Source organism: Arvicanthis niloticus, chromosome 1, assembly GCF_011762505.2.
Source record: "Arvicanthis niloticus isolate mArvNil1 chromosome 1, mArvNil1.pat.X, whole genome shotgun sequence".
NCBI classification, from domain to species: domain Eukaryota; kingdom Metazoa; phylum Chordata; class Mammalia; order Rodentia; family Muridae; genus Arvicanthis; species Arvicanthis niloticus.
The window spans coordinates 145,745,659-145,884,532 of NC_047658.1; the positions used below are offsets into that span (position 1 = coordinate 145,745,659).

Genomic DNA, 138,874 nt, shown 5'->3' on the forward strand with positions numbered 1-138,874 from the left:
GTTGGTGCTGCGTTCAATGGGCGAAAGGCTGTTTTATATTAATAATTTAAACAGGGAGAGATGTAGTGAGCCGCTGTGGCTGCACACGTGCGTTTTTCCAACATGGCGCTGGCCACATGTTTCCCCAGCAATAAACAATCATTCTGCGCCGCAGCTGCTAGGCAGAAAGAGCGCCAAACCACTGGCCTATCCCGAGGCGTAATATTGGGTAGTGAGCAAGCAGCCATTCAGGAGTGAATACGTCACTCTAGGGTGTATTTAAGGGACCCTCTTCCGGTTTCTTGGGTCTTTCCGCTTTATCGTGTGCAGTAGTAAAAAGTTCCTCGTGGCAGTAAACCCGACTATCGCCTCCTGTCCTTATTCGCGGGCGAAAAGGGATTTTGGGGGCGCGCGTTACAGGTTATGGACTGCAGAGCTGCAGAGGTACCCAAGATAGGTCAAGGACCACAGAGCTGCAGGCATCCTAGAGAGGACACTGCCCACAGAGCTGCAGAGCAGGGGACACCATATCCTGAAGCATCCTAGAGGAGCAACTACATTCAGAGCAGCAAACACCTAGCTGGTCTACTACTGTGGAGACACCATATCCTGAAATATCCTAGTGGAGCCACTGTACCCAGAGCAGCTGGAGCTCAGGATCATAGAGTCATCTGGACCCCGAGGAGTTCTGACACAACCAAGATAACTGAAAAGGCAGACTCCAGTCAGAACCAGTGAGTGTGAGTAGCACTACAGCTAACCAAATGGAGAAAGGCAAGCGTAAGAATATAAACAACAGAAACCAAAGTTACTTGGCATCACCAGAATCCAGTTCCCCCACCATAGCAAGTCCTGAACACCACATCACACCAGAAAAGTAGGCCTCAGAATTAAAATCACTTCTCATGATGATGATGGAGGACTTTAAAAAGGACATAAAAAACACTCTCAAAGAATTTTAGGAGAACACAGGTAAACAGGTAGAAACCCTTAAGAAATGCAAGAAAACACAACCAAACAGGTGAAGGAATTACATAAAACCATCCAGGATCTAAAAACTGAAGCAGAAACAATAAAGAAATCTCAAAGGGAGACTAACCTGGAGATAGAAAACCTAGGAAAAAGATCAGGAGTCATAAACGCAAGCATCACCTCAGACAGAATACAAGAGATAGAAGAGAGAATCTCATGTGCAGAAGATACCATGGAAAACATAGATACAACTGTCAAAGAAAATGTGAAATGTAAAAAGCTCCTAACACAAAACACCCAGGAAATCCAGGACACAATAAGAAGACCAAACCTAAGGATAATAGGTATAGATGAGGGTGAAGACTCCCAAGTTAAAGGGCCAGTAAATATCTTCAACAAAATTATAGAGGGAAACTTCCCTAACCTAAAGAAAGAGATGTCCTTAAATATACAAGAAGCCTACAGAACCCCAAATAGACTAGGCCAGAAAAGAAATACCTCCTGTCACATAATAATCAAAACATCAAATGTACAAAACAAAGAAAAAATACTAAAAGCAGTAAGGGAAAAAGGTAAAGTAACATATAAAGGCAGACCTATAAGAATTACACCAGACTTCTCACCAGAGACTATAAAAGCCAGAAGATCCTGGACTGATATCATACAGACCCTAAGAGAACACAAATGCCAGCCCAGACTACTATACCCAGCAAAACTCTCAATCAATATTGATGGAGAAACTAAGATATTCCATGACAAAACCAAATTTACACAATATCTTCCCACAAATCCAGCCATTCAAACAATGGATAGAAAACTCCAACACAAAGAGGGAAATTACAACATAGAAAAAACAAGAAAGTAATCTCCCAACAACTCCAAAAGAAGATAGTTACACAAACATAATTCTATCTCAAATAACAAAAGTGACAGGTGTAGGGAAAAAATAAGGCTGGGGATCCCAGGGTTCCTCCCGCCATGCTGTGGGTAGTCGGCTGGGAATGCTCTAGGTTCCTCCAGCTGGAAGTTGGGCCCGGCTGCTCATTAACTAAAAGCCTCTCCCCGGCTCCTCACGGTTCCTCATGGCCGCTCTGCCCCAACACACGAGGAAGTCCTTGGGTTTCCAAAACCAGTTTATTCACATGGCAGACGGTGGATGGATCTGAATGCATACCCCCTAAAACCCAGGGTGGACCTGAGTTAAAAGGGGAGGGGAGTAGGGGGGAGGGGCTGGGGAGGAATGTTTAATCAGCTCCAGCTCTGGCCTTCAGTTACCTCATTAGTATGTAAATCTCTCTAGGGCCTGTTCATGCCCTTCACCTGTGTACATGACTGAAGGGTGAAGGTGGAATGGAGATTAGACCTAGTGTTAGGCCAGACAGACAGGAAGCAACAATCATTTTTTCTTAATATCTCTTAATATCAATGAATTCAATTTTCCAATAAAAAGACATAGGCTAGCAAACTGGATACATAAACAAGACCCAGAATTTTGCTGCATACAGGAAACGCACCTCTGTGAAAAAGACACTACCTCAGAGTAAAAGGTTGGAAAACAATCTTCCAAGCAAATGGCCCCAAGAAACAAGCTGGAGTAGCAATTCTAATATCAAATAAAATCATTTTTCAACCAAAAGTAATCAAAACAGATAAAGAAGGACACTTCATATTCATTAAAGGAAAAATGTACCAAGAGGAACTTGCAATTCTGAACATCTATGCTCCAAATGCAAGGGCACCCACATACATAAAAGAAACTATTAAAGCTTAAAGCATACATTGCACCTCACACAATAATAGTGGGTGATTTCAACACCCCACTCTCAGCTATGGACAGATCGTGGAAACAGAAACTAAACAATGAAACTAACAGAAGTAATGAACCAATTGGACTTAACTGACATCTATAGAACATTTCATACTAAAACAAAAGAATATATCCATCAATGTAATCCACTACATAAATAAACTCAAAAAAAAAAAACCCCCACATGATCATCTCACTAGGTGCTGAGAAAGCATTTGACAAAATTCAACATCCCTTCATGTTAAAAAAAAGTCTTGGAAAGATTAGGAATTCAAGGCTCATACCTAAACATAGTAAAAGCAATATACAGCAAGCCAGTAGCCAACATCAAACTAAATGGAGAGAAACTTGAAGCAATCCCACTAAGATCAGGGACTAGACAAGGCTGCCCACTCTCACCTTACCTATTCAATATAGTACTGGAAGACCTAGCTAGATCGATTAGACAACAAAAGGAAGTCAAAGGGATACCAATAGGAAAGGAAGATGTCAAAATTTCACTATTTGCAGATGATACGATAGTATACTTAAGTGACCCTAAAACTTCCACCAGAGAACTCCTAAACCTGATAAACAACTTCAGCAAAGTGGCTGGATATAAAAATCAACTCAAATGAATCAGTAGCCTTCCTATACTCAAAAGATAAACAGGCTGAGAACAAAATTAGGGAAATGACACCCCTCACAATAGTTACAAATAATATAAAATATCTTGGAGTGAATCTGAAAGGTCTAGGACTCCCCAGAAGGGGGGTCCACTAGAGTCACAGGATAGCACGCACCCAAAGGACACACGAGAGACCGTCTTGCTGTAAAACACATGAGGTGGTTTATTAAATCAGAGCTCTGGGCCAGCCCATATCTCCATATCTCACACAGGAGATAGAGGGACTGACCTCGTGGCTCAGGGGTCTAGTGCTTATATATGGGCGGGGTGGGGAAAAAGCGAACTTTCGAGCGGGTGCACAGGATTGGTTGTTTTACTTTTTTTGAACACTAGCAGGCCGTACCATGGGGGCAGGGTATAGTTCCTCCCTTGGCCAGTCAGTTTCTGGGATGTTCTTAACAGGCCTTTGTCTTGTAACTCCCCCTCCTCTGTAACCAATTAGATGGGCCCAAACCTGCTGGCAGGCACTTTCCTGCCCAAGGTCTAAGGCAAAAAATCTACACACATCTCATAAAATGGCCTTTATAATTTTTCACTCTACAAATCTAACCAAGCAAGTGAAAGATCTGTATGACAAGAACTTCAAGTCTCTGAAGAAAGAAATAGAAGAAGATCTCAGAAGATGGAAAGATCTCCCATGCTCCTGGATTGGCAGGATTAACTTAGTAAAAATGGCCATCTTGCCAAAAGCAATCTATAGATTCAATGCAATCCCCATCGAAATTCCACATCAATTCTTCATAGAGATAGAAAGAGTAATTTGCAAATTTATTTGGAACAACAAAAAACCCAGGATAGTGAGAATTATTCTCAACAACAAAAGAACTTCTGGGGGAATCACAGTCCCTGACCTCAAACTGTAGGACAGGGCAGTAGTAATAAAAAAACTGCATGGTATTGGTACAGAGACAGGCAGGAAGATCAATGGAATAGAATTGAAGACCCAGAAATGAGCCCACATACCTATGGTCACTTGATCTTTGACAAAGAAGCTAAAGCCATCCAGTGGAAAAAGGATAGCATTTTCAGCAAATGGAGATGGTTCAACTGGAGGTCAACATGTAGAAGGATGCAAATCAATCCATTCATATCTCCTTGGACAAAGCTCAAATCCAAGTGGATAAAACACCTTCACTTAAAAGCAGATACACTGAAACTAATAGAAGAGAAGGTGGGAAAGACCCTCCAATACCTAGGCACAGGGGAAAAGTTCCTGAACAGAACACCAATGGCTTATGCTCTAAGATCAAGAATTGACAAATGGGACCTCATCAAATTGCAAAGCTTCTGTAAGGCAAAAGATATTGTCAATAAGACAAAACAGCAACCAACAGACTGGGAAAAGATCTTAACCAATCCTACATCCGATAGAGGGCTAATATCCAAGATATACAAAGAACTCAAGAAATTATACTCCAGACAACCATATAACCCTATTTAAAAATGGGGCACAGAGCTAAACAAAGAATTCTCAACAGAGGAAACACGAATGGCTGAGAAGCACCTTAAGAAATGCTCAACATTCTTAGTCATCAGGGAAATGCAAATTAAAACAACCCTGAGATACCACCTCACACCAGTCAGAATGGCTAAGATAAAAAACTCAGGTGATAGTAGATGCTGGTGAGGATGTGGAGAAAGAGGAACACTCCTCTATTGTTTGTGGGATTGCAAGATGGTACAACCACTCTGGAAATCAGTTTGGTGTTTCCTAAGAAAACTGGACATAGCATTACCTGAGGATCCAGCTATACCACTCCTGGGTATATATCCAGAAGATGTTCCAACATATAATAAGAACATATGCTCCACTATATTCATAGCAGCCTTATTTATAATAGCCAGAAGCTGGAAAGAACCACAGTGTCCCTCAACAGAGGAATGGATACAAAAAATGTGGTACATCTGCACAATGGAGTATTACTCAGCTATTATAAATCATGAATTCGAGAAATTTATAGGTAAATGGATGGATCTAGAAATTATCATCCTGAGCGAGTTAACCCAATCACAAAAGAACACACATGGTATTTACTCACTGCTAAGCAGATGTTAGCCCAAAAGCTTGGAATAGCGAAGATTCAACCTGCAGACCACATGAAGCTCATGAAGAAGGAAGACCAAGAGGGGACGCCTCAGTTCTACTTAGAATGAGATACAACAATACTCAAGGGGGCTAATATAGAAACAAAACATGGGACAGAAACTGAAGGAGGGGCCATCAGGAGACCATTCCACCTGGGTATTCATCCTATGTACAGTCACCTAAGCTAGACACTGATGTGGATGGCTGGAAGCTCATGCTGTCAAGAATATGATATAGCCGTCTACTTAGAGGTCTGCCAAAGACTAACACATTCAGAGGATGATGCTCACAGTTAACCACTGATATGATCAAGGGTTTTCCAATGGAGAACTTAGAGAGAAGACTGAAAGAGCAGAAAAGGTTTGTGACCCCAGGAGGAAAGCAACAATACCAAAAAACCAGAGCCCCCCAGGGTCTAAACCACCAGCCTGGGAGCACATAGGGAGGGACCCATGACTCCAGCAATATATGTAGGGGAGGATGGCCTTGTCTAGCATAGGTGGGAGAGGAGTTTCTTGGTCCCATAAAAAACGAACACAAGTGTGTGTGGGGGAATGTGAGGGTGGGGAGGGGGAATTGGGGGAGGTAGGTGCGGTCACTGCCTCATAGAAGCATTAGGAGGGGGGATGGGAAAGGAGGTTTCTGGGTGGTGGGAGGAAGTGGGGTAAGGGCTTAAAATCTGAAAGGTAAATACAATACCCAATTTAAAAAAAAGAGAGATAAAAAAGGAGGAAAAGGAGAAAAAAGAAAAAATAGGAGATTTAATAACATAAAGGGAAGGATTTAGAAATTTAGGAGGCAATTTATGTTAATGGAAACAGCATCATAGAAAATCATCATCACTGGAAAATCACACCCTCATAGAAGCACAAGGAGGGGGGATGGGATAATGGGTTCCTGGGTGGTGGGGGGAATGGGATAAGTAGATAAAATTTGAAATGTAAATATTACAACCAATTTTAAAAAGGGGGAAAAAAAAAGAAAAGTTGCTAGAACTAACATCTTTAAAAAAAAGTCAACCCTCTAGGAAAAAAAATTTTTTTTTCTTGATACTAAAACTTGTTCTGAGAATTGTATATTGCAAAATACACAGCCTTGGTGTATCTATTCATCAAGCATACTGAGCAGGCCTGCCCAAACCTCCGATGTCCTGGAATTCCATCTGGATGCAGTGAAGACACTGCCTTAGAGGCTTATCAATTTACTCTTCTCCCCCACCTCTCTTCTAATACCTCAACGCCCTTAATCAGCTTGAAGAAGTTAAAGAAGAGTCAGCGCCCCTATTCCCTGGGCTTGGGGACTAAGGTGGTTAATATTGGGCTGTTTTTGTAGGGAAAAGTAGTGGTTTTGTTGGAACAGGGAGGATTAGCTAGGACTTACTGCATTGCCATAACCTATTGGTAGAAATCTGTATAATTAATATCAAGATGAAGTTATAATTTCTTAACTGGTACAAAATTTACTTTGATTTCAAATTTAAGGTTTTCATTGGTACGAGCTTCTTATTGATATAAAAGTGAGATGAATATTGATACTCTCATGGGCATTGTGCCTGTATAACACATTTAGGAATACAAGGTTTAGACCCAGTCCTTCTTTAACTTTTTTAACTGATTTGGGACGGTTAGCCTGTGAGTTAAGGGACTATAGCAAATTCATGGCTTTGAGTTTATTGTTAGGGTGTTTTCCATATTTTATTTAGAAATAGCTGAGAGGAGTTAACAGACAACAGTCCAGGTTACCTTACATGAATAGTTGGTTTTCAAAACGTCAGAAGTCCATAGAATTGACATTACAAATATTTCTATATTAATGTTCATTTTGATTAGAGACCTGTCTGCTCCTGACAGCTTCCTGTCGTGGATTCTAAGAAGAAATTGACCATCCTTCAAATTACTCCAGTTGTGCGGTGACAGCCACTAGGCAAGAATTGCCTCTTTGCATCTACAGACAAATTACTGTCCAGAAAAGGACACACTTGCAGAATAGTCGACTGACTATATCTGCCTAGACAGAGTAATCAGCCCTTAATAATTCTGCATCACTAAGGTCTGTCAGATGATTCTGGGCCAGAAGGCTGAAGATCAGATGCTCCAACGGTTTGTAGTATAGGGAGTGTCCAGGTGTTCAGTGGTCTCTATAAATTGGCTATGTTTTAGAAGCTATGCTTTGTGCTTCCCATAATTCCAGTTAACTCAGTCATTCTGGATTTCTGACGGGGTTGAAAACTTATAGTCTCATAGCCAATCCTGGCTATTTACTTTGAGAGAAAAGATTTGAGTGGATGGTTTTCAGCTGACATTCATTCTAAAGCCAAGAAAAAAGCCAGGTTCAGAACTAAGTGTTTTAGTTAGGAGAGATGACAGAGATTCTGATTAGCTAACAACACGATGGACTGGGTATTAGGACTATCTTGTACCTCACTGGTACAAATTGCTATAATTATGCCGTAATTGTATTTTGAGAGAAAAGTGTTACTTTAACATGAAGGGTGATATGTAGGAGGAGCTAAAGTGGGAGGAGTACTGAGAGGAAGAGAAGGAGTAAGGAGAGGAGGAGAAGAACGAGAGGAGAAGCTAGGTGATGAGAGAGAGAAAGAGAGAGAAAGAAGGGGGACCATGGAAGCAGTTGTTCACGTGCCTCCACCAGTCAAAGATAGTTGATATATCTAGGTTGGGTATTGGGTTACACTTCTGATTGAGCATTACCAAACTTATAAAGCCTTTGATTAACATTTAAAAAATTGTATAAAAGCAAAAAGGAAAAGGGGGCATGGGATAGGGGTTTTCCAGGGAGGGGAATTGGGAAAAGGGGATGGCATCTGAAATGTAAAGAAAATATCCAATAAAAGATTCCAGTATAAGTTCTTACGCTTTTTAGTATATCCTATGACTAATAAGTCGAACTTTGTTTCTTTTGGATTTTAGGTCCACATGATTCAGGCAACATATTCTGCTTATCTTACACAAGATAATAGAGCAAGATGACTTTGAGTCACAAAAAGTGTAAAGATTATCACAATAGAACTTTTCTGACCTCCTTGTCAGAAAATGATGTTCTAATTATTAACTAGATTTGGAAGATCATTAAGCTCATACTTTTCTGACCTCTATGTTAAACACTGATACTGTAATTATTAACTAAACTCATGTTTGTTTTGAATAGGACAGAATAAGGTTGCTATTGCATCATAGTATACAGTTAGTAAAGGTTAGTGGATGCAATAGAACTGAATGTCTATATTAAGGAAAAGAGGGCAAGATAAGGACTCAAACCCTGTTGTAACCACCTACAGCCTCTGTAATCCTAGCCAAAGGACAGAGTTTTTAATGCTCAGTTTTTAATCCTCAGTGGGAATAGTTTTGGCTTTGACAAAGAAGGTAGAGAGAATCCAAGGAAATACTGATGTGAGCATTGTAAGAATATCTACAGAATTTGTATAATATGATTTATGAAATATTATATAACATAGTCTTAAAAGACAATTTTCCGCCCTAAGAGAGCTTAGTAATATCTGCTTAGTCAGTTTAGAATACCTATGAGGCCATCTCTAAACATGAAATCTTTGCTTGTATTTTGCCATTATAATTATAATAACACATATTATTCCATTAATATTTGAATTTTTATGATGTCTTTGTCCTCCCATTTCATTCTGAGCAGTCAGTTCATTTTATGCTATGATTTATAACATCCCCAAGCACCTATGATTTATTAAAGTCACAGAAACTGCTCTTTTTTCAACCTTTCTTATTTACTATATAGTAATTTTTATTATCAGTTACAGAATTATGATGATGAAGTTTATGTTAACTTGACACAAGGTAGATTCATTTGGAAAGAGAGAACTTCAATTGAGAAAATGTCTCCCTAAGATCTGGCTGATAGGCATATTCTTAATTAGTAATTGGTTGAAGAGGGCCCAGCTCATGATGGGTGGGGCCATCATGGGATGGTGGTCCTAGGTTTTAGGAGAAAGTAGGATGAGCAAACCATGGGAAACAAACCAGTAAGTGGCACCCCTACATGACCTCTGCATCAGCTCTTGCTTCCTGAACCCTGCCCTACTTGAGTTCTTATTTTGACTTCTTCCAATGGTGAACCATGCTGTGGAATTGTAAACCAATTAAAGCCCTTCTTCCCCAATTTGCTTCGGTTATGATATTTTATCACAGTAATAGTAACTCTAATTTAGACAAGAATAAATAATACAAACATCATTTCTGGTGGAGACAATACAGTCAAGGACTCACAGTTCCTGAAGTATTTTCTGCTGTTATCTGAGTCTCTGTGGTCAGTTATACTGAGCTAGACTCAGTTCTAGAGTAACATGAAGGGGAAAATCCCAATCCTTTTATTATGTAGTCATATAGCTGTTTTCTTGGTGTTTCTGGAACTCCTAACAGTGGGTGTGGCTCTTAAGCCTGCTCTTGAAACTCTTTTCCTTCCTACTGTGTTGTTTTATCCAGCTTCAATATGAGGGCTCTTGTCTTGTCTTACTGTACCTTGAGTTGCCCAGTTTGACTGTCATGTCTTGGACTTTCTGAACAGAAAACAGAGGGGGAGTAAATCGTGGGAGAGGAGAGGTGTGAGAAACAAGAAGTGGAGGGATGAGTGGCCTGGATGTATGGTATTAGACAAGAACCTATTTTAAATAAAAAATTGTAATAAAATCACAGTGAATAATTATGGCCATAAGAAAATATCATTAATTCATTTTTTCTTTCTATGAACTGTTTGATACTTACAGATCTTCTGTTTGGCTTTTCACTCTTTAAAAAAAAAACAACAGTCTTGATTTTCCATGACTTATGTTGTACAGTGGTCAAGGACATGAGAATACATCATCTTTTATTCAACATGTCTGAGTAACACTAGACACACTTTGTTTACTTAGTAGTGTTTGACAGAGTCTGCTAAATATTTATAAAGATACACTTATTGAGAATGCATGTGTAAATATTTAAGGTAACAAATATTTTAAACATACAGTTAAATATTCAGTTAAACCTGAGCGTGGTCGCTCATGCATAAAATTTTAACCTTGGGAAGAGAAAGCAATGAGTAGATAGTATGAGCTATACCATGAGATGTTTAAGCAGGAAGAACAGCTGATTTTTGTCATTATCACTAGGATAAAGTCCATGCAAAGACAGATTAAAGAGCAGCAGCTAGCTGATTAGTCAATTATGATGTCATATTGATTCTGCAGCCACACTATAAAAGCTCTGTGCTGCCTGATCACAGCTGTGTCAGTAAGGAGGAGCTCAATGGATCTGATCACATTCCTGGTGCTCAGCCTCTCCTGTCTCATTCTCCTCTCTCTCTGGAGACAGAGCTCTGGTAGAGGGAAGCTTCCTCCTGGCCCCACCCCTCTTCCAATTATTGGCAATTTCTTCCAGCTAGATGCAAAGAACATCACCCAATCCTTAACCAATGTAAGTATGCCTTATGCTCTTCTAGCACCTTACAAAGAAAGGTAACTCAAATTCTTAAAAATTTCTTTTCATTTTGAGATTATAATTACAGAATTATTATTTTGAGATTATAATATATTCCTCCTTCCCCTTTCTCTTTCCAAACCCTCCTATATACTCCTTATTTTTCTTTTATAAAATTCATGACCTATTCTTTTATTAATTGTTGTTACATGCATATATGTACATTTATATACATATATTTCTAAATTTAATCTGTATAGTTTTGATAATGTTATTTTTGTGCATGTTTTCAGGACTGGCCAGAAGAGTATTGTAATCAATGATGTGAAGTTAAAAACCTGTAAAGTTGCAATTCTTGTTCCCTCCAGAAATTGAGGGAGAAGCAATTTCTATTGTGAATTAGAGAACTTTTGGTTCTTCGCATATTATAATAACATTTTCAAAATTGTAAATATTATATATACTTCTTCCCATCTTTATTGTTTGCTGTTTTCCACATTTTATTGTTTTGCTAAAAGTGCCTGTAAAAGGGCACATTACATCATCCACCAACTCAGGTAGCATTTTAGAGTTGTGTTTTCATTGGCATTAGCATTTAGTGCTGAAGTTCTCTGAATAACTGGTGTTTTATTAAGAGAAAATACCTATAGATGTACAGTAACAGAAAATAAGAGAACTAAACATATTTGATACTATCCACATTGACTTTTATTTTATGAGCAGGGCCATGAATGCCTCAGGTTATGAAACTGTTCTCTTAGCAGGTCCAATGCTTCAGTAGTATCCACTCACCACATTTGTAGTAATAATAGAATGAAGTTGGAGTCCTCACTATGGATTTCCACTCCTCATCCTGGGACTAAGTTCCACAGAAAAAGCTTTACAGGTGTTCCAGAAACAGTTATCTGAGCATTGATACTTTTTTAGTATTGAGTGAACATGAAATTAGATTGTCCAGGCATCAAGTGATTAAAAAAAAGCAGAGTACCAATGTTGATTATTATTACTATTACTTTTATTATTGTTATCATTGCTATTATTATTTATTCATGACCAAATGTTGCCTATTATTCCCCCCTTGCAGAGTTTTTCTCCATTCATTCTCCCCTTTGTTTCTGAGAGGTGCCCCTCAGTTCTCCTCCTCCCTGGGGTATCAAGTCTCTATAGGATTAAGCATATCATCACCCACTGAGGACAAACAATGTAGTCCTCTGCTATATGTGTGCCAGGAGCTGTGGATTAGCCTGTATATGCTATTTAGTTGGTGGCTTAGTCTCTGGGAACTCCCAGGAGTCCAGGTTAGTTAACACTGATGGTCTTCCTATGGAGTTGCTGTCTTCTTCAGTTCCTCCAATCCTTCCCCTACTCTTCCTTACTCTTCCTACCATTCAATGCTCGTTTTGCTTTCCAATTTTCAGTTCTCAAAAGTTTATGGACCTGTGTTTACTCTGTACTTTGGCATGAAGCCCACTGTGGTTTTGCATGGGTATGAAGTTGTGAAAGAAGCCTTGATTGATCATGGGGAAGAGTTTGCTGAAAGAGGAATCTTCCCACTAGCTGATAAAACGAATAAAGGACTTGGTAAGTAAGTGTGCATGTTAATTTGTGAGCTGGGCAGCATTCACAGGGAGGAAGAAGGCAGAATGCAGAGGCCAGACTTGATTCTGGGGCTCAGATTGGGCCTCTCTATGGTTGTCTTTGAAGATGCCCCTTTCTCTTTCAGGGATTACATTGTAATGTCCATTCCTACTTTTTTCTTTTTTTTTAGGAATTGTTTTTAGCCATGGAAATAGATGGAAAGAAATAAGACGCTTTACACTCACGACTCTGCGGAATTTGGGCATGGGGAAAAGGAGCATTGAGGACCGTGTTAAAGAGGAAGCACAGTGCCTTGTGGAGGAACTGAGAAAAACCAATGGTGAGCAAAGCTTTGTGTTTTGACTTTTACATTCTCTTGTAGGTCAGAGTACAAAGGATCTATTGGTATTATTCTTTCTGAAAAATTTTTCTGTTGCTTTTTTAAATTAGATATCATGAACACAATTTTTATTTTAATTTTGTAATGAGTTACATCCTTAGAATAAACATTCCTTATTTATAGCTGGTTATTTTATTAGAGAACAATTGCGATTGATAATGGTGGTAGTGATGTCATCTACATTTATGAATCCCAAACCAGACAATATTTGTTTTCATTTTGTTGAAATACTTTGGTCTTCCCAATTTCACTGATGTGTCAAGGTGTACTGAACGCTCAATTTTATAATCCTGGGTACTTATGAGACAAAGTACATTTTTCATTCCTTAGCTGTGTGTTATAGAATTTTATCATTATTTGAAAATCTATCATGGTTTGTTTTTGTTGTAATTTGTATGTTTTAAGAAATTGCCCATGTCAGCATTAATCTGCAAATCACAAACTTAACAAAAAATCTTGTTTAACTAAACCTGAACTGTTTTCCTTTTAGAGAAATATTTCATATTTCTCTAAATATATTATAGATCTGTTTTTTGTTCTGTAAACCAGTTCTGTCTGAAGCCACTGTTTTGCCTTAGGAGATGAGCAGATCTTAATTTGCTGTCATTGTGAAAGCTACTTACCCAGAAAAGTACCTCTTTCAGAAGACTCAGGTTATCTGCTTAAATTCTTTAGACCATTTTTTAAAGTTCTTTCTTCAAAATAAAGTAAAGACTGAAAGTCATGTTTTAGTGAAGTTCATATTTACAGTAATAATGTTTCCATATATGCTGAATATTTAACTGTTAGAGGAATTTGTTGATAAAACACTGCTTAAAGTTTCTAAAGGGACTTTACACATTAACAAGGATGAGGTGCCTACTTGGTATATTTTCACAATATTTTACTATTGTTTCCAATTCCTCAGGCTCACCCTGTGATCCCACCTTCATCCTGGGCTGTGCTCCATGCAATGTCATCTGCTCCATTATTTTCCGGAACCGTTTTGATTATAAAGATCAGGATTTTCTTATCTTGATGGAAAAACTCAATGAAAACATCAAGATTCTGAGCAGTCCCTGGATGCAGGTGAAGAAAAATTTCTTTCCTCCTGAAAACAAACTTACGACCATTCTTTCTCACAGGTCAAATTACATGTGGACTAATAGTGAAGTGATGATACCCATGTCCTGCCTAGAGTATTATGGAAAGGAGGACATCTGGAAGAAACTTCTAAGTCCTTAGCCTAACAAAGAGAAAAACAAAGGAGAAATGCCAAGATGGATCAAGCTGCTTAGTCCTTGTATGATGGTTTTTTTTTTTTTTTTTTTTTTAATTATTGAGTTTCAGAGAGCTATTTCTATTAATTAATTTTTTGTGATTTTGAGAAAGATATCTAGTCACTCATAGAACATTCTTGCACTACCGACAAATTCTTGTACTGTCAACAGTTACTACCTACTCATTCCAGTATTTAGCAGAAATACCTTAGTTTATATAGATATTACTCTGCTAAAGAAAATTCGGCATAATGACTCAGGAAGCACTGAAATCATTGATGCTTTATTTTGCATCCTCCCTGACAAGGGACCAGGAAGAAATGACAATATGAATTGTTTTAATGGTGTGCAGACCATCAAAACCTATCTTTTTCACTATCTTTCCTTGTGATGTATTAGCATCTCCTGTTCTCTGCCTATAAAGTTGTTATGGACCACAGATAAGTCAATAAAGGTGTGTAACTGTTGTCAAATCATCTTTAGAGGCCCACTCATTTCTATAGTCTCGCATCATGTTAGAGGTTGGCTGATTGGAAAGGTTTCTGCAGTCAGTCAGTTAACCTATTACCTTAACATCTACTGGCATCTAAAATGTATGAATTCCATTAGTTTGTACTATATATTTCAAATTTATCAGCAAAATTGAATTATTACTAACTGTGGAAAAACTTATTATGAACCTTGATTATTTGGGCAGGATTTTCTACATCAATTCTTCTAATAGAATAGAAAATTACTATATATAAATGGAGCAACTCTTCTTTAAGGTGAACATGAGTCATAAATGTAACTATAAATCTAAATCAGGCTTGTTATAGTATGTATATGTTTCTTTATTATACCTAATGCATTTAATAAATTCTTGTTTTTTTTTCTTGTAGTTCTGCACTATGTTTCCTGTTTTCATTGATTATTGTCCAGGAAGTCATAAGACATTAGTTAAAAATCTTTGTTATACTAAAAACTACCTTCTGAAGAAAATAAAAGAACATCAAGAATCACTGGATGTTACAAATCCTCGGGACTTTATTGATTATTACCTGATTAAGTGGAAGCAGGTAAAGTTGATATACACTCATCTATTTGATTTTTCAAGTATTTCCTTATTCACTGAATACTTACATATTTGCTATAGTTATATAAAGGATCAGTCCAATGTCATTTGAAAACAAACTTGAATATTTATTGGATTTGTGAGAATACAGGATGCATTCAGGAACACATAAAGGAAGTTGGTTAATTAGAACACATTAACATTTATCTTCACATAAAAAAGCAATTTAGCTGAGGAGAAAGACAGTACAAAGTGCAGGAGAGAGGGTAACAGACTTTGATTATGTGATCGAGTGTAAGCTCTTGTGTCCAATAAGCTTTGTATTCTCTGTCTTTAACTGCTTCTCCAAATCCATGTCAGTACGTGATTTTCATTTATTATTTAACACACTGTATAAGAAAAGTATTCATATATAATTATCAATTTGCGACTTAAGCATTTTTGAACAGGAAATAGAGTTTATTTTTATTTTATTGTGTTTTTCATTCTGAACTTTTTTTTACAGTTCAGTCTTTATCCCCCTCCCTGTCTGCCATCTGATCGTTCCTCATCCCATACTCCCCACAATCTCCAAGAGGATGCTCTCATCATACTCACTCCACCAGACCTCTCAATTCCCTGATGTCTCAATTCTCTCAAATGTTAGATGTATCATCTCTCACTGAGGCCAGACCAGGCAGTTCTTTGCTGTATATGTGTTAGGGACTTCATATCAGGTGGTGTTTGCTTCCTGGTTGGTTGCTCAGTGTCTGAGAGATATGAGGGGTCCAGGTTCACTGAAACAGCTGGTCTTCCTATGTGGTCTTCCTCTCCCTCATCTTCTAGCTTTTCCCTAATTCAACCACAGTGGTCCCAGCTTCTGTACATTGGTTGTGTGTAAATATATGCATCTGACTTTTTCAGCTGCTTGTTGGGTCTCTCAGGACAGTCATGCTAGGCTGCTGTTTGTAAGCACACCATAGCATCAGTAATAGTGTCAGATCTTGGAGCCTCACCTTGAGCTTGATCCAAATTTGGGCCTGTCACTGGACCTTCTTTCCCTCAAGATCTTCTCCATTTTTGTCTCTGCCATTGTTTCAGACAGGACCAATTCTGGGTCAGAGTTTTGTCTGTGGGATGGTAATTCCATCCCTCTACTTGATGTTCTATCTTTCTACTGGAGGTGGACTCTACAAGTTTCTCTTCCTTAGATGAAATGTAGAACATCTAAGGTCCCTCATTTTGAGTCCTGATAATCTCTCAGGTCACAGGTCTCTGATACATTCTAGAGGTTCCTTCCCACCTCCCGAGTTTTCCTTTTTCTATTCTTTTAGCTGGCTCTCAGGGCTTTAGTCCTGTTTTTTCCCCAAACCCTGATCATGTCCTCCTTTTTGCCTCCCTGTCTCCTTCCCTCCCTCTCCCAGCTACCCATGATTGCTTTCTTCTCCCTCCCAAGTGGGACTGAGGCATCCTCACTTGGGCCTTTCAGCATGTTAACATTCTTGCATTCTGTGGACTGTATCCTGGGTATTCTTTTCTTTTTTGGCTAATATCCACTTATTAATGAGTAGATATGGGTTTGAGTTACCTCACACAGGATATCTTCTAGTTCCATCCATTTTCCTGCAAAACTCAGGATGTTCTCGTTCTCAATAGCTGAGCAGTATTTCATTGTGTAAATGAATCATGTTTTCTTTATCCATTCTTCAGTTGTGGGACATCTGGGTTGTTTCCAGCTTCTTGCTATAAAAAGCAAGGCTGCTATGAACATAATGGAACATGTGCTACTGTGGCATGGTGGGGTATCTTTTGGGTATATGCCCAAGAGTGGTATAGCTGGGTCTTCAGGTAGGTACATTTCCATTTTTTTGAGGAACTTCCAGACTGATTTCCAGACTGGTTGTATCAGTTTACAATCCCACCAGTAGTGGAGGAGGGTTCTTCTTTCTTCACATCCTTGCCAACATAGGCTGTCACCTGAGGTTTTGATCTTAGCCATTCTGATTGGTGTAAGGTGGACTATCAGGGTCATTTTGATGTGCATTTCCCTAAATACTAAAAACTTTGAACATTTCTTTAAGTGCTTCTCAGCAATTCGAGATTACTCTGTTGTGAAATCTCAGTTTAGTTCTATACCCCATTTTTTGATTACATTTTTTTTTGTCCTTTTGGTGATTTGCTTCTTGAGTTCTTTATATATATTTTGGATATTAGCCCTCTGTCTGATGTGGAGTCAGTGAAGGTTTTTTTTCCCAATGTATAGGTGTCCGATTTGTCCTATACACTGTTCTTTGCCTTACAGAAGCTTTTCAGTTTCATCAGGTCCCATTTATCAATCTTGGTTTTAGATCCTAAGCCACTGGAGTTCTGTTTAGAAAATTTCCCCCTGTGCCAATGAGTTTAAGGCTCTTTTTCACTTTCTCTTCTATTAGAGTCAGTGTAACTGGTTTTATGTTGAGGTCATCGATTCACTCAGACTTGAGCTTTGTGCAAGGTGACAAATATATACTTATTCTCATTTTTCTACAGACGGACTGCCAGTTAGACCATCACCATTTATTGAAGGAGCTTTCCTTTTTCTATTGTATATTTTTTGTCTTCTTTGTCAAAGATCATGTGTCTGTAAGTGTTTGGTGTTATTTCTAGGTCTTCATTTCTATTCCATTCATTGACCTCTCTGTCTCTGTACCAATACCAAACAGGTTTTAATCATGATTGCTCTCTATTATAGCTTGAGGTTAGAAATGGTGATTCCCCCAGAAGTTCTTTTATTGTTAAGAATTGTTTTTTTTTTTATTCTGGATTTTTTGTTTTTCCAGATGAATTTGAGAATTGCTCTTTTCTTGTCTTTGAATAATTGCATTTGTGTTTTGGTGGGGATTGTGTTGAATCTGTCAATTGCTTTTGGTAGGATGGCCATTTTACTTTGTTAATTCTACCAGCCCATAAGCATGGGACATCTATCCTATTCTAAGGTCTTCTTAGATTTCTTCTGGAGAGCCTTGAAGCTCTTTTTTATTTTATTTGGTATTATATTTACATTTCAGATTTTATCCCCTTACCCCATTTCCTCCCACCACCCAGAAACATCCTATCCCATCCCCCCTCCTCACGCTTCTATGAGGCTGTGCCCCAACCTATCCCCTGCCCCCGCCCCCACTCCCCATCCCCACCCTCACATTCCTCCCCCCTCTCCCGTGTTCGTCCTTCATGGGACAAAGAATCTCCTCTCTCACCTATGCCCGACAAGGCCATCCTCCCCTACATATACAGCTGGAGTCATGGGTCTCTCCCTATGTGCTCCCAGGTTAGTGGTTTAGATCTTGGGGAGCTCTGGTTGATTGGTATTGTTGCTCTCCTCATGGGGTTACAAACCCTTTTTGCTCCTTCAGTCTTCTCTCTAACTTCTCCATTGGGAAACCCTTGATCAGATCAGTGGTTAGCTGTGAGCATCGTCCTCTGAATGTGTCAGTCTGGCAGACCTCTAAAAAGACAGCTATATCATGTTCTTGTCAGCATTCACTTCCAGCCATCCACATCAATGTCTAGCTTAGGTGATTGAGAGTTTTGCTGGGTATAGTAGTCTGGGCTAGCATTTGTGTTCTGTTAGGGTCTGTATGATATCAGTCCAGGATCTTCTGGCTTTTATAGCCTCTGGTGAGAAGTCTGGTGTAATTCTTATAGGTCTGTCTTTATATGTTACTTTACCTTTTTCCCTTACTGCTTTTAGTATTTTTTCTTTGTTTTGTACATTTGATGTTTTGATTATTATGTGGCAGGAGGTATTTCTTTTCTGGTCTAAACTATTTGGAGTTCTGTAGGCTTCTTGTATATTTAAGGACATCTCTTTCTTTAGGTTAGGGAAGTTTCCCTCTATAATTTTGTTGAAGATATTTACTGGTCCTTTAAGTTGGGAGTCTTTCCCCTCATCTATACCTATTATCCTTAGGTTTGGCCTACTCATTGTATCTTGGATTTCCTGTATGTTTTGGGTTAGTAGCTTTTTGTATTTTGCATTTTCTTTGACAGTTGTGTCAATGTTTTCCATGGTATCTTCTGCACATGAGATTCTCTCTTCTATCTCTTGTATTCTGTTGGTGATACTTGTGTCTATGACTCCTGATCTTTTTCCTAGGTTTTCTATCTCCAGGGTATTGTCCCTTTGTGATTTCTTTATTGTTTCTACTTCCATTTTTAGATCTTGGATGGTTTTGTTTAATTCCTTCACCTGTTTTGTTTTCTTGCAATTCATTAAAGGATTTTTGTGTTTCCTCTTTGAGTGCTTCTATCTGTCTACCCGTGTTCTGCTTAAATTCTTTGAGACTGTTATTTATGTCCTTCTTAATGTCCTCTATCATCGTCATGAGAAGTGATTTTAATTCTGAATCCTGCTTTTCTGGTGTGATGGGGTGTTCAGGGCTTGCTATGGTGGGGGAACTTGGTTCTGATGATTGACCTGACCTGCGAGTTCTGGTTATTTGTGGGCACGAGGAGGACCACAACCTGGAAGAAGAACAGGTGAGAGAGAGAGAAAGGACTCAAGGAAGCAATTGCTTGTCAAGAGCTGTGTATTGAAGCGCAAAGCGCATTTTTATACTACAATTCTTAAAGAGAGGGGTAAAGGGGTCCAGGTGGTGGGAAAGTACAGAATCTTCTCGGCCTGTGCCCTGGAACAATGTGCGGTCTAACTGCGTTTCTCAGAAGACACGGTACACTGCTCAAGGAACATTCTACAGCTGCCAAGCCGAATCTTGTGGTCACCAAGCAGGATATGGCCGTTAGGGAGGGTAGTGGGGAGAAGTTTGAGAGAGGCAAGGAGGTAAGGTAGGTAGGGGGCCCACTGCTCCGAGTGCAGTGTCTCCTCTAGGATGTCTCAGGATAAGGTGTCCACTGCTCTGAGTGCAGTGGCTCCTCTAGTATATGTTGTCACGTCATCTCAACTTTGTGATCCTATTATTTTTCCTTATTCCTTCTAGATGTTTGTTCTTTGATCCTTTATACAAGTCCAACTTTATTATAAATCTACAGTAATATTGAGTCCATGAAATTTTTGGACAAAGAAATAAATAATAAGTTTGTAATATAAACCTGTAATATCTAGCACAGTGTTTCCCCACTTTCCAAATTTTATTGATTAAAAATCTGTTATGAATCTCTTAAAGAAAGAACAGGGTTATTTAACTCCAGTGCAACTAATCTGGATTACAGACCACTCAGCATATAACAGAGAACTCCCAAATTGTTAGAGTCAAATGCCTTTGATTTTTTTCTCACTATATTCAGCATATGGACACTTGTTTTTAATGAATGATCAAAAATCCTGTTTACATCTTTTTAAGTCTTAAAGATCATGCATTGTACACATTTATGTGTAGAGTATCCATGAATTTAAGAAAAAAAAATAAGGGTGTAGAAAATGAAATTTAGACCCTCTGTACCAGTCTCTGCAGTTCTGGGTTAATTTATTCTGAAACTATGTTTTCAAGTTCTGTGTTGGCAGCAATAGAAAACGGTGTGTTACTCTAGATTCATTGTTATCATAGGTGCTAGTAAACAATTTACCAGATAACTACTTCTAACAATTCTTAGGAAAGCCACAATCAACACTCAGAGTTTACACTTGAAAACTTAGCAGTCACCGTGACTGATTTGTTTGGTGCTGGGACGGAGACAACAAGCACAACACTGAGATATGCTCTCTTGCTCCTGATGAAGTATCCAGAAGTCACAGGTAAGGACACAGTTGGTGAACCATAGGATCCACAGCATTCTTGTAGGATGCTGGGAAGGCATTGTTAATGTACTGTGTATTACTGTTAGAGAAGTCTTAGTCCTAATCTTTCTGTGTTACTGGGCATAGAGAGTAGGATGAATGAGAGGAATGAAGGAACTGTAGAAGTAGGAAAAGCAATCAAATGCGGATCAGTGTCTGGGTTCCTTAGAAGATAATCTGTGACAGGCACTGACAGCCTTCTTTGGCTTGTTTTACTTATACATTTAGTTCCCAAATTAGGTTTTCAGAGCAGGTACATTTTTGCACTTACTTTTTTTTTCTAATAAATTTAATTCTGGTGTACAAGGTTAAAAGTTACTTTACAGAAACTTAAGCACAAATGCTAGAATTTCTTGAGCCTACCTGAGATAATGTCCAATCTGAGGAGTGAAAATAAGTCAATTCATCAGAAAGTTATTTCCATATAGGCATTAGTTGTAGAAAAAGAAATGTTATTATTTCAAAAGTCCATTTCCATGTAATGTTTGTTGAAAACATTTGTTCCAGTTGTACCAACAACATTTTTTAAAAATAATATTATTGTAGAAATATACTTTTATTTTTGTTTTAATAGTATTTATTAAGTTATATATTACACTTATGAATATTTGTTCACTTAAAAGTTAAGAAACAATGTATTACTGGCTAAAAATGATTTCCTATGACACTTATGTGACACTTATGGTTTTAAATATTACATACATATACATGGTATGCATGTAGTTTTAATGCTTTAATCAGTATAACATCTGGAGATAGCAACAAAGAAAATAACAAGGCGGGGGAGACTCTGTTCTTATATTATTGTCATAAGAATAAATACAGCAATCATAAGAACTGTCTTAATTTCTTCCAAAGCAGAGGTGGAACCCTCTGTTTTCTCTTCAAAATGGAATGTGCCCCCAGGGGACCTCATCTGAATGTGCCAACCTCAAAGTTACTTGAAAATGCATTTAATGTTTTAGCATATATAATTTACATTGAAGTGACACTAGCATAAACATGAATCAGAATTAGTAAATAAAAGGTAGGAGAAAAGGAAAATGGCAAGTGACCAAGAGGGCTTCCCAAAAATACTGAAATACAATAATGTAATGAGGCATGAGGAAAAATGGAGTAGGGAAGATGACACTGTAACATAGATGTCATACATGTAAGCTGTATTTCTACCATCACAGTATGGATCTTGTTTGAAAACAATAAGGAATCAACATAGGTCTATAAAAGGGTTATAAAAGGAGTTTCTCATTGCCAGAGTCCCCTTCTTCCCCACAATCCTACAGTGACTTAGGTTCCCCCATGGAAGAATACAGAATTGCTCTTAAAAAGTGAGTTTAAGAAGCCCTGTATTCAAAGATTTCCAGTGGTTGACAGAGAAAGAGAATTATGTAGGGACAAAAGGGGATTGTGTTCTAGTCTCAGAACTGAGAGGATCAGAGCACCTTTCTTCAATTGGCTTATGAATTTCATTGGCAAAATTTATCATTTAGGTAAGTTTATAACTTAAAGATATTTACATTGTATCATCTTAATAGAAATTTCCAAGTACACTTCAGAGTGAAGAGAATTAAACCATTAACATAAGAAACAGTCATGGAGTTTCAAAACACTAGGACTGAATATAAGCATAACATCCTTTAGGGAGACCCCTGAGCCACATATAAATATTTGCCATGAGACTGCTAAGCAAAAGTGTAGGCCTAGATCTCAGTGTTGTAGCAATGTTTCCGTTAATCATGGGACATTTGAGAATATTATTATCTACTTCTCTGAATCAGGGTCAAGGAAATCATGGGCTCAGGAATCTGAACAACCCACATAGTAGGATAAGATTATAGGATAGGTTTCTGGACACATGATCTACAAAACTCTCTATTTTGTATTTGCCATATGGATGCTGCAGGTATGAACAGAGATTGAGGAACAAATGAGAAGTAATGTGTGGTCTGATGCCCATATCCACTGAGTTTTATTGCAAGAACTATGAATTTAAGTACTTAGAAGCAACTGTAACTCATGAAATGTAAAATTAGAAACTAAATAGAAAAGACATCAGTCAAAATGTCTACTACTAATAGAAGATGATCATAATTTAAATGATAAGGAATAATATTTATATACCACCAATGTATCTCATAATGAAAATTTGAATAACTAAATCCTGAAATTCAACACATTGTTAATGAAGTAACAGGAAGTGTGTGTGTGTGTGTGTGTGTGTGCATGTGTATGTATGTTTGTTTTATTTATTTGTATATGTCTTTTAGTACGTGGCATGTAATAGTAACTCACATTTTTAAAAATTTTTTTACAACAGAATATAATAGATATATAAGTGGGTATACAGGAAACAATTATTTACAAATGTGGTAATATTTCAGAAGCAACTATTCAGTTTGAACTTGGCCTGTCTTGAGCACCATATCACACCAAATTTCACAGACACACACACACACACACACACACACACACACACACAAGATTGTTTTAAAAAATATTGTATTTTGACCAAAATTCAGTTTTATTTCTAATCGTTTTTATCAGACTATGATATGATGGTTACATGTGTTGTTCTGCTATTTGATATATTTACTTAATTCTATTTTATTTGCTATTATAAATACATACTGATATAGCATAATGGCTATTTGTAACATAGTGGTATGAATCTATATGTAGCATCTGTGCATGTCTTAATGTACTCCAGGACATAAAATGCATTTACAATGCTATTGAGGCCCTTTTTCATACATCATGTAGTCAAATATTGTGAAAAGCATTTTACTTCTTTTTCATTTCCTTGCTTTTTACTGTGACCAACCAGCTAAAGTCCAGGAAGAGATTGATCGTGTGATTGGCAGACATCGCAGCCCTTGCATGCAGGACAGGAGCCACATGCCCTATACAGATGCCATGATTCATGAGGTCCAGAGGTTCATTGACCTTCTCCCTACCAACCTGCCACATGCAGTGACCTGTGACATTAAGTTCAGGAATTACCTCATCCCCAAGGTAAGATTTTCTTTTCTCTGCTGTACCTCAATGCTCTTTGTTCCAGTCTTCTGAATCATAATTTTCCTTTGATTCTTACATTCTTTGTGCCCACTCTTTCATGATGATCCCTGAGAATTGAGAATGTAATTGAACATTACCCCTTACTTATTTTTCCCTTATTCTCTATCCATGCTTAAACTTTTCACTCCTAGTATACTCACCCTGTTCTTTGAGAGTACACATGTGAAATTATCTGCCTTTATTATATGCTTTTCAATTTGACTGTGAGATTCCTATCAGGGATTCCATGTTATACCACACAACTTCTTATATAACTTGCATTTTGTTTAAGCCTTAACTTTATTTGAACTGTAAAATTCCCATGTAGAGATCCTATGTATATTCTCACATAACTTCTTATGTTTCTTGCATTTGGTTTAAGCCTTCAACTCGCTGCCCACTTTTACATTCATATCACTTCACTACCTGTTTGAATCCTGCACCCAGTATTTTCCTTTCTACTTTCATTTAATCTGTTTTTACTACCCCTCACCCATCCTCTATTGACAATGTCCTGCATTTAGCTACCTCGTTTCCACATATAATGTAAGTTAAAAACAAAGTCAACAAATGATTTAAGCTAAGAGTCTCAAGTGAGAGAAAACATGTAGCATTTGTATCTTTGAGTTGGATATAATTTTTTTCTCATGAGTATGTGAAGGAGTGTTTTCATCTTCTGTGTAGAGTCATGCCAGCATCTATGGAATTACACTAGTTTGGTTGTAATGAATTAAATTTTTGATATGACTTTTGTAAGTTTAACTTTATGTAATTTTTATATAGGCTTACTGCTGAATAAGATCATCCTTTCTAGTTCTTTTTGAACACTGGTTGGCTGGTTTAACTCAGTTCTTTTGGCTGAAACTCCTTTCTAAGCTAACTGATTCAATTTGACTTCTCTCAGATTCTCAATAAAGTACTCTGCTTGGCCTCAAACTAAGTCTGGCAATCTATACTAATATTCTGGCTCTTTCTTATTCTCTGACTCTGTCTTTACATGTGTCTAACTTGTTCTCTTTGCAACCAGTCTTTTTAAATCTGTCCATGTAAAAACTCTTAACTCCACAAATTGAAGTGCCATGAACTCCATCCACTCCTTTCCCCTGCCTTTTTAAAAATTGAGTATTTTATGTATTTACATTTCAAATGTTATCCCCCTTTCCTGGTTTCCTCTCTAGAATCCTCTTATCCAATCCCCCTCCCTCTGCTTCTATTAGGGTAATCCCCCTCCCACTCACCCACTTCCAACTCACTGCACTGGCATTCCCCTACACTGGGGAATCGAGCATTCACAGGACCTAGGGCCTCTTTTCCTGTTAATACCAGACAATGCCATTCTCTTGTACATGTGTGGTTGGATCTATGGGTCCATTCATGTGTACTGTTTGGTTGGTGGCTTGGTCCCTGGGATCTTTTGGGTTCTTCTTGTTTGATATTGTTGTTTTTTTTTCTATGGGGTTACAACCCCCTTCAGCTCTTTCAGTTCTTTCTTTAACTTCTCCATTGTGATCCCCTGCTCAGTCCAATGGTTTGGCTGTGAGCATTAGCCTCTGTATTTGTCAGGGAGACTTTTAATGACTGTATCTATTTCATTAGGGGTTATGGTACTGTTTAGATGGTTTATCTGGTGGTTATTTAACTTTGGTATGACATCTGTAAAGAAAATTGTCCATTTCATCCAGATTTTCCAGTTTTGTTGGATATATGCTTTTGTAGTAGGAACTGATAATTTTTTGAATTTCCTCAGTTTCTGTTGTTATGTCTTCCTTTTAATTTCTGATTTTGTTCATTTGGATACTGTCTCTATGCTCTCTGGTTATTCTGGTTAAGGGTTTATATATCTTGTTGATTTTTTCAAAGAACTATCTCATGGATTTGTTGATTCTTTGTATAGTTCTTTTTTTGTTTCTCCTTGGTTGATTTCAACCCTTAGTTTGATTATTTCCTACTGTCTACTCCTCTTTGGTGTATTTGTTTCTTTTTATTCTAGAGCTTTCAGGTGTGCTGTGAAGCTGCTAGTGTATAATCTTTCCAGTTTCTTTTTGGAGGCACTCAGAGCTATGAGGTTTACTCTTAGCACTGTTTTCATTGAGTTACAAAGTTTTGGTCTGATGTGCCTTTATTTTCATTAAATTCCAAGAAGTCTTTAATTTTTTTCTTTGTTTCTTCCTTGACCAAGTTATCATTGAGTAGAGAGTTGTTCATCTTCTATGTATATGTGAGCTTTCCATTGTTTTTGTTATTATTGGAGACCAGTCTTAGTCCATGGTGGTCTGATAGGAGCATGGGATTATTATTACCTGTTGAGGCCTGTTTTGTGACCAATTATATGGTCAGTTTTGGAGAATGTACCATGAGATGCTGAGAAGAAGGTATATTCTTTTGTTTTAGGATTAAATGTTCTATAGATATCTGCTAAATTCATTTGATTCATAACTTTTGCTAGTTTCCCTGTGTCTCTGTTTATTTTTTGTTTCCCTGATATTCCCGTTACTGACATTGGGGTGTTGAAGTCTCCCACTATTATTGTGTGAGGTGCAATGTGTGCTTTAGTAAAGTTTCTTTTATGAATGCGGTTACCCTTGCATTTGGAGCATAGATGTTCAGATTTGAGAGTTCATCTTGGTAGATTTTTCTTTTGATGTGTATGAAGTGTCCTTCCTTATCTTTTTGTATAATTTTGGTTAAAAGTTGATTTTATTTGATATTAGAATGGCTGCTCCAGCTTGTATCTTGGTCCCTTTTGCCTGAAAATTATTTTTCAGCCTTTTACTCTGAGATATTGTGTTTCTTTGACACTCAGGTACATTTCATGTATGCAGAAAATTTTGGGTCTTGTTTAGGTTTTCAGTCTCTTGGTGTATGTCTTTTTATTGGGGGTAATTGCATCATCCATTGATGTTAAGAGACATTAAGGAAAAGTGATTGTTGCTTCCTGTTATTTTTGTTGTTATAGTTGGAATTAGGTTTGTTTGGCTATCTTCTTTTGGGTTTCTTGAAAGAACATTACTTTCTTGCTTTTTCTAGGGTTTAATTTCCATTCTCGTGTTGGAGTTTTCCATCTATTATCCTTTGTAGGGCTGGATTTGTGGAATGATATTGTGTAAACTTGATTTTGTCATGGAATATCTTGTTTCTTCATGGTAATTGAGAGTTTCCTGGGTATAATAGCCTGGGCTGGCATTAGGGTCTGTATGACATCTGCCCTGGATTTTCTGGCTTTTATAGTCTCTGTTGAGAAGTTTGGTGTAATTCTGATGGGTCTGCCTTTATATGTTACTTCACTTTTTTTGTATAGCTTTTAATATTCTCTGTTTTGTGCAGTTAGTATTTTGATTATTATGTAAAAGGAGAAATTTTTTTCTGGTCTAATTTATTTAGAATTCTGTAGGCTTCTTGTTTTTTCATTGGCATCTCTTTCTTTACATTAAGGAAGTTTTCTTCTATAATTTTGTTGAAGATGTTTACTGGCCCTTTGAGTTGAGAATCTATACTCTCTTCTATACCTATTATCCTTAGGTTTTATCCTTTCATTGTGTTCTGGATTTCCTGAGTCTTTTTTGTTAGGAGCTTTTTGCATTTTGCATTTTCTTTGACTGTTGTGTTAATGTTCGCTATGGTATCCTGTGCTCTTGAGATTCTCTCTTTTATCCCTTGTTTTCTGTTGGTGATGCTTGTATCTATAACTCCTGATTTTTTTCCCCTAGGTTTTCTCTCTCCAGTGTTGTGTCCCTTTGTGATTTCTTTATTGTTTCTATTTTTGTATTTAGATCCTGGATGATTTTGTTCAATTCTGTCACCTGTTTGGTTGTATTTTCCTGAAATTCTTTAAGGTATTTTTGTTTTTCCTCTTTAAGTGCTTCACCTGTGTACCTGTGTTATCTTGTATTTCTTTAGGGGATTTATTTATGTCCTTCTTGAAGTCATCTATTATCATCATGAGATGTGATTTTAAATCCAAATCATGCTTTTCTTGTGTGTTGGGGTATCCAAGACCTGCTGTGTTGGGAGAAATGGGTTCTGATGATAGCTAGTACCATTTGTTTCTGTTGTGTAGGTTCTTGTGCTCCCACCATCTGGTTATCTCTGGTGTTACTTTGTCTTGCTTTCTCTGACTGGAGGTTGTCCCTCCTATAGTCCTGTGAGCCTGTGCTCTTAGTTGTGTCAGCACTCCTGGGAGACCAGTTTTCTCCAGGCAGGATTTGGATGTGGAAAGCTGTGGCACAGCCTTAGCATTTGGTAGCAGATGGAGACCTGCCTTTCAGCTCACTGGGTTATCTGAACTGATTGCCTGGAGCACAGAGCTTTACATGTTTCTCTCCTGAGGGCTGTGGTTAAAGATGTGTGCCACCATATCTGGACCTATGCTTTCTTTACCCAAAACTGGCTCTGTACCATACTGGTCTTGAACACAGAGGTTTGCTTAACTTTGTATTCCGGAATTAAAGGCATGTCTGTATTCCAGCCAGATCGCACAGACCTAGAAGGTGTTTGTATATCATCTCTTGCCAGAGCAGCCATGTTGCTGGATTAAAATTCCTTTACAGATGATCACTTCACTACTCAAGTACTAACATAAATTGGACTGAAGCTACTTTAGCAACGTCACTATCACTGACCTCACACCCTTTCCATGCTTGTTCTGTCAGAAATGTCCCCTATATTCTTCATACTTAACCCTATCTATGGAGCAGAAGATTGAACTATGTTATTTCCCATTTTCTGTACATGCTGTGATAGTTTTGTAAGTTACTTGTTTGTTACTCTTCCGTGTGTCATTGCAGGGGACAACTGTAATAACATCACTGACATCAGTACTGCATGACAGCAAAGAGTTCCCCAACCCAGAGATGTTTGACCCTGGCCACTTTCTAGATGGGAATGGAAACTTTATGAAAAGTGACTATTTCATGCCATTCTCAACAGGTAATAGAAACTCATTACCATTGTTCCAGTGGCATGGAGGTCTGTGGGGACTAAAAATGCGACTCCACAGAGGCTGATAAATCTGTAGCATGTGCATGATCAGGAGCATGACTTTCCTTTCCCATTCACTCTCCTTGATAAGGTCTATTCTCTCTGTCAGGTTATGAAAATGAGGCTTTTGATTCTTCATCCATTGTTCAAAATTTAGAAAGCTATAGTGTAGTGAATTTTTTTTTTTTTTTTTTTTTTTTTTTTTTTTTTGCTTTAGGTACATCACAGAAATACCAAAGACACCATCCTAGAAACCAAACTTCACTTACATTTTACTCATTCCATTAAAAAAAAATCTAGACTTCTTCATAATTTAAGCTTATTCTTCTTACTCACCACTGGCCTGAACAATGAGCTATGTCTCCCAGACCACAGAAAAGTATCAAGGAGCCTAAAGCATATTTGGGACATAAATGAGTGAGTTAATGCAGTTGGACTAATACTTGTGAGATTATCACATATTTCAGAGCCAGAGTGTTGTTGGGAAGAAATTCATACCTTGCTATTTCATATATCACATTTTGTACAAAACATACAACAGCATTCTTTTAAAAGATGTCTAGCTTCCTCAAAGGGCATAGGTCACAAAAAATATTCAAAAGCAGATGGGGATCATTTCACTGAAGAACCTCAACCCCTGGAACAGGATGTTTCTCTCTGTTTTGAATTTTCTGAATAATCTTTGGATAAAGATATTTTAGACATGCCATGATGCCTGCAGTGGCCTCAAGGTTCCCCCTACCTCAAATTCATGGTATGAATAATGGATATTGAATATATATCTGTGCTACTTTAGTTTTATGATCTTTGTGAAAAATTAAAAGTCTCCCCTCCACAACTTCCGTGGAGTTTTGAATACAGGTATAATCAAACACATCTAGCTGACAAGTATTTTTGAATGATATGTTTTTGATGCCATATGTTAGTTGGAAAAATGATCCTCTGTTTATTTTTCTAAAAAGTTTTCCCTTCATCCATCCATTTATCTAACCACATACTCTTTAACTCAGCAGTTAGTGTTATTGACTTGTATTTGTACCAGAACAATGTATTTCAGGCTAACACTTATGTACAAGAAATAATTATCTTCTTTGCCATTTCCCTCCTAGGAAAACGGATGTGTGTAGGAGAGGGCCTGGCCCGCATGGAGCTATTTTTATTCCTGACCACAATTTTACAGAACTTTAAACTGAAATCTCTTGTTCACCCAAAGGACATCGATACAACTCCAGTGTTCAATGGATTTGCCTCTGTGCCACCATTTTTTGAGCTGTGCTTCATTCCTCTCTAAAGAGATAAAATTGCCTGGGCCCTGATGGCGTTTTCTTTTTCCCCTTCGAATAAGTCCCATATCTCTCAAGATTCAAGAAATATCCATATTCCATCTTCCACTTCATGAAGTCACTGCACCCATATGTCTGCACTTCCCTATTCTCTGTAACAGTCTTCCCATCCCTATGTACATCTAAATTTGTTTTCTTACTGTGGTTTAGATGCAATACCAGGAAATTATTATCTTACTATTATTTACAATAATTTATCTTTTTTATGTTCTTAGTAATAAGATTATTTGATTTATGTATGTTTGCTCAGTGTTTCATTACAATTCAGACTAGAAACAAAACACTGTAGATTCGAAACATATCATGTTGTTCCACATAATGAGAACTGAGCATGAAAAGTCGGAGTGCTGGGGATAGAGCTTAAGAACCTCATGTAATCCTTGTCATTCAAGCCTAAAGTCCTAAATATCATCTCCAGTGTATGTTTCAAAGTCTAGGTGTATGACATATACTCCTTAACTCGTGTTTGGGAGGCAGACGCAGGAAGATCCCTCGGGTCTTCTGCTCACCCATACTTGCTTAATAGCTATGCTAGGGAGACACACTGTCACATAAAACAAGGCAAGAAATTCCAGAGAAATTAATGTTCAAGTTTTACTTCTGGCCTTTATATAGTTATAACTCTGTTCTCAAACACGCACCTAGTCATGCACACACTATCTTCCCTTTCCACAACACAAAAGAGAATGTGAAAGGGAGGATGGTAAGATAGCTTTTTAAACTGAGTGTTAACTATAGTTACTGGCAGTATTTGTATTTGAAACAGATGAACAAGGACCAGAAGTACAAGCCCTCTGTTAAGAAACAGTGAAGACAAGTTAGAGGGAGGAATAGATATGCAGTTTGGAGATTGTGCCTCGTTTGCTTACAACAACAACAACAACAACAACAACAAAAAGAACAAACCTTTTAATGTTTTTTTTTTTTTAATTTATTCTTTTGTCATACAATATATTCTCACTGTAGCCTCCCTGGATTCCACTTGCCCCAGTGCCTCCATTACTGCCCTTTTCTCCCAGATCCATTGCTCCTCTATTTCCCTTCAAAAATAGCAGGCCTCCCAGAAATATAAACCAAACATTGCATTACAAGATGTGATAAGTCTGGGCACAAACCCTCATATTAAGGCTGGACTTGGCAACTGAGGAGGAGAAAAAGGGTCCAAAGAGCAGACAAAAGAGTCAGAGACACCCAGACACCTTGCACTGTTAGGAGTCCCCCCAAGACACCAAGCAATGCAACCACATCATGTATGCAGAGGACCTAGTGCAGACCCATGCAGTCTTTGCTTCATTCTATGTGAGCCACTATCAGCCCTGCTTATTTTGATCCTGTAGGCTGTGTTCTAGTGACTTTTTTTGTACATGTGTGCTTTTAGGGCTGACCACTTGGCATTTGTCCTGGTTAGTTTTTAAATTTTTTTTTATTAATCATTCCATTTGTTTACACCTCGAATGATATCTTTTGCCAGGAGCCATAATGGGACAGGTTAATAGCTAGCAGGTGATCATCCTGAAATGGCCTGATTTGGATTATTATATAATCTGTGACAGGTTTGTTCTTTTTAAGCAAGGTTGTAAGGGATTCCTTTTAGCAAAAATTTCTGCTATTAATATGCTTTTAAAAAATATTTGTTTATTTATTTATATGAGTACATCATTGCTCTCTTTGGACACACCAGAAGAGGGCATCAGACCCCGTTACAGATGGTTGTGAGCCACCATGTGGTTTCTGGGACTTGAACTCAGGACCTCTGGACGAGCAGTTGGTGCTCTTAACCACTGAGCCACCTCTCCAGCCCTTAAAATGCTTTTCATGTTACTATGTTTAATAGTAACCCTCATAAACACCCTCTTAAATATATATAACAATCACTAAGTATTAGCACATCTCTTTGGAGCATATCTCTGCAGATAAATGAATATGTACTGTCTTGTAGTGATGTTATATAGACTAATAGATGACTTCTTAAGTCTTAATGATGATCCTATAAAAATTCCTAAAATTATATCAATGATTATTAAGCTCTTTTATTGTGGAACTGCTGTTAGGTTTTTTTCTGATAGTCCGAACTGTGACAATAACTCTGCCAGTCTCCCAAGTGTCACCAATTAATTGCTCTTAGATAGTAACCAGACTTTCTCCTACTCAGAGCACATTCCACGAGGTTGTAAAAAATTAAGCAAAGGTCATTAAAAGGGAACTAACAATTTATTATAGGTTCTAGGACAGAAGATAAAATATTAACTGGTTTATCTATATAAAAGTTTACTAATAACTTAGCTATGGTTTTAAACCTTCAGTGAACCTGTGGAGCTGAGACAGGTGATGGATGTTTAACAAGATAATTACTCCCAATATATATGCATGTAAACATTCTCTGTTGTAAACTTTTATTTCAATTTATGATTTGATTTTTGGTGGGAACTGATTATGGGGTTCCCAATGGAGGATTTAGAGAGAAGACAGAAAAAGTTGAAAGGGCTTGTGGCCTCATGGGGAGAGCAAAAATACCAACTAACCAGAGCTATCTGGGTCTAAACAGCTAGCCTGGGAACACACATGGAGGAATCCATGTCTCTAGCTGTATTTGTAGAAGAGGATGGAGTTGTCAGACATCAGTGGGAGAGGGGGGCCTTGGTCCCTTGAAGGCTGGATGCCCCAGTGAGTGGAAGTTTGAAGGAGGAGATGTGGGAGTTGGTGGGTGGGTGGGAGCACTCTTACAGAAATAGGAGGAGGGAGGATGGGCTAAGGGATTTCTGGGGGTGGGGAATGGGGAAAGGGTATAACATCTGAAATGTAGATAAATAAAGTACCCAATAATAAAAAAGAAAAAGAAAAACAAAGAAACAAACAAACAAATAATGGAACTGACTGTGGCAGTCGAACATTTGAGACCCTTTAGCAGCAATTTAACATTATCCATATTACAGGGATTCCTTATAATTGTCAGGGACAAGAGACTGTGGAATGGGCCCATAGAACTTTAAAACAGTATCTTCATAAAATCAAAAAGGGGGAGATATATTTCTGTACACCACAAATTTATTTAAATCATATTCTTTTTATTATTTATTTATTTATTTGTTTGTTTGTTTTTTTTCAAGACAGGGTTTCTCTGTATTGCCCTGGCTGTCCTGGAACTCACTCTGTAGACCAGGCTGGCCTCGAACTCAGAAATCCGCCTGCCTCTGCCTCCCAAGTGCTGGGATTAAAGGCGTGCGCCACCACTGCCTGGCTTTTTTTTATTTTTTTTTAAAATTTGGATGTCAAAGAACTTTCTACTGAGTGTCTGTGGTGCTCTACAACTGTAGGAGGATCTAAGGTGGGAGGAGTAAGGAGAGGAAGAGGAGGCGTAAGGGAGGAAGAGTGTGGGGAAGAAATCTGAGGGGGGGGGAGGGAGTCCGGCGGCAGAGTCCCAGGGCGGTCAGACATCAGGGTCCCAGGCGCTGCCAGCGGAAGATCCCACATTCACGCAGCTGTCGGTGGGCGGGCCGGCGTCTGCATCGGCAAGGTTCTAGGGTTCCAAAAGCTGGGAATCAGGCGGAGAGACCATGGACACGTGGAGTCCGGTTTTCCAAAGCTTTTATTGTTCATGGCATGGTGAAGGGACGCAAGTGGTACACGCTTCCCCCCCCCCCCCCGCCCCCGCCAAAAGCCAGGGGAGACCAATCTTATAAGGAAGGGAGAAAGGGGAGGGAATAACTTAATTAGCTACGCCCCTGGCCTTTTGATAATTCATTAATATTTAAATCTCTGGAGGTGGAGACTTGTTAGTCACACCCTCTACCTGTCCTACGTGACTGAAGGTAACAGGTTAAATGGAGTTACCTCATCCAAGGCCCAACAGAAGAGGAGAAAAAAGAGGAGGAGCTAAGGAAGAGAGGAGAACAAGAGAGGTGAACATGGAGGCAGATGTTCATGTGTCTCCGCCAGTCAAATGTAGTTGGTATATCTAGGTTCGGTATTGGGTCACACTTCTGATTGTATGGGCATCTTGTTATTGATCATTACCAAATATATAAAGCCTTTGGATAATCTAAGCATTAGAGTCTCATCTGTACCGAGCCCCTGTGGTTGGCAGGATGGTCCGGGCATTGTCCAGCCTTGCAGAGACAGCGTGGAAGATTGGCAGAGCCATCTCCCACGCTGGCGTCTTGTCGGTGGTGGCAAGGATGGTGTCTCCGGCTGTACATTTCTAGCTGTGGCACACATGTGGCCTCTGGCCATGTGGTTGAGCTAGCCAGAGCCGACACAGCTTAGATAGTTGGCCTGACCGGTGGCCATTTTTATATAATTACTACAACATACAACTAGGCATATTTATGTATAGGTGAAAATGAAGGATCCATTTACTAGCATAAGGCATGATCCCGGTCAAGTATTAAGTATGTTTTGCTCAATTCCTTCACCTGTTTGTTTTCCTTTTTTTTTTAATTATTGGTTTTTATTTGCTTTGTCTGCTAACTTATCTCTGATTTAAGCAACATAATAATTAGCATTAGTTTCTTCTCAAATTGTATGCGTTCTTCACAGGGGTTGTGAGGTTTCAAATTTAGGAGCTCATACATTATCTTAAACATTACATATAACATGCTAATTATTTTTGATAACTGTGTCCAGTCTGTCTCCAGAAGTCAGCTATTTAGAATGATCCTTGCCTTGTTTGCTTGATCTCAAGCAAGGCGTTTCAATAGAGTTATGAGATAAGGAAGGAGAAAGAGTTGATCTTACACTGAAAAAAAAAATCACTCAATAGTTATATGGGGATCATTACACTCCTTGAAATTTCCCTAGAAATTTGGCACATTGAAAACTTGATTTTGAGTGGATGGTTTTCAGCTGACATTCATTCTAAAGCCAAGGAAAAAGCCAGGCTCAGAACTAAGTGTTTTAGTTAGGATAGATGACAGAGGTTCTGGTTAGTCAACAAAATGATGGACTGGGTATTAGGACTATCTTGTACCTCACTGGTACAAATTGGCATAATTATGCTCTAATTGTATTTTGAGAGAAAAGTGTTCTTTTAACAGTAAGGGTGATATGTAGGAGGAGCTAAGGTGGGAGGAGTACTGAGAGGAAGAGAAGGAGTAAGGAGAGGAGGAGAAGAAGGAGAGGAGAAGCTAGGTGATGAGAGAGAGAAAGAGGTGGGGAGACAGGGAGGCAGATATTCATGTGTCTCTACCAGTCAAAGATAGTTGATATACCTAGGTTGGGTAGTGAGTGGGTTACACCTCTGGTTGAGCATTACCAAACTTATAAAGCCCTTGATTAACATTTTTAAAAAAAAGTATATAAATGCAAAAAGGAAAAGGGGGCATGGGATAGGGGTTTTTTAAGGGGGGGGGATGGGGAAAGGGGATGGCATCTAAAGTGTAAATAAAATATCCAATAAAAAACTTGATTTTTTAAAGATATATTTTTATTATTTTAAAATTTTAAATCAAATGATTGCATCACTTCCCCATTCCTTTCTTTCTCTCCTACTAATCCTTTTCATGCCTCCTCACTTGATTTTTTTCTTTATTATTGATACACATATACATATAAATGTATGTATATATACACGTATATATACATACATATATGTAATATTTAGTGTTGCTTGTGTGCAAATGATATCAAGGCTGATGACCACTTTGTATTGGATAAGCAGTTAGAAGGCTAATCCCCTATAGAGACTATTTTTTACTTCATCTGGCAGTCATTAGTTACCTGTGCTTTTTTCTATAGGGGTAATAGGACCACAATGGACTTCTTTCCATGTTTGAAGCACAACAATGACCACCGTGGCAAGGATATACCTAAAGGTGCAATACTGGTTGGTGCAGTCACTGTTGTGGTAACCTATAGCTGTCTAATTGGACTCCACACCCTCTCAACATGGAAGAAACTGTACCTGGTACTAGAAAGCTGTCCAACTAAGTGAGCTTAGTGAGTTCATAGATGTTACTGAAGCTGATGTTGCCACTTTTGTAGATAAGCATAACTACATTCTAAAGGGCATCCTTATAAACACAGTTTAGTATAGTGCTCACCCCACATCTAATAAACATTCTGAGGTAGACAGAGACCACTACAGAAAACAATAACTGGTCATAATGCAGAGACCAACTGATAAGAGGCATCACAGATCCAGTGGATATGTCTACCACAACTCTTGCAGCTAAGGCTCAGGGAATGTCACAGAAGGGTGGACAGAAGATTGTAAGAGCCAGAGAACCTTGAAGTCGCTGTGATATTATACTAGAAATGACAAAAAATGTCGGCCCATGAGATCTCAACAATCTTTATTAAGACCTGAAATAAGACCTTAAATAAGACCTGAAAATTTGATCTTTTAGCCTGTTTAATAGAGGAAGCATTCTTCCCACTAGACAAAACAAAACAAAATGAAACGAAACAAAACCAGCCTTATTTCTTTACCTGGGTATTGCATAAGGTAACTGACTGGAGACACAGCATATCAACACAACAAACAACTCGGAGAGTAAGAGCAGCATTTTGCAGTGGGCATGCATCCCTACACAATCCTGTGACACTGAGCCGTTTGTTTCCTCTCACTGTGCTTCTGTGTTCTCATCGCAATGCTAATGTGAGTCTCAAATGACCCAGCACAAGTGTAAATTTAGAATGATGTCTAGTCTGCACTGCAAATGCTACCAAATCACTTGTGAATAGAAATGAGAACTTTGAGAAGCAAAGGGAATCTGGCTGCAGATAACACACTGGGTTGGATCTTTTGTTATATAAAGTTGTCATTTTTTTCATTTAAAGAATGTTTTAATTGTTTGGATTACAGTATATATTTACATTTCAGATTTAAATTAACTATTATAATCGCATGAATCATGGCTGGATACAGGCAGACATGGAACTGTAGGCAGAACTGAGAGTTGTACATCTTGATATTGACCACAGCCCCTAGTAACATATTTTGACTCCCTATGGACTTTGGTGGCCATTTTTTTCCAATCAGTGAGCACACACACACACTCCCCCCCCAATGTGACATATATATGTATTTTATATATTTTTAATATATTTATATATATTATATAATATATATATATATTACATTTTATAATTCCATGTTTATCACTATCTATACCCCTTCTCCAATTTATGTATCTTGATATAATATATCCCTATGTCTCTCATCTCTATACATCTAACTTTAAATTCATCTCTTCCTTTTGTCTTTCTTTTTTAAAGTTTATTTATTTATTTACTTATTTTTATTGGATATTTTATTTACATTTCAGATGCCATCCCCTTTTCCCATTTCCCATCCCTAGAAAACCCCTATCCCATTCATCTCTCCTAACTAAAACACTTACTTTTGATCCTGGCTTTTTTCTTGGCTTTAGAATGAATGTCAGCTGAAAACCATCCACTCAAATCTTTTCTCTCAAAGTAAATAGCCAGGATTGACTATGAGACTATAGGTCTTCAACCCCGTCAGAAATTCAGAATGACTGAGTTAACTGAAATTATGGGAAGCACAAAGCATAGCTTCTAAAACATAGCCAATTTATAGAGACCGCTGAACACCTGGACAGCCCCTATACTACAAACCGTTGGAGCATCCAATCTTCAGCCTTCTGGCCCAGAATCATCTGACAGACCTTAGTGATGCAGGATTATTAAGGACTGATTACTCTGTCTAGGCACATATAATCAGTTGACTATTCTGCAAGTGTGTTTTTTTCTGGACAGTAATTTGTCTGTAGATGGAAAGAGGCAATTCTTGCCTTGTGGCTGTCGCTGCACAACTGGAGTAACTCCAGAGATGCTCAATTTCTTCTTAGAATCCACGACAGGAAGCTGTCAGGAGCAGATGGGTCTCTAATCAAAATGAACATTAATACAGAAATGTTTGTAACATCAATTCTGTGGACTTTTAACTCCTCTCAGCTATTTCTAAATAAAATATAGAAAACACCCTAACAATGAACTCAAAGTCCCTTAACTCACAGGCTAACCATCTCAAATCAGTTAAAAAAGTTAAAGAAGGACTGGGTCTAAGCCTTGTATTCCTAAATGTGTTATACAGGCACAATGCCTATGAGAGTATCAATATTCATCTCACTTTTATATCAATAAAAAGCTCATGCCAATGAAAACCTTAAATTTGAAATCAAAGTAAATTTTGTACCATTTAAGAAATTATAACTTCATTTTGATAATAATTACACAGATTTCTACCAATAGGTTATGGGTATGAAATAAATCCTAGCTAATCCTCCCTGTTCCAACAAAACCACTACTTTTCCCTAGAAAGACAGCCCAATATTAACCACCTTAGTCCCCAAGCCCAGAAAATAGGGGCGCTGACTCTTCTTTAACTTCTTCAAGCTGATTACGGGCATTGAGATATTAGAAGAGGGGTGGGGGGAAGAGTAAATTGATAAGCCTCTGAGGCAGTGTCTTCACTGCATCCAGATGGAATTCCAGGACATCAGAGGTTTGAGCAGGTCTGCTCAGCTTGCTTGATGAGTAGATACACCAAGACTGTGTATTCTGCAATATACAGTTCTCAAAACAAATTTTAGTATCAAGATAATTTTTTAGAGGGCTGATTATTTTATTAAAGATGTTGGTTCTAACAACTTTTGTTTTTTTCCCTATTTTTATTGGATATAATACTTACATTTCAAATTTTATCCCCTTACCACATTCCCACCACCACCCAGGAACCCCTTATCCCATCCCCCTCCTCCTGCTTCTATGAGGGTGTGCCCCAACCTACCCCCTACTCCCACATCCCCACCCTCAGATCCCCCCCCCCACTCAGTGGTCCGCATTCATGGGACCGAAGATCTCCTCTTCCACCTATGCCCAACAAGGCCATCCTCTCCTACATATACAGATGGAGTCATGTGTCCCTCCTTATGTGCTCCTAGGCTGGTGGTTTAGACCCTGGTGAGCTCTGGCTGGTTGGCATTGTTGCTCTCCTCATGGGGCCACCAACCCTTTCAGCTCCTTCAGTCTTCTCTCTAGCTTCTCCATTGGGAACCCTTGATCAGATCAATGGTTAGCTGTGAGTATCTGCCTCTGGGCATGTCAGACTCTGGGGGACCTCTAAGGAGAGAGCCATATCAGACTGCTGTCAGCATGCACTTCCTGTCATCTATATCAGCGTCTATTTTTGGTCACTGCACATGGCATGAATACCCAGGTGGAATGGTCTCCAGACAACCTCTCTTTCAGTTTCTGTCCCACACTTTGTCTCCATATTTGCTCCCTTAGGTATTTTGTTACTCCTTCTAAGTAAGACCTAGGCATCCACACTTGTTCTTTCTTCTTCAGGAGCTTCTGTTAGTTGAATTTTTGTTGTTTCAAACTTTTGGGCTAATATCCACTTATCACTGAGTAAATACCATATGTGTTCTTTTGTGATTGGGTTACTTCACTCAGGATGATGTTTTCTAGTTCCATTCATTTACCTAAGAATTTCTCAAATTCATTATTTTTAATAGCTGAGTAATATTCTACTGTGTAAATGTACCACATTTTTTGTATCCATTCCTCTGTTGAGGGACATCTGGGTTCTTTACAGCTTCTGGCTTTTATAAATAAGGGTGCTATAAACATAGTGGAGCATATGTCCTTGTTATATGTTGGAGCATCTTCTGGGTATATGCCCAGGAGTGGTATAGCTGGGTCCTCAGGTAGTGCTATGTCCAGTTTTCTGAGGAACCGCCAGACTGATTTCCAGAGTGGTTGTACCAGCTTGCAATCCCACCAACAATGGAGGAGTGTTCCGCTTTCTCCACATCCTCACCAGCATCTACTATCACCTGAGTTTTTGATCTTAGCCATTCTGACTGGTGTAAGGTGGTATCTCAGGGTTGTTTTGATTTGCATTTCTCTGATGACTAAGAATGTTGAGCATTTCTTAAGGTGCTTCTCTGCCATTTGAGTTTCCTCAGTTGTGAATTCTTTGTTTAGCTCTGTACCCCATTTTTAATGGGATTATTTTGTTGTCTGGCATCTAATTTCTTGAGTTCTTTGTATATCTTGGATATTAGCCCTCTATCAGATGTAGGATTGGTAATGATCTTTTCCCAATCTGTTGGTTGCTGTTTTATCTTATTGACAGTGTCCTTTGCCTTACAGAAGCTTTGTGTTTGCTGCTCTGGGTGTATTCACTCCTCTAGGATGTCTCAGGATATGGTGTCCTCTGCTCTGAGGTCAGTGGCCTCTCTAGGATGTCTCCTGATGTGGTTTCCACACTAGAGAAGACCAGCTGGGTGTCTCCTCCAGCCACCAGGGATCTTGGTGAGGGACGTAAGGGAAGTGGTATTCCACAAGGGTGGGGTTTGGGTGCCAGATGTGCCCTGTGGGCTCCCTGCTGCCCTCTGGGGCATAGGGCAGTGGGTGATCGATCCTAGCTGCAGCTCTGAGGTCAGTGGCCTCTCTAGGATGTCTCCAGATGCTGTTTTCACACGGGAGCAGACCAGCTGGGTCCAATATTAATTTTTAAATGGGAAGATACTTGAAGCAATCCCACTAAAATCAGGGACAAGAGAAGGCTGGTTACACCTGTAGAAAGGAGTCTAGCTTGGCTATCCACAGAGATGCTTCAACCACCAACTGACTCAGACAGATGCAGAAACCCACAGCCAAACAGTGTATGGAGCTTGGGAACTCTTATGGAAGAAGAGGAGGAAGAATTGCAGACCCTAAGTTGTATCAGAGTATTAGTACTATTGTCAGGTTTTGGTGCTTGTTCTTGGGATGTTTCTCAAGTTGGGCTGGTTATTGTTTGACCATTCCCTCAGGCACTGCTCAATTCCCAATCCCTGCATTTCTTGTATACAGGATAAGCTTGGGGTCAAAATATTTTGGGTGAGTTGGTGTCACTATTGCTCAATCTGATTTTCTTCTGCCTTCCCAGGCTCTATATCCCTAAAGCTGTGAGTCACAGCTGAGGACACTCCTACTGATTTTTGGGTGTCTCCCCTCTTTCAGGTCTCCATCTCTTTCTGAAGATGCCCCTTACCTCCTGTTAGTTGCAGCTATCCATTTATTCTCATGGCCAATCAGCCATCCCCACTCTACCTCCCCACACCCAGTCCTAAATCCCCCAGCAACCTTTCTGATCCCTTCTCTCATTTAGTTCCATGCCCCCATCTGCCTTCCACAATTCCTGTCTCCCTTTTAAGTGAGAATCAAGCATCCTTAATTGTGCTCTTCTTCCAGTACTGTTGGGCCTTGGATGAGGTAACTCCATTTAACCTGTTACCTTCAGTCACGTAGGACAGGTAGAGGGCGTGATTAACAAGTCTCTACCTCCAGAGATTTAAATATTAATGAATTATCAAAAGGCCAGGGGCGTAGCTAATTAAGTTATTTCCTCCCCTTTCTCCCTTCCCTATAAGACTGGTCTCCCCTGGCTTTTGGCGGGGGAAGCACGTATCAGTTTGCGCCCATTCACCATGCCATGAACAATAAAAGCTTTGGAAAACCGGACTCCACGTGTCTATGGTCTCTCCACCTGATTCCCAGCTTTTGGAACCCTGGAACCTTGCCGATGCAGCCGCCGGCCCGCCCACCGACAGCTGCGTGACCGGACTCCATTCCCCCCCCCCGCCCCGCCCGCGAAGATTTCTGCCCCACACAGTACAGCCTCCTTCGGTCTCTGTGTGTACCTTGTACTTTATGGCTAATATACACTTATAAGTTCAAGTTCTTTGGGGATGGGGTTACCTCACTCAGGATGATATTCTCAAGATCCATCCATTTGCCTGTAAAATTCATGATATCTTTGTTTTTCGTACATGAAAGTATTCCATTGTGTAGACATATCACATGTTCTTTATCCATTCTTCAGTTGAGGGACATCTAGATTATTTTCAGTTTCTGCGTATTATAAATAAAGCTTCTATTACATAGTTAAGCAACTGTCTTCGTGTTATGGTAGAGAATCTTTTGGACATGTGCCCAGGAGTGATATATCTGGGTCTTGAGGTAGAACTATTCCCAGTTTTCTGAGAAAGCATCAAGTTGATTTCCAAAGTGGTTGTACAAGTTTGTATTCCTACCAGCAATGGAGCAGTGTCCCCATGCTCCACAAACTCACCAGTATGTGCTATCACTTGAGTTTTTGATCTTAGCCATTCTGATGTATGTAAGATGGAATTTCAGAGTTGTTTTGATTTGCATTTCCCTGATGACTAAGGACTTTGAATATTACTTTAGGTGGTCCTCATATAATTGAGATTTCTCTGTTTAGTTCTGTATCCCATTTTTAAATTGGGTTATTTGGGTTGTTGGCGTCAAACTTCTTGAATTATTTATAAATTTTGGATATTAGCTTTCTATCAGATGTAGTGTTTGTTAAGATTCTTTCCCAATCTGTAGGCTGCTATTTTGTCTTACTGACATTGTCCTTTGAGGTACAGAAGCTTTGAAGTTTCATGAGGTCCCATTTATCAATTGTTAATCTTAGAACCTTAGACACTGTGCTGTTTTAGGGAAATTGTCTTCTGTACCAATTTGTTCAAGGATATTTCTCACTTTTTCTTCTATGAGATTTAGGATATCTGGCTTTAATTTGAAGTCCTTGATCCACTTGGACTTGAATTTTGTACATGGTGATAAATATGGATCTATTTGCATTCTTCTACATATAGTTTTCCAGTTAGATCCACACCATTTGTTGAAGATGATTTGTTTTTCCCATTTTAGGCTTTCGGCATCTTTATGAAAAACCAAGTCTCCATAGGTATGTGGGTTTATACATGGGTCTTTGATTTGATTCTATTGACCAGCTTTTCTGTTTCTGTATCAATACCATTTTTTATTATAATTGGGTAGTACAGCTTGAGGTCAGGGTTGGTGATCCCCCCAGAAGTTCTTTTATTGTTTAGGATTGTATTTGCTCTCCTGGGGTTATTATTCTTCCATATTTATTTGAGTATTGCTCCTTTATGGTCTTTAAAAAATTGTGTTTGTATTTTTATGGGGATTCCATTCAATCTGTAGATTTCTTTTGGTAAGATGGCCATTTTCACTATGTTAATCCTACCTATCCACAAGCATGGGAGATCTTTCCATCTCCTGATATTGTCTTCAATTTCCTTGGTCAGACTCAAAGTTCTTGTCATACAGGTCATTTACTTGCTTGGTTAGAGTTACACCAAGATATTTTTATATTGTTCATGGCAATTATAAACAGGGTGATTTTGGCTTTATAGAATGAGTGTGACTGTGTTGTCCCTGTTCCTATTTTGTGCAATAGTTTGAGTAGTATTAGTATTATCTGTTCTTTGAGAGGCAGATAGAATTCTTCACTAAACCTATTTGGTCCTAAGCGGTTTTTTGTTTGTTTGTTTGTCTTTTTTGATGGGTGACTTTTAATAACTGCTTCTATTTCTTTAGGAATTGTAGGGATATTTAAATAGTTTAACTGACCTTGATTTAATTTTAGCAAGTGGTATCTATCTAGAAAGCCATTCATTTCACTTTGTTGAGTGCAGGTTTTGGAGTAAGACCTAATGATTCTTTGAATTTCTTCAATGTCTGTTGTTATGTCCCCTCTATAATTTTCTTTGTGTTTTGTCTCTCTGTATTTTGGTTAGTTTGGCTATAGATTTGTCTATCTTGTTGATTTTCTCAAGAACCAACTCTTGGCTTTCATTGATTCTTTGTATTGTCCTCTTTGTTTCTATCTGACTGATTTTAGCCTTGATTTTGAGTATTTACTGCTTTCTACTCCTACTTGGTGTGCCTGCTTCTTTTTGTTTCTAGAGCTTTCAGTTGTACTTTTAAATTACTGGTGTGAGAACATTCTATTTTCTTTGTGGAGGCTCTTAGTATTCTGTAGTTTTCTCTTAGCACTGCTTTCATTTGTTCCATAAATTTGAGTATGCTGTTCCTTTATTTTCACTGAATTCTAGAAACTCTTTAATTTCTTTTTTTCTTTCCTGAAACAAAGCTCATTGAGTTGAGAGTTGTTCAGTTTCCATGAGTTGTAGGCTTCCTGGTGTTTGATAAGATTCAAGGTTTTATTTTACTTTTCTTTTATCTATTGTAGCTTGCTTTGTGACCAACTATCTGTTCAATTTTGGAGAAGGATCTATGAGGTGCTGAGAAGCAGGTATATTTTTTGTGTTTTGGTGAAATATATATATATATATATATATATATATATATATATATATATATAATGTTTGGTCCATTTAATTCATAATTTCTAGTTTCAATATTTCTTTTTTTGTTTTTTAAATTAATTAATTAATTAATTTTATATTTTATTTACATTTCAGATGCCATCCCCTTTCCCCATTTCCCCTCCCTAGAAAGCCCTATCCCATTCCCCCTCCTCCTTTTTGCTTTTATACATTTTTTAAAAATGTTAATCAAAGGCTTTATAAGTTTGGTAATGCTCAATCAGAAGTGTAATCCAATACCCAACCTAGATATATAAACCATCTTTGACTGGTGGAGACACGTGAACATCTGCCTCCAAGCCCCCCTCTCTTTCTCTCTCTTTCCCTCTCTGATCACCTAGCTTCACCCTTCCTGTTAAAATAAAACTTTTCTCTCAAAATGCAATTAGAGCATAGTTATTCCTAATTGTACTGGTGAGGTACAAGATAGTGCTAATACCCAGTCCATCATTTTGTTGACTAACCGGAACCTCTGTCATCTGTCCTAACTAAAGCACTTAGTTTTGAACCTGGCTTTTTTCTTGGCTTTAGAATGAATGTCAGCTGAAAACTGTCCACTCAGATCTGTTCTCTCAAAGTAAATAGCCAGGATTGGCTATGAGACTATAGGTCTTCAACCCCATCAGAAATCCAGAATGACTGGAAAGCCCTTATACTACCGAACGTTGGAGCATCCAATCTTCAGCCTTCTGGTCCAGAATCATCTGACAGACATTAGTGATGCAGAATTACTAAGGGCTGATTACTCAGTCTAGGCAGATATAATCAGTCGACTATTCTGCAAGTGTGTCCTTTTCTGGACAGTAATTTGTCTGTAGATAGAAAGAGGCAATTAGTTTCAGTATTTCTCTGTTTATTTTATTTCTGAGTGACCTGCCAATTGTTGAAAGTGGGGTGTTGAAGTCTCCCACTAATAATGTGTGGGGTTTGATGTGCAATTTAAGCTTTAGCAATTTTTTTTATACAAATGTTGTTTCCTGTGTGTGTATGTGTGTGTGTGTGTGTGTGTGTGTGTGTGGGCATAGATGATCAGAATTGAGATATCACCTTGACAGATTTTTCCTTTGATGAGTTTGAAGTGTTTTCCATGTCTCTTTGATTAATTTTGGTTGAACATTTTTAATTGCATATTACAATGTCCAGCTTTTCTCTTTTTTTTTTTTTTTTTTTTTTTTTTTTTTTTTTTTTTTTTTTTGCTTGAAAAAGTTTCTTTTCCAGCTCTTTACTCTTAGGTAATGTCTGAGTTGTGTTTCTTGTATATAGAAAAATGATGAGTCTTGTTTTCATATCCATTCTGTTAGACTTTGTCTTTTTATTAAAGAATTGAGTCCATTGATATTGATATAGTTAAATGACCAGTGACTGTTATTTCCTGTTATTTGGTGATGTTATTTGTGTGTGTGTGTGTGTGTGTGTGTGTGTGTGCGTGCTTTTTTTGATGGCATGGAACTATTTATTTTCTGTGTTTTCTGGATGTAGTTATCATCTTTGGGTTGGAATTTTCCTTCTAGGATTTTCTGTGGGGCTAGATTTGTGGATATATAGCATTTGAATTCTGATTTGTCTTGAAATATTCTGTTTTTTCCACCAATGGTAATTGAGGGTAATAGAGTTAGAACAATATGAGCCAAGCAAAAGATTATTGCTACTCTGGGGGATGGGAAAGGAAGGAATACTATGTGGTATGACTAACACTGAAGACCCAAAGATATCACATGCTTGATCTGGGGTTATGCTCAAGGTATGCTGCTGGTCTGTATGCTGGAAGCTATCCATGGACACCTGTGAGGGGTTATCTGGAATGAACAAGGAGTGGGGAGCCAGATCAAGGCAGCCACTCTCTTCCATAGGCAATATGCTGCTGGTGGGCCAGCAAAGCAGTGAGTGGAAGTGTAGCTGCAGCTGATGTTCTGGTTGGCACAAAGTGGTGAGAGACTAGCAGGGGGCTAGGCTAGCAGATATAGTGCAGTGACTAGGTTGGGGCCACCAGGTGGAAAGTGACTGTGGTGTGCCAGGGCATCATCTAGTGGCTAAGTTCTGAGAGAGAACTCTCCTCCCCAAGAAGTTCTTGGATGACAGAAGCTCTCAGAGGTATCCTTGATGGAGTAATTCTCAAACCTTTACTCTTTCTGGATAGGATCTTATATACATTTTGTTGTGGGTTCAGGTCTGACAGCAGAAGCTTTCTATTGGCTTGGTCTGAGATGTTAGAGATGCCTTATCTGCATGTTGAGGGAATTGGGGCACTGCCCCTACATGACTGATTGTCACAATACTCTCTATGGGGTGCTGTAGTCATGTGATAGGGGCCTGTTCAGGGAGCAGGTGATGCACCTAACATCATCTGGTATAAGGTTCCAGGGCTTCTAAACCCACTCAAGCTCATCAAGTTTTCTGGTATCATTTACTGCCCTGCAACTCCTCCTTTTATTTCTTTCCTTTTTTTTTTTCAAATAAAGAAAAGGTATCAACAGAATAACTGTCTTTATGGTCTAAATAGTTTAATATTGAACCAAAACCTGATTAGTAGTGATCTTTGTAATGTTAGTCATCTGTTGTTTTAGAAATTGGATGAGGTGATTGTCAAAAGAAGTAAGGCTCCAATGTCTAGTAAGAGAACAAGGAGGGGAAGAAGCGAAGCTACCAAGGGGTTAGAATACTGAGGGTTGATGATGTTAGGAGCATAGCATCCCTGGAGGTTTCCCTAGAGCTCTTTAAGCATTTGTACATCTTGTTCTACCAGCCCAGATTTATTGACATAGAAAAAAACATTTTCCTTCCCCCACTCCCCAGCAAAACTTAAGATTCTTCCTGTTCAACCCTCAGTTTGTCCAGAGCCCTGTTGTCTTTTGAAGAACAACTCCTGGTAAGGAGGTTATCTGACATTGAAGGGCCTCAAGAGTGTCTTCAGTGGAGGCCATTGCCTGGTCAAGCTTCTACTCAAAGTCACTGGCCAGATATTATGTTTGGACAAGGGCTATTCCAGTTGTTTTTGTCTTATCTAGTGAGGCAGTGAGGCCCAGTCCAGTGAGCAGAGGAATGAAGATCTCTCTCTTCTATCGGGTTTCTCCCATCATCAAGGAAAGTTTTTCAGGTGTTTAGAAATAAACTTGGGAACAATTATGACAAGAGTATAGAAGCCTTGAAAAGGGGGGGGGTTAATATAGGAACCTATAGTGTCTTTGCATTAAAGGAGAGCAGGAGGGTTAACATGTATTGATTTGGTGATGGTGATGTCATGGGCATATGTAAGGTGGAGTGTTGTGGAAGATCCTACAAGGTAAAAATGGAGGGTTGGGGTGGGTCAAAGGGAAGAATGTCTTGTGTTTGTTTTCCTTGTGGGTAAGGGTCCATGGAGTACATGAAATGTTAATGGGAACAGCTGCTAATAGAAGTTGGGAGAGAGAAGCATAGAAAAAATGTTGGGAGGAGCTGGGATGGTTGTTAAAGGAAGGAGGTCAGATGTATATTGGATATATTGTAGCTAGAAACAGTTACATGGATTTTCCTTTGAGGTTAATTTTTTTCCTGTTGTAGAATATTAACATGGGTAAAGATTGATTTGGAGGTGTTAACAAGCTCATGGGAGACAAGCTACGGAATATTTGGCACAGCCATTAGAGTAGAATTTACCCATGACTCTGGTTCACTAACACTCATCCCGTAGGTCACCGATGAAAAGCTGAAAATGAATTTTAACCTTGGTGAGCATGGTGCTGCCTTGGCTGGTGAACTAAATTTTGTGTCTCCAATATCTGTAACCTCCATATGTAGAGACCTCCTGGAGATATTCACCTGTATTATTGAGAAGGAAGGCAGAGAAAAGGGCTGCTGTGGATCTATGTTAGGCTCAGGAGGTGAAATGTAGGGAGTTTGATTGCACTTGTCCCATGGGGCCACTGCTGGGTGGGTGCTGGGCCTCAGGGAAGCTTGGAGAAACTTTCCAAGCTGTGGGGCAATTCAGTCTGAGAGGCAGAAAACCTGGACCTAATTCAGGGGTCCTGGGCTTGCAATGTGGCCTGGGCCATGGAGTTCTCAGACTCTTGGACATCCATACACCATTGAGAGTTGTGAAAGAGCTCAGAATGGAGTTGGGGCCCACAGGCTAAACACTAATGTCTAGCATGGGTCTGGGGGAAAAGGGAGCTCTGGCTTGTTTCAGAGGTAATTGTCCTTAGTTTGGTGGTGTTTGTGGCTGTGAGAACAGAGAGGCCTTCTACAGGAGAATTAAGCTGAAGCTCAACAGTTGAATGACTTCTTCATGGTTCTCCCCAGTGGATGTTGATGAAGAGACAGTCCATGGTACTAAACTGTATATTATATGACTGTTCATGGAGAAAAATTGATGCATACTATACCATACCAACTTCTCATAGTGGATCTGAGATTAAATACCTTTTTCAGGAAGGAATATCTGGGAAGGGGGGCTTATTGGGTAAGCCCTCAGGGTCTCTAGATTCCTCATTAGCATGAAAAACTCTGTTCTGGGCCTATATGACCACAGGTCACATTTCCTTAAGTGGGGAGTGTGGCATGTGTTCCAGGCTGGAAACCTGGCAGGGAATGGAAGTTTTCTAAGTCTTAGGTGTGTGCCTACCAAGTCTTTAGGTCTCAAACCCTCTCTACCTTATCAAGCTTCCTGGCAAAGTTTTACTATCCCACAGGCTAAGGGTAGTGGAGATAAAATCTTAGTGTAGGGGATCCTCAATCCTGATACAGCATCCTTCATGTAGGCAATCATGCAATCATTTGAATATGTTGTATTCATTGTAGGTTTCCCTAGTGAAGAATCTCTAGTATGTGTTGGGAGTATTAGGAGGAGGCTGGACAGTAGCTGAGTCAGTATGAAGATTGACAAAAACAGTCAAGCGAATATAGGAGCGATGATGTTGTGGAGAAAACATGGCCTGGGCAGCAGTCACCAGGGCATGGATATCCTTCTAGGAGATCTTGTTGTTCCTCTGGGTTTGGTGTTTCCTTTGCCTTCTCCTCTTCCTCTGTCCTTGATCTGCCAGTGAGAGGCCTTTTTCTTAGTTGGTAGGGTTGTGTCAAGACATTTCTGGCAGAAATCCAGATAGTCTCAGCCTGGTCCTGTGAGAAAACATAAGCAAACCACTCCCAATTGTAAGGAAATGGTCTGATCCTTTCCAAATTTCCTTCAAAGGATCATATCCTTGTACTAGGTGGGAGCTAATCTAGGTATGTGTCAATGGAGGATGATTGGAGGGTTTTTGGTGTTTTTGTTAATGTTAAATATGTTTAGTAGAGTCAGAGTCATTAGTAATTATACAGTAGGGAGGTAGGCGGTTGTCTTTTGTTATAGAAGTTGGGCTTTTAGGGTTTGATATATTTTTTTCCACTACACCTTGACCCTGAGGGTTGTGAGGAATCCCTGTATGTTGGGCAATTTTCTAATATTTGTAGAAAGTTTTGAATTGAGAGCTAGTAAAGGCAGAGTCATTATCTTTTTTTTTTTTTTATCAGTTGAGGAATGCCTATGATGGTAAAGGTGAAAAGCATATGGTGAATTAACTTTTATGAATTTTCTCTTGTTTGGGCTATAGTTCATATAAAATACGAGTATGTATCTATTGTGAAAAAACATACTTTTGTCTAGAAATTGAGAAACATGGGTGACTCAATTTGCCATAAGGTATTGAATTTGAGGTGTCAGTGGTTGGTGTCCATTGTTTGTAAAGCTGGGATAGTAATAATGAATGCAGAAGAGGAGCAAATTTTTATTATGCTTTGGAGTTGAGCAAGGGGGATATGGGGGAAGCTGACATGATGTGTGTGTGTGTGTGTGTGTGTGTGTGTGTGTGTGTGAATAGAATTGGTCTGTTCATTCAAAGGAGACCCCCACAGCTTAGCACAACTGACTTCATGATGCAAGTACCATTTAGGACATAAAACTCTGAGCACAGACAATACTATGCCAAAATGAAAACAAAACAAAACAAAACAAAACAGAAACTTAAAAAACCAAAAACCAAATAAGACCTTAGTTATCAAAGTCCAGTTCTGGGAGAGTCTTTAAATGTATTAACCTTGCTTTATGGCTTCTGTAGTTCTGCTTCTAGCTAATCATTCTTGTTAACTAAAGTATGCCAATATAGAATATGGTTTTTGTATTTAAACGTTCATCATGAGATAGGCTTGGGGATATACTGGGATCCAGAACAAACAATATTAGTAGCTGGCTAACAAATTTCTATTGGCTTAAAACTATGTTTGATCAGTCTTCCTAGGTAGGTAGCCTACAAAAGTAACTTTAAAAGTTATGTCTTGTTACTGGCTTCCCATATTCTTTCATATAAAGACAGTTACTCTCTATTGTTCTTCCTGATGATGGGGGAAGCATGATGTGAGCATCCCTTTGAAAACCAATGCTGTATGTTGTACCCCATCCTGAACACTTAGCTCAGACCAGTTCTGAGACCAGTTCAGTAAATGGGAAGGACCAGTGTCATGCTGCCTATGTACTGATACTTCTGAGGGTGATGAGTAGCTCCAGATTTTATCAGCCACCCACAATGATTATGGTGAGAAATACAACAGGTTATGACATATGTCTCTAATTATTCTATAGTCTTTGTCCTCAGCTATTACCCTGGGCATTGAAGTCATTAGAATCTCATCAATTTAAGAATTCACCAATTCCCAACATAAATTCCAATATAAATTTTATGCTTTTTAGTATAGCCTATGTCTAATAAATGGAACTTTGTTTCTTTGGGATTTTAGGTCAACATGAGTCAGGCAACAAATTCTGCTTATGTTACACAAGGTAACAGGGTAAGATGACTTTGGGTCATCATTGGTGTAAAGATTATCAAAATAGAACTTTTCTGACCCCAGTGTTAGAAAATGATGGTCTAATTATTAACTAGACTTGGAATATCATTAAGATCATACTTTCTTGACCTCTATGTTAAAAATAACAATGTAATTATTAACTAACCTCATGTTTGTTTTGAATAGGTCAGAATAAGGTTGATATTCATTCACAGTATACAGTCAGTAAAGGTTGGTGGATGCAATAGAACTGAATGTCTAAATTAAGGAAAACAGGGCAAGATAAGGATTCAAACCCTGTCTCTACTACCTACAGTCTCTGTTATCCTAGCCAAAGGACAGAATCTTAAATGTTCATTTTTAATATTCCCAGTGGGAATAGTTTTGGCTTTGACAAAGAAGGTAGAGAGAATCAAAAGGAATACTGATGTGAGTATTTTAAGAATATCCACAGAATTTGCATAATATGATTTATGAAATACTGTATAACATAATCTTAAAAGACAATTTTCTGTTTTAAGAGAGCTTAGCAGTATCTGTTAGTCAATTTAGAATACCTATGAGGCCATCTCTAAACATCAAACGTTTGCTTGTATTTTGCCATTATAATTAGAGTAACATATACTATTCCATTAATATTTGAATTTTTATGAAGTCTTTGTCCTCACATTTTATTCTGAGCAGTCTGGTCGTTTTATGCTATGATTTATAACATCCACAAGCACTTATGATTTATTAACGTCACAGAAACTGCTCTTTATTCAACCTTTCTTATTTATTATATAGTAATTTTTTATTCTTATCTATTACTGAATTATGATGATGAAGTTTATATCAACTTGACACAAAGTATATTCATTTGGAAAGAGGAAACTTCAATTGAGAAAATGTCTCCCTAAGATCTGGCTGATAGGCATATTCTTAATTAGTGATGGATTGAAGAGGGCCCAGCTCATGATGGGTGGGGCCATCATGGGATGGTGGTCCTAGGTTTTAGGAGGAAGTAGGATGAGCAAGCCATGGGAAACAAACCAGTAAGTGGCACCCCTCCATGACCTCTGCATCAGCTCTTGCTTTCTAAACTCTGCCCTGCTCGAGCTCTTATTTTGACTTCTTCCAATGATGAACCATGCTGTGGAATTGTAAACCAATTAAAGGCCTTCCTCCCCAATTTGCTTTGGTTATGATATTTTATCACAGTAATAGTAACTCTAATTTAGACAAGAATAAAAAATACAAAACACCTTTTCTGGGGGATACAATGCAGTCAAGCACTCATAGTTCCTGAAGTATTTTCTGCATAGTTATCTGAGTCTCTGTGGTCAGTTATACTGAGCTAGATTCAGTTCTAGAGTAATACGAAGGGGAAAATCCCAATCCTTTTCTTAAATAGTCATATAGCTGTTATTTTGGTATTTTTGTGGAACTCCTAACAGTGGTAGTGGCTCTTAAGCCTGCTCTTGAAACTCTTTTCCTTCCTACTGTGTTGTTTTATCCAGCCTCAATATGAGGGCTCTTGTCTTGTCTTACTGTATCTTCATTTTCCCAGTTTGACTGTTCTCTCTTGGAGGCCTGCACCTTTCTGAACAGAAAACAGAGGGGAAGTAAATCTTATGAAAGGAGACGTGGGAGGAACAACAGAAGTGGAGGTATGGGTTGTCTGGATGTATGGTATTAGACAAGAATCTATTTTAAATAAAAAGTAAAAAAATCCACAGTGAATAATCATGCCCATAAGAAAATATCATTTAATTCATTTTTTTCTTTCTAAGAACTGTGTGATACTAACAGTTCTTATTGTCTTTTCAGCCTCAGAACAAATAACAACAGTCTTGATTTTCCATGACTTATGTTGTATAGTGGTCAAGGACAGTTGAATACATCATCTTTTACTCCAGATGTTTGTGTAACACTAGACACACTTTGTTTACTTAGTTGTATTTGTCAGAATATGTTAAATATTTATAAAGATACACTTATTAAGAATGCATGTGTAAATATTTATAAAGATACACTTATTGAGAATGCATGTGTAAATATTTAAGGTAACAAATATTTTGAGCATACAGTTAAATATTCAGTTAAACCTGGGTGTGGTCGCTCATGCATAAATTTTTAACCTTGGGAAGATAAAGCAATGAATAGATAGTATGAGCTATATCATGAGATGTTTAAGCAGGAAGAACAGCTGATTTTTGTCATTATCACTAGGATAAAGTCCATGCAAAGACAGATTAAAGAGCAGCAGCTAGCTGATTAGTCAATTATGGTTAAGCCTGGCAATGAATATCAGACGGGAAAGAAAATGTGAAGGTCCAGGCCAAATCATTTCCATCTTGTCTCAGGGCAGATTCAGGGGATGCATTTAAAGTAAAGAAGTCATAGATATACACAGGTAAGTTTGAAATATTCTGAATATAAACATATTTGTGGCTTTTTATTATCCCATAGCCAAAAATGGAAAATAATATCTGAATCACATTAATACTCTCCCTAGAGCCACTAAAGCAGTGAAATAAATGAGTTTCTAGAAGATTGGTGTCAACTTAAAAGCTCAAAGGGAAGTTATAGTGTATGAATTGTTAGTAGGGCTTATAATAAATATTTAATAACAATATTAAATAACAATAGGTACCTGTCAAAAGCAGATATTAAGTAGATAACATTCATGTCCAAGATTGTGTACATCTCTGTTTAAAAATCCTTGAATTCACTTTGTATTTGACTCATCCACCATTTAATAATAAAACTTAACCGACTACATTTACAATAGTTTGGAACCTACTTTAAGGAGGAAAACCTCTGTGTTGTTTTCGTTTTTCAGGAAAGTGAATGTGTGTGGGAGAGGCCCTGGCTAGCATGGAGCTGTCTTTTGCTTCTGACCACCATTGTACAGAATTTTAACTTGGAATCTTTTGTTGATACAAAGGACATTGACACTACCACATTGACCAATACATTTGGCCATGCACCATCTTCATATCAGCTGTACTTCATTTCTCCTTAAAGCAGAACTCAAGTGCTGTTGCTATGCTAGTGTCTGTGACTTCTCAGGGGGCACTTCCCACAGCCTTTCCATTATTAGGGACATCTCTCTCATTTCTTCTCTCACATCTCTTCATTCTCCCACAACCCAGTGAACACCTACTTTTCTTAAAGAAGGTTTCCCTGAGTTATCATGCAAATCCATCCGCTGCCCCCTTGAGTCTGTAGCACTCGCATTGACCATGCACTGTACTAAGACATGTGCTGAGTCATTAATATGGGTGTAATACAGAAGAGTTCAACTGAGAGCCATCTTTGCTCTGGTTGATTCAAAATAAATGGAATTATTAATTAAAAGGTCATGTCATTGTTCTGGGTCAAGGTGTCTGTTTCTGAGAATACTAGACCACCACCAAGACTAATCTCTAATATTCTGCTGTTGCCCAGACAGTATCTTCATATGTATCATTCTGACAAAACTTTAACCAATGAAGAGGCATCTAAATCTCACAGTATGTCCCTGTGAATCCTCTACCGGTACAGACCCAGTGGATGTTGTTTCCTCCATCCACACAGACCTCCATGGAGATGTGGTTGACTGGAACATCATCAAAGTTGAGTTCATAGTGGTATCCAAGGAATCCTAGTGCATAGTCAGAGAAGTAAATCCCAAGAACATTCTGACACTTGGCACCATGTAGACATGGCTGGGATCCAGCTCACAGTTCACACCAGAATACTCTTGACAGACACATATGTATACGCCTATCTCATTGAGGCATATAGCCTCATCCATGTAGGGACCAGAAATAGTTTCATCCACTTCCAAGTCACAATATTTGTCTTGGTATCCAGTCACACAGAAGCAGGATTAGCAAGTCATTGGTTCCATCCTGGTACACAACCCCATTTTGGCAAATTTTGGAAGCACACCGATTGAGATCTGTCTCACAGGCCCTTCCAGCATATCCAGCAGGGGATATACAGATATGGTGCTCATGGTTCTTGTGGGATGGCAAACCATACTAAGAAGCTTGGTAGGCAGAGCAGGTCTGAGACTGCAGAGACTCAGACTGAGATACCCCCCCCCCCCGCTCCCTGCTAGATTCCTGGCTTGGAAGATGTGCCACACTTCCACTTAAGGAAACATGATCTATGGTCACATAGGCCCAGAACAGAGTTTGCCATGCTATGAGATACCTAGAGGCCCTAAGGGTTTAGCCAATAAGCTCCCATTCCTAAATATTCCTCCCTGCAAAAGGTATTTAATCTTGAGTCCAGCCTGGGACATTGATATGTATCCATTTTCCATGATGAACAGTCAATAAATAGTTTAGAACTATGGACTATCTCTTTTATTAAGAATTGCCATGGGGAGTGTTGGGAGGGCATTCAACTACTGAAAGCTGCAGTCCAAGCCTCTGGAGAAGACATCTCTGTGCTTCCAGCCACAATCACAGCCAACCTAAGGACAATCACCTCCGAGCTAAGCTAGAGGTCCCATTCCTGCTCCTGGCTAGACAACATCCTCAGCTGCTGGGCCCCAACTCTGCTCCTCACTTCTCTAGACTCAAGGATGCCTAGGTGTCCAGGGTTTGAGATCCTCCAGTCCCAGACTCCTTGTAGGTTCATGGACCCCCGATTCTTGATTCCTGACTCCTCTGATTACTGGGTGCCTTGGGATCTGGGAATGCCAATTCAGTTTCCTCCATCCAAGACTGCATTTTTATAACCCATAGAGTGGTGCCTCAGTGCTTCCCCAAAGCCTAGCACTCACCCTGCAATGTTGGGGAAACAGTCAAGCTCTCTACATTTAGCCTTTCCAGTGGCCTTGCCCAGCAGTGGGGCAAAACAGACCCACAGTCTTTATGGCAGGTGCCTCCATGTTGATAGGTGTTTCCTCCCCAGGAATTAGTAGCAATTTCACAGTTCAGCCCTTTATACCAAGGAGGACATTGGCACAGGAAGCCATTTTCTTCTAGGGCATTCACACAAGTGGAAATTCCTTGGCAGGAACTGGAGAAGCAAGGGTCATTTAGATCAGCGCAGTCTATCCAAATTATTGACTGTGTCTAGGCAATGATTGCTGTTTTGTGGAAAATCCTTGTGCATAGAATTGCTTTGGCAAGAATTTAACAGACACCTGGCATAGTTTTTATGGCAAAATGAATCCTGGCATGTCGTCAAGTCACTGCAGGACTAAGTAAATCCTCTCCTGCTGAGGACAATCAAGACAGCTCAGTTAGGGGAGCAGGAACCACAGGCAGGGAATAGATCAAGGTAGGCTCCCTTTCTAGTTGTTGACAATACTACACACCTGCTCCATATGTGCATGTGTGTGTTGGTCCAGCCTTTGTATGCTCTTTGCTTTGCTCTGGGAGCCCCCAGTGGTACAGGTTAGTTCAGTATGATGGTCTTTTTGTGGAGACCCTACCCCTTCTGGGTTCCTCAACCCTCCCACACCTCTCTATAAGAATCCCCAAACTCAGTCTAGTGTTTTGTTGTGGCTCTCTCTGCTTTTGTTTTGGTTTGGAGCCTCTCAGAGGGCTGTTATGTTAGACTCCTGTCTGCAAGCATAACAGTGTACCATTAAGAGTGTCAGGGATCAGTTCTTGCCCAGAGGATGGATCTCAAGTTGAGCCAGTCATTGGTTGGCCATTCCCTCAGTCTCTATGACATCTTTGTCCCTACACTTCTTGTATGTGGGACAAATTTTGGGTCAAAGGTTTTGTAGGTGGGCCGTTGTTCTTATCTCTCCACTGGGAGTCTTGCTGGCTATAGGAGGTGGCCACTCTGGTCTACATATTCTCCACTACTAGGAGTCTCAGCTAAAGTCACCCTCATAGGCACCATGCAGCCTCCCCATCCCAGGTCTCTGGTACATCCTAGAGATGCCCCCCCCCCACTCTACCTCCCTTGCCAATTTCTGTTCATTCTCCTGGTTCTCTTTCCTTGGGTCTATGTATAAAATATTCATTCTCCAATCCCCTGTTGTCATTCTCTCTTCCACCCAGTTCCCTCACTCCATCCACTTAAGATGACTATTTTATTTTTCTTTCTGAGTGAGAGTCACACACACTCCCTTGGACCCTACTTCTTATTTAGTTTCTTTGGATGTGTGGATTGTAGCATGGTTATTCTGTTTTTTTTTTTTTTATGGCTACTATCCACTTATAAGTGAATACATACCATGTATGTTCTTTTTGGTTTGAGTTACCTATCCATTTGCCTGCAAATTTCATGTAGCTGTGTAGTGCTCAATTTTGTAAATGTGTCACATTTTCTGTATTCATTCTTCATTTGAGGGGCATCTAGGTTGTTTCTAGTTTCTGGCTATTACAAATAAAACTGCTATGAACATAGTGTTTTTGTGGTACAATGGAGCATCTTCTGGGTATATGCTGGGTCTTGAGGTAGAACGAGTCCCAGTTTTCTGAGAAATTTCAAAATTGATTTCCAGGCCAGGTGTACAAGTATGCCCATCTATCAGCAATGGAGCAGCATTCTCCTTGCTCCATATCTTCACCATCATGTGCTCTTACTTGAATTTTTGATCTTAGCCATTCTTATACATGTAAGGTGGAATCTCAGTCACTTTTGATTTGCTTTTCCCTGATGACTATGAACATGGAAGATTTCTTTAAGTGTTTCTTGGCCATTAGAGTCTTCTTTTGAGAATTCTCTGTTTAGGTCTGTGTACCACTTTGTAAAAATTTATTTATTTGGTTTGTTGTTGTCTAACTTCTTGAGTTCTTTATATATTTTGGATATTAGCCCTTTGGATATTAGTCAGATATAGAGTTAGTAAAGATCTTGTCCCAATCTGTAGATTATCATTTTCTTCTATTGACAATGTCCTTTGCCTTCCAGAAGATTTTCAGGTTCAAGGGTTCCACTTATCAATTGTTGTCTTGGAGCCTGAGCCATTGGCTTTCTATTCAAGAGATTGTCTCCTGTACCAATGTACTCAAGGCTATTTTTTTTCTTTTTTTTCTTTGTTTTTCGAGACAGGGTTTCTCTGAGTAGCCCTGGCTGTCCTGGAACTCACTCTGTAGACCAGACTGGCCTCAAACTCAGAAATCCACCTGCCTCTGCCTCCCAAGTGCTGAGATTAAAGGCGTGCGCCACCACTGCCTGGCTCCTGGCTCAAGGCTATTTTCAAGGCTATTTTCCATTTTGTCTTCTCTTAGATTTAGTGTATCTTCTTTATGTTGAGGTCCTTGATCCACTTGAACTTGAATTTTATGCAGGGTGATAAATATGAATCTACTGGCATTCTTCTACCATCTGACATTCAGTTTTGTCAATTATAGGCTTTTGTAGTAAGATCAGATGATTTTTGAATTCCCTCAGTTTATGTTGTTATGTCTCCATTTTCATTTCTAATTTTGTTAATTTGGATAATGTCTCTGTGCCCTTTAGTTAGTTTGGCTAAGGGTTTTTCTATCCTGTTGATTTTCTCAAAGAACCAGATTTCGGTTTTGTTGATTCTCTGTTCTGTTCTCTTTTCTTCTAATTGGTTAATTTCAGCTCCAAGTTTGTCTATTTCCTGCCATCTACCCCTCTTGGGTGTGTTTGCTTCTTTCTGTTCTAGAGCTTTCAGGGGTGCTGTTAAGTTGCTCGCATGGGATTTCTCCAGTTTCTTCAAGAGGGCCCTTAGTGCTATGAATTTTCAGCCTAGCATTGCTTTCATTGTGTCCCATAATTTTGGGTATGTTTTGTCTTTGTTTTCATTGAATTATAGAATGTCTTTGACTGTTTTCTTTTTTTCTTCCCTGACAAAGTTTTCATTAAGCAGAGAGTTGTTCAGTTTTCATGAGTATGTGGACTTTCTGTTGTTTTTGTTGTTATTGAAGTCTAGCCTTAGTCCATGGTGGTCTGATAGAATGCATAGGATAGTTCCAATCTTCTTATATCTGTTGAGTCTTGTTTTGTGTCCAATCATATGGTCAGTTTTGGAGAAAGTTCTGTGAGGTGTTGAGAATTAGGTATATTTCTTTTTGTCTTGTGTGAAATGTTCTATAGATAATTGTTAAATCCATCTGGTTCATAACTTCTGTTAGTTTCATTATGTCTCTGTTTAATTTCTGTTTTAATGACCTGCTCATTGGTGAGAGTGGGGTGTTGAAGTCTTCCACTATTACTGTGTGAGGTTTAATTTGTGGTTTGAGCAGTAGTAAAGTTTCTGTTATGAATGTGGTTGTACTTCAATTTGGAGCATAGATGGTTAGAATTGGGACTTTCTCTTAGTGGATTTTTCTTTTGATGAGTATGAAATGTCCCTCCCCATGCCTTTTGATTACCTTTTGTTGAAAGTATATGTTATTGGATATTAGAATGGCTACTTCTGTTTCTTCCTCCAGACCATTTGCTTGGAAAACTTTTTCTACTCCTTTACTCTGAGGTAGTGCCTTTATTACTTAGATGTGTTTCTTGTATGCAGCAAAATAATGAATTCTGTTTACATATCCAGTCTGTTAGCCTGTATCTTTTTATTGGGGGAATTGATTCCATTAATATTGAATGATATTAAAGACAGATGGTTGTCAGTTCCTGTTATTTTTGTTGTTGGAAGTGATATGTGAATGTGATTCTCTTTCAGTTTTGTTGTGAGATGGTTAACTTATTGTTTTTTTTTTTTTTGGATATAGTTACTCTCCTTGTGTTGGGATTTTCCTTCTGGCATCCTCTGTAGGGCTGGATTAGTAGATAATGTTTAAATTTGGTTTTGTTATGCAATATCTTGGTTTCCCCACCTATGGTGAGTGAGAATTTTGCTGGGTACAATAGCCTGGGCTGTCATCTGTGTTGTATTAAGTTATGCTTGACATCTGTCCAAGATCTTCTGGTTTTTGTGTCTCTGTTGAGAAGTCTGCTGTGTATCTGTTAGGTCTGCCTTTATATGTCACTTAGCCTAGTTCCATTGCAGCTTTTAATATTCTTTCTTTGTTCTGTACACTTAGTGTTTTGATTATTACATGATGAGAGGATTTTCTTTTTTTGTTCAATCTGTTTGGTTCTCTGTAGGCTTCTTGTATGTTCATGGCCATCTCTTTCTTTAGGTTAGAGAAGTTTTCTTCTACGATGTTGTTGAAGATGTTTTCTTCCTTTGAACTGGGTATTTTCACCCTCTTTATTTCCTATTATTCTTAGGTTTGGTCTTTTCATTATGTCCCTCATTTCCTGGATATTTTGAATTAGAAGCTTTTTACATTTTGTATTTTCTTTATCAATGTGTCATTATCTTCTATGGTATCTTTTATGCCTGAGATTCTCTCTTCTATTTCTTGTGTTCTGTTAGTGATGCTTGCATCTACAGTGTCTTTATCTCTTTCCTTGGTTTTCTATATTCAGAATTGCCTTTATTTGTGCTTTCTTCATTGCTTCTATTTCCTTTTGTAGGTCTTAGACCATTTTGTTCAATGATCTCAACTGCTTGATTATCTTTTCCTGTATTTTTAAAAGGGATTCATTTATTTCCTCTTTAAGGGCTTCTACCTATTTGCATGTGTTTTCCTGTATTTTTAAAAGAAAGTTATTTATATCCTTCTCAAAGGCCTCTATCATCTTCATGAGATTGGATTTTAGGTCAGAATGTAGCTCTTGGGTGTGTTAGGGTATCCAGGGCTTGCTATAGGAGAAGTGGGTGTTTTGATGGTACCAAATTATATTGGCTTCTGTTGCTTATGTTCTTATGCATGCCTCCTACCTGTCTGGTTATCTTTGGTGTTAACTTAACAGGGTGTTTCTTAGTGTAACAGGCCTCCTGGGAGGCAGACACTGCTATTCTGTTTAAGGAGGGCTCCTGTGACCCTGGTTAGGGTATTAATCTTGTGTCCCTGGTTAAGGTACACCTCCTGGGAGACAGGTAGACTGTGTGTGTGTGGTGGTGGGAGGCATGTTGATCTGCTCTGGGTATATCAGGAAAGACAATGGACATCATGCAAAGCAGGATAGATCCAAAATCTGCTGGGATATGTGAGGTTCCAGATGGCACGGGTATTGGGACAGGTTCTCACCTGTGTCCCTGGTTAAGGCAGAGCTCCTGGGAGACAGGCAGGTTGTGTGTGTGTGTGTGTGTGTGTGTGTGTGTGTATTGGGGGTTGAAGTATGCAAATTTGCCCTGGGTGGAAATGGAGGTGTAGACTGGAAAGACCTTAAAGTACAGGTTTAGGGCTTTGAATTAACTAAAATGATTCATGTTGATCACATTTAATAATGTCTTTACAAAATTCTATTCTTTGTTAAGCATTGTCATCAATGATGTTGAAATTTATATCATAGAGATCCTTAGATCCTCATGACTATTAAATATTTTCTCTTGTTTGTGTCTGTAAATATGGTAGTTGCATGCTTTTGTCCAATGAATAATATACTTTTTTCTCCATTGTATTGGCTGCTTTTCTTGGTGTATGATCAAATATTTGATAAGAAGCAACTTAAGTGATGAGGGCTTTGAGTTACAGTTTGATAGAATAATGTCATCTTGGAGGAGAGTACATGTGGCTCTCTACATCTGAGTAGAACAGGGAATTAGAGCAGAGAAGAAGTGGGGCAAGGAACAAAATCCTTAAGGCCAACTCACAGTTCTCTACTTTGTTTCAGGAAAGCTTTACATCTTAACTCTTCTCACAGAATTCTAAAATAGTTAGCAGCTATGGACTAGGGTTCAAACACATAAGTGTATGAAGTATACAGTATAGAAGACAGACATGAAGAACACTTTCCCATTCTAATCACCTTTCCTACCTTGGTCCCCATAATCATGGGTGTCTCATAATTCAAAATGCATTCATTGAAACTCACAAAGTTCCTGTAGGTTTCTATAGTCTATACAGTGTTCAATAGTCCAAAGTCTAAAATCTCTTCAGAGACTGAAGGCAATCTGTTATCAGAAACTCTGTAAGATAAAAGCCTAGTTATAAGCTTCTGATATGGCATGAAAAAAGTAAATATTTCCACTCCAAAAGGGAGGAATGACAGTAGAGAAGGGAAAAAACAGAGAAAATCAAGAATGAAATCCAGTAGGACATGAAAAATTTCTGCAACTCAGTGTCCAGCATCTGGCGCTCAGTATGGAATCGGTTTTTGACAGCTTAGGGTAGCCACAAACATTTATGTCTGTCTTCTACATTGTCTGTTATCACTCTTGTGACTCATCTACATACTTATGTTTAGAGCCTTCTACAGCAAATGTCCCAAAGTACTGGCATTTCCAACAGCATGAGGTCTTCCTTACTACATATGGTTCTCCTCAGTTTAATATAATAGTGTTTTTATTATTTAGTGTATAGAATTCTATTCTAACACACATTATATTGTGTGAGAAGGTGTTTGGTGCCTTGAGACAAGCCTGTGGACTCCCTAACTCTGTATTTTATGTCTCTAAGGCTAATACCATGTAGGTAATGTCACCAGGTTCTATTAGTAGATAGAGATGAACTACAGGCATTCTTGGGCCATATATGCAGTGGCATCATTGTTCTCTTGAGGTTCACCATGGGGAAATGCTTCAAAGGTAAGGCTTTTTGAGATGAGAAATGTTGCAAAAATCTCAATTTAAACTCCCTCATTTCCTGTGAATCTGCATTCTTATAATTTATAATCTACCACGGATCATGTCTTATTCCCAAGGAATCTTTCTTACTGTCTCAGTGCAGAGGTCCTAGATTCTAATTTGTAGTGGCAATATCTTTTCTGATTACAGCCTACTAGTAGTGTCACCCATCAAATACAGGCTATGTTAAACTTGCTCCCATCCTTTCTCCTCAAAACAAAATGTTTTCATATAGTTCTATCTCATGTGTTGTTCTCTTTCAGCTCAGACCTAGATAAGAGCAGTGATCAGCAAGCATGCCACAGCTAGAACGCTTTCCTGTTGTTGGGCTGTGGCATGAGCATGGGCATGGGTCCTGTTGGGTTGAATTAAAAGTGCCATGTATGCCAAGTCAGGGGCTGGGGCCGAGACTCAGAGAGGCAGAGATGTGGGAATTTGACTGTGTTCACTCCAAACAGCACCGGGCTGTAGCTATGTGAAAGGAGCCAGGGGTCCAAGAGCAAGGCCAAACTCCTCCCATCCTTGGAGGATCTCTGGGGTTCCAGGCCTATTTGACCAGGTACCCAGTTGTCTCTCACAGCCCACCCCACATCCTGTCTTGACATTTCCTCTAGTAAACAAATTAGTTCACTACTTTTGAATCCAGCCTTACTCAAGTTCTTATGAAATAGGCAGAATGTAGCTATATTCTCTGCCCAAATGAGACAGCATAGCCTCTAGCCTAGTTACTAGGAGTAGTTGATTCTTATAATAAACCTCATGAGATAGTCTTCCACTGTTCTCATTCTCTCAGCATTCCAGCCCTCCAAACTCTTACCAGAATACCCCATTAAACTCTGTTCATAGCACTCTAAATGTCCTTAGCTTCCATCTCTAATCTTACACAGTCTTCTAGCAGACCAATTCCAAAGATTAAGAATTTCAGTTAGATGTATCGGAATGGCCCCACTTTATATATAAACTTTCTGTATTGGTTACTTTTCTGTTTGTTGTGACTAAATATATGACAAGAAACAATCTGTGGATGGAAAAGTGTATTTTGTTTCATAGAATGAAGTATTTCAACTCACCGTGTAGGGAAAGACATAGGGAAAGGTGATGCTTGATGACAAGAGTGTCTTACTGAGAGACCTCCAATTTCCACACTTTGTTTAAACAGAAATCAGACAGCAAGAGTAGATCCTATAAACCTATAAATCCTCACCTCCTTCTCAAGTATCCTTAAGAAAGTAACCTTTTCCTTGGACAAAGTTCTATTTCCTAAAGAATTCATAGTTCTTCAAAACTATGCTTCCAAGAAAACCATGTATTCAAATACATGAGCCCATGAGAGTCTTTTATATTTGAAGTACAGCACCTCACCTTCTAGTGCACCCAGTTGTTCTGCTCCTGAGTTTGCTTTCTATTGTGTATTATTTATTATTGTGTTTGTGAAAATGACATAATTAAAATATCTTAGTAACATTTTGAAACCTATAGTTTTCCAAGTTGTTGTAACCAAGTTTTCTAAGTTTCAGTCTTTTTCATTATGGAGAATAAGATTATTTTTTATTTTAATTTTTATTGTGTGAGAACATCCTATTGTATTAACCTTGAGGTAATACAAGGTATGTATTTAATGTGGTACTTTTGTCTTTATAATAAGAGCAGAGGAAGTATATTAGGATAATTTCCATTGTGGTACATGATTTAGTTGATGGGATTATTCTGATCTGTAAGTAATAGTCAATAACAGTGGCTATCAGATCTAATTCAAATATACTCAACATCTAGGAGCTGTGTTCAAATGATTGGTTTTCTGACAGAAAGTTTCTTTCTGTATTTGAAATATAAAATGTTATCATGTGGATTGCTGTTGATACACAGATGAGGACAGGTAAAATATAAGGCTAGATTCTCTTATTGGGCAATGAAAAAGGAAGGTGGGGCTAACAGTTTTAAGGAGAGAAGACAGGGGAGAGACAGGACAGGGGAGAGACAGTAGAGGACAGAGAAGGATGGAGGAAGAGGATGAACTGAATCCACGTGGCTTGAAATAGCTACAGGTATCTATGAATATAATATAACAGCAATAGCATAATGTAGGGCAATTTGTCAAATCTAGGGCATCTTGTATCAATATCAATTTAGTTTTGAATTCTTTGAGTGGGCATTTTGTGAGTTGAGAATTTACTGTTATGAATCTGACTGATAAATTACCAGCCTCTGGAGCTTTGATTTTACTGGGTTATGGGGATTTGTGACAGCTAGCCACAGGGAGTAGATGGCTGGGAAGATACCAGTGATTCAGAGGCAGGCGAATTGTGAGAAGTTGGGCAGACTGCTGCACAAGGATAGGAGAGTAGCCGCCATTAGCATAAATTGATTTTATAAAATAATTACACATTACATTATCATCTATGTTTCTATCTTAAAATTTATCTTATGATAAAAGTTATACTCATTAGTTTAATTAAAATTGTATTGTATTATCATTCACATTATATGCTGTTTGACATTTTATGTTAGTGTCTTTGTAATGTTAGTATATTATTTGAAAACTCAGTTTTTTGTATTATTGTGAAAGAATAGTTAATGTTTTATACAATATAAAATTTCTTTTTATTTGGCAATTATGTAAAATAGTAAACTTCTCTAATATTATAAGTTCTCAAGTACTCATTAACTTGAGAATTCAGAATTTTTCACAACTTTCCAGTTTTCTATTATGAAGTACATTTATTGTTTCTTTTTCAATTTTGGCTACATATCAGAAAACCTTTTCACCTAAAATTTTCAAACCCAACCCACTATGATTAAGCCACTATCTTCAGAATATGTTGTATAAATGAGAGCAGAGGAGTCAGCACTTTACCTTAGTCACTATACTGGAACTAAGTCCACTGGGAGGAAAGATTAAGTGTGGTTTCTGGTTGGTTTGTTTTGAATCACAGACTCACAGATGTATTAACAGACTCCCTTACATAAGCTTTTGGCTGTGTGCACAGTCATATCTTAAGAAGAGAAGCAAGCAATGGTTCTAGGTGTGTTTCTGGGGCTTCTTCTCACATGTATGCTTCTCCTTTCATTATGGAGGCAGAATTCTCAGAGAAGAAACCTTCCTCCTGGCCCCACTCCTCTCCCCATCATTGGAAATATTCTTCAGCTAGATCTTAAGGACATCAGTAAATCTCTGAGGAATGTAAGTATACATGCAGTTTTCCCAGCAGCACTCAAAGGGAAGTAGATGGGCCAATGTTTAAGTGAAAAATATGGCTAAACATGCTGTATACAATAGGGAATAGGAAACTTGTAACCTAAGCTTTATGGGTAGTTATGCTAATCATGTCATTGTCAGAAATTATAATATGAGGTAATGTGGTGTGGCTAGTTAAACATTAGAGGATGTTTAGTAGAATGAAAACCATGGTGAGATAAAATTACAGTTTTTCCTTCTTAATACCTATAGTTAATGACTGAAGGAAAAACAAATGAAGTAGTTAGAGATTTCCTTCACCTTTCTTAGCTATGCATTGTACATAGAATGGGCAAACAAATAGATTTTCTGTAAAGAATTAATGACATCTGATATCCAGAAAATAGCTATGTGTCTGAACAATGTAAAAAATGATAGGAACAAGTAGTCATTCATGGCTTAGTAGTTGCCATTAGAATTCTTTTCAGTCTGAACACACCCTTTTCTGGGAACAAGGTTGTGGCATATGTTAGAACTTGCTTCTGGAAAATGCTGCACCTACTAGAAAGTTTCTCTTTGTAATGCTTGTAGACAGCAAAGCAGCCTGGGTCATGAAGACATCTTGATATCACTTAAAATACAGAATAGGTAATGCTGGAGTTCCTGATTCAGGACTTCTATGAGTAGAGCTTGTAGGTAGATGCTGAAACGGTCACCTGGGTATTAATTTCAAGGTGAAAAACAAATTAGACAGTGTTAACATTTGTGATTTCAAAAAATATTGAGATTTCTAGCATTTAAAATTTGGCACACTGGAAGATAAATTGTGATATTTCTGCTCTATATTTTATAATGTGATATACATGTAAATGCTGAATATGTAGATTTAATAGTTAACTGCAATCTGTTTACCAACTGGGTGGGCAATTATAGGCCATTCATAAATGAAAGTTATTACTATTACTCTAATATTTATGTATCAAAGTAAAATGTTGATGCAACATGTGGTAGATAATGTAAAATTGCAGTGATAATGTATATAGTAACAACATATTGGAAGGGAATAACACTACATCCTTTTTTTCTTTATATTTTTTTCATGTGGTGAAGAGACTGCATTCAATGTTTCCCTTGGGATTTAAATAGCTTCCTATTTACATAGGACATAATAATGCTTGTATTTCTATTAAAGACAAATATGGACTTACATTTTCCAAGATACGGAATTACTAATTATATAGGTTTCTTCCTTCCTTCCTTCCTTCCTTCCTTCCTTCCTTCCTTCCTTCCTTCCTTCTTTCTTTCTTTTCTTATTTATTCTTCTCTCATATAATATACCCTGATCACAGTTTACTTACCTCCACTTCCCCAGTTTCTCCACTCCTACTGTTTCTTCCAGGATCACTCTCCCTCCATTTCTCTTCAGGAACAGAAGGCATTTTAGGAGACATCAATCAAACACTGCAAAACGTGACACAATAAAGCAAGGCAAAAGCCCTGATATTGAAGCCTGCCAAGGAGAAAATGGTTTCTAAGAGCAAGCAAAAGCCCCAGAGACACACGCACTACCACTGTTATAAGTTCCACAAAACATAAAACTAATAGCCCATACCATACATGCAGAGCATCTGGTGTAGACTCATGCAGGATTAGCCCTTCTTAGTTGATTCTGTTGGTCATGTTCTCCTGGTGTCCTCCATCCCCTCACATTTCCACAATCTTTTCTCCCCAACTTCCATGGAGTTCCTTGATCTTTTCATTTGGCCCCTCTGTTCCCAGAAATAATAACACTGAGACTTAATTATTCAGGAAATAATGCCTAGGCCATAAGCTTTGGTCCATTTCCCATCTAGCTCACAACTTATAACTCATTTATTCTATTCTATGTGTGCCATATGGGCTGGTTACCTCTCCTCAGTTTCATGTGTCTGTCTCCTCAGATTTCAGGGTGAATCTGTTCCTGTGCCTGACTCTATGTCATAGTTCCTTTCCCCCTACCAGAACTGTCACCTCCTATTTTCTGCCTCAGCTAGTAGGCCACCCAAATTTTATTGACAGGTGATTCTTCTATTCAGCACAGAAAAGATTGTCTCTATATTTTCCTGATTTCTGATGGCAGAGGCCTGATGGAGATATCTGATTTAGATTCTTTTTGCATTTTGTCTGTCTGTGGGTATCTATACCCACTCCCATCAGCTGCTGGAGGGAACCTCTCTGATGGTAACTGGTCAAAGCTATGATCTATGAGTATAGCAGAATACCATAAAGAATTATTTCATTGATTTTTTTTCCAGTTGTGTTTGGATTATTCTGTGTCTGGTTTCTGGCCATCCAGGCAGTGTTGGGCTGGCTGCTTTGAGTTAAATTCTGCACCACCATTGCCCCAGCACATCTTGTAGACTGGGCAGATTGTAGGTCAAGTATTTTGAGGCAGGATTGGTTGGTGCTCAGGTTTTTCTGTAGTGTGCAGAGTATCTACTCACACCACAGAGACTAGAATGTAAAAGTGAATGTTCCATGCTCACACCAACTCAACCTCTTCACTTTCAATAAGCTTTATGGATGTTGTCCTTGGCAATGGGGACCCACTGCCAGGTTTCAGAGTGACCTGTCCTAGTATCAGCTTGGGTTGTTTAGCAATCTCCAGAGCATACCTTCAGTCAACAACTCAACCAAATGCCACCCAGTCTCACCACTGGAAGCCTTGCCAGGCTACAAAGATGGACATTTCAGATTTTGTATCCTCCGTAACTATGTGTCCTCATAAGTGTTATTCTCATAGATCCCAGGAAGTTTACACTGCACTGTTTCCATTCTCCTATAATGAACCCCAGTTCCAGCTGTCTCTTTTTACATTCTCTTCCCCTACCCCCACATAATTCTTCCTAATCCCATTCCAAGTGGTTTTCAGTCCACCCATAAAATTTTATTAATTTTATTTTTCTTTTCTAGGGAGGCACACATGTATCCTCTAGAGTCCTCCTCTTTATCTAACCTCTCCAAGTCTCCAGATTGTAGCTCGGCTATCATTTACTTAACAACTAATATCCATTTATTAATGAACACACATCGTATTTGTCTTTTTGTGTCTGAGTTACCTCATGTAGGATGATTTTTCTAGTTCCACTCATTTGCCTGAAAATTTCATCATGTCATTAAAAAATAATCTATTTTGTATCACATTTTAAGAAATCCATTCTTCATTTGAGGGATATCTAGGTTGTTCCCATTTTCTGGTTAGTATGAAAAAAACCGCTATGAACATAGGTGAGCAAGTGTCTGTGTGATAAGATGGAGCAGCTTTTGGATGTATGCCAAAGGATGGCATAGCTAATCTTGAGGAAGGTCTATACCCAATTTTCTGAGGAAGCACAATATTGTTTTCCATACTGTCTGTACAGGTTTACAATCTTCCCTCTGTTTCACATTCTCACCAGCATGAACTGTGTTTTTGATCTTAGCTATTCTAATAGGTGTAAGATGGAATCTCAAAGTAGTTTTGATTTGCATTTCTCTGATGGCTAAGGATGTTAAACAATTTTTAATTGAGAGTTCCCTTATTGAGAGTTCTCTGTTTAAACCTGTACCTCATTTTTATATTAGGTTATTTCTTGATATCTCAATTTCTTACATATTTAGGGTATTAGACCTCTATCAGATGTAGAGTTGGTGAAAGTCTTTTCCTATTCTGCAGGATGCCTCTTTATGCAACTGAAGGTGTACTTTGCCTTACAGACACTTTTCAGTTTCATGTTGTTAAATTCATTAAATATTGATTTTAGTGCCTGTGCTATCCATGTTCTGTTCAGGAGGTTGTTTCCTGTGCCAGAGTGTTCAAGGCTGTTCCCTAATCTCTCTCCTACCGTGGTTCAATATATTTGGTTTTATGTTGAGATCTTTTATCTTCTTGGATGTGTGTTTAGTGTGGGATAATAAGTATAGATTAATTTTCATTCTTCTCTATTCAGACACTCAGTTAGACCAGCAATATGTGTTGAAGATTATTTCTTTTTTGTTGCATATTTCTGCATCCTTTAAAAATAAAAATTTAGGTGTTCATAGGTGGGTGGGTTTATTTTTGGGTCTTTAATTCAATTCCATTGATATACCTGACTGTTTTTATTCTGATACCATGCTATTTTATTATGATAGCTCTGTAGTAGAGCTTGAAATTAGGAATGGTGTTGCAACCAGAAATTCTACAGGACTGATTGTTCCAGTAGCTATACTGGAGTTTTTTTTTTTTCATAAGAAGATGATAATTGTTCTTTCAAAGTCTGAGAATAATTGTGTTGAAATTTTGAAAGAGATTGTACTGAATGTGTAGATTGCTTTGGTAGTATGGCTATTTTTACTAAGTTAATTTTAGCAATTCATAGGCATGGGAGGTCTTTCCATCTTCTAATACCTCCTTCAACCTTTTTCTTCAGAAACTTGAAGTTTTTAATTGTACAAGTCTTTCACTTGCTTGGTTTGTTATCACTAACCCTGAAATATTTTATATTATTTGAGGCTATTGTGGAGAATGTTGTTTCCTTGATTTTTCTCAGTCTATTTAATATTTGTATATAGAGAGGCTACTGTTTTTGTTGTGTTGTCATTTTTGAATTAATCTTGTATCCAGTCACTTTGTTGAAAGTGTTTATCAGCTGCAGAAGCTCCCTAGTGGAGCTTTTAAAATCACTCATATATACTGTCATAGTATCTGCAAATAATAATACTTTGACTTCATTTCCAATTGATTTGCTTCATTTGTGTTAATGCTCTAGCTAAAACTTCAAATACTGTATAGTTTGGAGACATGGGGCAAATTGTCTTGTTCCTGAGTTTAGTGGAAATGAAGAAACTAACTGAGTTTCTCGCCATTTAATTTAAGGTTGACTATAGGCTTTCTGTAAGTTGCCTTTAGGTATATTCCTTGTATCCCAAATCTCTCTAGTTCTTTTTATCATGAAGGAGTTTTGCATATAGTCACTGCCCTTTCTTTGCATTTAATAAGATGATTATGATTTTGTCTTTCAGTTTAATTATATAGTAAATTATTCATATGTTGAATCATTCCTGCATCTCTGGGATGAAACCTACTTGATCATGGTGGATGATCTTTTTGATGTGTTTTCAATGGACTGTCTGGTCCTGGCCTCTTTTGGCAGGGAGGGTTTAGGCAACTTTTATTGATTGCATCTATTTCATGATGGATTCTAGGTCTATTTAAATTGTTTGTCTGGTCTTGATTTAACTTTGATAAATTGTACCAATTGGGGAAAATGTCCATTTCTTTTAAATTTTCTAATTTGGTAGACTACAGGATTTTGAAGTAAGACCTAATGATTTTCTATATTTCCTCTGTGTCTGTTGTTATGTCCAACTTTTTGTTTCTGATTTCATTACCTTGCATATTCTTTCACTGTCTTTTAGTTAGTTTAAATAAGTGTTTGTGTGTCTTGTTCATTTTCTCAAAGAATTAACACTTTGTTTCACCGGTTTAATTGTTCTCTTTGTTTCTATTTTGTTGATTTCGGCCCTCAGTTTGATTATTTCTTCTGTCGACTTTTCTTGGATGCACTTACTTCATTTTGTTCTTCCAGGTGTGCTGATAAATTGCTAGTATGAGATTGCTTCATATATTTTAAATGTAAGCTCTTAGTGCTATAAACTTTCCTCTTAGTACTGCTTTCAGCATGTCTCATGAGCTTAGATATGTTGTGCCTTAGGTTTCATTGAATTCTAAAAAGTCTTTAATCTCTTTCTTTATTCTGTCTTGACCCATTTTTCATTCAGTAGAGAGTTCTGCCTCTATGAGTTTGTAAGTTTTTTGTTTGTTCTGTTGTTAATATTCAGGTTTAATGTGTGGTGGTCTGATAAGATACAGGGGGTTATTTCAATTTTCTTGTATCTATTAAATTTGCTTTGTCAGAGTATGGGGTTGCATTTTGAGAAAGTTTCATGAGGTGATGAGCAAGAGAAATATTATTTTGGTTTGGGGCAGAATTTTCTATAAATGCCTAAATATGTTCGGTTCATTTGGTTTATTTTTACTTTTGTTTTTGATTATACCAATTGATTTACTTATTCACTTTACATCCCTATCACAACCTCCAGCTCCCTGAGTAACCCTCACACAGCTCCTCTTCTTCTTCCTCCCCCTCTGAGAAGGGGGAGACCCCCTTGTATCACCCCATTCTGACACATCAGATCATTGCAGGACTAGGCATACCCTTTCCCACTGATGCTAGGCAAGAAAACCCAGTTAAGTGAATAGGACCCACAGGCAGGGAACAGATTTTAGGCATGGCTCCTGCTCCAGTTGTTAGGGACCTGCATGAAAACTGAGCTGCACATCTGTTACATATGTGTGGAGGCTTAGGTCCAGCCCATGTATGCTTTTTAGTTGGTGGTTTAGTTTCTGGAAGCCCCCAAGGGTCCCTGTCAGTTGACACAGTTGGTCTCCCTGTAGAGCTGATAACCACTCCAGGTCCCTTAATCCTTACCCCAATTCTTTCATAAGAATTCCTGAGTTCTGTCTAATGTTTGCCTGTGGGTCTCTGCATCTCTTTCAGTCAGCTTGTGGGTGGAGCGTCTCAGAGGATAGTTATGCTAGTTAGGTTCCTGTGTGCAAGGATAACAGAGTATCAGAAGAGTCAGAGATTGTTTCAGTCAGCTTGTGGGTGGAGACTCTCAGAGGACAGTTATGCTAGTTAGATTCCTGTGTGCAAGGATAACAGAGTATCAGAAGAGTCAGAGATTTGTTCTTTCCCATGGAATGGGTCTCAATTTGGGCCAGTCATTGATTGACCGTTTACTCTGTCTCTACTCCATCTTTGTTCCCTGTACTTCTTATAGGCAAGACACATTTTAGGTCAAAGGTTTTGTGGGTTGGCTGGTGTCCTTATCCCTCTGCTGGGGATCCTGCCTGGCTATAGAAGGTGGTCCTCCCAGAAGCCTCTCCCATTCCAAGCCTCTGCTCATCCCTGAGGTGCTTCCTCCTGTTTCTCTTCTTTTCTCCAACCCTCTCCCCTGAATGTATACCTGATCCCCACAACCATTCCCCTCTCCATATTCTTTATTATCCAGTTTCTTCTCTTCATTCCCTGCCAATGTTTATGTTTATTTCTCTTTCTGAATGAGATTCAAGCAACCTCCCTTGTCCCCTCCTTGTTACTTAGCTCCTATGGGTCTGTGGATTGTAGCATAGTTATCCTTTACTTTTATAGCTAATATCCATTTATAAATAAGTACATACCATTGGGGGGCTGTTAGCTCACCCATGGGCAGGTGTGGGTTCTGTTGGGTTGTTGTGGTTTCTGTGGCTCTGGGGAGCAGAAGCTCAGAAATTTGACTGAGTTCACTCCACGAGGTGCCGGGCAGATGCTGTGGGGCTCCACCTGGGTGTGGAGAGATCTCAGTCTGAAGTCCTGTGGGGGCTCCTGAGTGGGGGTCTCTGGGCCGAGGCATCTGACCTGGAGACTTGTGGTCTCTGTTCTTGGGCCCCCAGACACTGCTGGGAGCTGTGAAAGAACAGAGATGCAAGGGTAGCCGAGAGGAATGAGGGGGATAGAAGCCCTGACAGCGCCCTGTGGGTAGAGACTCTTGGTTACAGGCACTCGCTTGGCTGGCTTGGCTAGCTTGCTTGTGTTGGTGGCTTCCAAAGTAGGAATGTAGAGAAGTCTTTTAGTGGGGAAGATTAGGTGGCGGCAGTGGCTCATTAGTCAAAGGCTTTTTCCAACGTTTCCCACAACAGGGCCCCAAAGACACGAGGAAGTCCTGGTTTTAAAGGTTTATTGTCATGGCGGAAAGTAGATGAATTTTGTTGTACTACCCCCGCATCTTAGGGCAGACCTGAGTTAAATGGGTTTGGGAAAGAATACTTAACTGGCTATGCTCTGCCCTCTGGCCTTTAGGTATTTCATTATTATGAAAATCTTTTGAGGTTCTGAGGCCTGTAGTCATGCCCTCTACCTGTGGAGGGGCTGGTAGGGGCGTTGCCCTACATGGCTGAAAGGTGCTGATCAATGGAGGTCTTAGACCACATGTCAGGAGCCTAGAGTCTGGGAGTGTGGTGAAATGTATGCTGTCCCTTGCAGGGTCTCTGGCCATTTCTAGCCAGTGCTCCACCAGAAACAAGCTATTCTTTTCAGGGTTCCAGATACCATGCATATCTTTCTGGGTCTGGGTTACCTCACTGAGGCTTAAATTTTCTAGTTCTACTCATTTGCTTGCAAGTTTCATGATGTTCTTGTTTTTAAAAGCTAAGTAGTATTTTGTTGTGTAAATGTACCGCAATTTTGTTATTCATTTTTTAGTTGTTTCTAGTTTCTGGCTATTATGGATAAAGTTGCTATAAACAGAGTTGAGCAAGTGTCTCTGTGGTATGGTCTTTTGAGACAGGGTTTCTCTGTGTAGCCCTTGCTGTCCTGTAACTCAAGCTGTAGACCAGGCCATCTTCAAACTCAGAGATCTCCCTGCCTCTGCCTCCTGCATGGTGGGATTAAAGGTGTGCATCACCACTGTCTAACTCCTTTCATCTTTTCATATTCTTTTTTTGTTCTGTATGTTTAATATTTTGATTATTTAAGTGACAAGGGGATTTTATTTTTTGGTACAATTTATTTGGTGTTCTGTATGCTTCTTTTTCTTTTATAGGCATCTCCTTCTTTAGGTTACAATTTTTTTTTCTGTCATTTTGTTGAAAATACATTCTGGGCTTTCCAGTTGATATTATTCTCCTTCCTTTTTAGACTTGTTCTTTTCAGAGTGTCCCAGATTTTCTGGATTTTTTTTTGTCAGAATTTTTTTCTTTGAGATTTTTACATTTTCTTTGACCAATGTATCCATTTCTTCTATTGTATCTTCAATTCTTGAGATTCTCTGTGCCATCTCTTTTATCCTGTTTGTGAAACTTACCTCTGCAGTTCCCAATTGCAGTGCTAAAATTTTTGTTTCTAGATTTCCTTCATGTGTATTTTCTTTATTTTTTTATTTCCATTTTCAATTCTTGAACAGTTTTATTTGTTAACTTTACCTTGTTTGTTTTTTTTGTGTTTTATTAACTTTCTTTTTTTATATTTTTCATTTTTATTGGTTATTTTATTTGTTTACATTTCAAATGTCATCTCCCTTCTCAGTTTCCCCTCCACAACCCCCCTCCTCCCACTACCTGCCTCTATGGGGGTACTCCTCCACCTGCCCATCCACTCCTGCCTCAGTGCCCTAGCATTCCCCTATCTTGAGTTATCAAGCTTCCACAGAACCAAGGGGCTCCACCCCCAGCGATTCCAGATAAGGCAATTATCTGCTACATATACAGCTGGAGCCATGGGTTCCCCCTCTTGTTTATGCTTTGGTTGGTGGTTTAATCTCTGGGAGCTTTAGGGGGTTTGTTTGGTTGATATTGTTCTTCAGCCCCTACACTCCTTGCCCTCACTTCTCCATTGGGGTCCCTGTGCTCAGTCCAAAGTTTGGTTGTTAATGTCCTTCCTGTGGGGTCCTGGGATCCTCTTGGGTTCCTGGCATTTGAGAATTTCTAGTGGCTACCCCCAGTTCTCCCTCCCCCACTGCTACATACCTACTTTCAAATTCCTGACCCTCTGTACTTCTCCCCATCTCCGCCCATATGTGAAATGGCCCCTCTTTTCATCCTCTTTCTCTCTTCCAGATCTCTCCTCTCTATCCCTCTCTACTTCTCAAAGATTATTCTCTTCCCTTTGCTGAAAAGGACTATAGCATCCACACTTTGGTGTGATCTTCTTTCTTCTTGGGTTTCATATGATATGTAAGTTGTATCAAGAGTATTCTGAGCTTCTTTTTGGCTACTATCCACTTAACAATGGATACCATATCACTTATACATATCACATATACTTATCAGTGGAACACTTATGTGTGTTCTTTAGTGACTGGGTTACCACACTCAGGATGATATTTTCAAGTTTCATCTATTTGCCTGCAAATTTCATAAAATCATTGTTTTTAATAGTTGAGTAGTAATCAATAGTGTAAATGTACCACAGTTTCTGTATCCATTCTTCTGTTGAGGGACATCACGGGTGATTCATTTTTACCTGGAAAGGAAAAAGAAGGGATTTCTCAGGGAAATTTCTCTTCCCTGGTTGTCAATTGTTATTCATCTTATTTATAATTGGGCCTGGTTTTGAGGGGTATCTACTTATTTCATTAATTTTTTTGGTGGCCATTTAGTTGTGCCTTCTGTGTTATCAAACAGGCATATCAATCCTCAGCTCCATATGAGAACTGAGTCCTGGCGATTCCATTTAAGGGTAAGAGGGTGGTTCCACATAGCTGTGGCATAGTTTTTATTGATATCAGTGATGCCAGAGGCAGTCAGTGGCAGATTTGCCATGAGCTTTTAGTTTTAGAAAGTTAAAAGTGAGCAAGACATGATGGAGAGTATTTTTGGGAGACTCATTCTTGGGGTATAGTTTCCCCTCTTTTGTTTTTAAAGCCAATTTTTCAGAGTTCTTGTAAAATCAGGACAGAAGTGCCAACAGCTGTTCTTTCCACCTTCAGAGAGTCATGAAGACATTATTTAAAGAAATATAAATCTTTGTTAATAATCTCTTTTATCAAAGAACTATTATAAAACAGCCAACAATTAATCAATGTATATGATATATTGATTAATGATAGCTTCTTCCCCTTTTTGTAAAATTACTCCTCTTTTGTCAATTAATTGTTGAGGGAAATTAAGATTTGCATCTCTCTTGAGAATATTAAACAGAGACTTAAATTCTTTTGTGAAGAGCTTAAAATAAGGTCTTAGCCAATAAGCATCTCCTGGAAATTTTTGAAAATAATTTGACATAAGTAAACTATCTTTTTTGTTTGCCAGATCCATTATCTGTTTTTTATTGGCATTTTATGTATTTACCTTTCACTGTTATCTCCTATTACATTGTCCCCCCAAACCCCTTATCCCAGACCTCCTTTTCCTATTTTTATGAGGGTGTGCTCCCATCATTCTCCCAATCCTGTCTCCCTGATCTCACATTCCCCAGCACTAGCGATCCATACTTTCGGGGACCATGGCCTTCCACTTCTACTGATGCCTAACAAGGCCACCCTCAATTACCTATACAGGCAGAGCCACGAGTCCCTCCCTTTGTGTTCTCAGGCTGGAGGTTTAGACCCTAGGAGCTCTGGTTGAGTATTTTGATACTCCTTCTAAAAATGACCAAAGCATCCACACTTTGGTCTTCCTTCCTCCTCTTGAGTTTCATGTGATCTATACATTGTGTCTTAGGTATTGTGAGCTTTTGGGCTAATATCCACTTATCAGTGAGTACCATGTATGTTCTTTTGTGATTGGGTTACCTCACTTAGGATGATATTCTCAAGCTCCATCTATTTGCCAAAGAATTTCATGAACTCATTGTCCTTAATAGCCGAATAGTACTCCATTATGTAAATGTACCACATTTCCTGTATCCATTCCTCTGTTGAAGGACATCTGGGTTCTTTCCAACTTCTGGCTATAATAAATAAGGCTGCTATGAACATAGTGGAGCATGTGTCCCTGTAGTATGTTGAAACATCTTTTGAGTACATGCCCAGGAGTGGTATAGCTGGGTCCTCATGTAACATTATGTTCAAAACCATCTGGTCCTGGACTTTTTTTGGTGGGTAGACTTTTAATGACTGCTTCTAATTCTTTCAGGGTTATGGGACTGTTTAGATGGTTTATCTGCTCCTGATTTAACATTGGTAACTGTTATTTGTCTAGAAAATTTTCCATTTCATCCAGATTTTCCAATTTTGTTGAGTATAGGCTTTTGTAGTAGGATCTGATGATTTTTTAAATTTCCCCAATTTCTGTTGTTATGTCTCCCTTTTCAATTCTGATTTTATTAATTTGGATACTGTCTCTCTGCCATCTGATTAGTCTGGCTAAGGGTTTATCTATCTTGTTGATTTTCTCAAAGAACCAGAGCCTGGTTTTATTGATTCTTTGTATAGTTCTTTTTGTTTTTATTTGGTTGTTTTCAGCCCCGAGTTTAATTTTTTCCTCCTGTCTAATTTTCTTGGGAGTATTTGCTTCTTTTTGTTCTAGAGCTTTCAGGTGTTTTGTCAAGCTGCTAGTGTATGCTCTCTCCAGTTTCTTTTTGTAAGCACTTAGAGCTATGAGTTTTCCCCTTAGCAGTGCTTTCATTGTGTTCCATAGGTTTTGGTATGATGTGTCTTCATTTTCATTACATTCTAAAAAGTATTTAATTTCTTTCTTTATTTCTTCCCTGATCACATTATCATTGAGTAGAGTACTGTTCAATTTCCATGTGAGTATGGGCTTTTCACTGTCTTTGTCATTATTGAAGACCAGCCTTAGACCATGGTGATCTGATAGGATGCAGGGGATTATTTCAATTTCTTTTTATCTGTTGAAGCCTGTTTTGTGACCAATTATTTGGTCTATTTTGGAGAAGGTACCATGAGGTGCTGAAAAAAGGTATATTCTTTTGTTTTAGGATGAAATGTTCTATAAATATCTGTTAAGACCATTTGGTTCATAACTTCTGTTAGTTTCACTGTGTCTCTGTTTAGTTTCTTTTTCCTTGATCTGTCCATTGCTGAGAATGGAGTGTTGAAGTCTCCCCACTATTATTGTGTGAGGTGCAATGTGTGCTTTGAGCTTTAGTAAGATTTCTTTTATGAAAGTGGATGCTCTTGTATTTGGTGCATAGATGTTCAGCATTGAGAGTTCATACTGGTTGACTTTTTTTGACCAGTATAAAATGTCCTTCTTATTCTTTTTGATAGCTTTAAATTGAAAGTTGATTTAATTTGATATTAGAATGGCTCCTCCAGCTTGTTTCTTAGGACCATTTGCTTGAAAAATTGTTTTCTAGCCTTTTACTCTAAGGTAGTGTTTGTCTTTGTTACTGAAGTGGGTTTACTGTATGCAGCAAAATGCTGGGTCCTGTTTGCATATCCAGTCTGTTAACCTATGTCTTTTTATTGGGGAACTGAGTCCATTGATGTTAAGAGATATTAAGGAGAGGAGATTGTTGCTTCCTGTTATTTTTGTTAATAGTGGAGGCATTGTTTGTGTGGTTATGCTCTTTTGGGTTTGTTGGAAGAAAATTACATTCTTGCTCTTTTGGGGGTATAATAGCTCTCCTTGTATTGGAGCTTTCCTGCTATTATCCTTTGTAGTGCTGGGTTTGTGGAAAGATATTGTGTATATTTGGTTTTGTCATGGAATATCTTGGCTTCTCCATTTATGGTAATTGAGAGTTTTGCTGGGTATAGTGTCCTGGGCTGGCATTTATGTTCTCTTAGGGTCTGTATGACATCTTTCCAGGATCTTCTGGCTTTTATTGTATCTGGTGAGAAGTCTGGTGTAATTCTAATAGGTCTGCCTTTATATATTACTTGGCCTTTTCCCCTTACTGCTTTTAAAATTCTTTTTTTTTGTTTTGTGCATTTTGTGTTTTGATTATTATGTGACAGGAGGTATTTCTTTTCTGGTCTAGTCGATTTGGCGTTCTGTAGACTTCTTGTATGATTATGGGCATCTCATTCCTTAGGTTAGAGATGTTTTCTTCTATAATTTTGTTGAAGATATTTATTGGCCCTTTAAGATGGGAATCCTCACTTTCTTCTATACCTATTATCCTTGGGTTTGGTCTTCTCATTGTTTCCCAAATTTCCTGGATGTTTTGTGTTAAGAAGTTTTTGAATTTTGTGTTTTCTTTGACAGTTGTGTTAATATTTTCTATGGTATCTTCTGCACCTGAGATTCTCTCTTCTATCTGTTGATGATGCTTGCATCTATGACTCTTGATTTCTTTTCCTAGGTTTTCTATATCCCTGGTAGTCTCCCTTTGTGATTTCTTGATTGTTTCTTCTTCCATTTTTATGTCCTGAATGGTTTTGTTTAATTCCTTCACCTGTTTGGTTGTGTTCTCTTGCAATTCTTTAAGAGATTTTTGTGTTTCCTCTTTAAGTGCTGCTACCTGTTTACTTGTGTCCTCCTCAATTTCTTTGAGGGTGTTATTTATGTCCTTCTTAAAGTTCTCTATCATTGTCATTAGAAGTGATTTTAGATCTGACTCTTGCTTTCCTGGTGATATGGGTAATTCAGGTCTTTCTAATGTGGGAGAACTAGGTTCTGATGATTCCGAGTACCCTGGGTTGCTGATGCCTGTGTTCTTGTGCTTGCCTTTCACCTTCTGGATCTCCTTGGTGCTACCTGAGCACCTGTGTTTCTCTGACTAGAGCCTGTGTTTCCTATTACCTTGGTTTTGTCAGAACTGTTTGGGATGAGTGTTGCTTCTGGGGTTAGAGCTGAGGCCCAAGATCTGCTCAGTGCTCAGGTGGAGACAGGAAGAAACCAGTGCTCCTGGCCTGGAGTGATTGATTTCCTGGGTCCCCATGGGTCCTGGTTACTCCCTGTTTGGGTCGAGTCTTGCTGCCTCCTTACCTGAGATACTGCCAGTGTTAGAGCTCCTGGGAGCCCTGCCTCCTAGGGGTTTTGTGAGGTTGGGTGCAGAGCTGCCTCCCGGGATCCTCTCTGTGTTTGCGCCCAGACTGGAAGGAACCAGTGTTCCAGCCCAGGAGTGAATTCCTGGGTCACACTTATTCCATGTTTGGTGTGAGTGTTGCTGCCTCTTTACCTAAGATATTGCTGAGATTAGAGCTCCTGAGAGCCCTGCTTCCTCTAGGTTTTGTGAGATTTGGTGCAGAGCTATCTTCCAGGATCTGCTGAGCACTCGGGCCCAGAAAAGAAGGTCCAATTTCTTTGTTCAGAGACTCGAAGTTCTTGTCATGCAGATCTTTCACTTGCTTGATTAGCATCACAGGTAACATTTCATATTATTTCTGACTGTGTCATTTCTTTAATTTCTTTCTTAGTCTATTTATTGTTTGAATAGAGGAAAGCTAGTAATTTGTTTTAGTTAATGTTGTATCCAGGCACTTTGCTGAAGTTGTTTAACAGCTGTAGGAGCTCTCTTGTGGATTTTTTGGGTCACTTATGTATACTATCATATCATCTGCAAATAGTGATATCTGGACTTCTTTCTTTCCAATTTGTATTCCTTTGATCTCCTTTTGTTGCCTAATTGTTCTGGCTAGAACTTCATGTACTATATTGAATAGCTAGGGGGAGAGTGGGCAGCATTGTCTTGTCCATGATTTTAGTAGGATTGCTTCAAGTTTCTCTCCATTTAGTTTGATGTTGGCTATTGGCTTGCTGTATATTGCCTTTATTATATTTAATTGTGAACCTTGAATTCCTATTTTCTCCAATAATTTTAGCATGAAGGGGTGTCATTTTGTCAAAGGCCTTCTCAGTATCTAATGAGATGATCATGTATTTTTTCCTTTGAGTTTGTATATATAGTGAATTACGTTGATAAATTTTGATATATTGAACCATCCCTGCATCCCTAGGATGAAGCCTACTTTATTATGGTTAATGATCATTCTGCTGTGTTCTTGGATTAGGTTTGCAAGAAGTTATTGAGTAGTTTTGCATCATTCTTCATGAGGGAAATTGGTCTGAAGTTCTCTTTCTTGGATGTTTGTGTGGCTTAGGTATATTGTAACTGTGGCTTCATAGAAGGTATTAGGTAGTGTTCCTTCTGATTATAGTTTATAAAGTAATTTGAGAAGTATTGGTATTAGGTCTTCTTTGAAGGTCTGATAAAAGTCTTCATTAAAACCATCTGGTCCTGAGGATTTTTTTGGTTGGGAGACTTTTAATGACTGCTTCTATTTCCTTACAGGAGATAGGACTGTTTAGATGGGTCATCTGCTGTTGATTTAATTTTGGTATGTGGTATTTGTCTAAATAATCATCCATTTTATCTAAATTTTTCAGTTTTGTTGATTAGAGGCTCTTGTAGTGGGATCTGATAATTTTTTGAATTTCTTCCGTTTCTGTTATGTCTCCATTTTCATTTCTGATTTTATTAATTTGGATACTGTCTCTGTGCTCTCTGGTTATTCTGGCTAAAGGTTTATCTATCTTGTTTATTTTTATCAAAGAACCGGCGTCTGGTTTTGTTAATTCTGTGTATAGCTCTCTTTGTTGTTACTTGGTTGATTTCAGCCCTGAGTTTGTTTCCTGCTATCTACTCCTTTTGGGTGTATTTGCTTCTTTTTGTTCTATCACTTTCAGATGTGCTGTTAAGCTGCTAATGTGTGCATTCTCCATTTTTTCTTATGGAAGCATTCAGTGGTATGAGTTTTCGTCTTAGCACTGCTTTCATTGTGTTCCATAAGTCTGGGTATGTTGTGCCTTCATTTTCATTAAATTCTAAAAAGTCTTTAATTTATTTCCTCCTTGACCAAGCTGTCACTGAGTTGAGAGTTGTTCAGTTTCCATGTGTATGTGGGCTTCCAGTTGTTTTTCTAGTTGCCTTAATCTGTGGTGATCTGATAGGATGCATGGGATTATTTCAATCTTCTTGTATCTGTTGAGGATTGTTTTGTGTTCAATTATGGTCAGTTTTGGAGAAGTTATCATGAGGTGGTGAGAAAAAGGCATATTCTTTTGTTTTAGGATGAAATGTTCTTTAGCTATCTATTAAGTCCATTTGGTTTATAACTTCTGTTAGTTTCACTGTGTCTATATTTAGTTTCTGTTTCCATGATTTTTCTATTGGTGACAATGGGGTGTTAAAGTCTCCTACTGTTATTGTGTGAGGTTCAATATGCACTTTGAGCTTCAGTAATGTTTCTTTTACATATTTGAGTACCCTTGCATTTGGACCACAGATATTCAAAATTAAGAGTTTATTTCTGTTTGATTTTTCCTTTGATGTTTCTGTAATGTCTCTCTCCATCTTTTTTGATAATTTTTGGTTGAAAGTCTATTTTACTGTATAATAGAATTATTGCACCAGCTTGTTTATTGGGACCATTTGCCTGGAAAAATTTTCCAGCCTTTTTCTGTGAGGTGATATCTGACTTTTTCACTGGAATGTGTTTCCTGTGTGCCACAAAATGCTGGGTTCTGTTTTTATATTGAGCCTGCTATTCTATTTCTTTTTATTGAGAATTGAGTCCATTAATGTTGAGAGATATTAAGCAATGATTGTTACTTCTTGTTATTTTTGTTGTTAGATGTGAAGTTATGCTTGTGTGGTTCTCTTCTTTTGAGTTTGTTGTGAGATTAGTTTCTGGCTTTTTCTTGAGTGTACTTTCCCTCCCAGTGTTGGAGTTTTCCTTTTCTTATCATCTATAGGACTGAATTGGTGAAAAAAATGTTTAAATTGGTTTTGTTATGGAATATCTTGGTTTATCCCTCTATGGCACTTGACAGTTTTGCTGGATATAATACCCTGGGCTGGGATTTTTGTTCACTTATGGTTTGTATGACATCTGCCCAAGATCTGGCTTTCATAGTCTCTGTTGAGAAGTCTGGCATAATTTCGATGGGTCTCTTTTTATATGTTGCTTGACCTTTATCTCTTACCAGTTTCAATATTCTTTCTTTTTTCTGTATATTTTGTGTTTTAATTATTATGTGATGGGAGGAATTTCTTCTCTGGTCCCTTCCGTTTGGTGTTCTGTAGACTTCTTGTATGTTTATAGGCATCTCTTTCTTTAGTTAAGGAAATTTTCTTCTATAACTTTGTTTAAGATGTTAGCTGGCCCTTTAGATTGAGAATCTTCATTGTCTTCTATACCTATTATTTTTTGGTTAGGTCTTTTTATTGTGTCCTGGATTTCTTGAATGTTTTGAGTTAGGAGTTCTTTGATTTTTGTATTCTCGTTGACTGCTGTGTCAATGTCTTCTTCTAGGGTGTCTTCTATGCCTGATATTCTTTCTTCTATATCTTTTATTCTGTTGGTAATGCTTGCATTTGTGACTCCTGATCTCTCTCTCTCTCTCTCTCTCTCTCTCTCTCTCTCTCTCTCTTTTAGGTTTTTGATCTCCCTTTGTGTTTTTTGGTCTCCCTTTGTGTTTTTCTTTTTTAATGTTTCTATTTCCATTGTTAGATCCTGGACAGTTTTGTTCAATTTCTTTATGTGTTTGATTGTGTTTTCCTATATTTCTTTAAGAGATTTATTTGTTTCCTCTTAAATAACTTCTACTTCTGTTTTTTTTTTTTTTTTTTTTTTTTTTTACCTGTGTTCTCCTGTATTACTTTGAGTGAGCTATTTATGTCCTTAAATTCCTCTTTCATATTCATGAGATGAAATTTTAGGTCTGAATCTTGATTTTTTTGGTGTGTTAGGGTATCCAGGGCTTGGTGTGGTGGGAGAACTATGTTCTGATGTTGCCAAGTAGCATTTGTTTCTGTTGCTTATGTTCTTGTGTTTACCTCTTGCCATCTAGTTATCTCTAGTACTAACTGCCCTTGCTGTCTCTGACTGGAAATTGTTCCTCTTGTGATTCTCAGAGTCCAGGTATCTCTGTTATCCTGTGATTCTGGGATCCTGTGATCCTGAGATCTTGGGTGTGTCAGGCTCCTGAGAGTCGAGTTGCCTCTGAAATCCTGAATTCCTGGTGATTAAGCTCCTGGGATCATGTTGTGTTAGAGCTCCTGGGAGTCAAGATTTTTCTGGGTGTTGCAGGAGTGAGTGAGTGAGTAGTCAGAGGCCTGTGTCTGCATTGAAGACAGGTGTAAGCTGGAAGGAATCCTTGCCTCTGGCTGTACAGGAATTTGTGTTTCTCTGGTTCCTGTTGGAGGGGTGTTCCAGTTATGCCAGGTGTTGGGAAAGATGTTGTGGTCTCAACTGTGATCTTGGGTATGTCAGAGCTTCAGTGATCCTGGGTGTGTCTGATCTCTTGAGAGTCAAGCTTTCACTGTGATCTTGTGGTTCTATGATCCTGGGCACATCCAAAGCACCTGTGCTCCTGGGCGCTTCAGAGCAGCTGGGAGTCTCGCTCCCTCTGAATGTTGTAGGAGTGTGTGTAGAGTCAGCACCCCAGATCTGCTCTGAGCACAGGTTCAAACAGGAAGAAACCCATGCCACAGGTTGGGTGGGGGTTTCTGCATCTCTGGATCCCAGCAGTCCCAGTTACTCAAGGTGTTGGGCAGATGTTGTGGCCTCACCTGCAATCCTGGGCATTTCAGAGCACCTGAGAGTAGGGCTCCCACTGGGTGTTTTAGGAGTGGGTGCACAGCTAGCACCCTAGGTCTGCTCCAGGCATAGGTTCTTTTTCTTGGCTTTCTTTAATGTGTTTATTTATTTTCTCCAATGGTTTGTGCTTCTTGGTTTTCTCCGAGGGAGTTATTCCTTTTCTCTAATTGTTTTTGTTTCACTGGATTTTTCTAAGTGATTTATTCCTCTTTAAGGATCTCTATCATCTTCACATAGCTGGCTTTAAGTTCTTTCTTGTGTTTCAGCTATGCTAGAATATTGAGGTCCTGTTGTGGTAGGATAAATAGGCTTCAGTGGAGACATATTGGCTTAGCTATTATAGATTGTGTTCCTACAGGGCATCTATCTATCTGAATTTGGGGTGATTATAGGTCTAGGTGTTAAAGTTCTGTGTTTGTCTTGGCTGGGTGAGTGGTTTTTTCCTTTGGTTTCTGCTTCCACTGTAGAATTTCACTGGTGAGTATGTTTGTTCTTTGTTGCCTGATTTTCTGGCTTGCAAAAGTGGCGGACTTAAGGGGAATACATGCTGATGTTGAGGTAAGGAGAAGATTGTCTGTTATTGTGATAAGCAAGCCATGAGTATTGTATCTGTATAACAGAGTAGGGAAGCCTACCTGATCTTCTGGTAGGCATGTCCTGTTCTTGATCAGTGTGTATCTCCCTGAGTTGGGGGCTGGGATAAAGCAGAGAGGTGGTAAGTGTGGCCTGTCATCTACTGACATCTTTTTACTACATTTTAATCTCTATCTCTTTTTTGTTTTCCAGTTTTCAAAAGTATATGGCACTGTGTTCACTCTGTACTTGGGCAGGAAGCCCACTGTGGTGTTGCATGGATATGAAACTGTGAAAGAAGCCTTGATTGATCATGGAGAAGAATTTGCTGGAAGAGGAGTCTTTCCAGTGACTGATAAGTTTAAGAAAAACTATGGTAATAAAGAGGCTGGACAGCCAGCCCCTGAACTCTCACCACTCACAAAGCTTCCCCATGCCTTGCACTAACTTGATGCTTGCATATGCTTCCCCTCACCCCATTGCTGTTTTAGGCCCACCACCTGACTTTTCAGAGGAGGCACAGCCTGGCACCAAAATAGGGCTTTTCCCATTTCATAGTGATACTCCCTAATGAAATGCCCCTCTTGGGAACGGCAAGTGCCAGCTTGAGAACAGATAAACAGCAACAACTCTCAGCCCCCATGTCACCGAGGCTGGCACCTGCTCTGATGGATGGCTAAGCACTTCTTTTTTATTTTTTTATTTTTGGTTTTTCAAGACAGGGTTTCTCTGTGTAGCCCTGGCTGTCCTGGAACTCACTTGGTAGACCAGGCTGGCCTTGAACTCAGAAATCTGCCTGCTGGGATTGCTAAGCACTTCCCAATGCAGGTGGTCACTGTCCTTGGGAAAAGCAAAAGACAAAACATCCTTGGAGAGATAAGCGCTATACTTTGGGGCAATTAAGTGTCCCCAGACAGCTGTGGCCAGTTTGTAAAAACGCGAGTCCCTGATAGCACCATAAAAGCCAAAAAAGCTTCCCTCTCCAGTTGTGTAATCCTGCCCACTGCCAAAACAAACGGTATTGTGTTTGAGAGATAACTTCCCTTATCACCTTCCCTGTCATCTAACCTTGAAGCCCCAGAATTTGCCTCTGTATAAAAATTTCAAGCCCCTAGACATGGCATTGCAATCCTGCCCTGAGTAGTAGAAATGGATTGTGATCTGAACCAGGTTTATATACTAAAGACTCTTTTGTCTCACTACATCAGATTGGTAATTTTTTGAGCTCTTCTGGGAATCTCGAGATCTGGGCATAACAGTAAATGTCCATGACCAATATGTCCATGTGCCTAAGTGTCCATGCATCCAACTGTACTCATGTGCTTGTGTTCATGTATGTGTGTTGGACTGTGGTCCTAGGAAATATACGGATGGAAAGCTGACTTGAAACTTGTTCAATCCCAGTTTGGGTTTTGGTGTGGCAACCACTCATTGCACCATTATCTGGGAACTCCCTACTCATTTATGCTCTTCCTTTTAGGAGTTGTTTTCAGCAATGGAAAGACCTGGAAAGAGATGAGACGCTTCTCACTCATGACACTGAGAAACTTTGGGATGGGGAAGAGGAGCATTGAGGACCGAGTTCAAGAGGAGGCTCAATATCTTGTAGATGAGTTGAGGAAAACCAATGGTGGGTGTCACTTATCTTAGACTTCTATATTTTTATGAGATCCTTAAGAAATTTTGAGATTGGCTAGAGATTTCATTCTATGTTTTGCCTCAGTCTTTATGTTGAAAGTGTGATTTGTAACAAAAATAGGAGAGCTTATATATCTGTGATACTTGTTTTATAGTGAGATTGTGTCTATTGTAGAGGGTATAAATTATCACCAAATGTCAATCTTTTCTACCTGTTTTGTCTTCAAATAACAAAATAATTATATGACTATGTTGTGAGCTTATTTTCTGACTATTTAAGGATGGTAATTTCCATTAGTATAAATATTAACTTCACTAGCATACATGTTGCATGTAATCACAGCATCATACTTGTATAGAAAAGCAACCACAAAGTACAATTGTCTTTAGTTGGACTATGTTGTACAGCTGACATATGCTGCATCCATGCATAAAATTCTGACAGAATGTTGCTGCAAAACACATTTTTATTTGGATATATCTTAATAAAGATTTATCAGTTCATGTTCTTTTTAAAGCATAGCATAATTTATTAAACAGAATAAATGACTTGTTTTATGCTATAGATTTATATTTTTGAATAAATGTATGTTATCACATGATTTTAAAAATTAATGTTCAATTATTGGTGATGTATATAACTAGGCTTCATTATTGGCTCTATCTTCATTTATCTCATTTCCCTTTATTTGCTGTATTAGAGATTACAAATTTATGGCAATAATTGTTTTCCCCACTCTAAGGCTTACAAAGATTTTGAAGTACTTTTCACAGTGAAACATGACCTCATTTTTAAATGCTGTTTTTCACATTAACAGAAGAAAAAATCAGATTTCTTCTTTGAGCCACACATTCTTCTGTTTGCCTTAAGTACACTTTATTTTGTCCTTTGACATAACAAAATATTTATTGATACAACATTTCCAGCAATGCTATAGTGTTGCTTTAATAACATACCCAACAAAAACATCTGAAGGAGGGTAATTTGTGATCATAAATTTTGGTTATAATCTATCATGATCAAATTTTACAGAAGAGGAACTTGAATCACTTCCTAGTTAATCCATGGTCACTGGCACATATGCAGCAGAGGACTGCCTTGTCTGTCCTCAGTGGGAGAGGATGGGCTTAATCCTGTAGAGATGATGCCCCAGGAAGGGGGATGCTGAGGAGGTGGGGGTGGGTGGGCATGTAAGTGAGGAGGGTGGGTAGGGGAGCACCCTCTTAGAGGCAAAGTGGAGGGGACATGGAGTTAAGAACTTTGGGAAGGGGGATGGGAAGGGGGCAAGATTTGGAATGTAAATAAATAAAATAATTTATATAAAATATGTATATAAGTACTCTATATTTATATAAGTAAATATGGAGTACAATAATGAAAACAATGCTCCTGCTTGGCCAATTCCCTTCAATTTATGCACTCCAGCACCTAAGCCTATGGAATAGTGCTAATCAATGGGATGGGTCATCACACTCTACTAAAATGTCCAGAAGCTCCTCTTTTTGGTGATGTGAAAGCCTGTCACATTGATAATCGATATTAAGTACTTCAGAGATTTAGCTTCTTTTATTATTATTATTTATTTATTTGATTTATGCAAGCACACTCTAGCTGTATTCAGGCACACACAAGAAGAGTGTATCAGATCCCATTACAGATGTTGTGAGTCACCATGTGTTTTCTGGGAATTGAACTCAGGACCTCTGGAAGAACAGTCTGTGCTCTTAACAACTAAGCCATCTCTCCAGCCCCATTTAGCTTCTTTTAAATGGGGGTGGGGGGTGGGATTATAGGAGACTTTTAGACATAGAAGAAAGAATTAAAACTTTACCTACATTTTACTTTTCTTTGCTTTATTTTGGAGGCATATTTCAAACAAAAGTTCTCATCTTAACTTTGCTCTAAGAAATCAATTTCATATTTAATGCTTATTTACACAATTTTCATGTCACATAACAAAGATGTGTTTCATTCTCATGTTAGTTTCCCCAATACCTAAACTTGACACAATCTCTATTTATTGTATTCTACTGGCTAAATACATGAATCTTTTAGCTGCTACATGTAAGTGTTTCTAGGTTCCAATAATTTCCCCCCGCCTTTTTTGGACCAGGATGCTTTTTCTCTTTCATTTTTATTAGTTCTATTTATTAGTTTGTACATTGCATTTTGATCATACTCATCCTCAAACTATTCCCAGATCCATACTGCCTTCCTCTCCCATTCATCTTTGTACTGTGTTGTTTAGAGGCTTAACAAACAGACATGACTAACTTCTAGCTTTGCATTACTGAAGATTTGCAAAGTATTTTTCCCCTTCCAAAAGAGCAGATGCCTGGTGTGAAAGGCCAGATATGAGATGAAAACTGAGCATACTTAAATTCATGAATTAGATGGAAGGCCAGATCAGTGACTTACATTAAATATAAAAATGTTGCAAAGGTATAGTCCATACTGTTATGTCTATCAGGCTGTGTGTGGGTAAGACTTGCTTAAATTGTCATCAGTTTCTTTATCTGCCAAGAGATGTCATTTTATATACACACATATATTTCAGTAGCATTTTACAGTTTTTCCCAATTCTTTAGGTGTGCCCTGTGATCCCACCTTCATCCTGGGCTGTGCTCCTTGCAATGTCATCTGCTCCATTGTTTTCCAGAATCGTTTTGACTATAAAGATCAAGAATTTCTTACCTTTCTAGACATCTTAAATGAAAATATAGAGATTCTGAGTTCTCCTTGGATTCAGGTGAGTTCAAGTTTCTTTCTTTAAAAACAAAACAAAATAAAACAAAACAAAACAAACTCACCAACCACTTAGAGATGTATGCTTCATGAAATTCCAAAAAATTCTTTAGAGAAATGAAAGCTTAACTGTAGGCTCTTAGAACAGTGTTCACTGATTTTCTATTAAACCTTAAATCACTTTCCTCTATAAATCAATAGGTCAGTGCTTAGAAGATACATAACTCAGTGGACATTTATTTCATTGTTGAAATCTTCTGTTAGCAACAAGGCTTAGGCTCCATCAAATATTTTAGAGACCTGGTTATAAAAACACTTAGCAGAAACACCATAATTTGCAATGAGAACATTTTCTTCAAGTAAAGACGGTGTTTGGGATTGAAACTGCTAGGAACCCTGGAGTACAGCACTGGTATTTAAACAACAATTGACATCTTAAGTAGCCATATAGTTGGCATAGGTGTGAAAAAATATGAGTGATGTGTGGGTCCTGTCAAATTTTCCCTGTGCTGAGTTGACACATCTTACAGTTTGTCTAATCTTTGTATGATCTTGAAGAAATCATCTAGCTGTTCTGCACAGGTTCACAATTGTAATTCAAGAATCCTTGAGACTTTCCCTGCTCTAATTCTTATTCTGTTCTTCTGTAGAAATTTTTACAGGCAAAAAGAATTTCTATATAAAACGTAATTCACTCATCAAGATGGATAATATATTACTTATATTTGTATTTACTCTTCCTGGCCAAGGTGTACTATACAGTACACATCCATACATTCTTTGTTTTAAGCTTCTATTATTTTCTTTTGTAGATTTGCAATAATTTTCCTGCTATCATTGATTATCTACCAGGAAAACACAGAAAATTACTTAAAAATTTTGCCTTTGCAAAACACTACTTTTTGGCAAAAGTAATACAGCATCAAGAGTCACTGGATATTAACAATCCTCGGGACTTTATTGATTGTTTCCTGATCAAAATGGAGCAGGTAAAATGATAATAAAACTCCAATTTAGTTATTTGACTGCTTGAGCATTTTTTTTTTGTTGCATGAATTGACTGTGTTTACAGTGATATTTAAATGGTTCAGACCAGCACTGATTGACAAGTACTTCATGCACCTAATGTGTACATGCGTTTGCAATAAGCATTCCAGACAATGAAAAGTTTAGTAATTTGTCTATGTTGACCCTATTTTTTAGATAAAAATAACCCTGATGAAGAGACATACAATGCAATGGGTCCATCAAACAGAAACATCTCCAAAATTCTCAGAATAATGTCATGCCATAATATAAAGATGAATGTTGTCTTTGTAGATAATGCATGGAAACTTAGAAAAGCAGCTCCAGATAGCCAGACTACCTACAACATCTGCAAACTGAATCTTAAAACATCAAATCTTAAAACATTAGCTGTGTACAGGTGACAGGTGAGGGGCTTTCAGATGAATTCTAAAATGTAGGCTGTGGTTTGAGAAGGAAATAGTGCCAAGCATGAAAGATGTCTTAACTGAGTGTAACTTCAAGGGAATTGACATGGATGTGAAATTGTGGATTGATGTCTATCAGGCACTTATATGAATAAATGCTTTTGTCATGGCTCCATTTTATTGAAAAGCCACTTATTTTCATTGAATACTGTCAGCACTCATTATAAATGTAAGGTCTTTGTTTGTTTTGTTAACTCTCCATTCTGATCCACTGCACTGTATGTTTACGCTAGCAGTGTAATGAATTTATTATCCTTATTCAAGCAGTGTACTTGCCTGGTGAGTCATAGACCTTCCCGTTCTTTGCCACATTTACAATTGAGACCTTTATCTGCATGAGTAGCCCCATATCACATACTGTCTGCTTTTTCTCCTTATGTATATTTTGAGTAAAACATTTTTTTTTTTTACAAAAGGGAAATGGGGCACCATTTCTTTTGTTTATGTATGTTTGGGAGCACAGTAGGCTGTATGTCTCACCTGGCTGAAGAGTGTCACAAAAGATTTTTTTTTCATACAAGAAACTGGGTATAAAATTGGAAGATGGGGTTGGGGGGGGTCTACATATATCCTGAACACAGGTCAGTTTCTTATCCTGCTATACTCTCCAAGGTCTGTCAGGTCAAACTTGTCACATGTAAGTAATGTTATTCACTCTGCTAAGCACATTGATACATAATTTGCTGGATAACACATTCAAACCATTTCTAGGAAAAGCACAACCCAAAGACAGAGTTTACTTGTGAGAACTTGATCTTCACAGCATCTGATCTATTTGCTGCTGGGACAGAGACAACAAGCACAACCCTGAGGTACTCTCTGCTGCTCCTGCTCAAGTATCCAGAAGTCACAGGTAAGGACACAGGTGGAAGCAGGTGAGTTTCACAAAGAAATTAGAAGACACCCCCAGAATCCTTCATTTTGTTTGTCTAAGAGAAGCCTCAGAATTTAATCTTTTGTGGCACTACAATCTGCTACATTTATCAGTGGGACTGAAGTGAGATATCTTAGACCATTGCAGAGGAGGGTGCTTCATAGAAGTGAAGACAAGGCAGGAGAAAAAAAAGATCAATAAAGTCCTGTTCTAGTGCATGGATTTCCTAGGAAGTGATTGTGTTTATACAAATTGTTTTAAAATACAAGTTAGTTTAAATTTGGAAAAAGCCATACTGAATGGCAGATATATTCTTAAAGATGTTTTTCCTTATACTTTCTTTTGTTGTTATAGAAACTTTTTTTTTTTACAGAAAAATAAATATCAATCTTAGAATTTAATGAGAGGACATTTCAATTTAGGCAAAATTTTTTAAAATCCCACATCTGTCATTTCAGAAATCTGCTTCCCTAAAATACTGTTTAACATAGAACAAATTATTGAGGAACTATACATTTTTATATTAAATTTTTTCTATGTATATGAATGTTTTGCCTACATTTATCTCATTATATATACCATGTATATGCTTAGTGTCCACAGAGGTCAGAAGAGGGAATCGGATATCTAGAAATGTAGTACATGGATACATTGTTATGAGCCACTGTATGAAAAATGGGAATTGAATCCTGGTCCTCTGCAGGAGCAACAAGGTCTCTTAACCTCTGAGCAAATTCTTTTTTATTTTTATTAAGTAATTAATCTCAACATCCTAAATGCTGTTCCTCCTCAAAGTCCTTCTCTCACAGAGTCTCTCCCATCTCCCATTCTCTTCTGGGAGGGTGTAGTCCCCTGTGTTTCCAACCAACCTTGGTACATCAAGTCTCTGTCAGATTAGGTACATTCTCCCATACAGGCCAGACAAGATAGCCCTATAATTTTGTCTTTTAAGAACATCTTTATAATTTTTCTTTTAAAAAATCTCTCTCTCTCTCTCTCTCTCTCTCTCTCTCTCTCTCTCTCTCTCTCTCTCTCATTTCTTTACTTATATTTTTACACTTCAGATTTTATTCCCTTCCTGGTCCACCCTCCAACTGTTCCACATCCCATGCCTCCTCCCCAACTCCTGTCTCCATAAGGATGTACCTATCCCCTCCCTACCAACAGACTTCCAGACTCCCTGGGTCCTCCAGTTTCCTGAGGGTTACGTGCATCTTCTCTGACTGAACCCAGACCCGGCAATCCTCTGCTGTATATATTGTAGAGGTCACATATCAGCAGGTGTATGCTGCCTTTTTGGTGGCCCAATGTATGAGAAATTTTGGGGGTTCAGGTTAATTGAGACTGCTGGTTCTCCTACAGGGTCACCCTCCTCCTTAGCTTCTTCCAGCTTTTCCCTAATTCAACCATGGGGGTCAGCAGCCTCTGTCCATTGGATGGGTGCAAATAACTGCATCTGACTCTTTCAGCTGCTTGTTGTGTCTTTTGGAGGGCAATCATGATAGGTCCCTTTTTGTGAGTGCTCCAAAGCCTCAGTAATAGTGTCAGGCTTTGGGGCCTCCCCTTGAGCTGGCTCCTACTTTGGGCCTGTTGCTGGAACTTCTTTTCCTCAGGCCCATCTTCTTCTCTATCCCTGCTGTTCTTTCAGTCAAGAACAATTGTGGGTCAGAGTTTTGACTGTGGGGTGGCAACCTCATCTCTTACTTAATGCCCTGTCTTTCTGTTGGAGGTGGGCTCTACAAGTTCCCTCTCCCCGCTGTAAAGCATTTCATCTAAGGTCTGTCCCTTTCCAAATATGATCAGTCAGATCCTCAATGAGAAAAAGTTCTTGCTGGAAATCTATATTCCTTGCCCTCAGGTATGTGGTGAAAGAAGAGAATGGATACCTTGATGTCATATGTCATCCTCCACACACACACACTGTGGCACATGCAAAACTTCACATCCACATGTCCACATTTATAGATACGCATGTGCACACGTGTGTGCATGCACATGCACGCGTGCACGTGTGCACAAACACACACAAATACACACACAAATAGAATAAAAAATGTAAAAAATGAAAAATATAAACAAATGTAAACAAATGTAAACAAATGTAAAAAAGTAACCTCAGCCACACATGTGAAAAAGGCTTTGCAATTGTGCTACACACCCACTCAAATGATGACCATAATTTATTTTTTCTTTCTTTTTTTATTAATTCATTATTTTATTTATTTACATTTCAAACAGTGGAAAATTTTTTCCAACCTTTTACTCTGAGGTAGTGTCTGTCTTTGTCACTGAGATGTGTTTCCTGTTTCATCAAAATGCTGGTTCTTGTTTACATTTCAAGTTTGTTAGTGTATGTCTTTTTCTTCAGGAATTGAGTTCATTGATGTTGACATATATTAAGGACCAATGATTGTTGCTTCCTATTATTTTTGTTGTTTGATGTGGAATTATATTTGTGTGGCTATCTTCTTTTGGGTTTGTTGTGAGAAGATTAATTTCTTGTTTTTTCTTGGGTATAGTTTCTCTCCTTGTTTTGGGGTTTTTCCTTCTATTATTCTTTGCAGGGCTGGATTAGTGGAAAGCTATTGTTTAAATTTGTTTTTATTATAAAATATCTTGGTTTCTCCATCGAAGGTAATAGAGTTTTTCTGGGCATAGTAACCTGGGCTGACATTTTTGTTCTCTTAGGGTCTGTATGACATCTGTCCAAGATCTTCTCGCTTTTGGAGTCTCTGTTGAGAAGTCTAGTGTAATTCTGATAGGTCTGCCTTCATATGTTACTTGGCCTTTTATCATTACTGCTTTTAATGTCCTTTCATTGTTTTGTGCATTTGGTGTCTTATTATGTGATGAAGGAGTTTCTTTACTGGTCCAATCTATTTGGTTTCCTGTAGGCTTCTTGCCCATTTGTGGGCATCCTTTTCTTTAGGTTAGGGAAGTTTTCTTTTATGATTTTCTTGAAGATGTTTACTGGCCTTTTTAGTTGGAAATCTTTGCTCTTCTTGTCTATACCTATCATTCTTAGCTTTGGTCTTTTTATTGTTTTCTGAGTTTCTTAGATGTTTTGCATTAGGAGCTTCTTGCACTTTGTATTTTCTTGGACTGTTGTGTCAATGTCTATTATGGTAGTTTCTACACCCGAGATTCTCTCGTCTATCGCTTGTATTCTGTTGATGATGCTTACATCTGTGATTCCTGATCTCTTTCTTCGGTTTTCCATCTCCTCTGTTGTCTCTCTTTGTGATTTTTTTATTGTTGTATTTTCAGTTTTAGATTCTGGATAATTTTCTTCAACTTATTTACCTGTTTGATTGTTTTTTTTTTTTATTTCTTTAAGGAATTTATGTGTTTCCTCATTAAGGGCTTCTTCTTGTTTATGTGTGTTCTCCTGTATTTCTTCAAGGGAGCTACCCATGTCCTCCTTAAGGTCCTCTATCTTCTTCATGAGATAGGATTTTAGATCAGAATCTTGCTTTCCAGGTATGTTAGAGTACGCAGGAGTTGCTGTTGCGGGAGAACTGTGTTCTGATGTTGCCAAGTAGCATTGGTTTCTGTTGCTTATATCCTTGTACTTGCCTCTTGTCATCTAATTATCTGTGGTGTTAAGTGGCCTTGCTGTTTTTGACTGGAGCCTGTCCCTCCTGTGAGCCTGGTTATGTTGGGCCTCCTTGGTTCAGGATGTCTCTAGGTATGGAAGGTGGTCTGGGAAGACTGATAAGTGGGCCTGGGTTGTCAGAACTCCTGGGGGTCAAGCTGTCTTTGGATATGGATGGGGTGGGGACAGCTGGAGCACACAGAATCTGCTTCTGGGAACAAGCTGTAAGAAACTTGTGTCTCTGGCAAGGCAGGAGGTCCTGCATCTTCTGGGCTCTGGGGGTCCTAGTTAGACCAGGTATTGGGGTAGGAATAGGGGACACCCCCACGATCCTGGGGATATCAGAACTCCTGGGGGTCAAACTGTCTCTCGGTGTGAGGGGGAGCTGGAGCACAGAATCTACTTACAGGCACAGTTGGAGATCTGAAGGAAGATGTGTCTCCAGCAGGTTCTCAATGATGATAATTTCAAAGCCCAGTTAGTCATTTTAAGTTTGGAGGATTTGAGATTGCCTAGTAAAATTGACCAATGAACATGCAGTATTCACTGGAGCTCAAAGAATTAGGAGGGGGATAAAGATGGACAAGTAATGGAAAGGGAGGATTACACAGAGGAGGAAGATTCCATAAAGAGGAAGAGTAAGCTGTGTATCTATTGTCCTCAGAGTTCATTCCATGTATGGAAATAACAAATGTCAAAGATTATAAGTTAATTATATCTCCTCATGGGCCAGGTGTTTTTTCAATGTCTCCATTTATCAGGAAACCAAGGTTTCCTATGGGAAAGAAGAGGCTTGCTTTAAAGAAATCTAGTTTGACAAGTCCTCTCAACAGAAATCTTTGGAAATGATTGACAGATGTATAGGATCAAAAGGAAAGTTGGTAAATCTGCAGATTTCAAACTTTCTACATCACGCTGGGCAGTAGTGGTGCATGCCTTTAATCCCAGCACTTGAGAGGCAGAGGCAGGTGGATTTCTGAGTTTGAGGCCAGCCTGGTCTACAGAGTGAGTTCCAGGACAGCCAGGGATAAACAGAGAAACCCTGTCTCGAAAAACTCAAATCTTCTAGATCTCTTCTTTCTGTTTCTTCAATTTAACTAGCAATATATACCTTTTATGGAGTACCTGTGAAGTACAAATCTCCATGTGTTACTATCTTAATAGATAATGCTCATGTAGTATCCATCACAATGATCAAAATGAAATAAGTGACACAAGATGTCAAGTTTTGTAGTTTCAGAAACCACTGTGGAAGATAAATCTTCAGGGAATCAATCAATCTTGTCATATATAGTGAATTCTTAAAAGAGGTTATTATTCTATTTACTCCTAGAAAAGAAGGGTGTTTTCAGCATTCTATGTTTGCTATGGAGTTTAATATTTTCCTTTTTTTCAAAAAATACTGGAACATACTACATTCAAATATCTGAAACCAAGTCATAAGAAGTAATGGGCTACATAAATCCAGAGTACTCATGAGGGAGCTTGAACTGTAAGGGAGGCTGTTGGGCATCACACCTAAAAACTCACCTACCAGTTCAGAATGGACTGATGGATAATAAAAATGTGAGAAGAGAACCAGAAAGTAAATAGAAATAAGTGGTTGATAGTGTGAAACTGCCCCATAATTGGGCATGTTTTAGTAGAACTTTGAAACATCTAGCTGAGTATTTCAAAGTAATTTTAATAAAATGAAAAAGTCTAAACTGATAAAGAGAAATAGAGTTAAGACCAAAATATAATCAACAATGAAAAGTCATTGTTTTCTTACCAGGGCACAGAATGTGCCCTCCTCCCTCATCTCTTCCCAGTCCCACCTTTGCCAGTGTCTAACCCCATTGGTTCTTGCCCTTCTCCTCAAAATAGAGGAGCCCCCTGTGGTACCATCTATCTTGGGGTATCAGGTTCAAGAGAGCCTAGACACATCCTCTTCCACTGAGGTCCAACCAGACAGTCAAGGTAGGGGGAATGGGATCCAGTGACAGGGAACAGAGACCAAAGCACACCCACTTCACTTGTTAAGAGCCCCATATGAAGACCAACTTGTAAATTTGTTACAAATGTATGGGGGGTCTAGTTCCAGCTCCTGCATGCTTTCTGGTTGGTGGTAGGGCACAGATTTTATGTAGTAACCAAGATTTAACCAATAAATATAACACAGTTGCCCTATGAGAATTGGACTCAGGGAAACTTGTTTATATTTAATATATCTACAAAATATAAAACCCTCATTCCTACATGAAGAAGAATTAAATTTCTCCAATGATAGATAATAATCAAATAGTCATTACATACAAACATAAATTTCAGGAGAAATAGTTAGAATATGACCATATTTGGAAAGTTAGACAGTATTACATACCTTTGGAAATTACATACAAACATTCACACAATACAATTTAAATTTATTTTTAAATTTACTGCAGTGTTTTGGTATAAACATGGTATTTGTTTAATAGTTTTCTTCCATAAGTGCAATTTTTCTTGACTTAATGTTTTGTTTATTATTTGAAATCAATAATGATATTGATTTTTAAGTATGCTAATTTATATACAAGGGCTATATATTGTGACATTTAATATATAGGATGTTAGTCTTTGTATCATAGCAACTGTTACTTCATTAGCATATATTATGCTTTCAAAATATTGCTAGGCATCTTAATTTTGCTACAAGTAACCCTGAGTTGTGAGCAGTGTGCCATTTCTTAGTATTTCTGTCATTTTTCACTATGCTGAAACAGCCAAGGTCCAGGAAGAGATTGACCATGTGATTGGTAGACATAGGAGCCCCTGCATGCAAGACAGAAATTACATGCCTTACACTGATGCTGTGTTGCATGAGATCCAGAGATACATTGACCTTATTCCCAGCAGCCTTCCCCATGCAGTGACCTGTGACATGAAATTCAGAGGTTATCTCATTCCCAAGGTAAGCTTCCTTCTTCTATACTGTACCTTAATACTCTTAATCTCAAGTAAGTGAGTGAAATTAGATCATTGGCCCAAGATATTGACTCTTGCAACTTAAGATTACCAATGTTAAAGAAAAAAATTATATATATATAAAACCTTCAGGGAGTTTAGTAAATTAAGCCAACCAAACCAAAGATAGTATATTTAAAATCAGACTGTATTAAAAATATTATAAAATCTTACAAATTTTTTATAAAAATCTTATAAAATTAAAAAAAATTTTATTAGATATTTTTATTTACATTTCTAATGTTATCCCCATTTCTGGTTTCCTTTCCAAAAACCCCTTATCCCATCCCCCCTCACCCTGCTTCTATGAGGGGGTTCCCCCACCCATCCACCCATTCCTGCTTCCCTGTTTTGGCATTGGCTCCCTACACTGGACCATCAAGCCTTCACAGGACAAAGGGTTTCTCCTCCCACTGATGTCCAAGAAGGCCACCCTCTGCTACATATGTGGTTGGAGCCATGGGATGCTCAATGTGTAATCTTTGGTTGGTAGATTAGTACCTGGAAGCTCTAAGGGGTCTGGTTGGTTCATATTGTTGTTCCTTCTATGGAGCAGCAAACCCTTTCAGGTACTTCAGTCCTTCCTCTAACTCCTCCATGGGGGACTTCATGCTGAGTCCCATAATAGGCTGTGAGCATATGCCTCTGTATTTGTCAGGTTTTGTCAGAGCCTCTCAGGAGGCAGCTATATCAGTCTCCTGTCAGCAAGAACTTTCTGGCATCCAAAATAGTGTCTGGGTTTGGTAACTGTATATGGGATGGATCCCCAGGTAGGACAGTCTCTGGGTGGCCTTTTCTTCAGTCTCTGTTCCACACTTTACCTCTGTATCTCATCCCATGAGTATTTTGTTTCCCTTTCTAAGAAGGACCAAAGTATCCACACTTTGGTATTCCTTCTTCTTGAGCTCCATGTAGCCTGTGAATTGTATCTTGAGTATTCTGAACTTTTGGGCTAATATCCACTTATCAGTGATGGCATACCATGTGAGTTCTTTTGTGATTGGGTTACCCCATTCAGGATATTTTCTAGTTCCAGTTCCATCTATTTACCTAAGAATTTCATGAATTTATTGTTTTTAATAGCTGAGTAGTACTCCATTGTGTAAATGTGCCACATTTTCTTTATCCATTTCTCTGTTGAAGGACATCTGGGTTCTTTCCAGCTTCTGGCTATTATAAGGCTGCTATGAACATTGTGAGCATGTGTCCTTGTTATATGTTGGAAAATCTTTTGGGTATATGCCCAGGAGTGAAATAGCTGGGTCCTCAGGTAATACTATGTCCAATTTTCTGAGGAACTGACAGACTGATTTCCAGAGTGTTTGTGCCAGCTTGTAATCCCACCAAAAATGGTGGAGTGTTACTCTTTCTCCACATCCTCACCAACATCTACTGTCACCTGAGATTTTGATCTTAGCTATTCTGACTGGTGTGAGGTAGAATCTCAGGGTTGTTTTGATTTGCATTTCCCTCTTGACTAAGGATGTTGAACATTTCTTTAGGTGCTTTTTGGCCATTCGATATTCCTCAGTTGAAAATGCTTTGTTTATCTCTGTACCCCATTTTTAATAGGCTTATTTGGTTTTCTGGAGTCTAACTTCCTGAGTTCTTTGTATATATTGGATATTGTAGTGGGATATTTTCTCTGCTACATTTGCAATAAAGCTTGGTGATTGGGGAGTATGTAAGGTAGGTAGAGTGAAGAGTTGTAAGGAGAGAAAGAGAGGAAGGAGAGGAGAAAGAATAGAGGGAGCAGCCATGGAGAACCACAGATAGGTGGAAAGCTGTCCTAGGCAGCAACTTCTATTAGAAGGTTAGATATTGGGTAACAACTCTCATCTTGTTAATTGAGCATTTCTAAATATATAACTCCTTTAGATAATCATTAAGCTTTAAGAGTCTTCTACCAGGTACCAAGAGGATGGTGGATATTGCCAGAGGCTCAGCCAAGTTTTGTGGAGGCAGCGTGGTTGGTTGACAAAGCCAGTTGCCATGCTGGCATCTTGTGGGTGCAAAGGTGGGTGTTTCTAGATAGCCAGAGCCAATCATAGAAGAATTCACAGGGTATGTCATAACTGATAAGTGGATATTAGCCCCAAAGCTCAGAATCCTTAAGATATAATTCACAGTCTCCATGAAGCTCAAAAAGAAGACCAAATTGTGGGTGCTTCAGTTCTCTTAGAATCTGAAACAAAATACTCATGAGAGCAAATACAGAGACAAAGTGTGAAGCAGAAATGGAAGGAAAGGACATCCAGAGACTGCCCTAACTGATTATCTATCTTATATACAGTACCAAACGCAGGCACCATTGTGGATTGAAAAAAAATACATGTTGACATGAACCTGATACAGCTCTTTTCTGAGAGATTCTGCCAGAGTTTGACAATTACCGAGGTGGATGCTTGCAGCCACCCATTGGACTGTGCAAAGTTTTCCCAAAGGAAGAGTTAGAGAAAGGAGTGGAGGAGCTGAATGGGCTAGCTATCCCACAGGAAGAACAACAATATCAACCAACTAGACCCCCCAGGGCTCCTAGGGACTGAACCACAACCCAAAGAGTACACATGGAGAAACCCATGGCTCTAGTCCCATATGTAGCAGAGGATGGCCTTGTTGGCCATCAATGGGAGAAGAGGCCCTTTATCCTGTAAAGGCTTGATGACCCAGTGTAGGGGAATAAGGGGTCAGGGAGCCAGGAATAGGTAGAAGGGTGGGGGAACACCTTCATAAAAACCGTGGGAGGAAGGTTATAATAGGTGGGGGGTTTTTTTGGGGGGGGACCAGGAAAAAGGATAACATTTGAAATGTAAATAAAGAAAACATTCAATTAAAAAAAGATCGAAATTATTTCAATAAAAATGTTACAAGCTAAAAAATGGCATTCAAATCTCTCCATTATAGAAGTTCTACTCTTTTTGTAATTAATAAAATATATGGTATGGCTCATTGACACCTTATGACTATCCCAGTTTTATGAGTCATCTGATTAGTTCTGCAGTTTCAGTGTTTATACTCAAGTAAACTGATGACCCTGATTGGAATTCTTAGAAAGTCAGGACTCAGGACATTTCCAAGTCTGCCATTGGTTTAGTTTTTTTCCCACTTGCCCTAATTTTGAAAAGGCCTCATCTATATTTTAAAATTAAGGCAAATAGATTGTGTGGCAAGAAAAACTGAATAATTTGGTTTTGGCCATATTATTCCACAATATATTGTGAATTTTATCAGACATTATTCATGCAACATTGCTATGAGCAGATATGAATCTTTCATTTGAAGACACATTCCAAGTATTCATGATGCAATAATAGTGGTGAAGAAGAGAAGTGGGTGGTGATGCATAACAGTGTTAAGCTTGTTGATAACAGAATATCCCATTAGTTTACTGGAGGACATTGTATCAAGATTACCATCACTGGACTACTGCCAATCCATCCCTGTGTGTTACATGATCTGTTTGTCTAGATATGCCTCTGCTCTTGTTTGGACATGATTTCCTCATAAACTTTGACTATGCTATGCACATTGTTACTCTTACTTTTATAACCTTTATATAACTTGACTTTTCTATTCTTCTGTTTCCAGGGTACCAGTGTCATAGCATCACTGACTTCTGTGCTATACGATGATAAGGAATTCCCCAACCCAGAGAGGTTTGATCCTAATCACTTTCTGGATGAGAGTGGCAAGTTTAAGAAAAGTGACTATTTCTTCCCTTTCTCAACAGGTAAGCAAAATTATGTCCTGGTCAATATTTCCACACCCTCTTCTACGATGCTTCCTGAGCCTTAGCTGTGGGAGTTGTGTTGTGGATGTTTCTCCTGGGGCTAGGTATTCAATGCTCAATTGCTCTTTGCATTTTGATCAGTTAGGGTTTTCTGTAAGGTTCTCTCTTTGTTGCAAAGACAAGTTTCTTTGATGAATGTGAGACAGACACTTGTCTGCGTATATAAATAAGTAGAATTATGACCTCACTATCTCAGAGAAGTTAAGTAGGTTCCAGTACCAGGCAGTATTTTCCTCCTGTTGAGGGGGCTTTAAGCCCAATTAGACAGCCACTGTTTACTAACAAGATGCATGTGTGTCACTATTGAAACCTTAGTGATATTTTGACATGCTTGGCATTATTGTGAATCATCAATATTATGGCTACATAGGAATATTGGTTGCCTCCTTCCCTTATGAAATTGTGCCTCCTAGAAATGACAGGGAAACTTGACCCATGATATTTCAGCAATACTTCTGCCTACACAAGACCTGAGCATGTACAGCACCAATAGGTATGCTAACATGAAACAGAAAAATCTCATGAGGCTCCATCCCTAAACAAAGAATTACAGACAACTGAAGAATGCTAAAAGTGGAAAAAATACTTTTCCCCATTGATGCGCCTCCTAACTGTTTTTATAATTCTAACTGATTAGCTTTTAAATCATATACATACAAGTAACACTAATGGAGCCAGCATGGTGTATTTTATATCTATATATACATATGTGTACATCTATATACATACACACACATATATATGTAATATATGTTACATGTTATATATGTAATATATTATATATGTAATATGTCATATATATATATATATATATATATATATATATACATATATATATCATGTATATATAACAGTAACAAAAAAGAGGCCATAAATTTGAGAGGGAACAAGCAGGGTATGGACAAGTTTACAGGATGCAAAGGGAAGGATTAAATGATATAATTATATTCAAATTTCAAAAAAAATTTTTCCCGGTAACAGAGTAACATGTATGTATCCCTTGAAACTTACATGTTTTTTCTTTTGGGATAGTAGATTAGATTTGATCTGATCATTATTCCCAATGCCCGTGTACGTTCTCTGAGACAAAATATATCTGCAGATCCACATTAGTGGGACTTTAGAATGTTTACCCATCCCTTCCAAACTCACCAACATAGACCATTGTGTGGTTGGATTGTGTGTCTAAATAGAACACTGAGCTACTATAGAAGTTTTCCTAGATAGTAAGACACCATGCACTCTGTTAGGGAAAGCAGCCAGTCTTATGATAACTCACTTCTTGGTACCAGTTTTCTCTACAGGTTACTTTCCTTGTTCTTGTGTACAGATACTGTTTAAGTAGCACCTTAAGGATTTATTTTGGCTTAAGGTTTGAGAGAGGATAGTTTATAATAGAGGAGGGGATATAACACAGAAGCCCCAGTTTGGGCAGGGAAATGACAGTTCCCTAGCAACTGCACACTGCCTGCAGCTGGGACTGCAGAAGGGTTGAAGTCAGCCCTTGTTACTTTGTGGGAAGCTTGGGGTACTGACAATATGTGGCTCTGGGGTGGCTAGAAAGATTCACCTGACATCTTGGCTGAACATGAAATAGACAGCAGACTGGAAGCTAAAGAGACTATAAACTTTAAAGACACATCTTCAGTGGCTGAGTTTCTATCCTAAAGTTCTACCTACTAAAGTTTCCACAACATTATAAAACAGCATTGCCAACTGTGGACTATATATTTAATTAAATACATGAGCCAATGGAGAATATTTTGTATTCGGTACACATTACAGATTCTTTTCTAAGTAACTGTCTCTGGTGACCACTGCCTGCCCAGTTGTAGCTGTGGACTGTCCATACATGCTGACTCAGTTTGCAATGATGTCAGGTTTTTTAATCCTCAGAGTAGTTTAATTTTTAAAATTTAGGACTATTCTCAGGATGGCTGCTGGCTATAGTACTCTGAGAATTTGCTAAGAAATGTGTGAAGGTTTTCTTTAAAGCTCCCTGGTTGTGAAGGGTTATCTGCTTATTTAAACTATTTTTTTTTTTTTTTTTTTGGTTTGGGTGGACCTTCTGTCCGTGTTGCCACACTTTCTCTTCTTTCTTTTCCCCCTTGATTGTCGTCTTTCACATTATCCTGGTATTTGGTTCCAAAGCAGTGGTATTCTGCCTCTTTTGCTGCGTTCTCCATATTCTCTGGAGTACATCTGCTCTCCTTTTGCGCTCTATTAAATCCCAGGTTTTACCAGGGCTACTCACCTGCATGAGCAGTTAGATAAGTGTTCCTTTGTTTTCATCATGTGTCTGGGAAGTCCAGTGTTCAGTGCTGCTATTTTACCCTCTAAAGCTTTGTATACAACCATTTTAATATTGTGTTTTCTAGTATCAGACATGGAGAAAAATATGTCCATCATTTTTACATTTATCATTCAAATGATATCCATTCATCTATATCAAAGAGTGACATAGATTCTTTTTTATTATAGCTGCAAGTGTAGTTCTTGTCCCAATCATGCACAAGGAGTTAATTACAATCTGAGTTTTTTTTATTGCAGGAAAACGAATTTGTGTGGGAGAGGGTCTGGCTCGAACAGAATTATTTTTATTCCTGACCACCATTTTACAGAACTTTAAGTTGAAGTCTCCAGTTGATTTAAAAGACCTTCATACTACCCCAGTTGCCAATGGATTTATTTCTGTGCCACCCAAATTCCAGATGTGCTTCATTCCCATCTAAATGGATTTCCCTTCTAAAGCCCTTTCCTTGAGGATATAGTTGATGTCTTCTGTCAGGCCTGTCTCTCTGGCCCTACCACCTGAGTTCTGGGATTCCTTATATATATCTGCACAAACTAATCCATTGTCTTCTTTGTTCATAAGGCAATCAATAACAGATTAAAATAATGTCCCAAGATGGTCTTGTTTTCTTCATCACAATACATAAAGAGAAAGCATAACATCTCTGACTTTCTATCTTCTATTTGAGGCAATTTTTAGGGTCACTGCAAAGCAAGTATGCAATTTTCTATGTTGTGCAATGATTTATTGACTTCAGCATTGTTAGTTCTTATTGATGGTGAATTACTAATATAATTGCTTTAAAACTAAGAAATGTGACAGTTTTAAAGCCCTGTGTGTTTAAATAAAAGTATTATAATTCTGGTCTGTTTGCAAAGTTTTTTTTTTTTTTTTTTGTATGGTCTCATGTAGTCCAGGCTAGACTTAAACTCACTATGCAGCTGAATGTAAGTTTAAATTTCAAATCACCTGCTCCAGTACCCGAGTTCTAGGATTACACACACACACACACACACACACACACACACACACACACACACACACGTATTGCACAAACTGATCCATTGTCCTTCTTGGTTCATAAGGTAAGTAGTAAATCAAAATAATGTCTCTTGATGGTTTTGTTTCTTCATCATAATCCATACAGAAGAAGAAAGAACGAGTATTAGGAAGGCTCTTTAGCTGAGTGTCACTTATAGTAAGTGCAGTATTGGATCAGAATGAGAAAACTGATGTTATAAAAGATCACAGAGAAAGGGCCTGACATAGAGAGAATGGCACACTAACTGTCATGATTCTTCTCTCTTAGATTATGTTACTTTGAACATAAACACTTAGCATGGTCTTTTCAGTTTATGACTCTTAGCTAGAACCAAATATGAATCCATGCTTCCACACTAGAAATCATGTGCTGTATGTATTATCCTTCTCTCCCAAAGAAGACCAGAGTTCTTGAAGTCTCATCAATTACTTTTTCTAATTTCCATATATTTTGTTATATCAATAAGAACTATAGTAACCTGATTCTATGACTCTGAAGTCATTAACATCATTGAGTCACTAGAAAACATATGAATGTATATTCAGATATCATTAAATTCTGGTTAACACTTTCCTTTCTTTCAAAGAAGCTTATAGCAGTCATTGACCTTTAAACATTTTTCTTTTACTGGATATTTTTTCCTTTTGTTGAGACAGGGTTTCTTTGTGTAGCTTCAGCTGTCCTAGAACTCACTCTGTATACCAGACTGGACATAAACTCAGGAATCTGCTTGCCTCTGCCTCCTAAGTGCTGGGATTAAAGGTGTGTACCACCACTGCCTGGTGATATTTTCTTTATTTACATTTCAAATGTTATCCTCTTTCCAGGTCTCCCCTCTGGAACTCCCTAACCCAACCCCCTGCCTCTATGAGGGTACTCCCCTACCCACCCAACAACCCACCCACTCCCACCTTCCCACCCTTACATATTATATATATATATTGCATATTATATATATAATGCATATTATATACATACACACATATATGTATGTATGTATGTATGTATGTATGTGTGTATATATACATATTCTATTTTTATGTATTCTTTATTCCAGAAGAGGGCACCAGATTTCATTAAAGACAGTTGTGTGCCACCATGCTGGGAATAAAACTCAGGACCTCTGGAAGATCAGCCACAGAGCCATCATTCCAATATAATCATTAGCCCTTGAAGCTTCGTTTCACAAAGGAATCTCCTTGCCATTGTCTTTGTTATAGCTGCAAACATAGTGCTTGTTCCAGTGAAATACAAGGAGTTAATTAAATATATATATATATATATATATATGTATATATGCAGAAAAATAGATATGTGTGTGGGACTGTGAAAGGATAGCATGTTTTCTGGTCAAGCAATGGTTAGAGATGGATGGAGACCCAACAGGTATCTCTGCAAGGGACGCCATGCTCCCAGACTCCAGGCTCCTGACAGGAGGCAGAAAACCTCCATTGATCCGTGCTTTTCAGTCACATAGGGCAAAGCCTCTACCAGCCCCTCTACAGTTTGAGGGCGTGGCTACAGGCCACAAATCCTCAAGATATCTCCAAGTTAATGAAATACCTAAAGACCAGAGTGTGTAGCCAATTGAGCATTCTTTTCCATACCTTCCTCCTTGCAAAAGATACTTAACCTCAGGAGTGCCCTGAGGACACGGGGGTACAGTTTCATCCACTTTTCATCATGAAAATAACCCTTTTAAAACCATGGACTTCCTTGTGTCTTTGGGGCCCACCATAGAGAACTGTACAGGAGGCCTTCGATTCCTGAACTGCTGTCTAATCTCCTGCCAATGACCCCTCTACATTCCAGCCATGGAGCTCACCAACTCAACAAGGTAGCCAAGCCAGCCATGACCCAGCCAAGTGAGTCACCATAACCAAGAGTCTTCACCCTACAGGGCACTGCCGGAGCATCTCCCTCTTACTCCTCTAGGCTGCAGGCTTATCTAGCCTGTATGTCCCTGGATCTCAGACTTTCTGCAGCCTCCTAGTGGCACCTGGGAGCCCAAGAACAAACACTAGCTGGTCTCCATCTAGCCACTTTGGCCCAGAGACCCCAGACCAGAGAGCTCTGCCCCCATGGGGTCCCAGGCTGAGACCTCTCCATGTCCAGGTAGAGCCCTGTGGCTTCTGATAGCCCAGTGTCCACCTGGCACTGCATGGAATGAACTCAGTCAAATTTCCACGCTTCTGCCTCCCTGAGCCATGGCAAACACACGATCCACAACTCAGCCCAACAGGACTCACACCCATGTGCGAGATACAGCCCCACATCTGTGTGAGAGGACCTGTCTCAAATGAAGTTATTTTTATTCTTCACTACCTTTTTATAGAACTTTAACCTGAAATCTCCAGTTGACCCAAAATAACTTGATACCACTTATTAATGTAAGATATTAATGCTTAGATGCATATATATTTGCACATATACATGCGCATATTGCCAATTTACTTCCAACACACACCATATATACATATGCATTTATATGGGATTACATATAATTCATTGTTAAATTGAACTCATGTAGCATGTATCTTGCATTTTGCTATTTTCTATATAAATGTAACTTTTATTCATCGGATATAATTGCTGTCTTGGAGGCTTACTATTGAAGAAGCTTACCCTTCCTACTTCTCTCTGAACTCTGGCTGGTTGGTTTAACTGAACTATTTTGATCCAAAGTCCTCTCCAAGCTGTTTGACTCAATCTGGCTTCTCTCGGCTTCTTTTTCAATGGCTCTGCTTGGCTTGAAACTAACTCTGGAAAATTGTTCTAATCTTCAGGCTTCTTCTTATTCTCTGGCTTCAGCTGCTTTTGCTGACCTGCACTGAACTGCATGGACTCATAAACAAACTCAGATCCACTGCACTGCACTCACTGCACTGATTCCAAACTCACTCAACTGTTCAACACAGAACTGACTGACTCTTTCTTCTTGGACTGCTCTTAAATAGCTTCTCTTACCTGTCCCATTACTGTGAGAGTTGGGTACATCCTATCTCTGACTCTTTTTGTGAAATCTTTCTCTGATGCATCACTTTGTCTGCCCACCAATTAGATGTCACTTTCAAACATGGCTGTTTCCTTCCATAAACTAATTTTACCTTAAAGATGCATACCAAGTATGTGTTGTAGAAAATTTTAATCCCAATCTGGAGTTTATACCCAGTCTTGATCACTCAGTTCCTGGATAAAAGACACACAAGTTTTATTATTTACAATAAGCCTTAAAAAGCACAAGAGCTGGGCAAATATCTACCCTCTATGCTATTAAAATTTACTTTCCTATTGATAACATTAAGTAATTACTTACCACATTTCATCTGGGCTGCTCTTAAATTTAATGGGCCAACCCTCAGGCCACATTTTCATGACTCACCTAACCCATGGTGGCTTCTCCATCATTCCATTCTTCTCTCCCTCATGGTTCTTCCCCCATCCTAAGCCCCGGAAATCTTAATCCTACCTATGTTTCTTCTGCCCAGTTATTGGTTATTGGCATCTTTATTTACCAATCAGAAAAAAATGGGGGATAAGGTCACATAATGTCACTTGAGTCTATGTGTGGACTCTCTCTTCTCTGGGGTAACCAGACCTTGAGGAACCAGTGTTAGGATTAGAATACAGGCAGCACTAGGCCAACCCGCTACATGGGTATGTCTATATTTCAACTAAGGGGATTAAGGTGTGTGATGTGTCTGCATTCCAGCCAGATCACACAGACTTAGGTCTTTGGATATGGTCCCTTGCCAGAGTGGCCATGTTGCTGGATTAAGGTCCCCTTATACTTCTATAAAACAGTACTCCAGAAAAATCCTCAGGATAACAGAATGATGATAAATGATCTAAAAATCCCTCCCACTTTATTTTTATTGGATATTTTATTTATGTATATTTCAGATGTTATCCACTTTTTCTATTTCCCCTTCCCCAGAAACTCCCTATCCCATGCTCCTTCATCCTGTTTCTATGAGGGTGTGCTCCCACCCACCCACTAACCTACTTCAACCTCCATGTCCTCCAATTTCCCCACATTGTGGCATTCAGCCTTCAAGGGATCAAGGATTCCTTTCACACTGATGCTCAATAAGGCCATCCTCCAGTACATATACAGCTGGAACCATGTGTCCTTCCATGTATGTTCCCAGGCTCTCAATTTAGACCCTGAAATCTCTGGTTGGTTGGTATTGTCACTCTCCCCATGGGGCCACAGTTCCTTCAGCTCCTTCAGTCTTCTCTCTAACTCTTCCACTGGGGACCTGGCGATCAGTTCAATGGTTAGCTGCCAGCATCCGCCTCCATATATGTCAGGCTCTGGCAGAGCCTCTCAGGAGACAGGTATATCAGGCTCTGGTGAGCATGTACTTCCTGGCATCCACAACAGTGTCTGCATTTGGTGACTTTGCATGGGATGGATCTCCACATGGGAAAGTCTCCAGACAAACCCTCCTTCATTCTCTGCTCCATATTTTGTTTTTGTATTTACTCCCATGAATATTTTGTTACTCCTTTTAAAATTTAATTTAATTTTTAAAATAAACTTTTATTGGATATTTTATTTATTTACAATAGACATGTCATCTCCTTTTCCCATTTTCCCTCCCTAGAACCACCTATCCTATCCCCCTCCTCCTTTCTGCTTTTATATCATCTTAATTATGTGCAAGTATTAAGGTCACTTCTAGGTTGAGGGACTAGCAATACAATGGATGCAAATAGTCAAGGAACAAGCAAGACAATAAACACAAATAGTCAAAGAATAAGCAAGAGATTAAACCCAATTATGTACATACTCCCATGATCACTGTTTCTAAGGGCTTATCTGGATGACCAAAATATCTGAGCCTACTTCCCTGTCCTATTCTAAAGTCATTTTCATGTCTGAAGCCTAGTTATTTGTTCTAACCAAAAAATTTAGATACCTGTCTGAAATTACTTTTGTTCTAGCCTAATATTTCGATTCCTACCTGAAATTACTTCTTTGTTCTAGCCTAATGTTTTTTTTTTCCTGACCGAAGCCCATTTCCTTGTCCTTGGCCAATGTCATATTTCTGCCAGGCAGCCCATTTCCTTGTCCTTGGCCCATGTCAGATTCTTGCCAAGCAGCCCCAGAGCCTCTCTGCCTCTCCCATTTTTTTAATTCATTACCAAGACTCAGCCTGTCTTAGGTCATTCTGACAAGAATGCCTTCCTTACCCATAATGGAATATGCATTATCCAAAGCAATGCACTTATGTCTTAGGTTGGTAAGGCTCTGTGCAGAATCTTACCTGTCCTTGGCTTGCCAACCTATTAATTTAGTAACTCTGTCTAGGGGTTCATTTTCAGGTTCAAGCTATGTACTTTGGCTGCAAACATGTTGATGTTGTTAAAGAAGACTTTGACATGATGGTCAGGAATAAAAATAATCCCAGGAAAAAAGGGCAAGTATGATCAAACTATATATGCCATTTTTGAAGCCTGACCAAAATAGAAATACTGACCTCAGGCCATGAGTAATTTTATCTACATTATCGACTGCATCAATGCTCAGCAGAGCAGCATTCTTGAAATCCATAAGCTCCCTATGTATTGTTAAAACTTCCAGAGAGGTGTTAGAATTATGCCAAATACAAGTATAAGTGTCTTTAAACTTCTTCCTAATTATAATGACTACCACTGTAAATTTTAGAACCAACATGTATCCAATGGTATTTGACGTGGCACTCGAGATGGCTTTTTACCTTTAAATTCTGAACCTCCTTCCAAAAATTTGAATAGGATAAAGAATATCAATCTGTTCTTCCAAATGCCTATTTAAGTCCTCTCATATATTCAACACATTAGTAACATTTTTGCTAAATGATTAACAAATGTCTTAACTTTTTGTGTCATAGCAACTGTAGAAGTAGAAGAATTGGTGCTAGCAATTAATGTAATTAAAACTGTTATACCAGCAATAATCAAGCCCACTACCCTTTTGCTTCTGCTTAAAGCCTGACTAATTTCTCCCAGTACTTGCAAGCTATTTTTAGAATACCAAGGTTCTGTGATGCTCTGGGCACTAAAACACAAGCTGGTTGATAGACCTCCATAACTGACATGCCAGATTTAAACACAAACACAATTAGAAGTTATACAATCAGTGCAACATACATTAATTACTATAGGCAAAATAAAAGTATTTTTAACTTGACAATTAAAAGAGCTTTAACACATGTGCTAACACCTGTTTGAAATCCAGATCCTGCCCCAACTTCATCTCTTTATACCATAACAACATAGAGAACTGCAGCTAATTTCCATATATGTCTCTGAAAATGTCCAGAACCAGACTTCCAAATGATTGTTATTTCTGATATTGGTTTGATTTCTAGACCAGTCTATGTTTGAATATGAATAACTGGTCACATTTAATAAAAATACAAGAGGCATTATAACTTCTCTTTTTGATTCTCTATTTCACAAGGTCTAAGAACTTGAGGCAAGGCAGCTTGTTCCATCAGGGGTATAAGTAAGCAATGGTGGGTTGGGAACATATGTCCAATATGGCTTGTTAGTCAACATTGTCCAGGAACTCAGCAAGCTCACAGGGCAACATCATTCTTTGTCCTGGGATCAGCATGTCTCACCATCACTCTGGTAGCCACCATGCTCCTTCAGTATCCTGTAGAAAAAACACAAACATGCCCTCTTCCCCATATTTAATACCTGATTGGGATCATGCCTTATGCTAGTAAGTGGATCCTTCCCTTTCACCTATGTATAAGTATGCCTAGTTGTAGAGTGCCATAGACACTCAGCAGAACATTCCTTGGCATCCAAATTTAAAACAAAAACAAAAAAACAAATAAAACATCCAAGCTTTAAAATAAAAAATAAAAAGAACATGATTTAAATAAATTTGTGTTGTACAGGGATATAGCTCTCCCTTTTTTATTTTATGAAGAAATTGTTTTAAAGTTCCATGGGCCCTTTCCACATTCTCTTGTCTTTGACAATTCTAAAGAATACTGGTAATATGGGTAATGTTAAATCGCTGTTAAAAATTCTCAAATGTTTGACTGAGATATCCAGTCCCATAACTTGTCTTTTGTTTTTCTTTTTGTTTTGTTGTTTGTTAGGAGCCGCAATATAATCTGCCACCCCAAGTTGGCGCTACATTGATCTGCGCAGTTGCTAGGCTGAGAGGCGTGCCATAGTCACTGAATGTTGGGTGGTGAGCGAACAGCCAATCAGAAGTGAATACGTCACTCTAGACTGTACTTAAGCCAAGCCCCTTCCTCAGCTCACCCCTTCCGCGTTTTCCAACGTGTGTGATAAAGAGTAAAAGTCCTCGTTCTGCAGATACACCCGACTCGTGTTTTATATTCCACGGATGGTAAAGTCTCGGGGGATGTGCGTTAGAGGGTATGCATGGTAGATCTGGTGCCGAGAACCCTGGAATTTCCAGGCGCTGCGAGAGTTCCAGGCGCGCAGGAACCTCTAGGCGTGGAAACTTCTAGGCGCAGCGGAGGGACCCCGAGACTTGAGGAGGGTTAAAAAGACTGCAGGTGTGCGGGGTACACCTTTAGAAGGTATGGCCGGAGTTGAAATCTTGACAAGCGGATTTAAATCCACCGCGGCCACTTCATTAATTAAACTCTTGCTCATATTGCAATTGTTTTATGGCTACTCGGACATATCAGAACTAAAGTGTGTTGGCAGGCTACAAAAAAGGCCTGGTGATAAAAGGGAGTGTTCAAAGGGAACACAGACTGCTGCAGAGTCCATGGAACCACCGGCAGGTGGGAGAAGGTTGCAGACAAAGCAAGCCGGGCGGTGGTGGCGCACGCCTTTAATCCCAGCACTTGGGAGGCACAGACAAGCAGAGGAGAGAGATAGTGCGAGCTTAAAACAACAAAGGATTTTTGAAAATGACTCGGCGGATGCTGCCGCCTCTCGCGGGAACGGGAGGCTGCGAAATTGCCTAGGCACGTTTTGCGGGCCGGGGAGAGAGAGGCTATTTGTGCTTATTCCACAGGTGAAAACAATTTAATTTGGGACCGCGGCGGTGACAATGGCAGCGCGGGAGGCTCTCGGTGGCGGCTGGAGCCAGATTCTATAGCCCGGGGTGGGCCCGCTTCAGTCCATCCATCCTTCAGCTCCTCTCGCCTTCAGGAGCGAGGCCGTGATGGCGAAACTGTCTGAAGATCAAAAAGAAGGAAGCTGGATTACAAGATTTTGGCTCTGACTCTCCTGCCATTTGGTGATGGGTATACCGCCGTGGGCCATGGTCAGATACATAGTTAAACGGTCAATAGCTCAGCTAAGAGTTTAAAAAATTTTAATTTGCCTATGTTTATAGAAAAAAGATACAACACGTGTCTTTTAAGGTTTACAGTTTAAATTTAAGGTTTTAAATAAAAGCAAAATCACTCAGTTAGAGAATGCACCTGAACTGGCAGGCAGGCAGGCAGGCAGAGGGAGGTTAAGTGCATTTACATTTAAATTAAGACCTGCAGGCTGCAGCCAGAAAAAGCCCAGCAGCTTTCGTTCTGAGTCTAAAGACCAGATCCTAAAAATGTGCTTATAAAATATGGTTCAAATTATTTTAATTCCTTTATATTCAAAGTTGTTAAAAACGAGATGCCTTAGATTCCTTTAATATGTGTAACAATTATTAGAAAATAAAATTGGCTTTTATCCGATATTCTCATGGGACAAAAAAGATTGGTTATTAAATTAATCCAAAATAAAGTTCAAATTTAAGTTTTATACAGCATAACTTGTCTTCTCCAGCTACCATTTCAATAAATGTTTACATAAAAAATATTTTTATACCATTCCTTTACATTTCTGATAAGGTAAAAGGTTTACAGTTAATAAATTTATTCATAATGTTAAATTTTGTTGTTGCTTTAATACAAAAAGGTTAAGAGGTTAAATCTTTTGGTGTGTATTATTCATATGTGATATTTTATTAGTAGATTTCTCTAAAGAAATTTTTTCTACAAGCTATTGCTTCAATATAATGAGCTTTAAAAATTTTTAAAATACTTGTTACTTCAAAAAAAAAAAGATTCAAAGACAGTGTCTTTCAATATTTGAGTCAATTTGGCTTTAAAAATAGCTCAGCCATTAAAGGCTGGACTTAATTTAAAATATAAAGGCTAAACTCCCAGTGGCCACGTGGTGTCTCACAACCATTTGTGGTGGGGATCTAACGCCATCTTCTGGCTTGTGAGTGTACATGCAAAGGAAAATAGTTTACTTTTAATCTTGATTTACTCTTAGTGATTTTTAAAGGTTGTTAAGAGATATTATTTGACTAAAACCTCATTTTAAGCTTAACATAGGAGGATTTAAAACCTCTGTTTAATGTTTTCAAAGGGATGTAAGTCCTAAATTAAATCATATGTATATTTTCTTGAGTTTATCTTGCTTCAACACAATTAAATTATGTGTTGTAGCCACTGTTTTAAATGTTAAAAAGGGGTATATCTGCCTTTGTCTTGTTAAATATGTTTCATAAAGTGCAAAATGTTTCAGCTACAAGATTTAATATCTCTAGCCATTTAAATAACATTAAAAATTAATAAGGTGTTTGGAAATACATCTGCACAACCGGTGTTGGTGTGTGTAGACCCTTCATTTTTCTTTATGTTATCCAACTTTCAAAATAATTCTGATACCTTGGATTGTAAAAATGTTACATGCTTTTAGCACAAGGCTAGAATGGATCACTAGACCTAGCCTTGGTTGTGCATGTGCCTACCTTTGTGCCCATCTCAGTACATCATTATGGAGACTTAAAATAGACTTTGGTCAATCAGAGAGTTGATTGGCTCTAAGCCCATGTGAAGCAGCTCACAGATGTGGTTCAAATAAGCTGTGTGTCAGCAGCCCCACATCCAGGTGTTACACCTCTGAGATTTGTGAATGATGCATTTATTTAAAGCCATAATCTTTCTGCTTATTTAAAAGGAAAGTGGAATGGGAAGTTGGACCAGATACAACAGCAATTGCAAATTGCAAATCCGGATTTCCAGCCTTGATGGAGTGCGGATGGAACCTGTTTCCTGTGGAGATTTTACTTCTTAAATGTCTTCTGCCCTTTTCTTTCTTTCTTTCTTTCTTTCTTTCTTTCTTTCTTTCTTTCTTTCTTTCTTTCTTTCTTTCTAAAGAGCGGGAATAGGCTTGCTTGGTACAGCCCTATGATGTGAAGTAGTATTCATAGATGGTTGGTTTGTAAGCTCAGAGCCCAGCAAAAATGTGAAGAGGTAGCTTAAAGCCTAAGCACTCGCAGCCTTAGAGCAAGAGTCTCTCCCTGAAATTTGACTATCTAGGCTAAGAAAATAGCCTATGACAGAGACCCCCTCAGTCTATGCACTCCAGGGGCTCAGCCCATTGCACTGGGTTAGATGAGAGGTCTAAGTCCAGCCAGCTCTTGCCTAAATAATTGTGGTACCTAATAGTAGGTTGACAGCCCTTGCACTCCTGGGAGCTATACTCCATTGCACAGGAATGGGTGTCAATTCTCTTTATATCTCCTTAGCCCTAGCACCCAGAGGACTGGTTTCCATTGCACCTGGAAGGGTAAGGAAAAATCTTCGGGCTATAAGCTCTTGATCGCTTATTCCCCCACGATGGAGTTTGCTTGATCGGGTTTGAGTTCGAATCTTAATTGGTGCTACATTTAATAGGCAAAAGGCTGTTTCATATTAATAATTTAAACAGGGGGAGATGTTAGGAGCCGCAATATAATCTGCCACCCCAAGTTGGCACTACATTGATCTGCGCAGTTGCTAGGCTGAGAGGCGTGCCATAGTCACTGAATGTTGGGTGGTGAGCGAACAGCCAATCAGAAGTGAATACGTCACTCTAGACTGTACTTAAGCCAAGCCCCTTCCTCAGCTCACCCCTTCCGCGTTTTCCCACATGTGTGATAAAGAGTAAAAGTCCTCGTTCTGCAGATACACCTGACTCGTGTTTTATATTCCACGGATGGTAAAGTCTCGGGGGATGCGCGTTAGAGGGTATGCGTGGTAGAGTTGTTTTTATTTTTTATCATTGGGTACTTTATTTATCTACATTTCAGATGGTATCCTCTTTCCCCATTCCCCCCCCCCCCCAGAAATGCCTTAAACCATCCTCCCTCTATGAGGGTTTGCCTCAACTCATCTACCAACTCCAACCTCACCGCTCTTGAATTCCCTCTCTTTGGGGCATCCAGCCATCAAGAGGCCAAGACCCTCCTCTCCCACTGATGCCCAACAAAGCCATCCTCTTCTACAAATACAACTAGAGACATAGGTTCCTCCATGTGTGTTTCCAGGCTAGCTGTTTAGACCCATGTTTGTTTGGTTGGTTGGTGTTTTTGCAAACCCCCTCAACTCCTTCAGTCTTCTCTCTAACTCCTCCACTGGGGACCCTGTGATCAGTTTGATGGTTAGCTGTAAGCATCTGCCTCTGTATATGTCAGGCTCTGGCAGTGCCTCTCAGGAGACAGGTGTATCAGGCTTCTGTCAGCATGCACTTCCAGACATCCACAACAGTGTTTGCATATGGTGATTGCATCTGGGAAAGATCTCCAAGTGGGGCGGTCTTTAGATGGCCTCTCCTCCAGTTTCTGCCCCACACATTGTTTCCTATTTGCTCCTGTGAGTATTTTGTTACTCCTTCTAAGAAGGACCGAAGAGCCCACACTTTGGTCATTCTTTTTCTTGGCTTCATGTGATCTGTGAGTTATGTCTTGGTTATTGTGAGATTGTGGGCTAGTAACCACTTATCAATAAGTGCATACTATGTGTGTTCTTTTGTGATTGAGTTACCTCACTCAGTATGATATTTTCTAATTTCTTTATTTGCCTAAGAATTTCATGGATTGTTTTTAATAGTTGAATTGTCCACCATTGTGTAAATGTACCACATTTCTTAAATCCATTCCTCTGCTGAAGGAAATTTGGGTTCTTTCCAGCTTCTGGCTATTATAAATAAGGCTGCTATGAACATAGTGGAGCATGGGTCCTTGTTATATGTTAGAGCACATTTTGAGGATATGCCCAGGAGTGGTATTGCTAGATCCACAGGTAATACTATGTCTAATTTTCTGAGTAACCACCAGACTAATTTCCAGGATGGTTGTGTCGGCTTACAATCCTACCAACAATGGAAGAGTGTTCCTATTTCTCCACATCCTTACCAGTATCTGTGGTTGTGTGTTTTTAGTCATAGCCATTCTGACTGATGTGAGGTAGAATCTCAGGGTTGTTTTGATTTGCATTTCCCTGATGACTAAAGATGTTGAACATTTCTTTAGGTGCTTCTTGGCCATTTGACATTCCTCAGCTAATTGAAAATTCTTTATTGAGCTCTGAACCCCATTTTTTTTTCAAATTTTTTATTGGATATTTTATTTACACTTCAGATGGCATCCCCTATCCCCATTCTCCCCCCCCACACACACCCCTTAGGAAACCCATATCCCATGCCCCCTTTTCCTTTTTGCATTTATACATTTTTTAAAAAAGAATGTTAATCATAGGCTTTATAAGTTTGGAATTGTTCAATCAGAGGTGTAACCCACTGACCGACTTAGATATAACAACTATCTTTGACTGGTGGAGATACATGAATATCTGCCTCCCTGTCTCCCCCCTTTCTCTCTTTCATCACCTAGCTTCTCCTCTCCTTCTTCTTCTCCTCTTCTTACTCCTTTTCTTCCTCTCAGTACTCCTCCTACCTTACCTCCTCCTACACATCACCCTTCCTGTTAAAATGAAACTTTTCTCTCAAAATACAATTAGAGCATAATTATGCCAATTTGTACCAGTGAGGTACAGGATAGTCCTAATACCCAGTCCATCCTTTTGTTGACTAACCAGCTCCTCTGTCACCTATTCTAACTAGAACATTTAGTTTTGAACCTGGCTTTAGGATGAATGTCAGCTGATGACCATCCACTCAAATCTTTTCTCTTAAGGTCAATAGCTATATGTTTTCAACCCCATCAGAAATCCAGAATGACTGAGTTAACTATAATTGTGGGAAGCACAAATCATAGTTTCTAAAACTTAGCCAATTTATAGAGACCTCTGACCACCTGGACACTCGTTCTACTTCAAAACGTTGGAGCATCTGTTCTTCTGCCTTCTGGTCCAGGATCTTCTGACAGACCTTAGTGCTGCAGAATTATTAAGGGCTGATTACTCTGTCTAGGCAGATATAATCAGTCGACTATTCTGCAAGTGTGTCCTTTTCTGGACAGTAATTTGTCTGTAGAAGGAAAGTGGCAATTCTTGCCTAGTGGCTGTCTCACCACAACTGGAGTAACTCCAAGGATGCTCAATTTCTTCTTAGAATTTAACATAGGAAGCTATCTGGAGCAGACAGGTCTCTAATGAAAATGAACATTAATACTGAAATGTTTGTCATGTCAATTCTAAGGATTTCTGATGTTTTGAAAGCCAGCTATCCATGTAAGGTAATCTGGACTGTTGCCTGTTAACTCCACTCAGCTATTTCTACATAAAACATAGAGAATACCCTTATAATAAACTCCAAGTCATGAATTTGCTATAGTCCCTTAACTCACAGGCTGACCATCTCAAATCAGTTAAAAAGAGTTAAAGAAGGACTGGGTCTAAGCTTTGTATTCCTAAATGTGTTATACTGGTACAATGCCTATGAGAGTAACAATATTTGTCTCACTCTTATATCATTAAGAAGCTCATGCCAATGAAAACCTTAAAATTTGTAAACAAAGTAAATTGGTGCCATTTAAGAATTTATATCTTCATCTTGATATTAATTATACAGATTTCTACTAATAGGTTATGGCTATGCAATAAACCCTAGCTAATTCTCTCTATTCTGACAAAACCACTACTTTTCCCTAGAGAGACAGCCCAACATTTACCACCTTAGTCCCCTAGCCCAGGGAATAGGGGTGCTGACTCTTCATTAGCTTCTTCAAGCTGATTATGGGCGTTGAGATATTAGAAGAGGAGTGGGGGGGAGAGCAAATTGAAAATCCTCTGATGCTGTGTCTTCGCTGCCTCCAGATGGAATTCCCGGACCTCAGAGGTTTGAGCAGGTCTGCCCAGCTTGCTTGTTGAGTAGATACACCGAGGCTGATCATTCTGCAATATACAATTCTCAAAACAAATTTTAATATCAAGATAGTTTTTTTTAAAGAGGGCTGACATTTTATTAAGATTGTTGGTTCTACTCGCTTTTCTATTTTTTCCCCTCTTTTATTGGATATAATATTTACATTTCAAATTTTATCCCCTTACCATATTTCCCCCACCACCCAGGAACCCCTTATCCTATCCCCCCTCCTCCTGCTTCTATGAAGGTGTTTATCCACCTACCCCCAGTCCCCCTCCCCACCCTCAGATTCCCCCCCCCCCCCCAGTACTCAGCCTTCAGGGTACCATTGACCTTGTCTCCCACCTATGTCCAACAAGGCCATCTTCCCCTACATATACTGCTGGAGTCATGTGTCTCTCTATATGTGCTCCTAGGCTGGTGGTTTAGACCCTGGGGAGCTCTGGCTGGTTGGTATTATTGCTCTCCTCACTCATTATTGCCACCAGCCCTTAAGGTTCCTTCAATTTACTCTCTAGCTCCTCCATTGGGAACCTTTGATCGGATTAATGGATAGCTGTGGGTATCTGTCTCTGGGTATGTCCGACTCTGGGAGACCTCTAAGGAGACATCCTTATCTGGCTGCTGTCAGCTTTCCCATCCTGACATCCCTATCAGCGTCTATTTTTGGTGACTGCCCATGGAATGAATACCCAGACGGAATGGTCTCCCTACAACACCCCCTTCAGATTCTGACCCACACTTTGTCTCCATATTTGCTCCCTTGGGTATTTAGTTACTCCTTCTAAGAAAGACCTAGGCATCCTCACTTGTTCTTTCTTCTTCATGAGCTTCATGTCGTCTGGTAGTTGAATCTTTGTTGTTTCTAATTTTTGGGCTAATCTCCGATTATCAGTGAGTAAATACCATGTGTGTTCTTTTGTGATTGGGTTACCTCACTCAGGGTGATATTTTCTAGTTCCATCCATTTACCTAAGAATTTCTCAAATTCATTATTTTTAATAGCTGAGTAATATTCCATTGTGTAAATGTACCACATTGTTTGTATCCATTCCTCTGTTGAAGGGCATCTGGGTTCTTTCCAGCTTTTGGCTATTATAAATAGGGCTGCTATGAACATAGTGGAACATATATCTTTGTTATTTGTTGGGGCATTTTCTGGGTATATGCCCAGAAGTGGTATAGCTGGGTCCTCAGGTAGTGCTATGTCCAATTTTCTGAGGAACCGCAAGACTGACTTCCAAAGTGGTTGTACCAGCTTGCAACCCCACCAACAATGGAGTGTTCCTCTTTCTTCACATCCTTGCCAGCATCTACTATCACCTGAGTTTTTGATCTTAGCCATTCTGACTGGTGTGAGGTGGTATCTCAGTGTTGTTTTGATTTGCATTTCCCTGATGACTAAGGATGTTGAGCATTTCTTAAGGTGCTTCTAGGCCATTCGAGTTTCCTCAGTTGAGAATTCTTTGTTTAGCTCTGTACCCCATTTTTTAATGGGGTTATTTTGTTGTTTGGCGTCTAATTTCTTGAGTTCTTTGTAAATATTCGATATTAGCCCCCTATCGGATGTAGGATTGGTAATGATCTTTTCCCAATCTGTTGGTTGCCATTTTGTCTTGTTGATAGTGTCCTTTGTCTTACAGAAGCTTTGCAATTTGATGAGGTCCCATTTGTCGATTCTTGATCTTAGAGCATAAGCCATTGGTGTTCTGTTCAGGAACTTTTCCCCTGTGCCTAGGTATTCGAGGGTCTTCCCCAACTTCTCTTCTAATAGTTTCAGTGTACCTGGCTTTATGTGAAGGTCCTTTATCCACTTGGAGTTGAGCTTTGTGCAAGGGGATAAGAATGGATTAATTTGCATTCTTCTACATGTTGACCTCCAGTTGAGCCAGCACCACTTGTTGAAAATGCTGTCCTTTTTCCACTGGATGAATTTAGCTCCCTTGTCAAAGATCAAGTGACCATAGGTATGCGGGTTCATTTCTGGGTCTTCAATTCTGTTCCATTGATCGTCCTGTCTGTCTCTGTACCAATACCAAGCAGTTTTTATCACTGCTGCTCTGTAGTACAGTTTGAGGTCAGGGATGGTGATTCCCCCAGAGGTTCTTTTATTGTTGAGAATAGTTCTCGCTGTGCTAGGTTTTCTGTTATTCCAAATGAATTTGCAAAGTGCTCTTTCTATCTCAATGAAGAATTGATTTGGAATTTTGATGGGTATTGCATTGAATCTGTAGATTGCTTTTGGCAGGATAGCCATTTTTACTAAATTAATCCTGCCAATCCAGGAGCATGGGAGATCTTTCCATCTTCTGAGATCTTCTTCAATTTCTTTCTTCAGAGACTTGAAGTTCTTGTCATACAGATCTTTCACTTGCTTGGTTAGATTCACTCCAAGATAATTTATTTTATTTGTGGCTATTGTGAAGGGTGTCATTTCCCTAATTTCTTTCTCTGCCTGTTTATCCTTTGAATAGAGGAAGGCTACTGATTTGTTTGAGTTGATTTTATATCCAGCCACATTGCTAAAGTTGTTTATCAGGTTTAGGAGTTCTCTGGTGGAAGTTTTAGGTTCACTTAAGTATACTATCATATCATCTACAAATAGTGAAATTTTGACTTCTTCCTTTCCTATCTGTATCCCTTTGACTTCCTTTTGTTGTCTAATTGCTCTAGCTAAGACTTCCAGTACTATATTGAATAGGTAAGGTGAGAGTGGGCAGCCTTGCCTAGTCCCTGATCTTAGTGGGATTGCTTCAAGTTTCTCTCCATTTAGTTTGATGTTGGCTACTGGCTTGCTGTATATTGCTTTTACTATGTTTAGATATGGGCCTTGAATTCCTGATCTTTCCAAGACTTTTAACATGAAGGGATGTTGAATTTTGTCAAATGCTTTCTCAGCGTCTAGTGAGATGACAATGTGGTTTTTCTCTTTGAGTTTATTTATGTAGTGGATTACATAGATGGATTTCCGAATATTGAACCATCCCTGCATTCCTGGGATAAAGCCTACTTGATCTTGATGGATAATTGTTTTGATGTGTTGTTGGATTCGGTTTGCGAGAATTTTATTGAGTATTTTTGCATCAATATTCATAAGAGAGATTGGTCTGTAGTTCTGTTTCTTTGTTGTGTCTTTCTGTGGTTTAGGTATGAGTGTAATGGTAGCTTCATAGAATGAATTGGTTAGTGTTCCTTCTGTTTCTATTTGATGGAATAGCTTGAAGAGGTTTGGTATTAGGTCTTCCTTGAAGGTCTGAAAGAATTCTGCACTGAAACCATCTGGCCCTGGACATTTTTTGGTGGGAAGATTTTTAATGACTGTGTCTATTTCTTTAGGCATTATGGGACTGTTTAGATGGTTTATCTGCTCCTCGTTTAACTTTGGTACCTGGTATCTGTCTAGAAAATTGTCCATTTCCTCCAGATTTTCTAATTTTGTTGAGTATAGGCCTTTGTAGTAGGATCTGATAATTTTTTTAATTTCCTCTGTTTCTGTTGTTATGTCTCCCTTTTCAGTTCTGATTTTATTAATTTGAATGCTGTCTCTGCGCCCTTTGGTTAGTCTGGCTAAGGGTTTGTCTATCTTGTTGATTTTCTCAAAGAACCAGCTCCTGGTTTTGTTGATATTTTGTATAGTTCTTTTTGTTTCGACTTGGTTGATTTCAGCCCTGAGTTTGATTATTTCCTGCCGTCTACTCCTCAATTATCCATCAATTATCCTTTGAAGTGCTGGGTTTGTGTTGAGATACTGTGTAAACTTGGATTTGTCATGGAATATTTTGGTTTCTCCATCAATAATGATTGACAGATTTGCTGGGTATAGTAGTCTGGGCTGGCATTTATGTTCTTTTAGGGTCTGTATGATATCCGTCCACTATCTTCTGGCTTTTATGATCTCTGGTGAGAAGTCTGGTGTAATTCTTATAGGTCTACCTTTATATGTTACTTTGCCCTTTTCCCTTACTGCTTTTAGTATTTTTTCTTTGTTTTGTACATTTGATGTTTTGACTATTATGTGGCGGGAAGTATTTCTTTTCTGGTCTAAACTATTTGGAGTTCTGTAGGCTTCTTGTATATTTATGGACAGCTATTTCTTTAGGTTAGGGAAGTTTTCCTCTATAATTTTGTTGAGGATATTTACTGGTCCTTTAAGTTGGGAGTCTTCCCCCTTATCTATTCCTATTATTCTTAGGTTTGGCCTTCTCATTGTGTCTTGGATTTCTTGTATATTTTGGGTTAGTAGCTTTTTGTATTTTGCATTTTCTTTGACAGTTGTGTCAATGTTTTCCATGGTATCTTCTGCACATGAGATTCTCTCTTCCATCTCTTGTATTCTGTTGGTAATACTTGTGTCTGTGACTCCTGATCGTTTTTTAAGTTTTCTATCTCCAGGGTGTTCTCCCTTTGTGATTTCTTTATTGTTTCTACTTCCATTTTTAGATCCTGCATGGTTTTTTTAAATTCCTTCTCCCGTTTGGTTGCATTTTCTTGCAATTCCTTAAGGGATTTTTGTGTTTCCTCTTTAAGGGTTTCTATCTGTTCTTTGAGAGTGTTATTTATGTCTTTCTTAAAGTCCTCTATCATCATCATGAGAAGTGATTTTAATTCTGAATCCTGCTTTTCTGGTGTGATGGGGTGTTCAGGGCTTGCTATTATGGGGGAACTGGGTTCTGATGATGCCATGTAACTTTGGTTTCTGTTGCTTACGTTCTTGTGCCTGCCTTTTGCCATCTGGTTAATTCTAGTGATACCTGTGCTTCTGTCTCTGATTGAAGCCTGTCTTTCCAGTTGTCTCGCTTGTGTTTGGTCTTCTAGGAGTCCAGATGTCTTTGTGATTTTTTCCAGCTGCCCTGATTACAGTGGTATCTCTAGGATGCCTCAGGATATGGTGCCTCCAAGGTAGCAGTCCAGCTAGATGTTTGCTGTTCTGGGTGCAGTGTCTCCTCTTGGAAATCTCAGGATATGTTGTCTGACACTCTGAGTTCAGTTGTTCCTCTGTGGCTCTGGGTTGAGTGGACCTTCCAGTATGTCTCAGGCGGGATCCGGGGTCCACACAACTGCAGACCTGGTAGAGGTCTGGTCCGGGCCTCAGACCCGGGAGATGGGCAGAACGGGGGTGCTAGCCGGCTGGGGCGCGGCGGGGGGGCAGGGGGGAGGGGTATCTGCTGGATTCTGAGCACTCAGGGCACCCAGGTATGAGCTCAGGGTAGTATGTGGGTTTTCCTACCTAAAGCTGGTTGTGGGATCTGTGGATCCCCCAGAATGTGTCTGGCGGAATCCGGGGTGCACTCACCCGCAGGCCTCAGACTGGAGGAGGGGCGAGCGGCAGAAGGGGCGTGCTAGAGCTGGCTATGGGTTCTATGGATCCCCCAGAATGTGTCTGGCGGAATCCAGGGTGCACTCACCCGCAGGCCTCAGACTGGAGGAGGGGCGAGTGCCTGAACCCCATTTTTAATATGGTTATTTGGTTGTCTGGAATCTAATTCCTTGAGTCCTTTGTAAATTTTGGATATTAGCCCTCTATCACATGTAGAATTGGTAAAGATCTTTTCCAATATGTTGCTTGCCGTTTTGTCCTATTGACAGTGTCCCTTGCCTTACAACTTTGCAATTTTATGAGGTCCCATTTGTCAATTCTTGTCTTAGAGTATAAGCCATTGGTGTCCTGTTCAGGAAAATTTCCCCTGTGCCCATGTGTTCAAGGCTGTTCCCCACTTTCTCTTCTATTAGTTTCAGTGTTTTCAGTTTTATATGAAGGTTCTTGATCCACTTAGACTTGAGTTTTGTACAAGGACACAAGCATGGATTGATTTGCATTTTCCTATATGCTGACCTCCACTTCAACCAGCACTACTTGTTAAAAATGCTGGTTTTTCCCCACTGAATGATTTTAGCTCCTTTGTGAAAGATCAAGTGACCATAGGTGTGTGGGTTCATTTCTGGGTCTTTGATTCTATTCCATTGATCTTCTTGCCTGTCTTCGTACCAATATCATACATTTTTTTTTTTATCACTACTGCTATGTCATATATCTTGAGGTCAGGGATGGTGATTCTTTCAGATATTCTTTTATTGTTGAGAATAGTCCTCACCATCCTGTTTTTTTGTTATTTCAAATGAATTTGAGAATTGCTCTTTCTATCTCTGTGAAGACTTGAGTTGGAATTCTGATGGTGATTGCATTAAATCTGTATATTGCTTTTGGCAAGATGGCTATTTTTACTGTATTACACCTGCCAATCTATGAGCATGGGAGATCTTTCCATCTTCTGAGATCTTCTTTGATTTATTTCTTCAGGGACTTGAAGTTCTTGTTATACAGATATGTCACTTGCTTGGTTAGATTAACACCAAGGTATTTTATATTATTTGTGACTATTGTAAAGGGTGTCATTTCCGTAATTTCTTTCTCAGCCTGTTTATCTTTTAAGTAGAGGAAGGGTACTGATTTGTTTGAGTTAATTTTATATCCATCCACTTTGTTAAAGTTGTTTATCAGGGTTAGGAATTCTATGGTCGAAGTTTTGGGGTTACTTAAATATACTCTCATATTATCTGCAAATGGTGATATTTTGACTTCTTCCTTTTTTATTTGTATCTCTTTGATCTTCTTTTGTTGTTTAATTGCTTTGGCTAGGACTTTGAGTATTATATTGAATAGGTATGGAGAGAGTGGGCAGCTTTGTCTAGTTCCTGATCTTAGTGAGATTGCTTCAAATCTCTCCATTTAGTTTACTGTTGGGTAATGGTTTTCTGTATATTACTTTTACTATGTTTAACTATGGGCCTTGGATTCCTGTTATTTCCAAGTCTTTTACCATGAAGGGGTGTTGAATTTTGTCATGCTTTCTCAGCATCTAGTGAGATGATCATGTCTATTTTTTCTTTGAGCTTGTTTATATAGTAGATTATGTTGATGGATTTCCATATATTGAACCATCCTTGCATCCTGGGATAAAGCCTACTTGATCGTGGTGGATGATTGTTTTGATGTGTTCTTGGATTTGGTTTGCGAGAATTTTATTGAGTATTTTTGCATTGATATTCATAAGGGAGATTGTCCTGAAGTTCTCTTTCATTGTTGGGTCTTTGTGTGGTTTAGGTATGAGTGTAACTGTGGCTTCAGAGAATGAATTGGGTAGTGTTCCTTCTGTTTCTATTTTGTGGAATAGTTTATAAAGAATTGGTATTAGGTTGTTTTGGAAAGTCTGATGGAAATCTGCACTAAAACCAACTGGTCCTGGGTTTTTTTAAGTAGGAGACTTCTAATGACTGCTGCTATTTATTCAGGGGTTATAGGACTATTTAGATGGTTTATCTGATCCTGATTTAAATTTGGTATCTGTTGTCTGTCTAGGAAATTGTCCATTTCATCCAGATTTTTCAGTTTTTTTGAGTATAGCTTTTTGTAGTAGGATCTGATGATTTTTTGAATTTCCTGCTTCTGTTGTTATGTCTCCCTTTTCAGTTCTTATTTTACTAATTTGGATAGTATCTCTGTGCCTTCTGGTTAGTCTGTCTAAGTGTTTATCTATCTTGTTGATTTTCTCAAAGAACCATCTCCAGTTTTTCTTGATTCTTTCCATAGTTCTTTTTGTTTCCACTTGGTTCATTTCAGCCCTGAGTTTGATTATTTCCTGCTCTCTACTCCTGTTGGGTGCATTTGCTTCTTTTTGTTCTACAGCTTTCAGGTGTGCTATCAAGCTTCTAGTGTGGGTTCTCTTCAGTTTCTTTTTGTAAGTACTTAGAGGTATGAGTTTTCCTCTTAGCACTGCTTTCCTTGTGTCCCACAGGTTTTGGCATGATGTATCTGCATTTTAATTAGATTCTAAAAGTCTTTAATTTCTCAATTTCTTCCTTGACAAAATTATCATTGCATAGAGCAGTGTTCAGTTTCCATGTGTATGTGGCCAAAATGAAAACAAAACAAAACAAAACAAAACAAAACAAAAACTAAAAAAAATAAAAAATAAAAAACCAAATCAAAAACCTTTGTTACCAAAGTCCAGTTCTGGGAAAGTCTCTAAATGTGTTACTTTGCTTTTTGGCTTCTGTAGTTCTGCTTTTAGCTAATCATTCTTGTAAACTGAAGTATGTCAACATAGAATATGATTTTTGTGCTTAAACATTCATCATGAGATTGGCTTGGGGATACACTGGCATCCAGAACAAACAATATTACTAACTGGCTAACCAACTTTCCATTGGCTTAAACCTATGTCTGAATAGTCTTCCAAGTAGGTACCCTACAAATGTAATCTTTTAAGTTATATCTTGTTACTTGCTTCCTGTATTCTTTCCTATAAAAAAATGTTATGTTTCCTGATATTGGGGGAAGGATGGTGTGGGCAGCCCTTTGAAAACCAATGCTGTATGTTGTACCCCATCCTGAACACTTAGCTCAGACCAGTTCTGAGACCAGTTCAGTAAAGGGGAAGGACCAGGGTCATGCTGCCTATATACTAATACTTCTGAGGGTGAGGAGTAGCTCAAGATTTTATCAGCCACCCACAATGATTATGGTGAGAAATACAACAGGTTATGACATATGTCTCTAATTACTCCATAGGCTCTGTTCTCAGCTAGTACCCTGGGCACTGAAGTCATTAGAATCTCACCAATTTAAGAGCTCACCAATTTCCAGTATAAGTTACAGAATAAGTTCTTATGCTTTTTAGTATATCCTATGACTAATAAATGGAACTTTGTTTCTTTTGAATTTTAGGTCAACATGATTCAGGCAACATATTCTGCTTACCTTACAGAAGATAACAGAGCAAGATGACTTTGAGTCACAAAAGGTGTAAAGATTATCACAATAGAACTTTTCTGACCTTCTTGTCAGAAAATGATGGTGTAATTATTAACTAGATTTGGAAGATCATTAAGATCGTACTTTTCTGACCTCTATGTTAAAAATGATGATGTAATTATTAACTAAACTTATATTTGTTTTGAATAGGATAGAATAAGGTTGCTATTGCATCATAGTATACAGATAGTAAAGGTTAGTGGATGCAATAGAACTGAATGTCTATATTAAGGATAACAGGGCAAGATAAGGACTCAAACCCTGTGTTAACTACCTGCACCCTCTGTAATCCTAACCACATTCCTACAGTGACTTAGGTTCCCCCATGGAAGAATACAGAATTGCTCTTAAAAAGTGAGTTTAAAAAGCCATGTATTTGAAGATTTCCAGTGGTTGACAGAGAAAGGGAAATATGTAGGGACAAATGGGGTAAGAATGGTTGTGTTCTAAGTCTCAGAATTGAGAGGATCAGAGCACCTTTCTCCAATTGGCTGATGAATTTCAGTGGCAATATTTATCTTTTAGGTAAGTTCATAAGTTAAAGATATCTACATTGTATCATCTTAATAGAAATTTCCAAGTACACTTCAGAGTGAAGAGAATTAACCCAAGAAACAGTCATGGAGTTTCAGAACACTAGGACTGAATATAAGCATAACATCATTTAGGAAGACCTCCGAGCCACATATAAATATTTGCTATGACACTGCTAAGCAAAAGTGTAGGCCTAGACCTCAGTGTTGTATCAACTTTTTCATTAATCATGAAGTTCTTGAGGATATTTTTTATCTACTTCTCTGAATCATGGTCAAGGAAATCATGGGCTCAGGAATCTGAACAACCCACATAGTAGGATAAGATTATAGGATAGGTTTCTGGACACATGATCTACAAAACTTTCTATTCTGTATTTGCCATATGGATGCTGCAGGTATGAACAGAGATTGAGGAACAAATGAGAAGTAATGTGTGGTCTAATGCCCATATCCACTGAGTTTTATTGCAAGAACTATGAATTTAAGTACTTAGAAACAACTGTAACTCATGAAATGTAAGATTACAAACTAAATAGAAAAGACATCAGTCAAAATGTCCACTACTAATAGAAGATAATCATAATTTAAATGATAGGGAATAATATTTATATACCACCAATGTATCTCACGATGAAAATTTGAATAACTAAATCCTGAAATTCAACACACTGTTAATGAAGTAACAGGAAGTGTGTATGTGTTTGTGTGTGCATGTGTGCATGTGTGTGCATGTGCATGTATCTTTGTTTTATTTATTTGTATATGTCTTTTAGTATATGGGCTGTAATTGTAACTCACAGTTTTTTATTTTTTTACAACAGAAGATAATAGATATATAGTGGGTATACAGGAAACATTAATTATTTACAAATGTGGTAATATTTCAGAATTAGCTATTAACTTTGAACTTGGTCTTTCTTGAACACCATATCACATAAAATTTCACACACACACACACACACACACACACACACAAGTTTGTTTTAAAAGATATTGTAGTTTGACAAAAATTCAGTTTTATTTCTAATTGTTTTTTCATTTTTTATTGGATATTTTATTTATACTTCAGATGCCATCCCCTTTCCCCATTCCCTCCCCCTTTGAAAACACTTATACCATACCCCCTTTTCCTTTTTTCATTTATACACTTTTTAAAAAATGTTAATCAAAGGCTTTATAAGTTTGGTAATGCTCAATCAGAGGTGTAACCCACTACCCAACCTAGATATCTCAACTATCTTTGACTGGTGGAGATACATGAACATCTGCCTCCCTGTCTCCCCCCTCTTTCTCTCTCTCATCACTTAGCTTCTTCTCTCCTTCTTCTCCTTACTCCTTTTTTTTCCTCTTAGTACTCCTCCCACCTTACCTCCTCCTACATAGCACCCTTACTGTTAAAAGAACACTTTTCTCTCAAAATACATTTAGAGCATAATTATGCCAATTTGTACCAGTGAGGTACAAGATAGTCCTAATACCCAGTCCATCATTTTGTTGACTAACCAGAACCTCTGTCATCTCTCCTAACTGAAACACTTAGTTCTGAACCTGGATTTTTCCTTGGCTTTAGAATGAATGTCAGCTGAAAACCATCCACTCAAATCTTTTCTCTCAAAGTAAATAGCCAGGATTGGCTATGAGACTATAAATTTTCAACCCTGTCAGAAATCTGACTGAGTTAACTATAATTGTGGGAAGCACAAAGCATAGCTTCTAAACCTTAGCCAATGTATAGAGACCTCTGAACACCTGGACACTCCCTCTACTACAAGACGTTGGAGCATCTGTTCTTCTGCCTTCTGGCCCAGGATCATTTGACAGACCTTAGTGCTGCAGAATTATTAAGGGCTGATTACTCTGTCTAGGAAGATATAATCAGTCAACTATTCTGCAAGTGTGTTCTTTTCTGGACAGTAATTTGTCTATAGATGGAAAGTGGAAATTCTTGTCTAGTGGCTGTCTCACCACAACTGGAGTAACTCCAAAGATGCTCAATTTCTTCTTAGAATTCAATACAGGGAGCTGTCAGGAGCAGACAGGTCTCTAATCAAAATGAACATTAATATAGAAATGTTTGTCACGTCAATTCTGTGGACTTCTGATGTTTTGAAAACCAATTATCAATGTAAGGTAATCTGGACTGTTGTCTGTTAACTCCACTCAGCTATTTCTAAATAAAACATAGAAAACACCCTAACAATAAACTCCAAGCCATGAATTTGCTATAGTCACTTAACTCACAGGCTAACCATCTCAAATCTGTTAAAAAGGTTAAAGAAGGACTGGGTCTAAGCCTTGTATTTCTAAATGTGTTATACAGGCACAATGCCCATGAGAGTACCAATAGTCATCTCATTTTTATATCAATAAGAAACTCGTACCATAGGCTTTATAAGTTTGGTATTGTTCAATCAGAGGTGTATCCCACTACCCAACCTAGATATATCTACTATCTTTGACTGGTGGAGATTCATGAACATCTGCTTCACTGTCTCCCCCCTCTAAGCCTATGATTAACATTTTTTAAAAAAATGTATAAATGCAAAAAGGAAAAGGGGGCATGGGATAGGGGTTTTCTAAGGGGGGGGAATGGGGAAAGGGGATGGCATCTGAAGTGTAAATGAAAGATCTAATATATATATATATATATATATATATATATATATATATATATATATATATAAAGAAACTCGTACCAATGAAAACCTTACATTTGAAATCAAAGTAAATTTTGTATAATTTAAGAAATTATAACTTCATCTTGATACCAATTATACAGATTTCTATCACTGTCCCTGACCTCAAACTATACTACAGGGCAATAGTAATAAAAACTGCATGGTATTGGTACAGAGACAGGCAGGAGGATCAATGGAATAAAATTGAAGATCCAGAAATGAGCCCACATACCTATGGTCACTTGATCTTTGACAAAGGAGCTAAAATCATCCAGTGGAAAATGGACAGCATTTTCAGCAAATGGTACTGGTTCAACTGGAGGTAAACATGAAGACGGATGCAAATCAATCCATTCATATCTCCTTGTACAAAGCTCAAATCCAAGTGGATAAAAGATCTTCACTTAAAACCAGATACACTGAAAGTAATAGAAGAGAAGGTGGGAAAGACCCTCAAATACCTAGGCACAGGGGAAAAGTTCCTGAACAGAACACCAATGGCTTATGCTCTAAGATCAAGAATTGACAAATGGGACCTCATAAAATTGCAAAGCTTCTGTAAGGCAAAGAACATTGTCAATTATACAAAACAACAACCAACAGATTGGGGAAAGATCTAACCAATCCTACATCCGATAGAGGGCTAATATCCAAGATATACAAAGAACTCAAGAAACTATACTCTAGACAACCATATAACTCATATAAAACTAAATTCCTTCTTATTGTAAAATCCAACATGATATTATCAACTGTAGATTTTATCAATACGAGTTCATCAATGTCCATTTACAGATTAACACTCACACTTGTCAGAGCAGGGTATTCAAGGAGGCAGAGGAGGTTGTGCATATGGGGTACATGGGATACAGACAAAGTATGAAATTCTCCAACAAAACAAAAAATGTTGTTAGAAAATTGGATGAGTCAGGGATTTGGATCAGTGAGTGTATGAATCTGGTACACTTTGTATTGTTACAAAGCCATTAAGGTAAAAAAAATGCCATTATTATAGCAAGTATTACAGCAACCAGAACCAGAAGAGTGCAAAACTATAAAGATGTAAAGCCAAAGACTAAATTATAGAGTGTGGGGCTATAACCCAATATACAAGATGAATAGATAAAATGTAAATAGAGAAGTGAACACAAAATAATTGGAGGAGAAGATATGTCCTCTGAATAGAAAAAAATACAGGTAGTCATTCTACCTTCAAGGGGATGTAAAACTCTGTCATTTAAATTTTGGCTTCACCAATGGCTTCATCTCAACATTAGAGCATGGAAAGATGGGAAAAGGGTAAAGGGTTTGATTATTCCTTCATTGAATGCCACATTTCATGACTCACCTAACCCATGGTGTCTTCTGCATCATTCCATTCTTCTCTCTGTCATGGTTCTCCCCCAACCCTAAGCTCTGGAATCCTTAACTCTACCTAGGGTTCTTCTGCCCAGCTATTGGTGGTTGGTATTTTTCTTTACCAATCAGAAAAAAGTTGAGGTTAAGGTCACATAGTGTCACTTGAGTATACATGTGGACTCTCTATTCTCTGGGCTAACCAGGTCTTGAGGAACCAGTGTTAATATTAGAATACAGGCAGCATTAGGCCAACCCACTATATGAGTGTGTCTATATTCCAACCAAGGGGAAGAAAGATGTGTGGTGTGTCTGCGTTCCAGCCACATCACACAGACATAGGTCTTTGGATATGGTACCTTGCCAGAGTGGCCATGTTGCTAGATTAAAGTCCCTCTAAACTTCTACAAAACAGTATTCTAGGAAGAGCCTCAGGATAACAGAATGATTATAAATGATCTGAAAATCTCTCCCAGTTTATTTTTTATTGAATATTTTATTTATTGACATTTCAGATGTTATTCCCCTTTCCTATTTCCCATCCCCCAGAAACTCCCTATCTCATTCTCCATCCTTCTTTTATGAGGATGTGCCCCACCCACCCACACACCCCAGACTCTCTGCCCTTGAATTTCCCCAAACCGGGGCATACAGCCTTCACAGGACCAAGGACCTTCTCTCCCACCCATGCCCTACAAGGTCACCCTCCGTTATGTATATAGCTGGAGCCATAAGTCCCTCCTTGTGTGTTCTCAGGCTGGCAGTTTAGACCTTGGGAGCTCTGGTTGGTTGGTATTGTCACTCTCTCCATGGTGCCACAAAACCTTTCAGTTCCTTCAGTCTTCCTCTATTGGGAACCCCATAATCAGTTCAATGTTTACCTGAGACCATCTGCCTCCTTATATGTCAGTCTCTGGCAGAGCCTCTATGGAGACAGCTATATCAAGATCCTGTCAGCATGCAGTTCATGGCATCCACAACAATGTCTGTGTTTGGTGAGTGCTCATGGGATGGATCTCCAGGTGGTATAGTCTCCAGACAGTCCCTCCTTCAGTCTCTTCTCCATGTTTTGTCTCCGTATTTGTTCCCATTAGTATTTTGTTACTCCTTTTAAGAAGTGCTGAAGTACCTGCACTTTTGTCTTCCATCTTCATGAGCTTCATGTGGTCTGTGTGTTGTATCTTGGGTATTGTGAGCTTTTGAGCTAATATTCACTTATCAGTGAGTGTATACCATCTGTGTTCTTTCTAATTGGGTTACCCCAGGATGATATTTTCTATTTCCATTCATTTGCCTAAGTATTTAATGAATTCATTGTTTTTAATTGCTGTGTAGTACTCCATTGTGTAAATGTACCACATCTTCTGTATCCATTCTAATCCATTCCTTTGTTGAAGGACATCTGAGTTCTTTCCAGCTTCTGGCTATTATAAATAAGGCTTCTATGAATGTAGTGGAGCATGTGTCCTTGTTATATGTTGGAGCATGTTTTGGGTATATGCCCAGGAATGGTATAGCTGGGTCCTTGCGTAATACTATGTCCAATTTTCTGAGGAAGCACCACAATGATTTGCAGACTGGTTGTGCCAGCTTGAAATCCTACCAACAGCAGAGAAGTGTTCCTCTTTCTTCACATCCTCCCCAGCATGTGCTATCACCTGAGTTTTTGCTCTTAGTCATTCTGATTGGTGTAATGTGAAATCTCAAGGTCATTAGATTGGTGGGTTGGTGTCACTATTGTTCAACCCGATTTCCTGCTTTCCTAGGCTCTATGTCCCCAAAGCTGTGAGTCACAGCTGAGGACAATCCTACTGATTCTTGGGTGTCTCCCTTCTCCCACATCTCCATCACTTCCTGGAGATGCCCCTTACCTCCATGTCCCATGTTATTTGCAGCTGTCCATTCATTCTCATGGCCAACCAGCCATCCTCCTGTACCTCTTCACATCCAACCCTGAATCCCTCAGCACCCTTTCTGATCCCTTCTCCCATTTAGTTCCATGCCCCTATCTGCCTTTCACAATTTCTTTCTCCCTTCCAAGTGAGAATCAAGCATCCTTGATTGTGTTCTTCTTCCAATACAGCCTCCTTAGGTCTATGGAGTGTAGCATGGTTACCTTGTACTTTATGGCTAATATACACTTATAAGTTCAAGACTTTTGGGGATTGGGTTACCTCACTCAGTATGATATTCTCAAGATCCATCCATTTGCCTGTAAAATTCATGATATCTTTGTTTTTTAGACATGAAAGTATTCCATTGTGTAGACATACCACATGTTCTTTATCCATTCTTCAGTTGAGGGACCTCTAGATTGTTTTCAGTTTCTGGGTATTATAAATAAAGCTTCTATTACATAGTTAAGCAACTGTCTTTGTGGTATGGTAGAGAATCTTTTGGACATGTACCCAGGAGTGATATATATAGGTCTTGAGGTAGAAGTATTCACAGTTTTCTGAGGAAGTGTCAAATTGATTTCCAAAGTGGTTGTACAAGTTTGTATTCCTACCAGCAATGGAGCAGTGTCCCCGTGCTCCACAACCTCACCAGTATGTGCTATCACTTGAGTTTTTGATTTTAGACATTCTGATGTATGTAAGATGGAATCTCATAGTTGTTTTGATTTGCATTTCCATGATGACTAAGGACTTTGAACATTTCTTTAATTGTTCCTCATACAATTGAGATTTCTCTCTTTAGCTCTGTATCCCATTTTAAATTGGGTTATTTGGGTTGTGGGTATCAAACTTCTTGAATTATTTATAAAATTTGGATATTAGCTTTTTGTCAGATGTAGGGTTTGTTAAGATTCTTCCCCAATCTGCAGGCTGCCATTTGGTCTTATTGACATTATTCTTTGAGTTAGAGAAGATTTGAAGTTTCATGAGGTCTCATTTATCAATTGTTGATCTTAGAGCCTTAGATACTGTTGTTCTTTTCAGAAAATTGTCCCCTGTACCAATTTGTTCAAGGATACTTCCCACTTTTTCTTCTATGAGATTTAGTGTATCCGGCTTTCATTTGAAGTCTTTGATCTACTTGGACTTGAATTTTGTGCAGTTTAATAGATACAGTTCTATTTTTATTTTTCTACATGTAGTCTTCCAGTTAGATCATCACCATTTGTTGAAGATGATTTGTTTTTCCCATTGTAGGCTTTATGAAAAATTAAGTGTTCATAGGTATGTGTGTTTATTTTGTGGGTCTTCGATTTGATCCTATTGACCAACTTTTCTGTTTCTGTATCAATACCATTTTTTCACTATTGTGGGCAGTACAGCTTGAGGTCAGGGTTGATGATCCTCCCAGAAGTTCTTTTATTGTTTAGGAGTTTATTTGCATTCATGGGATTCTTATTCTTCCATATGTATTTGAGTATTGCTCCTTCAAGGTCTTTAAAAAGTTCTGTTTGTATTTTTATTGGAATTCCATTTAATCTGTAGATTTCTTTTGGTAAGATGGCCATTTTTTCTTATGTTAATTCTACCTATCCATGATCATGGGAGATCTTTTCATCTTCTGATATTGTCTTCAATTTCCTTTGTCAGACTCAAAGTTCTTGTCATGCAGATCTTTTACTTGCTTGGTTAAAGTTAGACCAAGATATTTTAATATTGTCCATGCTAATCATAAAGTGTGCTGTTTTTCTAATCTCTTGGCCAGTATATTACCTGTATAAAGGAGAGCTACTAATTTATTTGAGTTAAATTTGTATTCAGTCTCTTTGGTGAAGTTGTTTGTCAGTTGTAGAATTTTTGGAGTCACTTGAGTATACTATCATATCATCCACAAATGATAATATCTTGAATTCTTCTTTTTAAATTTGTATCCCCCTGATCTTCTTTAGCTGTCTTATTCCTCTGGCTAGAAATTCAAGTACTATATTGAATAGATAGGTAGAGTGGGGAGCCTTGTCTTTTCCCTGATTTTAGAGGAATTGCTTAAAGTGTGCTTCATTTAGCTCAGTGTTAGCTTCTGGCTTGCTGTATACTGCTTATCTTACGTTTAGGTATATGCCTTATATCCCTGGTTTCTCTAATACTGTTAACATGATGGGGTGTTGGATTTGTCAAAGCATCTAATGAGACAATCATATGATTTTTTTCTTACAGTTTGTTTATATGGTACATTCCTTTAAATTCCTTATATCAAACCATCTCCAAATCACTGGGATGAAGCCTACTTGATCTTGATGGGTGATTCTTTTTTGTGTTCCTAGATTCTGTAAGTATTTTTTTGAGCATTTTGCATCGATATTCATAAGAAAAATTGTTCTGTAGTTATCTCTCTTCATTTAGTCTTTGTGTGGTTTCAGTATCAGGGTGATTCTGGCTTTATAGAATGAGTGTGGCTGTGTTGGCCCTGTTCCTATTTTGTGGAATAGTTTGAGGAGTATTAGTATCATCTGTTCTTTGAAAGGCAGATAGAATTCTACACTAAACCCATTTGGTCCTGAGCATTTTGTTTGTTTGTTTTTGTTTTTTGTTATTGTTGGGAGACTTTTTATAATTGCTTCTATTTCCTTAGGGATTATAGAGATATTTAAATAGTTTAACTGATCTTGATTTAATTTTAGTAAGTGTATCTGTCTAGAAAACTATCCATTTCATTAACCTTTTTCAATTTTGTTGATTGCAGCCTTTTGAAGTAAGACCTAATGATTCTTTGAAGTTCTTCAATGTCTGTTGTTATGTCCCTTTTCATTTCTGATTTTTTTATTTGTGTTTTGTCTCTCTGTATTTTGTTTAGTTTGGCTAAAGATTTGTCTATCTTGTTGATTTTTTTAAAGAACCAACTGTTGGGTTTCATTGATGCTTTCTATTGTTCTCTTTGTTTTTATCTGATTGATTTCAGCCTTGATTTTGAGTATTTACTGCTTTCTACCCCTCCTTGGTGTACCTGCACCTTTTTCTTCGAGAGCTTTCAGGTGTACTTTTAAATTTCTGTCATGAGAATGTTCTATTTTATTTATGGAGGCACTTAGTATTCTGTACTTTCCTCTTAGCACTGCTTTCATATTGTCCCATAAATTTGAGTATGATGTGCCTTCATTTTCATTGAATTCTAGAAACTCTTTAATTTCTTTTTTCATTCTTTCCTGAAGCAAAGCTCATTGAGTTGTGAGTTTTTCAATTTCCATGCTTGTGTAGGCTACCTGGTGTTTGTGTTGTTGTGGAAGCTTTTATCCATGGTGTTCTGATAAGATACAAGGTTTTATTTTACTTTTCTTTTTATCTATTGTGGCTTGCTTTGTGACCAGCTATCTGGTCAAT

General features: G+C 38.5%; 2 protein-coding genes across 3 annotated transcripts; both read left to right on the forward strand.

Annotated features, from left to right (window-relative positions):
* Nucleotides 1-10,744: 10,744 nt before the first annotated feature.
* LOC117707833 (cytochrome P450 2C6) lies at nt 10,745-30,608 on the forward strand. The gene is made up of 9 exons (XM_034501378.2): nt 10,745-10,949; nt 12,371-12,533; nt 12,721-12,870; nt 13,838-13,998; nt 15,071-15,247; nt 20,812-20,953; nt 23,820-24,007; nt 28,834-28,975; nt 30,136-30,608. The coding sequence occupies exons 1-9, from the start codon at nt 10,782-10,784 to the stop codon at nt 30,315-30,317; spliced, it is 1,473 nt and encodes a 490-aa protein (XP_034357269.1). The 5' UTR covers nt 10,745-10,781; the 3' UTR covers nt 30,318-30,608.
* A 35,246-nt stretch (nt 30,609-65,854) lies between these two features.
* On the forward strand, nt 65,855-113,457 carry LOC117710720 (cytochrome P450 2C19-like). Of its 2 annotated transcripts, none has more exons than XM_076920343.1 (9): nt 65,855-66,067; nt 85,901-86,063; nt 87,168-87,317; nt 89,915-90,075; nt 90,884-91,060; nt 92,276-92,417; nt 98,778-98,965; nt 102,607-102,748; nt 113,250-113,457. In XM_076920343.1, exons 1-9 carry the CDS (start codon nt 65,900-65,902, stop codon nt 113,261-113,263), a joined length of 1,305 nt encoding a protein of 434 aa, XP_076776458.1. In that variant the 5' UTR covers nt 65,855-65,899; the 3' UTR covers nt 113,264-113,457. The 2 variants fall into 2 exon arrangements, with proteins under 2 accessions (XP_076776458.1, XP_034361763.1); XM_034505872.2 differs by lacking the exon at nt 113,250-113,457 and adding an exon at nt 105,359-105,715.
* Nucleotides 113,458-138,874: the final 25,417 nt, after the last annotated feature.

What these genes read in the sequence shown, in the direction of transcription:
- LOC117707833 (XM_034501378.2), top strand. Translation starts at nt 10,782, where the DNA reads ATGGATCTGATCACATTCCTGGTGCTCAGCCTCTCCTGTCTCATTCTC. An exon ending in TAAAACGAATAAAGGACTTG is followed by an intron (nt 12,534 to 12,720) that starts GTAAGTAAGTGT and finishes CTTTTTTTTTAG; the next exon opens with GAATTGTTTTTAGCCATGGA. An exon ending in GAAGTATCCAGAAGTCACAG is followed by an intron (nt 20,954 to 23,819) that starts GTAAGGACACAG and finishes GTGACCAACCAG; the next exon opens with CTAAAGTCCAGGAAGAGATT.
- LOC117710720 (XM_034505872.2), top strand. Translation starts at nt 65,900, where the DNA reads ATGGTTCTAGGTGTGTTTCTGGGGCTTCTTCTCACATGTATGCTTCTC. An exon ending in GAGGTTATCTCATTCCCAAG is followed by an intron (nt 98,966 to 102,606) that starts GTAAGCTTCCTT and finishes TTCTGTTTCCAG; the next exon opens with GGTACCAGTGTCATAGCATC. An exon ending in TTTCTTCCCTTTCTCAACAG is followed by an intron (nt 102,749 to 105,358) that starts GTAAGCAAAATT and finishes TTTTTATTGCAG; the next exon opens with GAAAACGAATTTGTGTGGGA.